This window comes from Prionailurus bengalensis, chromosome X (genome assembly GCF_016509475.1).
Source record: "Prionailurus bengalensis isolate Pbe53 chromosome X, Fcat_Pben_1.1_paternal_pri, whole genome shotgun sequence".
Classification (NCBI taxonomy): domain Eukaryota; kingdom Metazoa; phylum Chordata; class Mammalia; order Carnivora; family Felidae; genus Prionailurus; species Prionailurus bengalensis.
In genome coordinates this window covers 26,579,491-26,723,669 of record NC_057361.1, presented here as the reverse complement: position 1 = coordinate 26,723,669, position 144,179 = coordinate 26,579,491, and the positions used below count along the sequence as shown (strand labels likewise).

Genomic DNA, 144,179 nt, shown 5'->3' with positions numbered 1-144,179 from the left:
CCCAGCGTGGGGCTGAATCCCACGGCTCTGGGCTCATGACCTGAGCAGAAATCAAGAGTCAGATGCTCAACTGACTCGGCTGCCCAGACGCCCCCACCCCCAACCAACACTTTTATTTGTTTTTATTTTAATTCCAGTTAGTTCTACCCAACAGTTTCTTTAATTTACATCCAAGTTAGGTAGCATATGGTGCCACAATGATTTCAGGAGTAGATTCCTTCATGCCCCTGACCCATTTAGCCCATCGCCCCCCCACCCCCTCCGCGAACCCTCAGTTTGTTCTCTGTATTTAAGAGTCTCTTATGTTTTGTCCCCCTCCCTGTTTTTATATTATTTGTGTTTCCTTTCCCTGGTCTTCATCTGTTCTGTGTCTTAAGGTCTACATCAGTGAAGTCATATGATATTTGTCTTTCTCCGACTGACTAATTTCCCTTAGCCTAATACCCTCCAGTTCCATCCACATAATTGCAAATGGCAAGATTTCATTTTTTTTAATGGCCAAGTAATACTCCATTGTATATACATGCCACGTCTTCTTTATCCATTCATCCATCGATGGACATTTGACACCCAATACTTTTTTAAAGAAAGGCAAGACCTAGCGCTCCACAATGTAAAAACCACAATGTTCAGCATTCGATCAAAAATGACTACAGATACAAAGAAGCAGGACAATATGATCCATAATCAGGAAAAGAAAGCAGTCGCCAGAAACAGAATCAGAAATGACAGCGATGATGGGTTTAGTGGAAAGGACTCTAAAAAGCTAGTATGGGGCACCTGACTGGCTCAACTCAGTTAAGCACGTGACTCTTGATCTCAGAATTGTGAATTCAAGTCCCATGTTGGGCATGGAGACTACTTAAAACAAATAAAAAATAAACAGATTATAAAAAACCTTAAAAAATTAAAACAAAGATAAAAGCACAGAAACCTTTAACAAAATAAATAAAACAGCTACTACAACTATGTTCAAGTATTTAAAGGAAAACATGAGGCTAGTGGGGAAAGAAATGAAAGACAAGACAAATAACCAAACAGAACTTCGATAAATGAAAAGTACACTCTCTGAAAGGAAACATTATAAGGTACGGAAAAGAAACTCAATAGGACAAAATAAGCTAAACCCATTTTACAAAAGCACTAGGTCCTTGGAAGAGAGTTAAGGGATTCTCATAGAATGCAACATTGAGAGACATAAAATGTATCAAAGAGAAATATATAACGATTCCTACAACTCAACAACGACAATAAACAACCCAATTCAAAAATGGGCAAAGGGCTTTATAGACAGGTCCCCAAAGATACACAGATGGCCAAAAAATACAGGAAAGGATGGTCAACATCATTAGTCATTAGGAAATCAAAACTACAAGGAGATAGTACTTTACTTTGTTTATTATCAAAACACAAGCAAACAAACGAACCAACCAAACCTCGAAAATAGGTTTCGCTGAGAATGTGGAGAAATTGGAACCCTTGTGTGTTACTGGTAGGAAAGAAAAATAGTAGAGCAGTTCCTCAAAAAGTTAAATGTAGAATGATTTAACCATTCCTCTTCCGGGTGTACACTGTTAAGAAACGAAAACAGGAACTCAGATACTTGAAACTTGAAAACAGTTGGCTAAGTGAAATAAGCCAGAACCAGAAAAACAATTATTGTATGATTCGACTTACATGAAGTCTCTAGTATAAGGCAAATTCATAGAGACAGAAAGTAGAACAGAAGTGACCAGGAGCTGTGAGGAGGGAGTCATGGGAAGTTGTTATTTAATGGTACAGAGTTTCTGTTTGGGATGATGAAAAAGTTCTGGAAATAGGGAGTGGTGATGGTTACACAACGTTAGGAATGCACTTCGTGCCACTGAATTGTACACTGAAAAGTAGTTAAAATAGTGATTTTATATTGTGTGTATTTTATCACACTAAAAAAGAGCAGGGATAAATAATAAAGAAATAAGAGACATGGAAAATACACTACGAAGTTCCATATATTTCTGAGAGGGTTAGAGAGAGAAGTGGCAAAAAAAAAAAAAAAAAGGCAATATTTGAAGAAATAACATTTAAGAATTTTCCTGTATTAAAAAATTGGAGGGGGGGGTGCCTGGGTGGCTCAGTTGGTTAAATGTCCGACTTCGGCTCAGGTCATGATCTCACCATTCGTGAGTTCAGGCCCCACGTCGGGCTCTGTGCTGACAGCTCAGAGCCTGGAGCCTGCTTCAGATTCTGTGTCTCCCTCTCTCTCTCTGCCCTCCCCCGCTCATGCTTTCTCTCTCTCTCAAAAATAAACAATAAAAAAAAATTTTTTTTTTTTTAAATTGGAGGGGTTGGGGCACCTGGGTGGCTCAGTCAGTTGAGCGTCTGACTTCAGCTCAGGTCATGACTTCGCACTCTGTGAGTTCGAGCCCTGTGTTAGGCTCTGTGCAGGCAGCTGAGAGCCTGGAGCCTGCTTCCGATTCTGTGTCTCCCTCTCTCTCTCCCCCTCCCCTGCTCATCTCTCTCGCTCTCAAAAATGAATAAATGTTAAAAAAATTTTTCAAAAAAAATTGGAGGGGCATCTGGATGGCTCAGCAGATGGAGCATGTGACTCTTGATCTGGGGGTTGTAGGTTCAAGACCCACACTGGATGTAGAGACTACTTAAAAAACATGAAAAAAATTTTTAAGTTTGTTTATTTTGAGAGAGAGCACACACGCAAGCAGGGGAGGGGCAGGGAGAGAATTCCAAGCAGGCCCTGTGCTACCAGCACAGAGTCCAACACAGGGCTCGAACTCACAGTGAGATCATGACCGGAGTTAAAATCAAGAGTCAGATGCTTCACCGACTGAAGCATCCAGATGCCCCGTTAAGAGAGGAGATCTTGAATGTTCTCACCACAAAAACAAAATGGTAATCACGTGATGGGATGGAGGTGTTAGCTAACCCTATCGTGGTGACCATTTTGCAAAATGTAAGCATATTAAATCAACATGCTGTACACCTTAAATTTATGCAATGTTGTATGTCCATCATGTCTCAATAAAGCTGGGGGTGGGGAAAGGGGGGATAACAAAAGCTTTCCACATGACCTTCCAAAGATCCAATCTCTCTTTCTATTTTCAAGGTCCTGTGATCTCTGTGATCTTCTACTAGAACTGCTGTATCCAATCAGAAGATAAAGACAGAGCATGTGGATAAGATATACCAACTCTTAACTGCCTCGTATCAGAAGTGACACATCACTCCAAATTATGCTCTCTCCGTCTCTCTCAAAAATAAATAAGCATTAAAATGAGTTTGAAGATAAAATAAATAAATATAATTAACAAAAAAGGGGGAAAAAACCAAAATAATTGGTTTCATATAATTCAAATAAATTCCCGGGCACCTGGATGGCTCAGTCATTAAGCATCTGACTTCGGCTCAGGTCGTGATCATGAGTTTGACTCCCTCCTCCGGTGAGCATGAGTCCCATATCCCATATCCCTATCCCATATCCGGTGAACTCAAGCCCCGCTTGAAGTGAGCCCTACTTCTCTCTCCCTCTCTTCCTCTCTCTACCCCCCCCCCCACCCCTCCTGGGATTCTCTCTCTCTGCCTCTCTCACTTGTGCCCTCTCTCAAAAAAAAAAAAAAAAAAAAAAAAAAAAAAAAAATCCCAACATGTTTATTGCTGTTATCACAGGGAGTTTGATTGATTTAGCTTGTGTTTCTCTCATTTGTTTTGCTTTTGCAGAACGTAGAAAGCTTGATTCCAAAATTGTCATGGCAGTACACAGTACCAAAACTTATTAAGCTCATTTATTTTCAGAGAGAGAGAGAGAGAGAGAGAGAGAGAGAGAGAGCGCGCACATGCGCACAAGCAAGCAGGGGAGGGGCAGAGAGAATCCCAAGCAGGTTCCACACTGTCAGCACAGAGCCCCAGCAGGGCTCAGCCCATGAGCCTGAGGTCATAACGTGAGCTGAAATCAAGAGTTGGACACTCAATCTACTGTGCCACCCAGGTGCCCCCACAGCCATTTTGAAGGAGACCATCAGGGAAGGGAGATCTCCCTTATGAGATATCCCTCCTCATTATAAAGCTATATAAACTATGAGATTGGGACACTGGGACAGAAATAGACTCAGCAATTCCACTAATAGGAATATAGTGTAAAGGTAATAATACACAATTGGCTGCAAAGAGATGCTAAAGAATTTTTAGCATAAAAATTGCACTGTTTGTAATCGTATAAAATCGGAAATAATCTACATGCACATCAATAGTTGAATAAATACTTTGTAGTACATGAAGAAGTAAAATGCTAATATATTAACTTTTCAAATGACCCAGAGCTACATATATCAATGTGTAACTCTTTTTTTTTTTTTTTTTTAAGTAGGCTCAACACCCAACACAGGTCTTGAAGTCACAAACCCCAGGTCAAGAGTTGCAGCTTGAAAACCCCAGGTCTATCGACTGAGCTGGCCGGACGTCTCAATATGTGTAACTCTTAAAACCACACTATCAATAGAAAAAAAGTTGTTGCAGCATCCATATTTTATAATAACACGTAAAGAGACTTCTTAAGATGCAAACAAAACCACATATTATATTCACATAACATACACTATATATATTATTTATGCAGATACATATGTGGAGTTATAATATTTATATTTAATATATCTTTCTGCTAAAGAGAACATCTCGGCAAATTTGGGATAGTGGTAACCTTACGGAGGGAGAGAGGAATGGCTTTGAGGGGTCAAAACAGAGGGCTTCATCTATTCCTGAAATGTTTCATCACTTAGAATGTATCTGAAGCAAATATAGAAAAATGTTAATGTATCAAGTGTCAGGTAGAAAAGTATTTATTTTATTTTCCATAACTTTGTATGCTTGTGATACTTCATAATAGAGTATTTCTAGCACCTAGCAATAGTCCGTTAACATTTTCTACCACAAACTCCCAGACATCTTTTATTATGCGGGGGGGGGGGGGGGGGGGGGGTGAGTGTGCAAATACTTAAGCTCAGATTTTAAACAATATTGAGGGGTGTCTGGGTGGCTCAGTCAGTTAAGCATCCAACTTTGGTTCAGGTCATGATCTCAGTTTCTGTTCCCCTTGCCCTCTGCCTGCCTCTCTGTCTCTCTGTCTCTCTTTCTCAAAAATAAATAAATAAAATATTAAAGAAATATATATATTAAATATTGAGTTTGTGGACTTCATACTACTTTATTACATGTTACTTTCAGTCAATAGCGTCACGAATATTTTTGTTAATGAATATATATTTAGAATATCTTGATGGTTTATTATATTTCATTATACATTTGTATCATGATTTTTAACCAATCTTATATTGTCAAGTCTGATTCCAATATTTCATTTCCATAACCTAAACTACAATAAATATTTTATTGTCTCTGTTCAATTACGTGATTATATTCTTACAAGAAATTCCTTCAAGTGGAGATGATTAGATAAAAGAAATGCACTTTTGAAAGCTCCAAAATATATTGCCAAGTAGCCCTTCTGAAAGCATATCCCAATTTAAAGTTCAAGTGTGACTGAGATTCCATTTTTTTTCTATTTTAGCCTTTACCAGTTTCAGTAATCTTTATTTATGGATCTTTGGAATGCCTAAACGTCCCCACTGACAGAGGCTTCCAGGATTATTTCTCTATAAGCTGGTTGTCCTAAGAGAGGTGTGTTTGCTTAAATGTAGAGTTTCTCAACAGACTACCTACAATTAAAAATTGCATTTTGCTGAGTCATAGGAAATGTGACAAATCTTGAAAAAATATTGCCTATCCCCCTTGAGGCCAATGCTATCCTTTGTATTATAGGTATTTTGAACTCTGTAAAGTATACAGTTTTCTTTTACTTCAACTGGTGACTTGACTTGTCCTGAAGTCTAATTAGTCTAATTGGATGGGGAGATTAAAAGGTCAAAAAAAGTAACCCAGACCAAGAGGTTTTTTATTCCATTGGCAATTTCCTGCTGTTTCTTGAAATTGCCCTGCGTGCCTGAGTGACAATTCTCCTTTCGTTTCTAACCACAGACCATTGAAAATTAAAATCATGTTCCAGGTTTTGGTAAATGTGGGCCTCACCCTTCCAGTTTCTGGTTTGACAAGTACTTTAAAGACGCAACAAAACAAAACAAAACCTTAACCAAGTTAATGTGGTGCCAGGTGAAATGAGATACAGAAGAAGTCACCTTGGACGATCTTATTAAAGTTAACCCTTACTACAAACTTATTACCTAAGGAATGGCTTCAGCAAAATACTAAGGTGTAAACTGTTTGAAGTAAAAAAAACACAAAAAACAAAAAACGTGTAAGTAAAATATGTCCTTGTATGATCCCTCTAGGTTAGACCTCTAGAAGCAGTAATGGACATACTTTAGAGGACGCAATGAACCTATGTTAGATCTGGTGAATAAGATTAAAGAAGCATGCTCAGATTTCAGTTGACATGCAGAAAACTTTCTTGACTCGGCTTTAATAATTCAAGGACAGCATCCTATAATTTTATTAAGGTTTCTTAAATTGCATCCCTGGGTAAGACTTCTTTGTGTAATATCAGATCATTTTTACGGGCAATCTTCTAGTTTCAAACTACAAACCTATTGGTCTGCTTATCACTCAGTTGAAATCCTGGATCTGCTCCTACTTGACAAATTTTATGTATAAGATTGTTCAGACAATATGTTACATGGGCATGAATGGCTACTGATATACTCTTTCATAACTTTTGGAATCATCTGTTAAGAATAACAAGTTACGGGTCAGTTTAATTTCATTGACTCCTCCTTGCCTATTGACTGTCAGTTATGAATGGCAACTCTCTCATCTCAGTAGGGATGCCCGATTATTCATACTTACTAGGGCCCCTGCCTCAACACCACTGTAAGAATTAGGGTCTGTTCAAATGGCCTCCTGATAGCTAAGCTGATAATTGAAACCATTTAACCTTCATTTATTTTTGAGACAGAGTGAGACAGAGCATGGGGGGGGGGAGGGGCAGAAAAGGAGGGAGACACAGAATCCGAAGCAGGCTCCAGACTCTAGGCATCAGCACAGAGCCCGACGCGGGGCTCGAACCCACGGACCTCTAGATCATGACCTGAGCCGAAGTCGGACCCCTAATCGACTGAGCCACCCGGGGCCCCTAAGTCAATAATTTTAACTGGTGTAATACAAGTCTGCATTCTCCTCCCCTCCCCTCACTTTGTATCTTGACCCTTTGTGAAAACCTAGTTTAGATAACCTAGAATCATGCCCTCTCACTTTTTAAGTCCCACTGGAGAATAGAAAGATTTGTTATCTTTGATTGCAGCAATATCAATAGGCAATTAGTTGTAATCTAGTTATCAGAACTACTTCTTGAGATCAGTTACTCTAAAACACCATCATTTGGGGCAAATGATCCTGTATCACTATTAAGACTGGCTATTAGGGATGGCAAGTCAAAAAACATTAGCTTCACTGCAAATGAAGTTTATTTCTCTCTCATATGCTGAAGTATAGGGTTTACCTCCCACACTCCACAGCGCACATCTTACCTTGGCCTCCACCTAACTAGCCACTTTCTTCCCATCCTTCCCAATCGGCATAATGTCACCGATGCAATGAATCAATGTGATAACTCTGTGGAACTGCGTAGATCTCTTTGAACTCTGTGGTAACCGGGTATGGGGAAGTTAACATAGCCTTGTGGCAAAACGGTAAACGTATATGGGAAAGACAAGAACACATCTGCCAAATCAAGGGCTGTCTATCGTGTACCTGAAACCATGTTAACCTGCTCTAATATTGACACCACGTCTGGCATGGCAACTGTGACTGGGCCTGTCATGCAACGGTCCACGATCACTTTTCAGGATCTGTCCATTTTCTGCAGGGGCCAGACCCCAAATTAAAGGATTCATGAGCTCTTTCTAGGTCCTTAAGCATAGCAATAATCACCATCCCCTGGGATACTATTTTGTTTTTGAGTTACTACCTTGGCTGCTGGGGTGAGGGGGAGGGAGTATAGGGTAGAGGAGGGATGGTGTTTCATCCATTTGGCCTTCCCTGGGATGATAGCTCTCACACCCGACCAGCACCAATGTGGGGATTAAATCAACTGCAGAAGTACGTCCATCCCGATTACGCATTCAAGGACTAGGAAAATTACTAATGGGTGCATCCACAAAGAAAGTAGAGACATTGTAGAGACATTGTAAGCTAGACTTTGGCCCCCATAGGTCTAACAAGAGGCCTGATGATGTTCTGAGTCTCTGTATATCAATGTCAACTAGGAGTCTATGTCCAATCATCTTCAAAACGTCTGCATATTTCCCTTTCCTAACTGAAGGTAGGCAAAAATAATTTTCCCTCTAGTCTTCTAGGTTGTTGGCTTAGACCCCCGCCCTGCAATAAAACACAGTTTCACAGAAGAAAAACACATAGAAGTTCAGGAATGTGGAGGCCCCTGGCTGGCTCGGTCAGTACAGCATGCAACTCTTGATCTTGTGGAGGTGAGTTTGAGCCCCACATTGGGTGTAGAGATTACTTAACAATAAAATCTTCTTTAAAAAAAAAAAAAAAAAGATGGGAAAGTAAGCTGGTGCAGCCACTCTGGAAAACAGTATGGAGGGTCCTCAAAAAACTAAAAATAGAACTACCCTATGACCCAGCAATGGCACTACTAGGCATTTATCCAAGGGATACAGGGGTGCTGTTTCAAAGGGACACATGCACCCCCATGCTTATAGCAGCATCATCAACAATAGCCAAAGTATGGAAAGAGCCCAAATGTCCATCGATGGATGAATGGATAAAGAAGATGTGGGGTGTGTGTGTGTATATACATACAGTGGAGTATTACTCAGCAATCAAAAAGAATGAAATCTTGCCATTTGCAACTACGTGGATGGAACTGGAGGGCATTATGCTAAGTGAAATGAGTCAGTCAGAGAAAGACAACAATCCTACGACTTCACTCATATGAGGACTTTAAGAGACAAAACAGATGAACACAAGGAAAGGGAAACAAAAAGAATATAAAAACAGGGAAGGGGGCAAAACAGAAGCGACTCATAAATATGGAGAACAACCTGAGGGTTCCTGGAGGGGTTGTGGGAGGGGGGATGGGCTAAAGGGGTCAGGGGCCAAGAAGGAATCTACTCCTGAAATCATTGTTGCACTAGATGCTAACTAATTTGGATGTAAATTCAAAAAAAATCAAAAATCAAACAAGTTAAAAAAAAGAATACGTCTACTAACATGTATACGTCTTGTATATACGGGAGATACCGAGGAAAAGTGAGTAACTCTATTAATAGGGCCCAAACCACCACTTTGAATATCATCTTCAGTCAAAGACAAAAGATGTTGCGGGGAAAGGGACAGGTCAGTTATGGGAGGTTACCAGGAAAAGCACAGTAATCAAGGGTGTGGTTGCCATGCAAATTTAAGTCTTTGCCTTCTCCATTGATAAAGAGTTTCTAGAAATTTAGTTATTCTTTCCTTCCGGGTACAGGGAGGGAGACACCCTTCCACATGCTGACTCCCCTTATAAACGTGAATGTCCGTCTATCAAAGGGTAACTTCCACGCAGTTCTCAGAACTTTTCCTGTGTCTGCAGTTTCTTAAAAATAAACAGCCCCAGATAATCCTTAGGCCCAAGACGATATTTTGGGATGGCAAACGCTGCTCGACTTCGCAAGGATACGGTTACCCGAGTGAACAACAGCTGGTTCCTTCGGGAAAACACAGGGGGGAATCGTAGTTGTATTTGCCTGGTGTTGTGGGTTCCTTCCAACTGGGGACCTCAAGACGCGGCCACCTCTTAATTCAATACATTCCACTACTCTTGGAGCGACCGTCTTAAGCCTTCTACGCCTCCACCTTTGCTTCCTTTGGGTTATACAGTTGCCCCCCCCCCCCCCCCCCCCCGTATCCGCGGGTTTGCTTCCCGCAGTTTCCGTTATCAGCGGTCAACCCGCAGTCTGGAAGCAGGTGACCCCCTCCTCGGAAAGTCAGTAGTAGCCAAACGCTAGGTCACAACGCCTGTATCACTCATGGCACCTCAGCTCAGCGGGCAGGTACCTCTTACCGTCTCGCATCATCACAAGAAAGGTTAAGTACGATACGGTAAGATATTTGCCGCGAGAGGGACGGAGACCATAGTCACCTAACTTTTGTTACCGTACATGGTTACAGTTGTCCCAGTTTACCAGGAGTTGTTGCTGTTAGCCTCTCAGTGTGCCTAATTTATAAATTACATTTGACCACAGATATATGCGTAGAGGGAACGGCAAGGCATATACAGGGTTCAGAACAGTCCACGGTTTCAGGGGGTTGGGAGCAAGCGTATCCTATGCAGATAAGGGAGGACTATTGTATATATCAAGCAGCATCCTTGCACGCCCGTTGGTTTTCCCCTCGGCAGCTACAGTTTAGCCCCTGGGGAGCTGTAGTTTTATAACCATCTTCCCAATTCTCTCCTAGCTAAAGCCCCTTGGCTGCTACCCCATCCTTTCTGGTCATGATAATTGTGCTCCCATAGGTCCTGGGGGTTAAACACCACCATCTGGCCTCTATTGCTTTTGAGCCCCATTTTATCACCTCCCTTACCCATCAACAAGCCAAACTTTTTGACGGTCTCTCTGAATCAACCTTACAGTGGAAGCCTCCACTAAATGTCTCACTGAGGCCGAGAGCCAGCTCCCTGGCACATTTATGATGGTCTTGGTGAATGCCGTGTCCTCCGGATTTTTCCATGGGGCAGGATCCACTGGTGAGTCATCCGGTCTCGTATAATATATGCATTCCTGTCCGCCCACCTCCCTCAGGCTCTTGATTCCTTGCTCTATTGTTTTTTGTGACCATTTAGGCATTTCAGCTTCACTCAGCTTGGGCTACCACCCTCTCCAGGCGTCTAGAAACGGCCCTATCAGAGATTTTGGCCCACCTCCAGGGTCCTTGCCAGGGTGTCCCAAGAGAGTGCCAGCAAGTCCGTAACTCTCCCCTGTTCAGTCCTAGTTTTCAGGTCCACTGATCAATCACCTCGAAACCCAGTCCGCTGTTTCTCTCACAGCTCTTGCTGGCACATGCTGGGCAGGTCTTGTGGTTCCACTGGGGTATGGCCCCTTTCCCCCTTTATCAAGCCCAGCTCTGCCCCAGCTGAGTTATGCTGCTGCATGATTCTAGTTATTGGCCTGACAACAAAGAGATAAAGTTGGGCAGATCCTGGGGCGGGGTGGGGGGGGGGGGGACGCTACTGTCTCTTCGGGGAGAAGACACTGGAGATTGGGAGCATTCTAGCTCTTAATAGGGAGGAATGGGCCGCCTTTGAAGGCTCTCAGGGTTCCAAGGAGCCTCGTGTTGAGGAACAAAATTCAACTGAATAAATTTTAAAGATCTTAATTGGCTTTATGTAGCAATTTGTGAGTTGGGCGGCATTCAGTCTAGCGAAGAGAAAGGAGCTCCCAAGAGTTGTACAATTCAAGAGGGTCTTATAGACCAATAGAAGAGGGACAAGGAAGTTATGCTGGGCATTTGCTGGTTGATTGAAGCAGGGTTACTTTCCTCATCTGGAGCAAAGGGAAGTCTTTGGAGCCGGGTCAGCTAAAGTGTGCTGAGCAGCCTAAGTGCTGATTGGTTGACCCAGGCCTTCCTTTTCTGGAAAAGCCAAGCATAGACATTTAGTATGGTTTTGGTGAGCACTCACGGGGCTTAGCATGAGCGACTGCAACGTGGGCCTAATCTCGTTTCTTTAACACTGGGAAGCCAGAATCTGCAGGGGCATCCGCCTACATGTCCTCATGCTATGTAGCAGAGTCCCAGGTTGCCCCAAAGAGGGCTCTGACCTTGTCATAACAGACCAGTCCCACATTCGATCAGCTTTGAAGGCCAATGAATGTAACTATTTAATCTTGAGTTTTGCCTTCAGCTTCCTTTGGCTCTCCCACTGCAGGAGATAAGAGCCTCTTTGTAAATTACCACCGAGGACTTCTGGCCTTGGCACCTGGTTTTCAATGGTTTATTGACTGCGCTCGGTTTTTCATGATCTCTCTGTAGGGGATTATAGAACTTAGCAGCAACCAGACAATTCCATTGTTCTCCTATGCGTTGCCACCTCCGCCCACTCTCCCAGCCTCCACCCCCACACCTCCAGACTCTTCGATTCCGTGCACTAGCCTGAGCATTCCCCGCCAGGAGAACCTTCTCCCAAGTCACCCCCAGTGTACATTTTAGCAACCAGCCACAACGGTCCCCATGTCCTATATGCTACCCAGGATGGGGACTTCGTTGCCAGGTAGGTGGGGAGTGACGGTCACACACCTCCGCCTCCCCTGTGTCCTTACCAGCTGGGTCCGTGCAAATGCTCTGGGCAGCAAACAATGGGACCGAGCAGAGAGTGAAATGAGCGAAGAGTGAAACGTTCGTTGGAGGAGTTCAACACGTGGGAAAAACAAAGGCAGAGGAGGCAAAATCAAGAGAGACAGGCTTTAAACTGGGTTGCAGGTCTGACCCTTGTGAAAAAATGGAGGAGAGAGAATCGAGCAGGGACAGCTTCAGACCTTCGTGCAGATCTGATGAAGTCTCCAAAGGAGGTCTGAGCAAAGATTGCCCGTTAGCGAACACCTAGGCTCAGCAGAAATGGCCAGGCCTCTAGACCCGCATTATGCTCCGTCACTGGCTAGGGCTTGGCCCAGAAGAGCGCGACCTCACGGTTCTGTGCAGAGGCAGGTTGTGAGGACGCCGCACTTGGATGCTGTCAGCTAAGGGAAAGTTCCTTCTTGAAGGAAGGGGCGAGGGGGTACATCTTGTTTGCCAGAGCAGGCAACAACGACAGAGGACCCTCCTCGTTCCCACCGGTAACCTGAATACCTTCCATACTAAACAGGAAAGTCATAGAGACTTTTATTCTTGTAGCTTCTCTTGAAAGAGAACCGTCTCGCCTACAACCTCCACTGACAGAAAAGTAGACAAAAGGTCTAATCAGTCCCATTTATTAAGCACCTGCTTTTTTAGCTACTAAACAAGGTGCGTGGCATAAATTATCATTAACCTCTACCTTATTTATTGTCCAAGAGTAACCCTAGTCTCCAAAGATAGGCCATCCCTCGCTATTGGCAAAACTGAATAGAAAAAAGCTGCCACCTTCCCCGACTGAGGTTCAGACTCATTCTTGTCCCCTTTCTCCCACCACTTTCTTTTTTGAATTCCAAACTTGCGTGCGCCTCTGGCTGATACCTGTATCTGGTTTTATCTGTGGGTTTCTTCCACTTGGACTCCCCCCCCCCCTTAGATTTGTTGCTCATTTTCACTCGGTTTCCCTTCCTGGCTTCCATCCCTCAGATACAGTGATCCAGGCTTTGGTCCATTTCCTGACCCATACCCTACCCTGCCACCCTCTGGTTTCTGTCCCAGTCATGCGTATAAAAGGCACTCAACTCCATCATCTGCAGGGTCATCCCTGCTTGGTCTCCATTAGCTGGGGAGGAAGAAAAAAAATAAGATAACCAGGCAAGATAGATATTTATCATCTCAGTTTTACAGATAAAGAAACTATGAGTCCCAAACTGAATTTGGGTAATTGCTCAAAAGCCAGAATACTGTGCAGCGAGGTGTCTTAACTATTGTTAAGGTATATTATTTAAAACTTAAGAAATAAGGGGTAAAGTTGAGTTGTGTCAGGGAGCAAGAATCCCTAACCCCTTCAAGGGTCCTTCTAGTTGGACTAAGAATCAAACTGACATGAGACAGATTAACAAAAGAAAACCAAATTTAATAGTATATACGGGGAATCCACACAGACATAGAAATTCCCAAGAAAGGCTGGCAAAATAAGGTATATATGTCATCTTGAACTAAGGAGGAAGGAGGTAGGGGTCTAGGACTTTACAGAAAAGAAATGCAATTCACAGGCCATAAGAAGAGCAAATGTTCGGGAATTAGAGGTCTGCCCTGCCATACAGATGGGTCACTCAGATAAAGTTTATTTCTGATAATAACCCTTATTCTGGGAAAGATCCCCAATTTGAGAAACAGATTTTTTAAAATTTTTTTTAACGTTTATTTATTTTTGACAGAGAGAGAGACAGAGCATGAGTGGGGGAGAGGCAGAGAGAGAGGGAGACACAGAATCCAAAGCAGGCTCCAGGCTCGGAGCTGTCAGCACAGAGCCCGACGCGGGGCTCGAACCCACGAACTGTGAGATCATGACCAGAGCTGAAGTCGGTACACTTAACCGACTGGGCCACCCGGGCACCCCTCAGAATAATCTTCGTGCCACAAAAATGAACTACTGGGACCTCATCAAAATAAAAAGCTTCTGCACAGTGAAGGAAACAATCAGCAAAACTAAAAGGCAACCGACAGAATGGGAGAAGATATTTGCAAGCAACATATCAGATAAAGGGTTAGTATCCAAAATCTGTAAAGAACTTATGAAACTCGACACCCAAAAAACAAATAATCCAGTGAAGAAATGGACAAAAGACACGAGTGGACACTTCTCCAAAGACATTCAGATGGCCAACTGACGCATGAAAAAATGCTCGACATCACTCATCATCAGGGAAATACAAATCAAAACCACATTGAGATACCACCTCACACCTGTCAGAGTGGCTAACATTTAACAACTCAGGCAACAACAAATGTTGGCCAGGATACGGAGAAAGAGAATCTCTTGTGCATTGTTGGTGGGAATGCAAACCGGTGCGGCCACTCCGGAAAACAGCATGGAGGTTCCTCAAAAAATTGAAAATAGAACTACCTTACAACCCAGCAATTGCACTACTAGGTATTTATCCAAGGGATACAGATGTGCTCTCTCGAAGGGGCACACGCACCCCAATGTTTATAGCAGCACTATTGACAATAGCCAAAGTATGGAAAGAGCCCAAATGTCCACCGATGGATGAATGGATAAAGAAGATGTGGTATATATAAACAATGGAGTATTACTTGACAATCAAAAAGAATAAAATCTTGCCATTTGCAACTACGTGGATGGAACTAGAGGGTATTATGCTAAGCAAAATTAGTCAGAGAGAGACAAATATCATATGGCTTCACTCATAGGAGGACTTTAAGATTCAAAACAGATGAACCTAAGGGAAGGGAAGCAAAAATAATACAAATACAAGGAGGAGGACAAAACATAAGAAAATATTGGGAACAACAGAGGGCTACTGGAGGCGTTGTTGGGGGGGGGGCGCTAAATGGATAAGGGGCATTAAGGAATCTACTTCTGAAATCAATGTGGCACTATATGCTAACTTGGATGTAAATTTAAAAAATTTTTAATTTAAAAAGAAAGAATAATCTGCGTGCCAAAGTGGCCTATTATGGGGTCGCCTGACCTTGGCTTCTAAAGTTGCACTTCTTTTCAAAGCCATCTTGGGATGTTGACAGGGTACCCAAGGATTATTTAATTATCTAGGGAACATATATCCGTGTGTAACTGCCACTTACTATTAAGGGCTCAGACTCAGAAGTTATATGGTAATTCTTCTGTCCAATAGAAAATATAGCCCCAAAGTTAGTTTCATTGCCCTTTGGACATTAGTCAGTTTTGTCTCTGACTTAGTCCATTTATTTCAAACTGCCTTTCCTAGTGGACTTTAAATATGCCAGTCCGCAAAATGCTTTTTGAGCCAGCATTACCACCTTACTGATGCCCTCATTAACAAATTGAATGCAACCTTTGACATACACCCATTCTATATTTGAATGAGCACCATGTTTTTAACTTTGGAAAATCACTTTTTTAAAAATTTTTTTAATGCTTTCTTATTTATTTTTTGAAGGAGAGAGAGAGAGAGACAGAGCATGAGCAGGAGAGGAGCAGAGAGAGAGAGGGAGACAGAATTCAAAGCAGACTCTAGGCTCTATGCTGTCAGCACAGAGCCCGACACGGGGCTCGAACCCACGAACCATGAGATCATGACCTGAGCCGAAGTCGGACACTCAACCAACGGAGCCACCCAGGTGCCCCTGAAAATCACTTTTTGACACTATGGTGTTTGACTTCAAAGTCCTTGGTCTTTCCTGATACTGGATGACCTTTCAAGATGGGCATGCTGATATATATTGGAACAGGAATAAACTTGTGACTCCCTGAGGTTTTTGTCTAGAATTGGGACGGATAGCTTGGGCTAGTTATCTCTCCCCATGTCAAAGTTAGGCCCCCATCTTGGGCCAGGTGTTTGAGAAGAGTTTTCTTCTTGCAGAAACTTGTGGTGAAAGGGATAGCCTGGGTACATTGACCATGAGAGCTCTCTAAAAAAAATTGTTTCTGAAATTCGTAAAATCTTGCAACACAGCCTATGTCATTGAAGCAGAGGCTTAAATTCTTCTTTGAGGGTCCTTTTGCATTTGGAAGCCCCGGGGATACCTAAAAGTGAAGCCAAGATCCTATTCCAGAATGGGCCTTGAGGAGCTAATCTCATCTGTAAAATGTAAAAAATTGTCTTCGTTGTGGGCAGGGTGACATGCTGAGAGTTTACATTGCTTTACATCAAGGTAACTATTGTTGCCCGGTAAGATGCTGTAGCCCCTTCTACTCCTAACAAATAGAAATGCTAGATAAGATATGGAAAAAAAAATGTTTTTAAACCATAGATGAGGTCGAGAGCAAATCTGCAGGTGTCACAAGAACAAGGAATTTTAGAATCAAAGCAGTGAGAAAGAACTGAAGGCAGGAAGTTGGAGGACTGAGCCTGGAGACACAAGTCAGAGTCTGGACCAAACAGAACACTGGAATCCAGGCTAAAGGAACAAGTCAAATCAGGAAACCAGACCTGGGCTGTCTAAATAAAGGCGAGCACTAGGAAGGTGTTTCCATGTCCTCAGAGAGCAGACGCAGAGGATATCCACGCCGGGTGCCCGTGTCAGGCCACTGGAGAAAATAGAGCTACCTGCAAAAAACTGGAACCCCAAGCATGATCACCGCTCAGGCTGGTGAAAGTTTGCGCTACTTTAGAGTAGGAGTTTCCTCTGCTGGGAAATTTACTTGAAACTAATCTTGAATCTATGAATTTTACAAGTCCAGGGTAGAGGCAAATGTCAAGCCATCCAACTGAGAGACTTCCTCAACCCAGGGCACAGTGAGGACTCTCTTGGAAGATAATTCCTGCTGAAACTGAGCTCACGGCAAGAAAACTACAAAGCAGATGAGGACGCTCTCTGCCCTGTGTGTCTGCCCTGAGTAATGCTATTAATCAGAGAATCTATCGCAAGGAGCCACAGAGAAATCTAATAGGTATGGAGGAACTATTCTCTCCTTTTCCCTCAGTTTTATTTTTCTTAAGTTCATTCATTTATTTTGAGAGAGAGCGAGCTAGCACACCAGCAGGGGAAGGGCAGGGAGAGAGGGAGAAAGAGACGATCCCAAGCAAGCTCTGCACTGTCAGAGCAGAGCCCGACGTGGGGCCAAACTCTCTTTATGCCTCGTATTAATTTTTTCTCCAGAATCTAATTTGATATTAATAAACCACTCCAGCTTTATTTATTTTTTTAAATATTTAGAGAGAGAGAGAGAGAGAGAGAGAGAGAGAGCGCGCGTGAAAGGGAGGGGTGGAGAGAGAGAATCCCAAGCCGAGAGGCCAGGATTCGAGCGCAAATAATTCACTTGAACAGTACAGAAATCCCCTGGGAGGCTGGGGCGTGATGCAAGGAAGGTGAAGCAGGTAAGGTGCCTTTTTAAGCCGACTACTGGAGGGGCCACCTGCAGCTTAACCCAGGAGGCAACTCAGAGAAATGGTATAAAACATATATCCCCGAAATTGTCCCACCCAAGGCGGGACACAGCTGGGGTATTAATAATGAGACCGAATTTACAACGGGGGATAACAATTGTGAGAATTTTGACTAAGGACTGTTCTCAGAGAGTTGATTCCCTGGCACTTCTGTCCCGCTGTACCAAGCACAATAGTTCCAGGGACGAAAACCCTTTACACACAGAGAGGCAGTTACTGGCCAGTGGGGTCAGAGAGACCACACTGAGACGATTAAGATGGGAGGGCTGTGGATGGGGCACTGAGAGTGTCAGGTCTGAGCAACTTTCGACACATTTCTGCCTTTTCATTTTCCTTGCCTGGGTAGGTACACATTTCTAAAGTTTCTTTTTTTCTCTCTGCCTCTCCTCTAGTCTAGTCCTGGGAAGCCTTTGTATGGCTTTAGGTTGTTTTGACTGATCTGGTCTTTTCCCAGATCTTTCTGTGTCGACCCTGAAGCCTTCAGGGCCTTGGCTTTTGACACCCGAACCACTCAGGGTTTTGTAATCCAAAAACCGTTTCTCTCATGAATATCAGCTCAGAGACTTCAAAAGCCTATTTGGTACCACAACAATAAATGATTCTCCTTTCTTTCTCCTTTTGTAGGAATGCTGACAAGAGTGACTCCATCTTTGGCCCTCCATCTTGCTCATGTTCAGTCAATGACCTGTCTTGGGGCTATGTGTTCTGGGTCCCTCGGAGATCAGCGTCCATAGCTTAAAAATGCCCACCAAGGCTGCGATAGGGGGAGGCTTCTTTCGTCCTCCCCTGAATCTGTTAGAGATAACATAGTATTTCCCATGCCCAACGCACAGGTGGTGCTACAAGATCTAATTAAAAATTAGCTATCAAGGGGCACCTGGGTGGCTCAGTCGGTTAAGTCTCGGGCTCCGGCTCAGGTCATGATCTCGCGGTCCAAGAGTTGGAGCCCCGTGTCGGGCTCTGCGCTGTGGAGCCTGATTCTGATTCTCTGTCTCCCTCTCTCTCCGCCCCTCCCCTGCTTGCCCTCTGTCTCTCTCTCAAACGTAAATAAAAACAAAAAAAAATGTGTTAAGCCAGCTGTCAATTAGGTGCATGAGAACCCTTTGATCTCACCACAGTGCCTCTTTCTGTGTGTCCCCTTGTTCGATAAAATCTGTGAACTAGTGTCCAAACTTTGTAGACAATAACCGTGCAGGGGCCGTAAACCGTCCTCCCCCCAGTGCCCTTTTGGAAAATTCTTGGGAGGGGCAATTGAGTGGCTCATTCGGTTGAATGTCCAAGTCTTGATTTCGGCTCAGGTCGTGATCTTCCCGTCCGTGAGATGGAGCGCCGCGTCAATTAAAAAAAAAAAAAAAATTCTTGTGTGATAGGACTGTCTCTTTTTCACAGTGAGCTCCTTAGACCACACTGGATAGTTTATGCTAACAAGATGAATCAGGGCGGAGGTAGGTTAAGACTTTAAAGACTTAACCATGTGATAGGAGGTGGGATGGAGACTGAATTTGACCACAGATCAATCCATCACACCACCATAATTAAATCCCAATAAAAAGTCTGAACAAAGCTCGGGTGAACTTCCCGGATGGACAACAGACATGGAAGAGCGTCAACAATGCCCTGTGCGCGTTGCCGCACATCTATGTCAGAAGGGTAAAGCATGTTGAGAAAAATGGAAGTTTTGGATCTGGAGCACTTTGGGCCCCTCCCAGACTGTGCCCTATGCATCTCTGACTGATTTCAATGTATCCTTTTCCCGTGATACATGTAACTGCGGGTATAATAGGTTTTAATGGGTTCTGTGCGTCTTTCCAGGTAATTATCCAACCTGAATGTGGTTCCTCAAAATATTCGATCCAGGAATTCCACTTCTGGGTATATATCTAAAAGAAATGGCTGGGGGCGCCTGGGTGGCGCAGTCGGTTAAGCGTCCGACTTCAGCCAGGTCACGATCTCGCGGTCCGTGAGTTCGAGCCCCGCGTCGGGCTCTGGGCTGATGGCTCAGAGCCTGGAGCCTGTTTCCGATTCTGTGTCTCCCTCTCTCTCTGCCCCTCCCCCGTTCATGCTCTGTCTCTCTCTGTCCCAAAAATAAATAAACGTTAAAAGAAATGGCTGGCTCAGTCGGTAAAGCATTGCAACTCTTGATCTCAGGGTTCTGAGTTCAAGCCCCATGTTGGGCATGGAGCCTACTTACAAACCATTTTTAATTTAAAAGGAATAAATCACTACGTCAAAGAGCTATCTGTACCCCCATATTCACTGCAGCATTATTTACGACAGCCAAGACAAGTAAACAACCTAAGTGCACATCAATGGATGGATGAAGAAAATGTGCGCACACACACACACACACACAATGCCCCAATAAAACTGAAAAAAAGAAAGAAAGAAAGAAAGAAAGAAAGAAAAGGAAGGAAGGAAGGAAGGAAGGAAAGAAAGAAAGAAAGAAAGAAAGAAAGGCTCCTTGAAGTAGATGCCGGAAGTCTCGGACAGATGTGGCAGTCTGGAGTGATAAGAAAAAAGGGCTCAGAAAGAAAGGCAGATAAAATTAAACTTCCTCACAACTTGCATCCCACTGACAAATACTTGAGATAGGCAGAGCATGACATTCCTCAAGGAATTCACAACTGCCTTAAGGTTAATGTTTTGCTAGAGGCAAATCCAGAAGCCTGTAAGTCTCCTTCAACCTATGGAAATCCTTTGGAAACTTCCTGTATCTGTGCCCCTCCCAACTTACAAGTATACAAACAATTGCTCATCACAACCCCGGTGCAACTCTTCCTGCCCCAGGGTTCTCTCCCAGTGCTTTAATAAAATCATTTTTGCACGGAAAACGTCTCAAGAACTCTGCCTTGACCCGTTCACTCCCGACCTCATATCACGTCATGGAGAACTGTACCCTTAAACTTGCAGTTTGACTAACTACATGTAGGCCACTAAACTTCATTTCATTGTACATGGTCGTTCTGTTGTCAAAGGCCGAGTTTCCCTTAAGGTACAGCGATCCCCTGCTTTTGTGCCCTGTGTGGGTCACAGAATTTGCAGAAGTGAGAACCTCCATATCTAGTGTCTATGTCCACCTTTCACCAACCCTTTTGGGTATTTCTGCACCAACTGCCCCCCGCACCGAGATTCTGCCACACCGCTGTCCTCTCTTTCTCCTTGCCATCGAAAGTACACATAGTGACAGTGTTTATAATAGCCCCAGACTGGAAACAAACCAAATGGCCATCACAAGTAGAATGGATAGAGGTGCCTGGGTGGCTCAGTCATTTCGTCCTCTGACTCTTGATCTCTTCTCAGGTAATCTCCCGGTTCATGAGTTCGAGCCCCTCATGAGGCTCTGTGCTGAGAGCGCGGAGCCTGCTTGGAATTCTCTCTCCCTCCCTCTCTGCCCCTACCCAACTTGTGCTCTCTCACTCCCAAAATAAATAAATAAACTGAAAACAATTGTTTAAGCAGAATGGATTGAAAACAAGTAGAATCGTAAGTAAATTGCGGTATAGCCAACCAATGGGCTATCACACAGCGACCAAAGTGAACAAACTAAGTGACACGCCGCATGGATGAATCTCATAAACCTGCTGTTCAGTGAAGGAAACTAGTATCAATTGTAAAAACAGGTAAATCTAAATTAGTTTCAGTAAGGATAATAGTTGAAGAATAGTGGGATATGCCACCCCAAAATATGTCTCTCTGGCACAAGAATTATTTTGAGGTGACGTATTTTCGAGGAAAAAGTAGACACTGGAGAAGCTCTAAAACCAAAGTAGAAGTTACTCTTTCGTGAGAAAAATTTACATTTAGAAAGATAATCTCCGTTTGCAAGGAAAGGTAGGATGACTTTCGATTGCAAGAACCTCATCAGTGGAAAAGGCAAGGCCTTAAATCTGTACGACAATCTATGTTTTTCTGGGTAGTTTCCTTATCAGGCCTTCCCCAGCCCCCAAAGTCTTTCTTTTGTCTTTAGCTGACCTGGCTATTTAAGGTGGCATCTTCGGCCATTTTCAGGGAGTTTCACTCCCTTTTCTGGGTCGCTCCCATGTATAGGGGAGGCGTCCGTATTGTTAACCTTCTGTTTTTCTCCTGCTAATCTGCCTTTTACTACAGGTGGTCTCAGCCAAGAGCTCCGAAGGAGCTCAGAAGGGTAGAGGGAAAATTATCCCCCCTCTTCCCTTACGTGGTTATACAAGGAGGGAGGTAGTTAGTGAAAGGATGCAGAAGGGGGCTTCTAGGATTCTGGAAACATTCTCTTTCTCCATCTGGATACTACTTACGTACTTCCGTGTGGGTGCACACTTGGTGAGACTTTGCAGATCTGCGTACTTGGGGTTTGTACATTACACGTATGTTGCATTTGAATTAGAAAGTTGACATTAACAGGATAGACGGATTAATATGGGAGAAGAATGGGTGGTAGAGGTGGTGGGGATTAAAGAGTGCACCTGTCATGATGAGCCCTGGGTGACCTCTGCAATAGTTTAATCACTGTGTCGTCCGCGTTAAAACTAACAGTGCTTGCTAACGATGCTGGAATCAAAAAATTTTTAACAAGTTTACATTAATAGGCTATTCTGCTCTCCTTTTGCCCTAGGGACACGTCCCTTCAGTGAACTCAGGGTTTAGAAAAAATTCCAGGTTGGGAGGTGTGCCTCGCATAGGACTTCTGCCCAGGGTGACCAACTTATCCCGGTTTGCCTGGGACTTTCCTGGTTTTTGTACTGAGAGTTCTGCATGCCAGGAATTCCCCCTCCCCGCATCCTGGGCAAACTGGGACAGCTGGTCACCCTTTCTGCCTATAAATATAATTGGAGGAAGGAATTATCAACTAAACTAACTAAAAAAAATTGACTAACTTTCTGGAATGGGGGGGGGGGAGGGGGGAGAAGACCGTACATTAAAATCTCCAAAAATTATCCTCCCACAATGCTTATTGTTGACTCTTCGCCACAATCGACAAAACCTTTCTAGGTGACGCACTCTGTAACTTTGAAAAGTCACAAGCTACATTAACCTAAAAGCTCAAGTCGCACGCACACACACAGAACCATCTGAACCTAGATCCAGAGGGAGCCATTCAGTTGGAAAGTTTACTTTTAAAAAGGTCAAGTTATTCTCCCCGAAGTTCCTGTAGACAAGTGATTTTAGAGATAGAGGCCCCTTGAGATCTAAAGGAAATGCTATTATAATATAAATAAACCTCATGCAACCCAGCTGTGACATTTGATACCAAAGAGAATATGACCGAAAACACACAGCACCACTCTGGCTTTTCTCAAACAGAAAGGGAATTGTCAGAGACAGCTATAACTTGCAAGGACAAAACCCAAAACATGTGAGTTTCCATTTAGAGTATGAAGGCTAAAGATAGAGGTGGGGTGGTCGGGGTGGGCTGCAGGATAGCTAGCAAACAAATATTTCGTTCAATCTCGACTGAACATGTCCAAAATGGGAAGCCAGAGAAGGAAAGACCTAGTTTAAATGAACTCCTCAGTCAATTCAGTCCCTTAAACAAAATGTTGTTCCTTTAATGTCTTTAATTTTTAATGTTTATTTATTTTAAGAGAGAGTGGGGGGAGGGCAGAGAGAGGGGGGGGGGGGAGAGAGAGAATCCCAAGCAGGCTCTGCCCTGTCAGCACAGAGCCCGATGCAAAGCTCGATCCCACAAACCAGGAGAACCACAGGATTGTGACCCGAGCCAAAACCAAGAATCAAGGTTTAACTGACTGAGCCACCCAGGCGCCTCCCTTTAATATCTTCTATTACATAGTGATTAAATGGGCTCCTACACAGCTCTGATTAAAAACACTTAATGGTTCCCTCCAAAATTGCTTTGGAGAGAGCAAATGAGTTCAAAAGGACTTCCCTACAAGGGCAGAGGGAAATGTGCACCTTCAATCCACAATTTGGAAAATGTCAGGCTTTAGATTACTTTTGGAAGTTTACAGAAGAAATTCAAGAACGCTGATACTGAGTGAGGTGATCTTTAAACGGTCCACATACACATTTAGCCTTTAAAACCATCCTTTTATTTTAAAGGTAATCTGTACACCCAGTGTGGGGCTCAGACCCATGATCCCAAGATCAAGAGTCACGTTCTACCAAGTGAGCCAGCCAGATGACCCTAAAACTATCCTTTTAACATAGGTGATTACCAACGTTCTTCAGTTGAATGTACTTGTTTAGGAAGAGTAAACTCTTTGAATAGCATGTTTTATAAGCATTAGCTTTTATAAAATATCTCCTTTTCAGAGGCAGTAGTTAAACTTTTGCCTTCATGACTTTTGGACAGACTATGTACTTAAACTTTGTACACGCACAGCTTAGTATTCAGCTATAGCCCTCAAAGGGATCCCTATGCGGGTTTTGGGATCTTTTCTATCTAGTCCCCTCACCCTCCAGTACTTTGTGCGGCATACACACCTCTCTTCACTGGACAGTCTTTCTGGACTTCACGGGTGAAGGGGTGCAGGATTTGCCACCCCAAAAGAAGCCTCTTCGGCGTATTGATGATTTGGGGCTGAGTATTTTTGAGAGACTTCAGACACAAGAGAATCCCTAAAAACAGAGACGTTTGCCCTTTCGGGCGTTTTTGGTTTGTTTTTAAAGATTTTTAAGCAATCTCTACACCCAACGTGAGGCTCCCGAACTCACAACCCTGAGATCAAGAGTCACACAGTCCACCGACTGAGCCCTCCAGGTGCCCCAGAAGCTGCTCTTTTGTAAAAGACATTTACGTTTATAAGGGAAATCTGTCCCTGTGTCTCCCTCTCTGTACCAGGAAAAGAATGTCTCTAAATCTCTAGAAATAGATCAACGGAGAAGGCAAAGACTTAAAATCTGTAGAACAACCATAACCTTGTTTATGGTGCTTTCCTGGTAACCTCCCCATAACTGACTCCCCAGACTAACATCTTTGCTTTTTTAATTAAACTCTACCTCCAACCTGGGTCTTGACCTCAGGACTCCAAGATCAAGAGTCACATGCTTTACCAACGAAGCCACCCAAGAGCCCCATCTTCTTTTTTCTTTAGCTGGAGATGGTTATTTAAGGGGGTAGCTTGGGCCATTTTGGAGAGTTACTCAGTTTTCCTGGGCCTCTCCCGTCTATACAGGAGATATACATGCCATTGAAATTGTTTTTCTTCTGTTAATCTTTTATTATGGTGGGGGGGCAGTCTCAGTCAAGAACGTGGAAGGATAGAGGTAAAATTATTTTTCCTCACCTACATGGGCAATGATGTGCATTGAGACAGTTTGCTTGGCCTTGTGTCCACTTAGGAAGACTCCTCTCAGCCTTTTCCACATGTGACTAATTCTTCCCTCCAAACGGGTTCTCTGGCAAAAGCCATAGCTTAACTCAATTGCAGGGAGCACCATTCACATACATGATCCAAGGGGAGCCAGTCAACCAGAGTTGTGTGGTGTCTAAGCCCTGTCCCTCCCTCTGTTCTATTTTTGTTCACATGAAACGAGGAATGGTCATTTGTTTGCATTGCCGTTAAAGCCGTAAAAGTTTCTATGCTTTTTGGATTGTTTGCTTCATCAGTAAAAAGATTTTCAATCACAATCTCCAATATACGTAGACACCTTTATTTATAAAATATTTACATGTGTCAACACACACACACACAATTTTCATTCAGTTTAAAACATAAACTACGTATGTATAGAACTTCAGATAATTTTTGAGATTATCACACTGCATGAAAACCAAGATCCAAATATGCTATCTACAGGAAATGCACTTCGATTTTAAAAATGCATATAGGTTAAAAGTCAAAGCATGGGAAACTATATACCATGCTAACATTAATCAAAATAAAGCTGGAGGGGCACCTGGGTGCAAGCATCTGAATCTTGGTTTCAGCTCAGGTCATGATCTCACGGAATTCTCTCTCTCTCCCTCTGCCCCTCTCCCCTGCTCAAACATGTGCACGCACTGTCTCTCAAAATACATATATGTACATACCCCTCTCAATAATTAATAGAACAAGTAAACAGAAAATCAGCAAGTACGTGGAGAGGTGAACTTACCAACTCCTATGACCTCATTAACATTTATAAAATATTCCCTCCACCGAGAGCAGAATAAGCAATCTTGTCAAGTATATGTGGAATATTTACCAAGATAAATCACAGGGTGGGCCACGAAGCAAGTCTCAATAAATTAAAGATTCAAATTATGCAAAGTGTGTTATAGGACCACAATGGAATTAAATTAGAAATCAAACAGAAAGATCTCTGGAAAATTCCCAAGTAACACAACTCTGAATAGTCCATAGACAAAGAAGAAATCAAGAAAAATTAGATAAGTGTTCTGAACTGTATGAAAATGGAACAGGACACATTAAAATTTGCTGGATGTACCTTAAACAGTGCTTAGAGGGAAGAAGGTTCTGGCAAAAGAAGAAAAGTCTGAACTCAACGGCCTCAATTTCCATGATTAGCTGGGAAGTTAAAGGACTGTAACAAGCCATTTGTACAGAGATTCATTCTCTGTATATGAATTCTCTTCCCCTGGATTCTTTCTCGAGGCAGCCCAAGCAGATTAGTATACACTCCGCAGTGCTTTGGTCCCCAAACCTCTGTGTGGACATCTTGGCCCAGGGGATGTAGATTATATCACTAATCTGCTTGGGCTGCCTTAAAAAAACACCATAGGCTGGGTGATTTAAAAAGCAGAAATATATTTGCTCACAATTTTGGGGGGAAGTCCAAGATCAAGGTACCCGCCAACTCAGTTCCTGGTGAGGTCTCTTCTTGATTGCAGATGCCCAAATTCTATGTCCTCACACAGCCTTTCCTCAGTGCATATGCACAGAGCCCAAAAGAGCTCTCACTTCTCGCCCTGATAAAGCCACCAATTCCATCATGAGGGCCTCCCTCTCATGACCTCACCTAACCCAACTTCCTCTCAAACGTCCTGTCTCCAAAAACCATCACATTAGGGCTTCAATATATGAATGGGAGGGAGGCACAAATCTTCAGCCCCTAACAGAGTTCCTACTAAATAGCTCTCCCAGGAATCCATAATGTGGCAGGTTGCTTGGGGAGAACAATGGAACTTGGGTTCCAATTATCATTATTTTCTTCCAGAAGACCCAGCAAATATTATATATCCTTTCGGACACTTGAAGACGAAAGAAGTCCTCTATTAACTCAGGGCACATAATGAAATTACAACATCAGTACAATATCCTTAACAAAAAGAACGAGAGATATGCTGCAGAAGGGGGGTGAGGGGCCGAGAGAGAACGGCAGAGCAGCTGGGTGCCAGGAACAAAAGAAGGCCTTCTAACCCACCGTGACCTTGATTGTCAAAGACCTTCGGGTCTTGGCTCTACCAATCATCAGCCCCGGGGACCTTGGACAAGTTACATCTTGGAAGCTCAATTTCCACATTTGTAAAATGAGAACAGTAATAAAAACCACTCTCAACTTTGTTGTGAGACCAGGAGACTCTAGGAAGAACACTTGTAAATGTGTATTTCGCGGGGCACCTGGGTGGCTCAGTCGGTTAAGCGTCCGACTTTGGCTCAGGTCACGATCTCGCGGTCTGTGAGTTCGAGCCCCGCGTCCGGCTCCGGGCTGATGGCTCGGAGCCTGGAGCCTGCTTCTGATTCTGTGTCTCCCTCTCTCTCTGCCCCTCCCCCGTTCATGCTCTGTCTCTCTGTGTCTCAAAAATAAACAAATATTTAAAAAAAAAATTTTTTTTAAGAAAATATTTATTTCAATACTATGTTGCCAATCATTTGGGTCAATGTCTTCTCGGCCATTATCTTCCACCAGAGGCACATCTGAAACACTGTCGTATCACATAATTGTGTTCCCACACTTTGTGCCCCTCTTCCTCTCTCCTGGTATGAATATTTAGAGACATCAAATTGAGGTTAAATATCTTCTCACCCAGTCTGAATGCTTTCATGAATTTTAATAGTCTGAATTATGTAATGCCACCATGCCTTCTCCTTGTAAGGAATCGCAAAGATCCAGCTCTATTCAACTACTTTGGTTGAAGATTTTCCAGTGTACTTTAGCACTATGAAAAAGGAAAACCCATTAATTTATTAAACCCAATAGCTATTTATTGAGTGCCCACCAAGTGCTGCTCTATGTGCCAGCTGTATCGCAGGGAACAAAATAGATCAACCCCCTTACATTTCACACCAGCATAAACAACTATAATGATACAAACTTCTCAAAGTCTCTTGACTTGGTTCAGAACTTCTGTTTGGAACGGCCACCGTCTCCATTCCCAGATAAAATTGGTATTTAATTTGTATTTTGACAGTGCAAACTAATGAAGCTATCTTTAGTGTTAGAGATGAAGGAATCTAGAGTAGATTTATTAGATGAAATGAACATCCAGAAAATGACATCTAAAGAAAATGAACATGCTGGGAAGAGGAAGAAAAATCTCTTTGTGACAATCATTCATTTTTCATTCTCTTTAAAGGTTTACTTTACATTTTAAGAAGGGAGGAAACATCATGAAGCATTTAGAATATATTACAAGCTACAGATCCGCATGAAATATACCTAAAAGAGTATAAAAGAATTTCAGAAGTATCTTAAGCAATATGACAACCATGTCGAAAAATTAGAACAGTACCTGGGTTTTCTCAACTTTAGTTTTTAAAGTCGCTGTGTAGCTGTTTTACCAGGCTTTCAAAGTCAAGTTTTTGACAGGCCCCAGAAAATCAGCCTCATTGTGAGTTATAACATAATCTTTGAGCGTTTATATCAATCAGACCAAAACTAGCTGCAGCTTTGCGGGGTGAGGGCATGGGGTGAGGCTGTCTGGGTTGGTTTTTTTTTTTTTTTTTTTCTTTTTTCCCAGAGTGAGTCCTCTGACACTGTACGATATGGCAATCTGAGGGAGCCAGTTTTCTATTTCACTGGCCCCATGCCTCCTACAAGTTGCTGACTCACTTGATGGAGTGGAATTAAGAACCTGTCTGAATCAATAGGCACTTGTGGCAGAGGGCTAGTTCTCCCCCCAACATCCATGTTCTCTTTCTTCTAAGGAAAAAGAAATTTTAGCTAGGCACAGCAATAACAAAGGTCAGCAAGATCTTGGAAGGCAGCTCACAGGCCTCAGAAGAATAGCATTGGGATAAGTAAGAAACACTTATAAGGTCGAACAGCTTCCGTCCGCTACATCTTGCTACTTGTAGGAACATCCTACCAGAGGGAAGGGACCCAGTCAGAGCTAGGCAGACCCCGGGGGGGCAAACCGCCACCACTAGCTGCACAGGTGTGGAACTGGGGTGGCTGTGGGAGGGCACCCGGGGGTGCAGGGCATAGGAGAGAGCCTTGGGCAGTTGCGCATCTCGGTCAAGTTCCTGGGGTCTGTGAGCCCTTCAACCCCTGGACCCTGCAGCTTCCTGCCTCCTTCCTCTGGAGGAGTTCGTGGCCAAGACAGACTCTTGCTGCCCTGAGGCTGACCCCCTGGGATGGGTTTTTTCTGGATGTAATTGACAAGCAGCAAATAGACCAGAAGCCTATTAAATGTTAGCGTCTGAAAGCCAAAGAAACCGAGCGCAGGGTCTGCAAAATGCCCGTGATGATTAGATCCTGCACAGGAAAGGAAAAATCATTTTCCCTTTATCCTTTTAGGTTCTTGGCCGAGACCCCCCCCCCCCACTAATAAAATACAGATTAATAGGATCAGAACAAACAGAAGTTTGATGACATACATACCTCCTGTCTACACGGCAGAGACCCAGGAAGATGGATTAACTCCCAGAAATGGCTGCAGCCATCCTTTAAATACCAGTTTCAGCAAAAGACAAACTATGTTGGGGGTGGGGAGTCAGTGATGGGAGGCCAGCAGGCAAAGCACGGTAAACAAGGGCGTAGTTGTTATGCAGATTTAAATCCCTGCCTTTTCCATTGAGGACGGTTTCTAGAGACTTAGGGTTCACCACCGGTTCCCAGTAAAAGAGGGAGACACCCTCACACATGCAGATTCCCTTTATACCCGGAACTGTCTCTTACCCAAGGGTAACTTCTACTTCGTTTTCGGAGCTTCTCCTATGTCGGCAGTGTCTTAAAAATAATCACCCCCGAATAATCCTTATGCCAAAGCGGTATGCTTTGGGGTGGCAAATTCGGCTCACCTTCAAGCGGTGTTCGGACCCCCAAACTGCTCACCAAAGAACAGACAGCGAAAACTGATCAATCCCCAAGAAAGGCCCACTGCAAATGTGGCCATGATAATCAATGGAAATGAACCTTCTGGAGGGCCATAGAGGACAGAGGACAAGGGCTTTCTTTAAGGGAGCAGAGCTAAGGGCGATCAGATGAGCTAACTAAGGAGTTTGACCCAAGGCTAGGACAAGGAGCTTTTGCATTTCCAAGCCAGTCGCACTCAATAACTGCCCTGAACCTGATGTGGGGAACAAAGGCAAGAAGGAAATGGCAGACGGTTAAATTTCCTTATAACCTCCAGCCCATCGACAAATACTTGAGGCACGCAAAGGAAAACGTTTCTCCAGGAACTCCTACCGTCTTAATGTGAATGCTTTGCTAGAGGGAAAAAAAAAAAAAAAGCTTAGCTTGATAATAGCTAGGCCTCCAGTATCTGGTGAATCTTCTTTAACATAAGAAAATCCCTTTGGAAACTTCCCCTCGACTTCATCTCTCCCAACTCCCAAGTATGTAAGTCTCACCTCCTGGTCCCAGGGCAGCCCTTCCAGCCCACAGGTCCCGTCCTGGTGCTTTGAAAAAAATCAGCTTTTTTGCACCAAAGACATCTCAAGAATTCTTTCTTGGCCTGCGGCTTCGAACCCCACCCATCACTCCAAAAATCCCCTCAAATTGATGACTGCTGGGGGTTTCTACCTCTCTCTTTCCAGCATCACTGTTTCTGTTCTTGTTACCTTGCCCCTGATCCACCAGTATGCTGTGGATGGACACACCGCTTGTCTTATTTTTTACAGATCGCAGCATCGCAAGAAGATACATTTGAACCTAACACAGGGGATCGCACATTCCTCAGAGATCCTGAACATCGAAATGTACGTAGTGTAGGGAAGGAAAAATAATTCTCTCTCTACTCTCCTAGATTCTCGGCTGAGACCCGCCTCCAACCCATCGTAAAAGGGAGATTAACAGGAGAAAAACAGACAGAAGTTTAATAACATGTGTATCTCCCGTACACCTGGGAGAGACCCAGGAAAACTGAGGAAGTCCCTGAAACGGCCCAAGCCACCCCCTTAAATACCTTCAGATAAAGATAAAAGAAAGGCATTAGGGGAGAAGGGAGCCATTCATGGGAAGTGAGGAGGAAAAGCCCAGCAAACAAGGATAAGGTTGTTACAGCTGAAGTCTCAGGTTTCAGTTATCCTCCTCTTCCGGGTACTAGGGAGAGAGGCTTACAGATGGAGATTTCCTTTATAAATGTAAATGTCTCTTACAAAAGAGTAACTTCTACTGGGTTTCAGAGCTTCTCCTGTGTCTGGGGTTTCTTAACACTAACTAGCTCTCAAGATGGTCCATATAACGAGGAGGAATATTTTTAGGGTGCCATAATCTGCCCCCCCTTTAGTAGAAATGGGATTGTACTGGTGAGTCTGCCATGGGCATGTTCTGTGTGTGGGAAGAAGGGTACACAGAGATGTTCGTGTGTCCAGAAAATCAGAATGCCAGAGGCCACCGGTTTCCCCCCAAATCTGTTTGCCCCCTCCTCTGATCGTAATATAATTTTGAGCTGGGTACGTCGCCTCTCAAATACGAACTTCATTTCTCAGTCTTGTTTGTCATTAGATGCGGTCATGAAACTAAGCTCTGGCCAATGAGATGTGAGTAGCGGGATGTGGGCAACTTCCAGGTGATGCCCTTAAAGGGAGGACACCTGCCCTTAAAAGCAGGTCCTTCCCTCTTCTGCTTCCCATTAGTTGGAAGATGGAGGCGGTAGAGAGCCATCTGGGGTCAGGAGACGGTGGCAGCACTTTATAGATGGCAGAACAAGATAGAAGGAATCTGGTTTTCTGATACTATAACGTACCGCCCTGGCCTAGACTTGTACAGAAGAGATGTTACTTCTCTGTTATACATAGTCAAACTTATCAAATTACTAATATGCTAATATACTAATATGCTAATATATCATAATCCAGCTCTAGAAACCCAGAATGGAGTCTTTTTCAGCTTTGTGTAACAAGGACAACTTTTGTAGCTTCAAGCAACATGAAATGTAACATGTGACAAAGAATTCCCAGCTATACCATGTTAAGAAGTCATTCAAAAAAAGTTTTTTGAGAAGTCACGCGAATTTATAAGACACCTAAACCCCGTAGTTGGGAGAATGAACAGTCAACTGAGTCTTGAGGAAATACACACGGGAAAGGAAAGTCACATAGAAAACGTTTATCCTATATAGACATCAAACAAATGAAAATTCAACTAATCTACAGATTTCATGTTGTACCTAGTACTTGTATCAGCTAGGGCTTATTGAGGACTTCTTTCATGCTAGGTACTATGCTACGTGCGCTAGATCATTTAATCTTCACGACATTTTATATATGAAGAACTCACACTTGAAGAGTTTAAGCAACTCACCCAAGGTCACATAATTAGGAAATGCCTAGAGCAGGATTTCAAAGCCAGGCATGTCTGACATTAGAGTCAGTACCTCAACCACTAAACTATATTGTCTCCATGCCAAAAGAACATTTATAATGATGACAACATACAATACCTGGCAAGACTAGCAAAGTAGTTTACTCATTCAATACTGTCCAGTTTGCTCTCAGACACCCTACCGCCCTGCTCGTGCTCTGTTCTGTATCATAGGAAACCAAAGTTCCCCGACTCCTTTATTCTCTGACTTTTGGGTCATTTTGCCCGGTGGACAATATCTGCAGAAGACTGGAGAGTGAGAACCAAGAGTTCAAAGGACTTTTCCCCCTGTCTCTGCTGCTTGTAGCATTTCTTCCATGAACCCAGCACTGCTAGACCAAACCTCCCTTGAAGGTTCAAGCTACTATTGGACAGTTCTGACCGGACATACCTAGCTGTGGTTCTAGCTCCCCTTCCGCTGGCACCGGTTTCTGAGCTTTCGCAATACTACCCCATCCACGTGGCCGTCCAGCCCTCGGGGGTGGCTGCATCTTTCTGCTGCTGCCGATCTTTGAGCACATTTACCATTGACTTTTCAGCTTCTCCATTACTTGTAAAGTCACTTTCCTATTTTATTTTCCTTCTGTCAAAAGTACTAGAGGGGTCTTTGTGGGGGTTTGCTGGAACCTGACCTAATATACAGACGACACACACCTTTCGGGAATAAGAGCAATCTTGATGACCGATCATACATGTTGACCCAGTTTCCTGCCCTTAAAAATGTAGCCCAGGGGCGCCTGGGTGGCTCAGTCGGTTGAGTGTCTGACTTCGGCTCGGGTCATGATCTCACGGTTCGTGGGTTCGAGCCCCGCGTCGGGCTCTGTGCTGACAGCTCAGAGACTGGAGCCTGCTTCGGGTTCTGTGTCTCCCTCTCTCTCTGCCCCTCCCCTGCTCACACTTTGTCTCTCTCTCAAAAATAAATAAAGATTTTTTTTAAAGTAGCCTAAAGAAATAATTTCATAGAAACAGTAACAAAAATGCGCTCACAGATGTCCATTTCAGCATTATTTATAATGGCAGAACCCTGGACGCCACCTAAATGTTCAATATGAGGAAAATGGACTAAAAAATTGGAATCTGTAACACAATGGAATAATATGCAGCCATTATAATCATTGCATCAGTCAGCTTTTGCCACATTATGCCGCAGTAACAGATGATCCCCAGATGTCTAATTTATCGCAGGTTTCTCACTCAGGTACCTATTCTGGGCAGGCTAGCTGCAGCTCTGTTTAACCCCAGGTCCCAGTTGGAAGGACCAGCCTCATGTTGGTCTCTGGGCAGGAGAAAAAAAAGCAAGGACAGGGTAATAGAATAGCTCTTAAAGCGTAAGCTCAAATGTGGAACGTGGCATTTCTGCTCAAATCCCACTCTCCAAAGCAAGTCATAATGACGAAGCTTAATATCAACGAGGCAGGGACCCCCCACTTCAGCTCAGGTCACGATCTCACGGTTCATGGGTTCGAGCCCCACGTTGGGCTCCGTGCTGAGAGCTCCAAGCCTGCTTCAGATTCTCCGTCTCCCTGTCTCTCTCTGTCCCTCCCCGCCCTCTCTTTCCCTCGAAAATAAATAAATAAACATTTAAAAAAATACAGCAAGGCAGATACTGCTCCTACATGGAGGCCCGCCAGGAACTGGCCCCGTAGAAAAAGACCCAGAGGACGGGGGGCAACAAATACGTTTGAACAATAAACTAATCTATGACGATAATGAAGGCTATGAAGAAAAATGGAAAATGTTTAACATAATAAGCAAAATTTACAAAAACGTTTTACATACACTATTGGGGTACGGTCTGCTAGCTGTCCATCACAATCCATTCTTTTTCTCAACGTTTATTTATTTTTGGGACAGAGAGAGACAGAGCATGAACAGGGGAGGGGCAGAGAGAGAGGGAGACACAGAATCGGAAACAGGCTCCAGGATCAGAGCCATCAGCCCAGAGCCCGACGCGGGGCTCGAACTCAAGGACCGCGAGATCGTGACCTGGCTGAAGTCGGATGCTTAACCAACTGCGCCACCCAGGCGCCCCCCATCACAATCCATTCTAACCTGTTTCCTGGGCATATGGAGTTGGAAGTAATCATGTGATTAAGTTCTTTTTTTTTTTTTTTAATTTTTTAATGTGTCTTTCTTTCTTTCTTTCTTTCTTTCTTTCTTTCTTGGAGAGAGGGAGAGAGAGTGTGAGCAGGGGAGGGGCAGAGAGAAGAAGACACAGAATCTGAAGCAGGCCCCAGGCTCCGAGCTGTCAGCGCAGAGCCCGACACAGGGCTCGAACTCAGGAACCGTGAGATCCTCACCTGAGCCCAAGTTGGACGCTCAACCGGGTGAGCCACCCAGGTGCCCCCAGATGACTAAATTCGAATCAAGGACACTATCTGCCTGGAAGCGCCATCGGGGTACATAGATTATGAGTTCTGTCCCGTAGGACTACCCTTCCTGCCTTTAGACACCAATCACAGGTCCACGTTGTCATCTGCGCTTCTGACCAACCAGCTATAGATCAGAGGTTCCTATGACTCCCGTCTCCAGTTCAATGAATTTGCTAGAGTCACTCACAGAATTTAGGAAAACAGTTTACTTACTGGATTACCAGGTTGTTATAAAAGGCTATAACTCAGGAACAGCCAGACGGCAGAGCTGTGCAGGGTCCTCTGTGTCCAGCATCCCGCACAGGCTCCCACCCAACCTGGGTGTTCAGTACATTTCTGCTGAAAAAGGAAAGAGCTCACTCGTCACCTGCTTATTGTCACCCCCATTTTAGAGCTGAGGAGCCCCGGGGGGGGGGCGCTCCCCCCTCAACACCACAGTCCGCCATCCTTGAAGACAAGTTCGAGCTTCTCCTGGAATCTCCCCCTGGGTGTGGGGAGGGGCTGGCCGCACCCCCTCGGCACCCCAAACCTGGGTGTGGGGAAGAGGCATGGGTGGAGCTTCTATGCCCTCTCTGGAATGCAACTCATGGGGCACCTCCACAGATGCACCAACCTGGAGGTTCTCTAAGCCTGTCTTTTGGGGTTTGGGGGAGGGTTCATTAAATAGACATGATTGATGACATTATTGGTCACTGGAGGCACCTGGGTGGCTCAGTTGGTTAAGCATCTGTCTTCGGCTCAGGTCATGATCTCACAGTTTGTGAGTTCAAGCCCCACTTTGGGTGTAGCAGAAGCCACGCTTCAGGGAGCCCCAGTTCTGTCTCTCTCCCCCTCTCTCCCTTTGCCCCTCTCTCACTTGCGTTCATTCTCTCTCTAAAAAAAAAAAAAAAAAAAAAAACTTTGGCCATTGATGATTAATTCAACCTCCAGCCCCTCTCTCCTCCCCAGAGTTTTGGGGGTGGGGTTGAAAGTACCCTTTATTTATTTATTTTTGTTTTTGAAAGTACCCTTTAATCACGAGGTCGGTTCCCTTGGCAACCAGCTCCTATCCTTAGGGGTTTTCCAAAAGTTACCTTTATACACAGACTCAGGTGTGGTTGAAAGGAGCTTGTTATGAATAACAAAAGGCACTTTTATAGCTCTTATCACTTAGGAATTCCAAGGGTTTTAGATCTTTATGCCAGGAATGCGGACCGAGACCAAATATGTATTTCTTATTATAAATCAAAATATAAGGAGGATCTAGTCACATGCACCCTGATTTATCATCTCCTAGCTGTTACCCCCCCACATCTCTAGACTCATGACAATGGGTCAGAAAATTATAGAATCCGAAGTTTAAAAAGAATTCCTGTGATGTCACTACTCTGTGATGGGGAGGATGAGATTTGAGAATAAACAGGATACCAAAGAGAGAAGTTTTAGAGACTATACATAAATTTTCCCCTGGTAAAACTGAAATAATAATAAACTTTAATTCTGAGTATTTATTATTTCACTTGTGATAACTGAACATATATTGAATCGTTACATTTTTTAAAGTTTATTTATTTATTTTGAGAAAGTGTAAGTGGGGGAGAAGCAGAGAGAGAGGGAGAGAGGATCCCAAGCAGGCTCCGCGCTATCAGCGCAGAGCCCAACTGTGGGGCTCGAACCCAGGAACCGTGAGATCATGACCTGAGCCAACATCCAGAGTCGGGCGCTTAACCAACTGAGCCACCCAGGTGCCCTGTTTATTCATTTTCATGATGAGTTTACACAAGACCTCCTTGGGAACACTCTCCCCAGACAATCGTCTCTTTCCCATAACTTTTCCCACTCCCCACTATGCCAAACACTTCCTTTTAACCACAGTTTCTAGAACATCAAATGTATAAATTATAGCTTCATTTGTTTCATTCTATTATGCTCATTTGTTTCTGTGACATTTCTCTCCAATAGACCTTGAAGCCAAGGACTTTGTCTTAGTCATCTCTGTAGCCTCAGAATCTGGCTTGATAAATATATGTGGAACAATGCATAAATTCTTAAGACGTGAGCAAATGACACTTGCTGTTTCTGGTGTTCCTGGCAGAGAGCTTATTGCATTTGGGAAGGAAAGGATCAAAGTCCCATATTGACTGGTCCAGTTACCTATTACCTTAGGCAATTCTCTTAACCTCAATTTTCATTTTCAATTTTCTTTGTACTTCTCCATCTGTGCTACCAAGGGCAGTCTGGCCCAAAATGTGCTACTCTGGCATATTGATTATTTTGAATTAAAGTCAGGGTGCCTGGTTGGCTCAGTTGGTAGAGCATGTGACTCTTGATCTCAGGGTCCTGAGTTTGAGGACCACGTTGGGTACACAGATCACTTTGAAATATTTGGAAAAAAAAAATATGAATTGAAGTTACTTAAGAAGCAACCAGTGCATGGGAATGCAAGCTGGTGCACCCACTCTGGAACACAGTATGGAGGTTCCTCAAAAAACTAAAAATAGAACTGCCCTACGACCCAGCAATTACACTACTAGGCATTTATCCATGGGATACACGTGTGCTGTTTCGAAGGGACACGTGCACCCCCATGTTTATAGCAGCACTAGCAACAATAGCCCAAGTATGGAAAGAGCCCAAATGTCCATCGGTGGATGAATGTGGTATCTATATACAATGGAGTATTACTCGGCAATCAAAAAGAATGAAATCTTGTCATTTGCAACCACGTGGATGGAACTGGAGGGCATTATGCTCAGTGAAATGAGTCAGTCAGAGAAAGACAACAATCATATGACTTCACTCATATGAGGACTTTAAGAGACAAAACAGATGAACACAAGGGAAGGGAAACCCAAATAATATAAAAAGAGGGAGGGGGACACAACAGAAGAGACTCATAAATATGGAGAACAAACAGAGGGTTCCTGGAGGGGGTGTGGGAGGGGGGATGGGCTAAAGGGGTCAGGGGCCAAGAAGGAATCTACTCCTGAAATCATTGTTGCACTAGATGCTACCTAATTTGGATGCAAATGTTAAAAAATTAAAAAGAAATAAAAAAATAAAAAGAAACAACCAGCGCAAGAACACCCTGACCTTTGCTGCCAGAAAGCAGAAAATAAATTTCCCATGAGAAAGGAACCCTCCCAGTACCAGGAGGTAAAGAGACAACCTTATCACCAGAGATAAGGAATTCACAGCCAAGAAGGCTGTCTAAAGGAACTCTGTTACTTTTTCAAAAAAAAAAAAAAAAAATTTTTTTTAATGTTTATTTATTTTTGAGACAGAAAGAGACAGAGCACAGAGCACGAGCAGGGGAGGAGCAGAGAGAGAGGGAGACACAGAATCCAAAGCGGGCTCCAGGCTCTGAGCGGTCATCACAGAGACTGATGTGGGGCTCGAACTCACAGACCAGGAGATCATGACCTGAGCCAAAGTCAGATGCTCAACCGACTGAGTCACCCGGGCATCCCAGGAACTGTGTTACTTTTACTCATATTCTACCCCAGCCCAAAATCTGTTTAGAATTCCTTACGAATTGAACCTCACCAACATAAGTTTTCTTTGTCCTGTCAATTTCTCACAAAGTTATTGTTTTCTTGTTTAAAAAGCATAAAACTGGGGCCACCTGGCTGGCTCAGTCTGAAGAGCATGTGACTCTTGATCTCAGGGTCCTGTGTTCGAGCCCCACGTGAGGTGCAAGATTACTTAAATAAATAAAACTTTTAAAAAAAATGTATTAAAAACTGCCTGCCTTGTTCATTCTTTTTAGGTCTCAATTTTATTATTCGTCCTCGATGTACACATCATTAAACATTTTTTTTCCCCCGTTAATCCGTCTCGTGTATTCTTAGGCCAGCTAGAAGAATCTTGAAGGTTAGAATAAAATGATTCCTCCCCTCCACATGTTTACTATGAAAAGGCAATTCTGTGCTTCAGAAAGACCTCAAGACCATCTGGGGAAAACAGTGACTAAAACAGAAGCCATTTTTTATATGTATTGAGGGGTTGGCTCTAGTCTTCCCAAGAGCAAGGAAGATTCTCAGGTACAATATTTTATAAAGTATATTAATCCAGAAATCATCAACTTTTTTGGTGAGGAGGGGTTTAAATCTTGCCTCTGCCCAAAGTCACTGTGTCGCTTGAGTTCTCCAGGTTTGCTTCCTTTTGTAGAGTTACTTGTAATTTAACAGATGCTCATGGAGCACTTAGTCTTGAGCACTTATATGTTGAGACCCCAAAATACTCGGAAAAGATAGAATTCATTTTATTAACACAGAATATAAGTATTTGCGGTCAACTGGCCTTCCCCATCTCAACGATGGTCTTGCGTGTTCCACCCATTCATTTCTTATGCTCATTCTTTCGTGGTCTATCGGTTTAGAATCTTTTGCTTGCAAGCAAGGGAAAGTTGATCTTCAGCGGGCTTACGCAGAAAGGAAAACGTATTGATCCATCTAACTGAATGGTATAGGGGATAGGGCTGGTTTTAAGTACTGTGTGATACAAGAGTTCAAATTATATCCCCCAGACCTACTTCCTTTCTGTCTCTCTCTTCACCTCTCAAGTCACTTCTTTTGGGTTGTTACCCTTCCGTAGTTCCGGACAGGAGTTCCATCCGTAGTCATGAGATGGGTGTTGTAGCTCCCCACCTTCCATCCTCTAGAAGAAGTAGGAAAGTCTTCCCCAGATGCCTCAGCAAAAGCCTCACAGCGGCATCAGGGTTGCTCTGCGTAAGTCATGTGCCACCCCCGAAAGGTGGTGGCCAAAGGATTATGAGGCTCTGATTGGTCAGAAGTGAATCATATGATGACCCTTCGAGCTGGAGGTGGAGGAACTTCATTAGAGGCACACGCACTAATAAAAGGGAGTAGTCTCTTCCATCCCTCACCACGGGAAATCTGGGACAATTATTAGAAGGGTTTGCAAGTGCTTGACCATAAAACCAACTCAGTCAAATACACATGGGTTTACTGTACAGACGGCGTAGATTGGCTTCTCTCGAGAGACGTCTTGAGATGATACCTGAGTGCGGGAGGTTCAGTGAGAAACTCTCTTAGAAAATACACCAGTGAGGAAGGCAAAACAAAAGGGGACAGGGGGAGACACTGATCCGCGACGACGATGCAACCAAGACCTCAGCCTACCTCACGTGGAGCTCTGAAGCTGGAATGGTCTTTCAGAGTTGTCCCAAATGAATGAAAGGTTGCCAGGCCTTTGCATTTCTACATCAGCCCGTCATTGGCCCGTGGGCCACCCACCGGGAAAGCGCGTAACTTTTGCGCCGCAGATCCCTGAAGCAAAGGCAATTCCCGGTGAGCTACACGGATGTCACTTGTCACGGATGTCACAGCCCCAGAGACTTGGGGATAGGCGCATGGCTCTGAAGAGGGGATCTCAGTGGAGCACTACAGTGTCCACTATAAATGCTCTCTACCATTGCTATGATCTTAGGTCACTCTATATGCACTTTTCCTAATTTCCCTCCTCACTCATTCTCTTCTGCCTGCGTGGCCAAAAATGGTATTTAACGCTCCTGTCTTCTCCTACCACTGTTATCTGCCACCCACCGTATCCGTGCAAATCTACCTTGCTGGCTCGTTAGAGAAGAGATTTAAAAGAAAAAAACATTTTTTTTTAATGTTTATTTATTTTTGAGACAGAGAGAGACAGAGCATGAATGGGGGAGGGTCAGAGAGAGAGGGAGACACAGAATCCAAAGCAGGCTCCAGGCTCCGAGCCACCAGCCCAGAGCCCGACGCGGGGCTCGAACTCACAGACCGCGAGATCGTGACCTGAGCCGAAGTCCGACGCTTAACGGACTGAGCCACCCAGGCGCCCCAGAGAAGAGATTTTTATTTATTTACTTACTTATTTTATTTTATTTCATTTTTTTTTCTTAATGTTTATTTTTGAGAGAGAGAGAGAGAACAAGTGGGGGAGGGACAGAGAGAGAGAGAGAGAGAGAGAGAGAGAGGAGGCTCAGAATCTAAGCAGGTTCCAGGCTCTGAGCTGTCAGCACAGGGCCTGACCTGGGGCTTGAACTCACAAACCGTGAGATCGTGAGTTGAACCAGAGTCAGATGCTCCACCGAATGAGCCACCCAGGCGCCCCTTATTCTAAACTACTTTTTTTTTTTTTTTTTTTTAAGCAATCTCTATGGCCAACACAGAGCTGGAACTCACAACCCCAGAGCTCAAGAGTTGCATGCTCTACTGACTGAGCCAGCCAGGCACCCCCACAGAGATGTTTAAAAGAAATCTATCTGTGATTCCCTCAACTTGAGAGTGAAGCAAGGTGGGCAACTGTCAGCCTGTGCATTCGGATTCTCTCAGAGCATTGTGGAGATTATCTAGCATCAAGGAAAGATAGATTGAGAGTCACAGTGAATTTATTTAGAAGTAGATACCGAGTGTATTTTCTATTTGAAATGGACTCTTTTGGAAAAGGAATTAGAGCTTACTTTGTACTGGTCAAAAGAACTATACCCTTAAATGTTTTTATTCCTAGTGTCATTATTTTTTTGAGGGGAGGCAGACAGAGAATCTTTTTTTTCTCACTTTATTGTTTTTAAATGTCCTTTTAAATGTTTCTTCATTTATTTTTGAGAGAGAGAGCGAGATTGAGCGTGAGTGCAGGGGAGGGGCAGAGAGAGAGAGAGGGAGAGAGAGAACCCCTAACGGGTTTTGCGCTGTCAGCACAGAGTCCGACGTGGGGCTCCAAACCACCAACTATGAGATCGTGACCTGGGCTGAGATGAAGGGTCAGACGCCTAACCAACCGAGCCATCCAGGTCCCTATTCCTAGTATTAATTAACCTTTGACTTTAAACAAGAAAAAGACGTTGAGCCTATTTGAATTAAGCTACATTAAGACAAGTAGGTTTCCACTCCTGAGATGACAGCCTTGGTAGAGATGAGCCAGCAGGGAGTTGGCCATTGGATGGGGGCATAGGTGGTTAGGAATGGGGACTAGCAAGCAAAGGGATGGATGTGAAAGGGTTGATCCTGGTCAACAGCTGGCATTGCAGAGATCGGTGTATTCTGTCCATCCAGTTCAGGAGATGGCCTGAGACCAATCCCATTTGTCTGGCCTGTTCTAAAAAGAGTTCTAGTGAGTATAGATGAGTCATGTTCCAGAAAGAGCACTAACCCATTATCCATCACCAGATCACAACTCCCAAGTCAGAGAATGCTGAAACATGAGACAATGAGCATGTCCTGCCCTGGAACCAGGGGTGAAAAGGTGCTGGGGCTGGGCAACTGGTAACTTTTCCTTCTCGCTCCTTTGCACTTAATTCCTAATTTCATTTTTCCTCTTCAAATGTCTTGGTATAAGAGGCTGAATTCTATTGTTCCTTGCGGTTCTGACAGGAGCAATTAGAATCGGTTGCCTTTACTTCTTCCAGCAAGGTCAGGAGGCGCTTCGACACACTCATTATTTATGGTACTGGCCAGTACAGGACAAGTGCTAGGTGAAGTTTAGGCGGGAAGCAAAATAGGAGATAGAACACAGAGAGCCATTTAGGTTGTGAGCAACCTCTTTCCCATTGAGAATCACCAAATCGCAAGGCAAAAACCAATTAGGGGGTCCACACAGGAGTGAAAACTAACATAATCTCGATAGAATATTTTCGTACAAAGAGCACACTTGTCTGAAAGTGATTCTGACAAATTATGATGCTGGTTTGCAGGCAAAAAGCTAACTGGAACCAGAGATCTGCCCTTCTCCCAGAGAGATAGGCTGCACTCAAGCTTAGCTTCCCATGGGACCTCTTCCTCTCACAGGAGGACTGTGACATCCCATTGACCTTAAGGTCCCAGAGAATTCCTATAAACAGCAGGTACCCCAAATCCAGATTGCCTGGCACCAAGCTGTCCAAACAGTCCATCACCAACAAGGTTCCTCATAGGCTTGCTCTATGACAAGGGATCTTGTCGATGGAACCCAGGCTCACCTTTCTGGTCCAACAAGGACTCCCTCTCACTAAGGCTCATTTAGCTGCTACCGGCCCAACCCCCCACCTGCAGAAACCAGCCCTGAGGCACAGCATGGCACCATCCTCAAGGAGACCAGACGGCCACTTGGGCAAATGATTACTTTGGATCGATTCCACGTGGGGTGTGTGTGACTGCGGGGCAGGAATTCATTCTCTTCAGGACTGATTCACACTCCAGCTATGAGTTTGCCTTTCCCATCCGCAGTTCCCCCAGCAGTGCTACCGTTGAAGAGTCTATGAAATGGCCATCCATTGACATGGTATCCCATGCAGTGTTGCTTAAAACCGACGGACCGCGTTACCGCAAAGGAGCTGCGCCTGACCGTGAGAATCCGTGGTCTCATCATATACTTCACCACTCAGAGGCAGACGGTTTGACGAAATGGCCCATCACAGGCCCAACTCCCTTTTTAGCTCTTCGTACATGTGCTGCCAGAGCGAGCACAAGCAACCTTTTAGCTTTTAGACTGTACCCTGTGGAGTCGGGCAACTTGGTGAGAGGCTCTTGTCACCATGAGTTACCCTGGGTGGGACAGACGAAGAGCAGCCCAAGCTGCGGCCAGTCTAAATTGCTGACCGCTGGGGCGCCTGCCTGGCTCAGACGGTGGAGTGTGTGACTCTTGACCTTGGAGTTGTAAGTTCAGGGTCCAGAGGGCTCACCATTACACTATGGAAGTTCAAGCCCTACGCTGGGTGCAGAGATTACCAAAAAAAAGAACCAATCCTTGAATTGCTGACCTACTGTATAACGTGCAAATCAAATGGTTATTAGTTTAGACTATTATGTTTTTTGGAAAGGTGTGTTCCGTGGCGATAGATTATTAACACAAATGAGGCCAAAAATATCTGCAACGGTACATAGAGGTATCTGACACAGCTCTAGGTCCCTCCCTAGAGGCTCACCAAGAGGCAGCAAACCCGGGTCTAGAACTATAACCCGAACACTTCCTCCAGCTGACATAAGAGAAGTCTCGAAGGAAGATTTTCGGTAGTTCTCACCTCTCAGGAATTATTGTAGATTTTCTCTTCCCCTGGAGAAGGCAAAGCCAAAGGGAGGGGGGCCTCTCGGAAGAGCTGAGTCAGGAGGGTCTTAAAGATGTGTCACGCTGCGGCTGCCTGATTGAACGGTAGCTATTTGAGAAATTTAGGGGAGAGGCGGAGACTTTCAGCGAGAGCTGGCCACTTGTCCTTGGAGTTTAGACACCAGAGTCACCACAGACACTGCTGCCTGCCTTGCGCCAGAAGAGTTCTAAAGACAGGAAGCTTGCGGGTGCAGCAGCGACAGGGCGGCCTGGCTGTTACTTAGCGTGGCAAGGATACGCACGGTTCCTTTGGATCACGTAATGGTCCCAGAATGCAAAAAAGCTTGAGCCTCCTGCTTGTGTCCTGCCAAAGGCCCTGCTGAGGGGTGAGGGGATCCTGGCAGTGAGACGTCGTGGGTATCCCATAAAGGGAGTTTATATCAAAGAACTAGGCCGTGAGGAGGGTGCTGAAGAATCACACTCACCTCCTAAGAGAGCCAGCATTTGGGTGCCGGCCACACCGAAGACACGGACAACCAAGAGACGACTTTCAGCAACATCAAAAAGTAAGAGACCAGGGATTGAGGAGAGAGAGGCCTGACAGAGGGAAGAACGCCATATGGGCCCTAGGATGTACTATCAAATCTTCCCAGTGGGAGCCTAAGAAGAACCAAAAGCAATCAAGAGATAGAGTCAACTTGGCCATCTGCTGTGTCCGGAGAGGACAAAAGCATCTTGGGACTGTAACCTGTAAAGCAGGAAATTGGCTGTCTCCGTTCCCGCCATCTTCATGCTTGGAGGAGAAGAAGCCTAAGGAACAGAAAGAGGATTATACTCGCTTCTTTGACTTTAAGCCCCTCACTGGGGGCAGGACCCAGCTGGGAGAGAGGACAAGACATAACTTGAGATCAAGTTCTGAGATTTGACTATTTTAGGGGGCCGCTCGTTCCCCACTGTCCCCCCCTCCCGCCAGCAACCCACCAACCTTTTTTCTAGAGGCATGGCATTTTTAGCTCAGGTATAAGACTGCTTAAAATAAGAACACACTTCTCGGTCTCCCTTGCGGGTAAATACATTAATGTGAATAAGTTCGGGCTGACAGGCTGTGACCATAAATGATGTTACCGACTTCTGGGTTGTACCCTTCAAGGAAATGGGTAGATCTTCCCCTTCCTGATGACTGGAATGTGATGTGGTGCGGAGCCACTCTGGACCAAACATGCTAGGTCAGCACTATAGGGATGGTGGAGCAAGAAGACAAAAGAAAAAGAAGAAGAAGAAGAAGAAGAAGAAGAAAAGAAACTTCCGCTCACTCTGCGGAACAGAGCTGCTGTTAGTACTCTGCTTCTGCCGTGTAATAAGCAAAAGTCTCAGCGGCATACCACTCTGCACATTTATTTCTCACTCATGGCTTTGTGAGCGGGCTCCCAGGGGCAGCTTTGTTCGGTACGAAACCCTGAACTCAAAGCAAGTTTTCTATCCGTGTTTGAACACGAGGGTGCCCACTACGTGGGGAGGGAGACAGGAGCGAACGGCTCCCTTTTGGGCCACATCCAGCTTCTAAAATGACTCTCAACACCAGAGTTGCTCTGCTGCTGGCTGTGGGTCAAGTCCAGCTCCACTCTAGTGTCTTTTTCAGACCCAGGTCAGAGGGAAAGATTGGGACTCTTAGGACGCCGGCAGTTCCTTCCCATAGCAGCGGTTGGATCCAGTTTGGTTTTCCCCACAAGGGCAGACACAGCATCTTGAGCCCCCATCAGAGACACCAGCACCGGTAGGTGCGCTTCCCTCCTCAGTGGTCTGAATTTCAGCTCCACGCAGCCCCTTCTCTAAATATTTAAATTGTAATAATCCCAACGTCTCCCCTTGGTTGGTCCCCCCGGCTCTCAGCAGAGTGGCTGTTAGGCCACTGTAGCACAGTTGCTATCTCCGTCGTGTATTAAGCTCTCCTCTTGCATTTTCAGTTACCTAATTATCACTTTTTTATATTAAATTCTGTTGAAATAATCGGGGGGCTTGTTCCCTGACATTACCCTGATCCAATGGACTAAATCCCACGCCTGTAAGACTGCCCTCAAAGAATTTTCTCTTTTGATGCATGTCATGATACCCTGCTCCCAGGACCTGTCACTCCTCTCGGTACCTATTTTTGTTACAGAATTCACTGTGCTCAACTGTCATCATTGTTTTTTTCTCATCCATCGCTATCCCAGGCCAATAGCTCCCTGAGGTCAGAGCACGTCTCCGTGTCTTCAGTCCCTGGCACGCAGGAAACTCTGAACATACGTTTGAATCAACGAATAAATGAATGAGAGAGAAAAAATAAAACAGGAGCAGAAGCAGTTAAGTGTATGCCATTTGGAAGGCTCACGTAGCGCCAAAATGAAAGAGAAAGTTATTTGGTAATGTGAGAAACTGGAGGGCTGTGGCTTCCAGCAGCGAACGCTGCTCCGAGCACACAGCGAGCTCTCAAAACAAGAAAAAGAAAAAAGAAAAAAAAAAAAAAAAACCACCACAACGGGAATCGGACAACAGGATGAAAGGGCAGCTGAGACTTTCCAAAGAATACTTGGTGACTGGGAGAGAAGGGAGAAGGAAAGAAAGGGTTGGGACTCCTCGGGACGCCAAATTGGCCGTTCAGGCTCTGGAGGGAGGACCCGGTCTTAAGGGACACCTCCCACTTCCCAATCAGTCCTGCCCAACCCTTTCCCGGGTTTCATTTCTGGTTCCTCCGCCCACCCTTTCTCCGCCCCTTGCCTCTGGGAGGAAACAGGTAAAACACGGAGAACTGGGTCTTACTTCAGGAGCCGTTCTGAGCATGCGTCACTCCCCGTTCCGCGCAGCCGCAATAACTTCCGCTGTAACTGGTACCGCCCATTTTCGCTTTGGAGGAGCGTTTGCTCTGAGGGCAGCTGAGGCTGCCCTAATTGACCACCTTTCCTGTGGGCCCCCGCTCTCCAGTCACTGTAGGAGAAGTCTCGCGAGATCGCCTTCGGCAGTCCCCGGCGGCGCCATCTTTGTGCCTGGCGAGCGACGGCACCCGACGAGAGTCCTGAAGCTGGCGGTTCGCTTGCCAAGCTCTCGCTGAGGCCGGATCCAGGAAATACGAGGCGGGCCTCGGTGGGAGGGACGCACGGAGGGAGGAGGGAGGGAAGGAAAGGGGGCGGCGGCGGCGGCGGCGGCGGCGGCGGCGGCGGCGGCGGCGGCGGCAGCGGCGGCGGCGGCGGCAGCGGCTCTCACCAGACCGGGCCCCGCACGGCGCGCACCCGAGGGGGGTCGGGCGGGGAGGCGGCGCCAGCCCGGACCCCCCCGCGGGAGCAGGCGGCGGGCGAGAAGGCGAGGCAGCGGCAGCAGCAGACAGGGAGCAGCGGCTGCCGGGTGAGTGTCCCCAAAAGGGCCCGGCACCTGTCCCAGTCGGGGCGTCGGGGGTGGCCCCTGGGTCGTCTCGGTGACCCAGCGCCCGGGCGCTAGGTGTGCGCTCGAATGCGGGCGTCCCGGGGGCTCGGCTCGGCCTGGGGTTGCGGCGGACACCGGGAATTGCGGGGCTGCTGGAGGTCTGCGCAGGGCCTGGCGCGCCCGCCCCAGACGCCCTGGGAGGCCGAGGAGAGAGGGAGTGGCCGGGGGCCTTGCTTGGCCTTCGCCCCCCAAGCGGAGGGGATGATGTCCTTCCTCGCCGCACCCTGGACATTGCGGAGAGTGAACGTCGGTGGACGGGCTTCAAGCCCCAGCAAGGCGTTTGCGGATGAAGACTAATCAGCATCAAGGTTGAGTCTCTTGAGGCTATTGAGAGATGTGGGGGAAGGTTAGTAGTAATAGTAATTGTTCTAAACGGGGGGTTGCAATTGGTGGCAGGTGTGGAGTAAGGCGAAAACCTGGTGTCCGTTTTTTGTTTTGTTTTGTTTTAAAAAACAAAGATCGCACCAACAGTCCTCTGAGGTCCGACAACAGATTAGTTATTCCCGGTTGGAGTTGTGTAGTTTAGTCCTGTGTGCCAGCTCATTAAAAAGGGCGTAAGAAACAGGATTTGGGGCGTTGGGATGAGGGATAAGGTGGGTTATCGAGTAGGCTGCATATAAAGTCAAAAGTTCATAGTGTTGATAAAAAGCATTTTTGTCTTTACGGAAATTTAATTTATTTAAATTGCTTAAGAATACTTGTCACCTTTGGTCCAGACGGGTTGTCAGTCCATGTGTTCTTCAGTGACGTTTGTCAATCCGACAATAATTTTGGCATGCGATCTGTTTGGTTCTGGTTTGTGAAAGAACAAGAATGAATGAGAAAGAAGAACAATTTGACAAAGTTAGCTTCTTCTCCTCACTTTCTCATTTTAGAAGAATAAAGGGATTTTTTTTTTCTTTGCCTTCTAAACGTTTTGCAGTCGCACACCAGAACGTTTGTAAGAAGAAACAAACGTGTCAATCAAGAAAAGGCTTTTGAGATGAGAGGTTAGCTTTTAACAGTATTATTAAAGGCATCGTCACCCATGGTAAATTTTGTGATGATGTGAAGAACGCAAGCAAATCCACGTACACATTTTCAAGCAGTGTCACATAGGAAGTTTTTCAACTTTAGTCCCCTAGCCCCATTTGCTTACCACTGGCTTCATCAAAGGAAAAGACTTCCGTGAAGATACATACTAAATATATGAGTTTCATCTTTATATCGGACAGAACAGAATAATCTATGTTCTGTCACTCTGAATTTTCTTTCACATGTTGATTTGACACAGCCTTCTCAGTTACGTATATTTTTCATTGGCATATTCTGTGCAGCGTGTGTTGCAGCTAAGGCAGCTGGTATTGTGTATATTCAGGCACCGGGTTTGGTGGGTTACCTATAGCTCTCCTGTGCAGGTAACGTTATGCCTGTTGTACACATAACCACACTAACCTCTCGTATTCTTCAGTAATTTTCCTCAGGAGGTTATATAGCTGGAAAATTGCAGACCTAGAGCCCACGTTCATGTGTGTCTGATTTGAGAATGTGGGCTTTTTCTACTATACCCTGCAGAAGTGTGTGTGCTAAGTGATAAAAATTTCATGAAATGGAAATTTTTGTTACAAAGAAACCTTTCAGTTCTGTCGGTAATCTTGAAAGATTTCAGTGCTCTTGGTGGAAGATAATCTCAAGGTTTTGGGTTGTTTTTTTTTTTTTTTTCCCTTCTTTTCAGACGTGTTCATTTTCTAGCCAGAGGTAACATTTTAACAGAAGTCTGCTGATTAGTAAGGATTCCCAGTAGCCGGTAGTGACCTATGTGAAATTCAGATGTTTTCAGTAACTTTGCCTCTAGTTTCAGCATGCCAGGATACTTCAAAGATCAAATATTTCGTTTATTCTGGTCCTGCATAGTTTTTCAAATTACATTACTAAAATAAAATACCAACTATTTCTAGGGGTTTGAATTTGCTTTATCATAGCTTGGAGGTATATACACACACGCACCCACCCACCTACCTTCTCCAACAAGTGGAGTATCTGATAACAGGCGCTGTTTTTCTTCTCTTTAATTTAGTCCAGAGGTTTTGGGGGTTTTTTTGTTTGTTTTTTTAAAAAAAATTTTTAATGTTTATTTTTGAGACGGAGAGAGACACAGCATGAACGGGGGAGGGTCAGAGAGAGAGGGAGACACAGAATCTGAAGCAGGCTCCAGGCTCTGAGCTGTCAGCACAGAGCCCGACGCGGGGCTCGAACTCACGGACCGTGAGATCCTGACCTGAGCCGAAGTCGGACGCTTAACCGACTGAGCCACCCAGGCGCCCCAGTCCAGAGGTTTTGGATCCACTTTGTCGTTTGCAGAAAATGTGGCAGCTATTCTGGGATCCAGTATGATCTTCTGTGGGGCTAGGGGGTGAAAAATCTTCCCGGTTCCCAAGCAGTATCTGAGATGTCGGTGAAACAGCAGGAACATCTTGCCAGTGCATGGCCGATGGTCATTTTTGTCCTCTGATGGTCTCTGTTCTTGCATCTTTGATGTGCTGCTGAGTTTGCCTCCTGGCCATTATCTCTGCTCAGGAGAGATTTCAACTGGAAGGGGAGCAGCTAAAATAACACGGGGGAAGGAGGATGCGAAGTGTCTGGCACTCATCCTCCAGCAGGTCATTTCGTTAGGTTTACCTCTTGAATTAATTATCCCTGGTGGGGAGTCGTGGGAATGTGATGATGGAGTTTGGGATTTATGGGGCCGTCCTTTAAGAAGTAACTTGTTTGGGGGGACCTGCGGTTAAGTAGCCTTGTCTGATGGAAACGCGGGCATTAGAGGCTGGTGGTAGAGTCTGAAGTCCTGTGCTCCTCAGGATGCATCTGTGTGTATGGGTTTGGAGCTTTGCTTGAAATAGTAACTTTCAGTCCTGCCAGGCAGTGTTTGGTCTGAATGAGCAAGTTTTTCATTATAGTTATACTCCCAAGAAAGAGTTAACTATCCTTCCTTATTTGTGAAGGTAATTACTCATGATATTTGGGCTATTGGGGTGAAAAAATTGACAAATGATAAAGTAACTGAATGCTCACTCAGTAAACAAAAAAGCTTTTTCTGAAATGATTTATAGTGCCACTGTACAAAAAAAAAAGCACCAGGAAATCATCTCATATGTATTTCGAAGTATATTTTCATATCTTCCACATAATACACCTCAATCTATTACTATGGCCACAAATACTTGTTTATTTAAAAGTGAAATGGACCTGATGAAATACTGGAAACTGTCAAAATGAATTAATCTAAATATTTGAGAACGGTGATTATAGTTTAATTCGTTGGCAATTCTATTGACTTATTTGGCCCTCCTCCACCATCCCACTTCCTGTGCCAAATTTCCCTAGGTTCCTTCCTCTCTTTTTACTACTAGTTGTTCCTGCTGGTACCTGGGAGCCCTTAGCCCCCTTGGTTCTAATTGTCCCTGAAGTCGTTGGCAGAGTGGATGCTGACAAGGAGCAAAACAAAACTCCTCTAGGTCCACTCCCCTTCTCCGAATCCCTGTGCTCTATGGGATCAAGAAGGACCTGGACGAGACCCCTTAGCGAACCTCCTCCATCCTTTATTGAAAAGGAGAGTGAGAGTAGCCAGAGTGAGAGGGGCAGTGTCAAGATCTCTGCCACCGTTTCTCTTTTTTTTTTCCTTCCCTCTCAAGCATGAAGAAGGAAAGTTTGTGAAAGCTCATCTGCTCCAGGAGTGGGTCCTGCTCTCTTGTCCTCTTCTGTCACCCACCCTGACCCTCACACTTTTCTCTTGCCCCTTTTTGCTGCCATCCCGCCCTTCATCCTGCTGTCCCGAGTAGGTCCTCCCTTCCGTATCCCAGGATCTCCTCCCGCCGCAGCTCTGCCTTTTTGTCCTAACTCGGAAGCCTCGTGCACTGCCAACTGCCATCTTCCCTGCCTTTTCTCCTGCTCTGCCTTGATCGTGGAAGCCTGGGCCTGTGGTCCTGGGGCGGGGGGGTGAAGAATTGGTTGCTACTGGAGGGCTGAGTGGGGCAGGAGTAGTTGGTTTTATTCTAAAGGCGATTGCAAAATGAGTTTTCCCAGAGAAGCGTTGCCCGTGCAGGTTTGGTATTTTATTATACTTCGGTAACCTTATGGGTGTTTGAGTTTTTGTGGACTGGTTTGGAATCCTGCCACAAAGACCTTTGTTTGCTGGGAAGTCAAGTTCTGAGATTCAAGTAGATGATTTAGGAAATCCGTGTGTGCTCTAGAAGTTGTTGGGGGTTGTGTGCTTTTTGGTAATTACTCAGTGGGATGGTATGGAGCACACCTTTTCGCTGTCCACATTAGATGTGTTGTGCAGATCAGGTGGCTCTTCTGGGAGATAAACAGCCTTTTTAGATGTTCAATGAAGCAGTTTTGAATTCAAGCACATGTTTTGAAATATAGTTGTTCAGTCTATCTCAGGTTAATATTTGTTCTCAAAGCAGATGTTACAGTGTTGTGGAAAGAACAGAGTTTTGCTTTGTCATAAAAGCCGTATCTTGTTCCCACTATCTCTTGTTGCTGTTTTGAAACTTTTCAAGGGTATTTGAACTGTAGCAGTTATTTTAGACCCGTTTACTTAATGGTAAACCGGGACTGTGTTTGTTTTACCTGAAGGTTTTAAAATAAAGTTTTATTAGTCTGTTGTTGGAGTTCCATGCCGTTACCACTGTTTGCAGTGTTCGGACAAGTGAGGGATTTCGAAGTGTTAAAAGCAAAGCAGAATACATTTTAAATTTGTTCTGTATAAATGTGTTCAGTCTTGGCTTGGTTGAAAGATGTATTTCTACTGAAAGGCAAGATAGGTCTCTTTCTCTCTCTCTCTTTTTTTTTTAAATCTCCAAATCACTCTTGTTTTAAAAATGGAGTAAGCACCCTTTATTTCAGAGTTTGCCAAATTATTTAATTATACCCAGAGCGCAGTGGTTAAAAACATCTCTGGGGTAAAATGCTCGAATGTTCAAATCTTACTTTTGACACTAGCTCTGTGATCTTAGGCAAGTTGCTTAATCACTGACCTGTTTCCTCATTTTTGAAATTGGGGTAGTGTAATATTTACCTCACAGGGTTTTTGTGAGGATGAAATGAGCCAGACAGAGGATGTATCGTGCATATTTACAACATAACTAGCAATGGTAAAGACTCAAGAAGAGTCAGTTTTTCGTAGTACATGGTCATCATCATTGTCGCTACTGCTATTACTAACTTCTGAGGTGAGACCCCTTCTGTGCTGGATGTGTGTGTCTGTGTGTGTGTGTGAGTGAGGGAGAGGGAGAGAGAGAGAAAGAAAACATTTGTGTATTTGGTAGTAATTTTTAAAAATTATTTATAAAGTTAAAAAAATTTTTTTAATGTTCATTTATTTTTGAGAGAGAGAGACAGTGTGAGCAGGGGAGGGGCAGAGAGAGAGGGGGACGGAATCGGAAGCGGGCTCCGGGCTCAGAGCTGTCAGCACGCAGCTGACGCGGGGCTGGAACTCACAAACCATGAGATCATGACCTGAGCCAAGGCCGGACGCCCAACAGACTGAGCCACCCAGGCGCCCCTTATTTGTTTCTTTTAGTGGGAGAGAGAGCGCGTGAGTATGGGAGAAGGGCAGAGGCAGAGAGAGAGAGAGAGAGAGAGAGAGAGAGAGAGAATCTTAAGCAGGCTCCATGCTCAGTGTGCAGCCTGACGCAGCGCTGGATCCCCTGTCCCTGGGGTCCCATGAGACTTGAGCTGAAGGCAAGAGTCAGATGCTCAACCAACTGAGCCACCCAGGCGCCCCTGGGTAGTCCTTTTTAGCGCAAAGCTGATGGAGGGGGGCGGGGAGAGCAGCATATTAACTGCTGGATACATCCAAAATTGGCCGTAGTATAGGAAATGCGTAAAATATTGAGCTAATTTCTTTCAGTAACACCATTCCTATTATGTTAAGTATAAGAAACTGTGCCGCCTTGATATATGAGCAAAACTGGATTGTGTGAGTAACTGCAGTGTCTTTTATTAAAATTCATTTAATTATCTCGGCATCTATAAGGCCAAATTCTGTGTGGAGGGAGCCTCAGTTTCTAAATGGTCCATTTATAGGACTATTTTTTTGCAATTCATCACCATTTTCTCACAGAGATAATGTCACGTAAGGCCTTCAGATTCCCAGGCCAGTCCCACATATCTGAATTTGAAGACTGATAGTGGTATACAAACTAACTTCTTTGTATAACAGTGTCTCAACAAGAGTCTGCATTGAGTGCAGGAGATTATGAATACAATCTTGAAGATGGGATGGGGGAGTCACATTCCTTCAGGATCCTAGCAAGGACTCCCAAGTCGTGGGCAGAGGGCTTGCTTCTCTAGTGGATGCAGAGGACGGGGTGAGTAGTGGGACCTAGTCTCTAGAAGGCCGAACTTTTTTCCTGGTGTGGGTCTTCAAAAGGCTGTTTAGTATAGCGGTTGCCCTCAAACCTCTGTTCCTTCACTTACAGAACTTCTCTCATCTGTAGATTGTACTTATTACTACTGTACTGCCTACCTTATAGGTTCTTGGGAGGGTTCGGCGTGGTAATATACATAAAGCACTTAAAATACCAGCTAGCCCATAGGCCAGTGCACAAGTAATGTTACACGTATACTTATTATTAAGTGTTACTGTGTTACAGCCTCTAAAATACCCCTCTCTGCTTGGCTGTCCACTGCCTCTGTCTTCTATACTTAAATAGTATTGTTCCCCCTTTCCACTGAGAAATGGTTTCATAGCTCTTCATTTTCATACCTGCCTAACGTAAGCATCTTTCTTTTTCTTTGAAGCTTTTCCAGGCTTTATTTAGTAATATTGGAAAAATAGGTAACACTTTTTTAAAAAGTCTTTTTTCATAAATGTGCCCATCTCACCTGTTTAGGCCTTGTGAAGATACTGACTGGACATTTTGATTGTTTTAGAATTGATGTAAAATGTCTCAACTTTTAGTAGTTTTTGCTGTCAAAATTTTCTTTTTCAGTAAGCTTTTTATTTTGAAATAACTTTAGATTTACGGAAAAATTGCAAAGACGGTACAGAGTTTCCATATACCCTTCACCCAGCTGTACGGAACCATGGTATATTTGTCAAAACTAAAGACATTAACATTGGTACATTTCTATCAACTAAACTGCAATTTTATTTGATTTCATTAGCTTTTCCAGTAATGTCCTTCTTCTGTGCCAGGATCCAATCCAGGATACCATGTTGCATTAGTTGTTAAGTCATTAGAAATTTTTTTTTTTTAATGTTTATTTTTTTTTTTTTTTTTTTTTTTATTTATTTATTTTTGGGACAGAGAGAGACAGAGCATGAACGGGGGAGGGGCAGAGAGAGAGGGAGACACAGAATCGGAAACAGGCTCCAGGCTCTGAGCCATCAGCCCAGAGCCTGACGCGGGGCTCGAACTCCCGGACCGCGAGATCGTGACCTGGCTGAAGTCGGACGCTTAACCGACTGCGCCACCCAGGCGCCCCTTTAATGTTTATTTTTGAGAGAGAGAACCCACGAACTGCGAGATCGCGACCTGAACCGAAGCCGGAAGCTCAACGACTGAGCCCCCCAGGCTCCCCAATTGTTAAGTGATTTTTTTTTTCTTTTTCTTTTTCTTTTTTTTTTTTTTTTTTTTTTACATTTATTTATTTTTCGAGAGACATAGAGAGACAGAGCCACCCAGGCACCCCTGTTAAGTCCCTTTTAATGTTTGTATTTATATCATTAAGACCTCCCATTTCTTTAGTGAATAAGTGTCTGTGGCCCTAAAACCGTGTTGTGTATTAAGTTTTCTGCAGATCTGCAGAAGGCCAGGCATTTCCCTGGGGATTGCAAGTGTAGGGATACATCTTGGTGCTGAACTTTATAGTTTGAAATAAAAAGAGAGGGTCCTATGATAGTGGAAAGAATGCTATGGAGATAGAGTGGAGACCAAAGCATGTATAGAATTTAAAAATATGTTTTTACAGGACTAAATGGGTTGTTGTATGCGTACACTTTTGATGGAGTTAGCTTCACAATGACAAGCCATTCTTTTCCAGCTGATAAAGTTGGGGTTCCTCGGTGGTTCATTCGGTTCAGCGTCCAGCTCTTGAATTTGGCTCATCATCCCAAGGTGGTAGGAACGAACCTCATGTCAGGATCCTGGTTGAAATTCTCTCTCTCTCTCTCTCTCTCTCTCTTTTTCTTTCTCTATTTCTCTGCCCCTCCCTGCTCATGTTCTCTCTCTCTCTGTAAAATAAGAAAAATTTAAAAATGTTAAAGTTACGTAGAAAGCATACTTTCTTCATATTGGATATAGAAGTTAACTGGAATGAATTGTAGAAGTTAATTTTTTAAAACTGATTTAATAAGAAAATTAATATTAAGTTAGTACAAAAATTTATTGTCACAGATTTAGCACTTTTTTTTTTTCACTGTGTACGGATTTCAGGTTATCATTATTGGTTCTTTTGGTCTTTTTCAGGGACACTTTATGCTATAGGTGCCATTGTCATTCTAAATGACGACGCATGCCACACAGAGTTATTTAGTGTAAACAGAAAGTTATCGGTTGGCTGCACATCGTGAACTTTACTTTTAGAAAGTCTTATCTTTTCTGCTCCAGAAATAGCTTTTGGCTATAAGTCTTGGGTGGCACAGAAATTAATTTTGAGTTGGTAACACTTGGCTGAAAATGTTTAAATTGAATATAGCCTTATTGAGGGACACTGCCAGTAAACAAATTCTCTTGCTGGGTGGCAGTCCTCTAGAACTTAAAGAAATTGGGAGAGTGATGAACTTAAATAACTTTGTTTTTACTTAGGGAGAGCTGCTTCTGACCTTGGACAAATTGCCCGACTCAAAGGAGTTTGTTTTCTTCATTTATAAAATTAGGAGATTTGACTATAGGTGTGAGTCTGTTAGTTGATTTCTAACATTTCAAAGACCTTCTTACTTAATAAAAATATCAAGTGGCTTGTCTTAGATCTGTATGAACCAATACTACTCACTAAGTCTAGATATAAATCAATTTACCTTTTTGGATTTGAGTAGTATCAAACCAATTTTACTGTAAGTTTGAGAGTTCCTAGCTGGTTTGGCACCTCTGTGAATCCTTTTTGCTAGTTAGCATGTTGTCTGATACCTGCTTTTGAAGTTCTTGTTAGTTATTTGATTTCTTTGCCCTGAAGCAGTGAACTTCAGACTTTTTTACTCCCCCATCCTTTAACAGATTTTGAAAAATAAGTACTCCTTCATACTTAGAAAAGAACTTATTAAAAGTTCACTAAATGTGCAGAAAGCATATGTCAGTGGTAAACAGCTCAGTGAATTTTTACCGAGCACACTTTTGTCCCAGATCAAGAAAATGAACATTATCAGTCATGTAGAAGCTCCTCTGTGTGCCTGTCTGATCACTTACTACCCTACACCCCCAGTCATTTCCCTGACCTTTTTTTTTTTTTTTAAACAACCGGAAGTTTGTACCTTTTACTTTCCTTCACCATTTTCCTGACATTTAACATCATATAGTTTTGCCTACTTTTGTGCTTCATATAAATGGAATCCTAGTATACTCTTGGGCAACATTATGAATGTGGGACTTATTTATATATTGTGTATAGTTGTATACTGTATCTTCTCAGAGAGTGTGATAAGATTGGTTTTATTTCTTCTTTAAAGTTATGATAGAACTGAGTCCTGAAGCCATTTAGACCTAGAGTTTGCTTTGTCAGAAAGGTTTTAAGTACAGATTGAATTTTTAAAGTAGTAGTAGTATACTTCAGGGTTTTTTTGTTTTTTTGGTTTTTTTAATTGAGGTATAAACATAACCTATAACATACCAGTTATTTATTTATTTAAAAAAGTTAATGTTTACTTTTGAGAGAGAGAGAAAGAGAGACAGACAGAGACATTGCATGAGCGGGGGAGGTGCAGAGAGAGGGAGACCTAGAATCCGAAGCAGGCTCCAGGCTCTGAGCTGTCAGCTGAGAGCCCAGTGTGGTGCTTGAACTCACGAACCCTGAGAACATGACCTGCGCCAAAGTCAGATGCTTAACCGACTGAGCCATCCAGGCGCCCCGTATAACATACCAGTTTAGTTCCAGGCGCACAACACAATGATTCCATATTTGTATATATTGCAAAATGTTCACCACAATAAGTTTAGCTAACATCTGTCACCGTACATAGTTATTACTCTAATTTTTTTCTTTTGATGAAGACTTTTTTTCAAAACTCTTTATTTATTTTTGAGAGAGAGTGACTGAGGCCACAGGCAGGGGAGGTGCAGAGTGAGAGGGAGACACGGAATCTGAAGCAGGCTCCAGGCTCCGAGCTGTCAGCACAGAGCCAGATGCGGGGCTCAAACCCACAGACCATGAGATAATGACCCGAGTTGAAGTGGACATTGTAACTCACTGAGTCACCCAGGTGCTCCACTTTTGATGAAGACTTTTCAGATTTACAGTCTTAGTAACTTTCACGTGTACAGTACTGTATTATTAACTATCGTTGCCATGATGTACATTACATCCCCAGGACTCATTTATTTTATAACTGGAATTTTGTACCTTTAACCTCCTTCATCCATTTGCCTACCTCTACTTGCTGTATGTGGCAGCCTCTAATCTAATCTGTTCTCTGTGTCACTGAGTTTTGTTTTTTTTTTAAGATTTTACATATAAGTGAGATCATATGGTATTTTACTTTCTTTCTTGGCTATTGTAAATAATGCTGCAGTGAATACAGGAGTTAGTGTTTTTTCTATTTTTGGGTAAATACCCAGAAGTGGAATTGCTGGATCATATGATAGTTCTATTTTTAAGTTATTGAGAAACCTCCAACCTCTTTTCCATAGTGGCTGCTCCATTTGCATTCCCACCAACAGTAGATAGGGTTCCATTTTCTCCACATCCTTGCCAGCACTTGTTATTTCTTGGGGTTTTTTTTGATATTAGCCATTCTTTTTTTATTTTTTAATGTTTATTTATTCAGTATTTATTTTGAAAAAAGATTTTTTAACATTTATTTATTTTTGACAGTGAGAGAGACAGAGCATGAGCGGGGGAGGGTCAGAGAGAGGGAGACACAGAATCTGAAGCAGGCTCCGGGCTCCAGGCTCTGAGCTGTCAGCGCAGAGCCCAACGCGGGGCTTGAACTCAGGAACCGTGAGATCATGACCTGAGTCAAAGTCAGATGCCCAACCGACTGAGCCACCCAGACGCCCCTATTTAGTATTTATTTTGAAAAAGAGAGAGAGAGAGAGAGAGAGAGAGAGAGAATCCCAAGCAGGCTCTGCGCTGTCAGCGCCCAGAGCCTGACATGGGACCTGATCTCATGAACCACAAGATCATCACCTGAGCCAAAATCAAGAGTTGGATGCTTAACCAACTGAGCCACCCAGACACCCCAACATTAGGCATTGTGACAGGTGTGAGATATTATCTCATTGTGGGTTTTTTTTTCCATTTTTTTCTTTTTTTGAAGTAACCTCTGTGCCCAATGTGGGTATCAAACTCATGACCCTGAGATCAAGAGCCACGTGCTCTACCAACTGAGCCAACTTGGTACTCCTCATTGTGCTTTTGATTTGCATTTCCCTGATCATTAGTGATGTTGAGCATCTTTTCATGTAGCTTTTGGCCATCTGCATGCCTTGTTTAGAAAACTGACTCTTCAGAACTTCTGCCCATTTTTAAATTAGGTTGTTTGTTTTTTTACTGTTGAGTTGTAGGAGTTCTTCTCAGAGATCTGATTTGCAAATATTTTCTCCCTTTCAGTAGGTTGTCTTTTCATTTTTGTTGATGATTTCCTTTGCTCTGCAGCAGCCTTTTAGTTAGGTGTAGTCCCGCTTGTTTGCTTTGCTTTTTGTTGCCTTTGCTTTTGGAGCCAGATTGAGAAAAATCATCACCAACTCTGATGTCAAGCTTATTACTGCCTATGTTCTCTTCTAGAAGTTTTATGGTTTCGTGTGTTATATGTTCAAGTCTTTAATCGATTTTGAGTTCATTTTTGCATATGGGGTAAGATAGTGATCCAGTTTCATTCTTTGCCTGTAGCTGTCCAGTTTTCCTGACAGATGTTATATTTTTAAAATTTTTTAAAAGTGTTTATTTTTGAGAGAGAGAGAGAGAGACACACACACACAGAGCATGAGCGGGGGAGGGACAGAGAGAGACAGAGACACAGAATGTGAAGCAGTCTCCAGGCTCTGAGCTGTTAGTGCAGAGCCGGACGTGGGGCTCAAACTCACTAACCGTGGGATCATGACCTGAGCCGAAGTTGGACACTTAACTGACTGAGCCACCCAGGTGCCCCATTCTTTTTTCTTTTCTTAATTTTTCTTTTCATATTTGTTTATTTTTGAGAGAGAGAGATAGAGTGTGAGTGGGGAAGGGGCAGAGAGAGGGAGACAGAATCTGAAGCAACCTGCCAAGAGATTATCAAAGAGACTCTCCTTCCTTTCCTGTGTGTTCTTGGCTCCCTTGTCATAAATTAATTGACCATATATGCTTCAGTTTATTTCTCAGCTGTCTATTCTGTTCTGTTGGTCTGTGTGTTTGTTTTTATGCCAATACCATGCTGTTTTGATGATTATAGCTTTGTAATATAGCTTGAAATCCTGGAGTTTGATGCCTTCAGCCTCGTTCCTTTTTCTCAAGATTGCTTTGGCCATTTTGGGGTCCTTTTGAGGTCAGTCCTACACATTTTAGGATTGTTCTATTTGTATGAAAACTGCCATTGGTATTTTGATAGGGATTGCATTGACTCTGTAGATTGCTTTGGATGGTTATGGACATTTTCACAATATTCTTCCGATCTATGAGCGTGGAATATCTTCCGGTTTATTTGTGTCTTCCCTTTCTTTCATCAGTGTCTTATAATTTTCAGTGTACAGGCAGGTCTTTCACCTCTTTAAATTTTTTCCTACGTATTTTATTCTTTTTGATGTAATTGTAAATCGGATTGTTTTCTTAATTTCTCTTATAGTTTGTTATTAGTTAATAGAAATGCAACAGATTTCCGTGTATTGATTTTGTTTTCTGCAAGTACTGAATTCGTTCCTTAGTTCTAACAATTTTTTGGTGGAGTCTTTAGGGTTTTCTCTACATAATATCATGTCATCTGCAGATAGTGACAAGTTTTTACTTTTTCCTTAACAATTTGAATGCTCTTTATTTTTTTCTTGCTTAATTGCTCTGCTAAGATTTCTGATACTATGTTGAATCAAAGTGGTGAGAGTGGGCATCTTGTGTTGTTCCTGATCTTAGAGGCGAAGCTTTGAGCTATTTACCATTGGAGTATGATATTAGCTGAGAGCTTGTCATACATGTCCTTTGTTATATTGAGGTGTGTTCCCTTTATACCCACTTTGTTCAGAGTTTTTATCATAAAAGGATGTTGAATTTTTTTTTTTTTGCACCTCTTGGGATGATCATATGATTTTTATCCTTTATTTTCTTAATGTGATATATAACGTTGGTTTATTTGCATTCTTGTGTGCCTGGAATAAATCCCATTGATTCTGGTGTATGGTCTTTTTCACGTATTGTTGAATTTGGTTTGTTAATATTTTGTTGAGGATTTTGCATCTATGTTCATCAATGATACTGGCTTATAGTTTTATTCAGTTGTGGTGTCCTTGTCTAGTTTTGGTATCAGAATAATGCTGGCCTTATAAAATGAGTCTGGAAGTGTTCTATTTTGGGGGGAAGAGTTTGAGAATGATTGGTGTTCTTTGAATGGTAGAATTCACTAGTGTCACTGTCCTGGCGTTTTGCTCATTGGGAGGTTTTTGATTATCAATTCAATCTTCCTAGTAATTGTTCCACTTATTTATTCTTTCATGATTCAGTCTGACAAGGTTGCATGTTTCTAGGAATTTATCCATTTCATCTAGGTTTTTCAGGTTGTTTGCATGTAATTGTTCATTGTAGTCTCTTATGATCCTTTGTATTTCTGTGGTATCTGTTGTAATGTATTGTTTGATTTCTATTTTTATGTATTTGAGCCCTCTTTTTATTGTTGTTGAGTCTAGCTAACGGTTCTCTATTTTTTCCGCAGAACCAGCTCTTAGTTTTATTGATCTTTACTGTTGTTTCTTTTGTCTTTATTTCACGTGTTTCTGGTTTGTTCTTTGTTACCCTTCATTGTCCTGAGTCTGGACTTGCCCCCACCCTGTCCCAGTTCCTTGAGATATGTTAAGCTGTTTGAGAGCTTCCTTTTTTCTTTTCTTTTCTTTTCTTTTCTTTTCTTTTCTTTTCTTTTCTTTTCTTTTCTTTTCTTTTCCTTTCCTTTCCTTTCCTTTCTTTTCTCTTTTTTAAAAATATATATAGGTATTTGTTGCTTTGAACTTTTCTGTTAGAACTGCTTTTGCTGCATTGCATAAATCTTGGTATATTGTATTTTACATTTTCATTTGACTCAAGGTACTTTTTAAAAAAGTTTTTATTTAAATTCTAGTTAACACACACTGTAGTATTAATTTCAGGTGTACAATATAGGTCACCGCCTCCATGCGTCACCTGATGCTCATCACAAGTGCCCTGCTTAATCCCCACCACCAATTTCACCCATCCTTCCATCCACCTGCCCTCTGGTAATCATCAGTTTGTTCTCTATAATTAGGAGTCTGTTTCTTGGTTTGCCTCTCTCTCTCCTTTTTTTTTCCTTTGCTCATTTGTTTCTTAAATTCCACATGAGTGAAATCATAAGCTGTTTGTCTTTCTCTGATTTATTTAGCTTAGCATAATATTCTCTAGCTCCACCCATGTCATTGCAAATGGCAAGATTTCATTCTTTTTTTTTTTTTTTTTATGGCTGAGTAATATTTCATTATATATTCCAGGAACTTCCATACTATTTTCCAGGGTGGCTGTCCGGGTTTCCATTCCCACCAACAGTGCAAGAGGGTTCCCCTTTCTTTTCATTCTTGCCAACACCTGTTGTTTCTTGTATTGTTGAGTTTAGCCATTCTGACAGGTGTGAAGTGATACGTCATTGTAGTTTTAATTTGCATTTCTCTGATGATCAGTCATGTTGAGCATCTTTTCATGTGTCTTTTGCCATCTGTATGTCTACTTTGGAAAAATGTGTATTCGTGTCTTCTGCCTGTTTTTTAATTGGATTATTCGTTTTTGAGGGTTTTTTTTTTTTTTTTTAATGTTTGAGAGAGAGTATGAGACTGAGCATGAGCAGGGGAGGGGGCAGAGAGAGGGGGAGAGAGAAAATCCCAAGCAGGCTCTGTGCATTCAGTTCAGAGCCCAGCACGGGGCTCCATCCCAGGACCTGTGAGATTATGACCTGAGCTGAGATTAAGAGTCAGACAGCCAACTGACTGAGCCACCCAGTTGCCCCTTGAGTATTGAGGGTTTTTTTTGTTTTTGTTTTTTTAGTTTATTTTGAGAGAGCACATGCATCTGGGTGAAGGGCAGAGAGAGAGAGAATCCCAAGCAGGCTCCGCACCACCAGTGCAGAGCCTGAAATGGGGCTCAAACCCTCAGACTGTGAGATCATGACCTGAGCTGAAACCAAGAGTTGGACATTTAACCAACCGAGCCACCCAGGTGTTCCAGATGTTGAGTTTTATAAGTTATATTTTGGATACTAACCCTTTATCAGGTACATCATTTGCAAATGTTTTCTCCCATTCAGTAGGTTGCCTTTTAGTTTTATTGTTTTCTTTGCTGTGCAGAGGTTTTTGTTTTGATATAGTCACCAGAGTTGTCTTTGGCTTTTGTTTCCCTTCCTCAGACATATCTAGAAAGAAGTTAACTGTGGCTGATGTCAAAGAAGTTACTGCTTGTGTTCTTTTCTAGGATTTTTGTCGTTTCAGGTCTCATGTTTAGGTTTTTTATCCATTTTGAATTCATTTTTGTGTATGGTGTCAGAAAGTGGTCTAGTTTCATTCTTCTGCCTGTTGCTGTCCACTTTTCCCACCACCATTTGTTGAAGAGACTGTCTTATTCCCATTGGGTATTCGTTCTTGTTTTGTTGAAGACTAATTGTATAATTGGGGGTTCATTTCTGGGTTTTCTATTCTGTTACATGGATCTGTGTGTCTGTTTTGTGTCAGTACCATACTGACTTGATGACTACAGCTGTGTAATACAGCTTGAAGTCCAGAGTTGTGATGCCTCTAGCTTTGCTTTGCTTTTTGAACATTGCTTTGGCAATTTGGGGTCTTTTGTGATTCCATACAAATTTTAGGGTGGGTTGTTCTAGCTCTGTGAAAAATGCTGGTGGTAATTTTGGTAGGGATTGCATTAAGTGTGTAGATAGCTGTCTCATGGTATTTTTTTTTCTCTTTTGAGTTCTTTGTTGACACATTACTTCAGTATTTGTGAATTTGCTGTTTTTGTTCTTGCAGTTGGTTTCTAGTTTCATACAATTGTAGTTGGGAAAAGATGCTGAATATGGCTTTATTTCTTCTTATAACCATTTGGTAAATCTCATATTTATTAAAATTTGTTTTAGCTGAAGTTCCAAATGTATTGGCATTACGGTTATACTCTTTTATCATTTAATGTGTACGGATGGCTTAGTGATAAAACTCCTTTTTATTTTTTATTTTTTTTAAATAGACTTGAACGTACAATGCAGTGGTTTTTAATACATTCACACAGTTGTCCACCATCATCATAAGCAATTTTAGAACATTAGCAGTCATTCCCTATTATCCCCCAGCCCCTTCCCTCCTCATCAGTCCTAGGTAATTACAAATCTTTTTTGCCCCCTATAGATTTGTTTCTTCTGATATCTTCATATAAATGGAATCATACAATATGTGCTACTTTGTGACCGGCTTCTTTCACTGAGCATAATGCTAAGTTTCATCTGTATTGTAGCATGTGTCAGTTTTATATTTTTATTGCGAGAAAATAGTACACTGGGTGGATATATCATTTTATTCATTCATCAGTTGATGGACATTTGGGTGGTTTTTACTTTTGGCCATCATGAATAATGCTGTCATGAACATTCATGTACAGGTTTTTGTCCAAATGTATATTTTCATCTCTCGGGCATTTTTCATTCTTACTACTGAGTAAGTGTATCTTTTCCTGCTTTTTAAAAATAATTTGCATGGGGAGGTTTAGCAATTAATAGTAATTTTCCCCAAAAAACACTATATTTTGTTAATATCTGCTTTTATGTACACTATTTCCTTTTACTTCTTTAGGGTTTATTTTGCTTTTCTTACTGCTTAACAGTGGTGGTTAGGTATTAATTCGCAACCTCATTTCCAACACAGGGATTTAAAACTATCATTTCATGTTCAAGTATTGCTCTACCTGAATCCCATAATTTTTGATAGGTAATATTTTCATTATTTCACATCATTTTCTAATTTCCATTGCAGTTTCTTCTTTGATCAGCGAGTCATTGAAAACTGTACTTCTTGGGCCGTGTGGGTGGCTCAGTCAGTTAAGCATCTGACCCTTGATTTCAGCTCAGGTCATGATTTCACAGTTTGTGAGATCGAGCCCTCTGTTGGGTTCTGTGCTGTCAGCACAGAGCCTGCTTGCAATTCTGTTTTCTTCTCTCTCTACTCCTTCCCCACACGCGTTCTCTCTCTTTCTCAAAATAAATAAATATTTTTTAAAAATATTTCTTAAATTCTAGTAATAATGAGAATTTTCTAAGTATCCATATTTTGTAATTGGTTTCTGGCTTTATCACATTTTCCTTAGATAACTTCTTTTTTTTTTTTTTTTTAACGTTTATTTATTTTTGAGACAGAGAGAGACAGAGCATGAACGGGGGAGGGGCAGAGAGAGAGGGAGACACAGAATCTGAAACAGGCTCCAGGCTCTGAGCCATCAGCCCAGAGCCCAACGCGGGGCTCAAACTCACCGACTGCGAGATCGGGACCTGAGCTGAAGTCGGACGCTTAACCGACTGAGCCACCCAGGCGCCCCAACATTTTATCATTTTTGAAGTGACTCTTTTAACTATAGGGATGCTTTTTCTTTGATGTCTCTTTGGTGTCTGAAACTAATTTAGCTGTTGCATCTTTATTGTGGCTCATGTTTGCATGATGTATTTTTCTTTCCTTTTCCTTTTAATCTTTTTGTGTTATATTTTAGGTGACTCTCTTGAAAACAACCTCTATTTGTAGGGATTTTTTTTTTTTTTTTTAATTTTTTTTTTTTCAACGTTTATTTATTTTGGGGGGGACAGAGAGAGACAGAGCATGAATGGGGGAGGGGCAGAGAGAGAGGGAGACACAGAATCGGAAACAGGCTCCAGGCTCCGAGCCATGGGCCCAGAGCCTGACGCGGGGCTCAAACTCACGGACCGCGAGATCGTGACCTGGCTGAAGTCGGACGCTTAACCGACTGCGCCACCCAGGCGCCCCTGTAGGGATTTTTTTAAATCCAGTCTGATAATCTTTCTTTCTTTTCTTTTTTTTTTTTTTGAACATTTAATTGATTCACATTTAATATGATTGCTGTTATTTTGAGATTACTTCCAGCATTTCTGAACATTCCAGTTTACCTGTTCTGTATTTCTTTTTTCTTCTGTTATTTTTGTATCAGTTTTTCCATTATTGGTTCAAATACCACATATTTATTTTAATTCTTTTTGTGATTACCCCAGCATGTACAGCATGTGTATTTGATTTATCAAAGTCTAGTGTTAAGTGATACTTTCACTTTCCTCTTGGTTGAAGCAAGAACATTAAAACTCCTTAGTTCCATTTAACCACCTCCTGACATACATGCTTTGTCCTGTAATTTCATTTTCTGTAAATTTTTTTTTACAAAAGGCATACATATTTAATATACATAATGAGTTTGGAGTTAAGTTTCTATATGCATTTTAAACTCCACAAGACAGTATTTTATACAGTGTTCCATTAGATTTTAAACCCATTTCCTTAACACTTGCATGGTTCTTCATTCTTTTCTGCATCTCTGAGCTTCCAATTTGGATCGGTTTTCTTTTGCTTTGTGATTTCTGAGTGGGGTTTGCTGGAAGTGAACTTTGTTTTTATTTGAGAATATACTTCATTTCCATTTCTTTAGTGTTTATTTGTTTTGATGGGGGGCGGGGTGGTGCAGAGAGAGAAAGATCAAGAATCCCCACCAGGCTCTGCACAGTCAGCACAGGGCCTGATGCAGGGCTGGAACCCACACACTGTGAGATCATGACTGGAGCCGAAATCAAGAGTTGAACACAACGGACTGAGCCACCTAGGAGCCCCTTCATTTCCATTTTTGGTGGATATTTTCTCTGCACTGGAATACTAGGTTGGCAGTTTTTCTTTCTGCTCCTTAGAGATTGTTTTATTAGCTTTGATTTATATTGTTGCAAACTAAGCTGTCTTGGGGTGCCTGGGTGGCTCAGTTGGTTAAGCTCAGTCATGATCTCGCGGCTTATGAGTTTGAGCCCCGCGTTGGGCTATGTACTGACAGCTCAGAGCCTGGAGCCTGCTTCGGATTGTGTCCCTCTCTTGTTCTGCCCCTCCGCTGCTCGCATGCGCACGCGCGCTCTCTCTCTCTCTCTCTCTCTCTCTCTCTGAAAAATAAACATTAAAAAAAAAAAAAAAACGAAAGAAAGTAATTCCCCCCACCCCACCCCACAGGACAGTTTTAAGTGTTTCTTTGTTGATTGTCTGCTAGGAATTCATCGAGAATCTTAAGTTTGTGGTTTGACATTATTCATCATTATTGGAAAATTTTAGCTATATATTGCTTGCGCCCCATACTGCCTCTTCTGGATTCCAGTTAACTGTGTTGTGTGGTGGACCTTCTACTGTATCTTCATGTTTCTTACCCTCTCTTCATTCTGAGCTTTTTTCCCACCAATCTATCCTTTGAGGTACTGTCTCCACTGTCTGATTTACTCTCTCACTGACTGTTAAACCTCTTTCTTGAATTCATAATTTTAGTTTTTGTATTTTTCAGTAACTTTTTGCTTCTTTTAAAAATCGATTATGTCACTTACTATGGTTTTTTAGTTGATTACTGAGATTAAATTGTAATTTAAAATTTTGTTTGAAAAAAAAAATTTTCTGTTTGGTAATTCCAGTATCTGGAGTTCCTGTGAATCTCTTTTTGTTGTTTGCTCTTTCTGTGGCTTTTGATCCTGCTTTCTTGTCTCCTCAAGTGCTCTGTTGTCTTTAATTGTATGCTGGGCATTGGATTTGAAGAGTTAGTTGACAAATTATTTGTGACCAGGGATGATATCTTCCAGAAAGGATTTATTTTTGTGGCATCTGCTTGAGGGAATCCAGGATTACTTAGTCTAATCTCTGTCAAGATTTTTCTGGGCCAACCAGATGACTCAAAGCCAGAGTGCATTCAGTGTATGGACTGACTCATTTCTGGTTCACCCTTACTTCTAAGGTGCTGATCTTCAGGTTCCTAACCTGAAGCTGGGGGGAGGATTTTCCTTTTGTCCCTTAAAGCCTGTCAGGCTGTCCGATGCAGTTTAGCTTCTGGTTTCTTTTGGATTGTTGGGGTCACCTCTCTGAATTTTCTGGTCCTCTAATCCATCTGAAAGCACTGTCCTGTTGGCTCTTCAGGCCTTTAAGATAGTTGTTTCTTACATTTTGTGCAGCTCTATTTATAGGTCTTCGGCAGGCAGGTTGGTTCAAATCCCCTAATGTGCTGTAACTGAGAGAGGAAGTCCTGTTGGCTCTTCATGGCAGAGTACGCTTTGGACGTGTTTCTCGAAGACTTCAGACTCAGCCGCTAGTTCTCTTTAAGTTTCATTTTACGGAATTATACTCACTTGGCTAGTTTTGTAGATTTGTGTTAAAAGTTTATATTCTGTGTCTATGCGTGTGTATAAATCTAAATAAAATTATAACAATACTCAGCAGCATTTTAAGTCCCTTCAACCTTAGGCAGTTTCTAGATCCTGACAATGGACAGATTTGTTGTATTTTAAGTTTCAGCTAAAAATAGTGTCTGGAGGGGGGCGCCTGGGTGACGCGGTAGGTTGAGTGTCCGATTTCGGCTCAGGTCACGGTCTCACGGTTCGTGAGTTTGAGCCCCACGTCGGGCGGTGAGCTGACAGCTCAGAGCCTGGAGCCTACTTCCGAGGCTTTGTCTCCCTCTCTCTCTGCCCCTCCCCTGTTCGCGCTCTGTCTTTCCTTCCTCTCTCTGAAAAATAAATAAACATTAAAAATATATATATTTACTTTGAGAGAGAGACAGAGCGTGAGCAGAGGAGGGGCAGAGAGAGAGGGAGACACAGAATCGGAAGCAGGCTCCGGGCCCCGAGCTGTCAGCACGGAACCTGACATGGGGCTCAAACTCAGGGGCCTTCGAGGTGTGAGATCGTGACCTGAGCCGAAGTCGGCCGCTTAACCGACTGAGCCACCCAGGTGCCCCTCAAAATAAATATTAAAAAAAAAATAGTGTCTGGAGTTACTCTTGGAACATGAAATCTCTCTTAATGGCTGTTGGGTGGCACAGTGTCAGCTAATTTTTTCTGTCACGTGAAAGAAAGCTTTCCCAGCCGTGCTCGTACCATCATTACATCTGTCATAGTTGACCTGTTTGTAGGTATAATACATATCTGTCCTTTTGAAATAGGAAACACGGATATATTTCTGCTGAGATTCCTCTTTGCTGTCCTGTGAGAGCTCTCAGACAGCCTTGGGAACGAATGTGGTTCTTTACAGGTGAGAACCATTTTCCTTCTTTGTGTAATTTCCACAGGAGTCTTGTGAGGTGCGATGGTTAGGCAGTTTTAAGCAAAAAAATAGGAAACAAAGCCTAAGGGAAGTTAAGTGACTTGTTGTGGCCTCACACCTGGCTAATGGCATATGTTCTTTGTCTGGGACCACTTGGGCATTTTTTACCTCTTGTGACCAGTTAACACTTGCCTGTGCATACTCACTGATGTCCCAGTTTTGTCATGTTTTGCTTTCTTCTTCCTGTAAAGTAAATGATACAGTGACTTCGTGACTCATGTCCTAAAGATTGGGACAATGGGGAGATTACTCCTTCATATCCCATCCTCAGTAACCCCCCCCCCCCATTTCTAGTTCATGATTCCACTGGCTCTGGAATTGGCCACCTCCTCTGTCCTTTTGGAAAGCTTGCTTTGTCACTAGTCCTTTTTCATCACGTGTACCATCAGTCTCTTTCCCCTGTCTTTAGACGTGCCTCCGTTTTTCCAGTTGCAAAAAAGATACCTCTTTTCTTTCCAATACATTTGCCATCCTTGTCATTCATATGGCTAAACTGAAACCCTCTAACTCCCTTACTGGGTATCTTCTGTAAGGCTTCTTTTCCTTCTGTAATCACCCTTGATGAAGATCCTAGCCCAAATCTTGTTTGCTCTGATCATCTGAATCTTTGGGAGAACAAAAAGCTTTTCTGCCTTGGACCCGTTTTGCAGTCAGTGCGTCACCAGAAACATGGCGGTGCTTCTGCTTCTACATGGTGCTTACATTCCACATGCCGTGTCCTTGTTACGGTAACTTTGAACAGTTACGTAGGTCTGTGAAGGTCAAATGCCCTTGTTTACTGGGAGTAGTCAGTCAGTATGGTGTTCAGTTACTACGGATTTCAGGGTATGAGGATGTGGCCTCCTCACATTCAGTATTACTCCATTTTCTTCCAAGAACTAGTTACTTTTAATCCCTGAGGATTCTTTTCTCGGAAGTTCATTCATTAGTGTCCCCTCTTGTCCCACTGACAAACCTGTCGTGCTTTAAACTGTTGATAGAACTGCTACCGGTGCTGTTATCTCTTGAATATCCTCATCAGAGTATTGGCATTCTTTCCTTTTCTTTTTTAAATCCTGTATCTTTTCTCTCTCGTCTGCTTTGGTTATTTTTCTTCAGTAAACTTGCTTTACCTCAGCCGGGGTATGGAGTGTGTTATTTTTTTAGCAGCGCAAGTGGAAGCTTTAAAACAGGGCATGGCTGCCATAATCTTGCTTCATTGCTTATTGCAGAGCCTTGCATATAATAATTCAATAAGTGCTTAAATTAACACGTTTAATATTATAATCAATTATAAATGTTAATATTGATAATTATAATTACTAACAGGATTATTAAATTGATACTTAAATATAATGGTGTTGGCTTTTTAAGGGTTTTATCTCAGGACTGCCTTAAGAACCCTTGCATTAGTTTTATATCTCTAGCTTCTTATTCTACAATCTCTTTACTAAATAATGAAAATGATCTTTTAAATATTAATTTGAGTTCATTGATGTTTTCTCCTTAAAGGACTCTGTAGTGACTCTTAGTTAAGTGCTTTTATTTTTACTTTTTTATTTGTGAACATTTCCAAATGTCTCTTTTGCTGAGAATTTATACCACATCCGAGACATTGTTTTATTCCTAAATATGTCTATAAAACGACACGTTGTTCTGTATTACTGCAGTGCAGTAGCATACACAACACACCTGATAAGGATGTCTTTTTTGTTTTTAACTACTTATTTTGAAAGAGAGAGCTTGCACCTGCATGCACTCCTGAGTGGGAGAGGGGCAGAGAGAGAGAAAGAGAGAGAATCCCAAGCTGGCTCGCCTGTTACTGCATAGCCTGACTCGGGGCTCTATCCCAGGATCTGTGAAAACAGGACCCGAGCTGACACCAAGTCAGATAGATGCTCAGCCGACTGAGCCAGCCAGGTGCCCCAATAATGATTTCTTAATAGCTCATACCATACTTAGTCCATGTTCAAGTTTCCCCAGTTCCCTAACAAGTGTTTTTGTATACTTTGATTTGTCAGAGGGCTCCGGTGATAACCTCCTGATCCCTTCATGAAGCCCCACTTTTTACCTAATTCTTTTACCATCTACCGATTACCATTGCAAGGATTATTTAATTAAAATTTTCAAAAGTGAGGGGTGCCTGGCTGGTTGAGCATGAGACTTTTGATCGTGGGGTCGTGAATTCGAGTCCCACATTGGGGCTAGAGTTTACTTAAAAATAAAAAAAGTTACAAAATTGTGATTGTGCGAATTTGCTCGCTTCTGCCATTATGAGCTGAAATCTTTCTCTGGGAGAATTTTTCCCTCATTCACTAGGGCTCCTTGGTTAACCTGCAATATCTAGTCAGTTCTTGAGTTGTTAATATTGCCTGTTGGGGAACTGAAGACTGTTTTCTTCTCCTTTTTTAAAATGAAGTTTAGTTAGTGTATAACATTATGTTAGTTTCAGGTGTATAACATTGAGCAATTCTGTACGTTACTCTGTGCTCACTGCAAGTATAGTCACCATCTGTCACCAAAGAACATTATCCCAATAGTACTGGTTCTATTCCCTGCATTACTTTTCATTTCAGTGATTTATTTGTTTTACAATTAGAAGATTGCACATCTTAATCCCCTTTGTTTCACCCATTTCCCCACCCACCTCCCTTGTGGCAACCAGCAGTTTGTTCTCTTTAAGAGTGCTTTATTGTTTGTTTTGCTTTTTAGATTCCATATGTAAGTGAAATCCTATGGTATTTGTCTTTCTTGGACTTATTTCACTTAGTAAAATACCTTCTAGGTCCCCATCCATGTTGTCTCAAATGGTAGGATACCTTTTTTTTTTTTTTTTTATGTTTGAGTAGTATTCCACACACACACACAACATACATACATACATACATACATACCATATCTTCTCCATTCATTCATCTCTGGATGGACACTTGGGTTGCTTCCATATCTTGGCTATTATAAATCATGCTGCAGTAAACATAAGGGTGCATATCTTTTTGGATTAGTGTTTTCAATTTTCTTTGGGTAAGTGCCTGGTAGTGGAATTACTGTATTGTATACTATTTTTAGTTTTAATTTTTGGGGGGAGACTCCATACCGTTTTCCACAGTGGCTATGCCTGTTTACATTTCCACCAACAGTTCATGAAGTTTCCCTTTTCTCCACATCCTTGCCAGCTTTTGTTATTTCTTGTCTGTCTGTCTGTCTGTCTGTCTCTCTCTCTCTCTCTCTCTTTTTGAGAGCACCTGCGCTCTTTAGCAAGGGAGGGGCAGAGGGAGAGGGAGACTGAGAATCTTAACCAGGCTCCACGTCAGCCCGTATCCTGATGTGAAGCTTGATCTCACCACCATGAGGTCATGACCTGACTGACCTGAAATCCAGAGTCAGATGCTTAACTGACGAATCCACCCAGGCACCCCTTGTCTTTTTGATAATAGCCTTTCTGGTAGGTGTGAAATGGTATCTCATTGTTATTTTGATTTGCATTTCCCTGATAATTGAGCATCTTTTCATGTGTCTGTTGGCCATTTGTATGTCATCTTTGGAAAAATGTCCATTTAGGTCTTCTGCCCATTTTTTAATCGGATTATTTTTTTTTTTTAATGTTTGTTTGTTTTTTGAGAGACAGAGCATGAGCGGGGGAGGGGCAGAGGGAGAGGGAGTTACAGATTCCGAAATAGGCTCCAGGCTCTGAGCTGTGAGCACAGAGCCCAATGTGGGGCTCGAACTCACGAACCGCGAGATCATGACCTGAGCCGAAGTCGGATGTTTGAGCCATCCAGGTGCCCCTCAGATGGTTTTTTTGGTGTTCAGTTTTAGTTCTTTATGTATTTTGGATATTAGCCCCTTATCAGTTAATATCATTTGCAGATAACTTTTTCCATTCAGTAGGTTGCCTTTTCATTTAGTTGATGCTTTTCTTTTTTGGCAAGAGCTTTTCATTTTGGTGTAGTCCCGGTAGTTTAGTTTTGCTTTTGTTTCCCTTGTCTGAGAGACATATCTAGAAACATGTTGCTAAGGCTGATGCCAAAGAAATTACTGCCTATGTTTTCTTCTAGGAGTTTTATATTTTCAGGTCTCACACTTTGGTCTTTAATCCCTTTTGAATTTATTTTGGTGTATGGTGTAAGAAAGAGGTCCAGTGTCACTGTTTTACATGTAGCTGTCCAGTTTTCCCAGTACTGTTTAATTGAAGAGACTGTCCTTTCCCCATCGTATAGCCTCCCTTGTCTCCTTTCTCATACATTAATTGGCTTTTTAAGTGTGGATTTATTTCTGTGCTCTCTGTTTCTTTGATCTATTTTGATTTTGATCTACTTTGATTTTTTTTTTTAGTGTCTCTTTTTGTACCAGTACCATACTGTTTTGATTACTACATCTTTATAATATATCTTGAAATCTGGGATTGTAATACCTCCAGCTTTGTTCTTTCTCAAGATTGTTTTGGCTATTCAAGGTCTTTTGTGGTTCCATATAGATTTTAGTAGTATTCGAGTTTTGTGAAAAATGCTCTTGGTATTTTCATAGGGATTGCATTGAATGTGGAGAACCCTTTGGGTAGTATGGATATTTTAGCAATGCTAATAATCCATGAGCTAATAATCCATGAGGATGAAGTATCCTTCCATTTGTGTCATCTTGAGTTTCTTTCATCGGTGTTTTAGAGTGTTCAGAGTACAGATTTTTCACCTTCTTGGTTAGGTTTGTTCCTAGGTATTTTATTCTCTCTGATGCAATTGTTAATGGAATTGTTTTCTTAATTTCTCTTTCTGCTACTTTATTATTAGTGTAGAGAAATGCAACAGATTTCTGTGTACTTAATAGACTGCAGTTTATTAAGTTCGTTTATCAATTCTATTTTTTTTTGGTGGAGTCTTTAGGGTTTTCTCTATATAGCACTATGTCATCTGCAAATCGTGAGTTTTACTTCTTCCCTACCAATTTGTTGCCTTTTTTTTTTTTTCTTGTCTGGTTGCTCTGACTAGGGCTTCCAGTTCTATGTTGAGCAAAAGTGTTCAGTATGGACATCCTTGTCTTATTTCTGATTTTAGAGGAAAAGCTCTCACTTTTTTTACCACTCACTATGCTGTTGTGGGCTTTTCTTTTTTTTTTTTTTTTTAATTTTTTTTTTCAACGTTTTTTATTTATTTTTGGGACAGAGGGAGACAGAGCATGAACGGGGGAGGGGCAGAGAGAGAGGGAGACACAGAATCGGAAACAGGCTCCAGGCTCCGAGCCATCAGCCCAGAGCCTGACGCGGGGCTCGAACTCACGGACCGCGAGATCGTGACCTGGCTGAAGTCAGACGCTTAACCGACTGCGCCACCCAGGCGCCCCTGTTGTGGGCTTTTCATATACGGTCTTTATTATGCTGAGGTATGTTCTCTTTAAACCTACTTTGTTGGGAGTTGTATTGTGAATGGATGTTGTACTCTGTCACATGCTTTTTTTTTTGTATCTCTTGACGTGATCATAAAGATTTTTATTCTTTCTCTTGATACTGTGTATCACATTAAATTGTGAATATTGTACCATCCTTGCATTCCTGGAATATGATTTTTTTTTTTTTTTTAGTGTAATGTTGACCTTGGTTTGCTCATACTTTGTTAAGGATTTTTGCATCTTTTTGCTCTTGAGAGAGGGTGCAACTGAGTGAGGGGCAGAGATGTACTGGTGTTTTGTTCCAGATTTTTTCTTGTAATTGATTTCTGGTTTCATATTATTTTGGTCAGAAGAGATAGTTGATGTGTTTTCACTTTTCTTGAATTTACTAAGACTTGTTTTATGGCCTAACGTGATTTATTCTGGAAAACGTTCCGTGTGCACTTGAAAAGACTGTGTATTTCATTGTTTTTGGATAGAATGTTCTGTATATCTGTTAGGTCCATCTGGTTTAATGTGTCATTTAAAGCCACTCTCTTTTAATTTTCTGTCTGAATGATCTGTCCATTGATGTATGTGGGTATTAAACTCCCCCACTGTTATTGTATTGTATTTTGTGTCTGTTAATAATTGGTTTACATATTTTGGTGTTTCTGTGTTGGGTGCATAGATATGTACAATTGTTATATCATCTTGTATTGTTCCCTTTATCTTTATGTAGTGTCTTTCTTTGTCTTTTGCTACAGTCTTTGTTTTAAAATCTGTTTTGTCTGGTATAAGTATTGCTACCCTGGCTCTTCTTTTCACTTCTATTTGTATGATAGATGCTTTTCCATTCTTTCACTTTTATTCTGTATGTGCCTTTAGTTCTGAAGTTAGTCTCTTGTAAGACCATATGTGGATGGTCTTGTTCTTTGCTTTATTTTTTAAACACGTTTTATTTATTTTTGAGGGGGGGAGGAGAGAGAGAGAGAGAGAGAGAGAGAGAGAGAGAGAGAGAGAGAGAGACAATGAGTGGGGGGAGGGGCAGAGAGAGCCAGGGACAGAGGATCCAAAGGGAGCTCTGCACTGACAGCAGAGAGCCTGATGTGGAGCTTAAACTCATGAAATGTGAGATCATGGCCTGAGCTGAAGTCGGAGGTTCAGCTGACTAAGCCGCTCAGGTGCTTCTGGTCTTGTTTTTTTTTTTTTTATTCAAGTTACCCTATATCTTTTTTTTTCTTTTGCCAGAATGCAGAACTTGATCATTCACTGTTTTCAACAACAAAAAAACCACAAGTGGATGCACTTAGAAACATGGATAGCATCTCCCTCACTGGCAGGCAGGTTGGGGAAGGTAGTCAGGAACGGCAGGCCTAGGGTATTCTTTGCCCAGCTGAAGTGGAACCCCAGGGAAAGGGTCAGGTTCCCTCCATGCAGGTGTGGACCCTGAGACTTTCTCATTCAGGGAAACCCAGGACAGCAGGTGACGTAGCAAGCTGAGCAGCCAGGGGGTCGGGCCTGGGGGAAGGTGGCTAGAGTAGTCCTTTGCTGACGTCACCGGGGGAGCGTCATGGGCTGAGGGTTCTGCAGATAGGACATCACCGTGGCAGAGATGGACAGCATGGCTGCTCATCATCCGTGCACTGTCTTCAGAGCTCTAGGCGTTGGCCATGCCAATGAACGGGCAGAAGACGGTGACCCAGGCGTACCACTGCACCTTGGGCACGAGGCTGCACGTGCTGAAGATAATGCCGAACAGGTTCATGTAGGCCGGCGTCAGGTCGTCCAAGGCCAGGTTACACTGGCTCTGTGGGGGCTTGTACCCCGGCACTTTGTTCAGCCCCTGTGGGTCCAGCATACTGTTAGTAGATACCCACCCTGTATCTTTTTATTGGAGCTTTAGTCCATTTACATTTAAAGTAATTATTGATCGGTATGTATTGTTTCCTCTGTATCTAAGACTATTTATTATTTCACTGAGGCTTATGATCAAATACTTTCTTTTCTGTATTTTTGAATGATGTGTGATTTTGTGAGTTGGGTTATGGGAAGGGCCTCCCAGTCTTCAGTGAGCATTTTGAATTCTATTGAGAAGATAGAGCAGGTGACAAAAAGCCATATACCCCCTTTGCTGTTGGGCTTTGCAGTGTGGGTGTGGTGCTCCTTTGGGGCTTTGGAAATTTAAAAAATGCCTTTACTTTACCAGAGAGTAAATTAGATTCAGTATGGAGTCATTTAAATTTTAAGACCTCTGGCTCTTAAAGAGCCTGAAACTCATTACATTTTAATGACTAGTATAAATGGGGAGCTGCAGGGACCCCCGATAGTTTGCCGGGGATGCAAGTAAAGTTCCTGTTGTTTGCTTTTTTAAAAAATTTTAAATTTTTTAAATTTAAGGTGATTTGTTTTGAGTGAGTGAGTGAGAGAGGGAGAAGGAGAGAGAGAGAGAGAGAGAGAGGGAGAGAGAGAGAGAATCCCAAGCAGACTCCTCGCTGTCAGCACAGGGCCTGAGACAGGGCTCGAAATCATGAACTGTGAGATCATGACCTGAGTTGTAACCAAGAGCCAGCCGCTTAAGTGCCTGAGCTCCCCAGGCGTCCCCCAGCCTCACTAGCTTTCTGTGAAGACGGAAACCTCAGAGGAGCTGTGGCTGTCCTCCCTGCTGTTGCTGGCTCTCCCTTAGGCACTAGACGGAACTTAGTGGGAAGAGGGGCAGGGTGGCTGATGCAGTCACGTGAACTTTCTGTTGGTATTGATTGAATGTAAACGTATTCCCTGAAATTTCAGGCAGTAAAGGAGTACAAACACTGCTTTCTGTTTCGTGACCTTTGATTTATCTACTATCATTTGCTCAGGCTGTCTTTAAACCTTTTACAATTGAAACCTCTTTGGTCTTCAGTTTTTTCAGGGTAGTGTCTGCAGCCTTTTCTCAAGCGTTTCACCGTGAATTGTTGTGTGTCAAACTGGACAAGGCATCTTCGTTGAAGTTTCAGCAATCGAAAAATGAGAGGTAAGGAGTGTATATATATCTTCATTTCGGTAGTTACTAGGGCCAAAAACCGTTCCGAAATCTAATCTGTACTGCTGTTAACACGTATTTACCCCATGCCCTCCCTCTCACCCCTTTGGGCATGGAAGAGCAAGGATGGAAAAATAAATGATGGCCGGGAAACTTGACGTGTTTGGATTTGGGCCCTAAATCAGGCCCCTGAGAAGGTCTTTGTACATGTAATTTGTTACTAGAAAGCTCATCAGCAAAGGGAAGGGTAACTTAGCATATGGTTTTGAACTAAAGGGGCAAATCCCACCCAGGTCCCAGACCCTCGGTGACTGTGGCTGGAGCTGGTGGAGTTTCAAAGACCTGCCCTGCGGAGTAATTGAGTGTGCTGTGTGCACATGCCCATCTTCCACCTGCCTAGCTTTTGTGGTAATTGTTCTTTTCGGTCCATGCTCAATAACGGAGTTGTGGAGGTGATAAATCTCGTATAATGAACATGTACGGGTATAATTTTTTATATGGTTTTGTAGTTCTTTGAGCCACTGGTAGATCCGTTTCAAGAAAGACTGAATAATAATATCAGCTTTGGGGGCGCCTGGGTGGCGCAGTCGGTTAAGCGGCCGACCTCAGCCAGGTCACGATCTCGCGGTCCGTGAGTTCGAGCCCCGCGTCGGGCTCTGGGCTGACGGCTCGGAGCCTGGAGCCTGTTTCCAATTCTGTGTCTCCCTCTCTCTCTGCCCCTCCCCCGTTCATGCTCTGTCTCTCTCTGTCCCAAAAATAAATAAACGTTGAAAAAAAAAATAATATCAGCTTTGATTTCCACCTAGTTTTTCCACATGACAGAAACTTTGCCACTCTTACAAAACATCCCTTTCCTAGTATAATAACGTGTGTGGCCGTGTGTGTGAATTAAGCGCCGGCCAAGATGTTGTGAGGCCGGTTGTGTGATTTTAGCTTTTTAGCAAGTTTTTAAGATCCCTGCAGCTTTCAGTCATCTTCTGTAAAACAAGGACATTTTACTGAGGCTGGATTCAGGGTTTCTTACCTTTGGCACTATTGACGTTTGAGGCCAGGTAATTTGTTGTCGGGAGCTGTCTGTGGCCTGTAGGATGGTGAGCAGTATCCTTGGCTTCTGCCTACAAAATGCCAGAAGCGTCCCTCCCCAGTAGGACAACTTAAATTGTCTCCGCACATTTCCAAATGTGCCTTTTGGGGCAAAAGCATCCCCACTTGGGAACCACTGGGTTACGTGACATCTAGAGTTCCTTCCAACTTTATATTTCTCTTGTTTTTATTTCAAAAAAATCCTATTCTTTGCAGCCTAGTTTAAATGTCATCTCTTCCATGAAGCTTTTTCCTTGTCTTACCTTGTTTCTTTATATGACTTAACCCCTGTCCTATAACTGTCACTGTGTTTCTTTGAGGGTATCAGTCTTTTGTACCTCTAACCTGACTGCTCAGATCTTGTTAAATGAATGAACAATGGATTCGGGAGGATCATCAGGTTTGACATTGTTAAAGAAATGATTATAAACGATATTTTTGTTCATCTTTCATACCCTTCCAGTATGAAGTTCCCACGGTTTGTGATCTTGAATTTCTGAGTTTAGGGAACGGGTTACTTTTTTTTTTTTTTTTTTAATGTTTGTTTATTTTTGAGAGAGAGAGAGAGATAGCACGAGTGGGGGAGGGGCAGAAAGTGCAAAGGAATCACAGAACCTGAAACAGGTTCCGGGCTTCGAGCTGTCAGCACAGAGCCTGACTCAGGGCTCACACTCGGGAAGGGCTAGATCATGACCTGAGCCGAATTCGGACACTCAACCGACTTACCACCCAGGCGCCCCAGGAAACTGATTACTTTTTTTAATCTTTTTTTTTTTATGTTTATTTATTGATTTTGAGAGAGAGTGTGTGCGTGCTTTTGCAAGGAAGGGGCTGGGGGTGGGAGGGGGAGAGAGAAAGAGAAAGAGAATGCATCCCGAGCAGGCTCGCCTCTGTCAACACAGGGCCAAGAAGGGGCTCAATCCCATGAACCCGAGCTGAGATCAAGAGTCGGACGTGTAACCGACTGAGCCGCCCGGGCTCACCTTTTAAAAATCTTTTTAGGAGGCAGGAACCCTCCAGTAGTACGTGAGGGAGCCACACAGAACCCATTGAGGCTGCATTTGAGAAAGACAAAGTCACACAGAAATTAGTAACATCAAGAGTTGTTTCAGCTTTCATATGCACACGTGTCTCAACTCCACGCCGAGTTGCTGCCATCTCTTCTCTCTCTCCCTCTCTGCTCTACCCCGCTGGTGTGTGCATGTGCTCTCAAAATAAACCTTTAAAACATTAAGAAAATCGTCATCTGTTGAGATAAAAGTAAAATAGAAAGGTAGTAAATGTTTGTTGTTTTTTTACGTAGCCTAGAATACCTCACCATGTTCTAAGTATTTCTCATAACAACCCACAGTGGGGGTGGGGGGGAGGAAAACAACACAACACATTTTAATCATGATCTAATAATACATACCTACACCTCATACAAGACTTTTGAATCCAGATTTACCATTACTGTGTATCAAGCACTCTGCTGTTTTCTGTGACTTTTTTTTTCCTTTCATACTTACATCACCCAATAAATGTATTATACGTTTCACTAATAGGCCACAACCTACCTTTTGAAAAAGTGTGCTAAGTAATCTGTTTAAGTTACAAAATGTGGAGATGATCTGCCTCTGGCATGTGTTACTAGTCACTTGTCCTGTCTCTCTTTTTAAATAATGTTATTTGAGACTAAAGACCTTGGAGGGAGGGCCGGCAGGCCAAGAGAGCGGCACCTGGCTCTGGCCCTGAGCCCAAGCCCGTGGGACGGGAGGCGGCCCAGCTGCGGCCTCGGTCTCCGCTCCAAGCCCCACCAGCATGGCTGGTGGGACGCTGCGGGCTAAGACCTGGAGCTGGGCCAAGGATGACCTCACGAAGGTGATGGTGACCGTGGAGAAAGTCTGGAGATGGGAGGAGTGCTGGGTCAACTGTAGGCCACACTTCCCTTTGTATCTTCAAGTTGGGTGCCAGTGGTGGATCTCCAGGAGGGGGAGCGACAGAGGGCAGGCGGTGGGGACAGAGAGATTCTGAGCCCTGGAGTGGCGGGGTAGGGGCGCCAGTCCCTTAGGGTGGCCCCCTCATCCTGCTGGGTCTCAGTGATGAAAACAGTAACCACAGTTTCCATTCAGAGACCTCCCTGCAAAAGGGCACTGAGTCCAGCCCATGGGACACCCACCAGCCCAGCCTCCCCGTGGCTCCTGCCCCACCACTTGAAGCGGCCCCAGAGCATGCTCAGCCCCCATGGCTGTGCCAAGAGACAGATGCTAGGGGCCTAACTGCAGGCGGCACCCATGCACTCCCATTGCTGACCAAGGAGGATCCTGTTGGAGAATTGCTAGAAGCTGAGCACTGCCCCCCCAGCTTACCCTGTTCCAGAATTGCTAGAGTCTGAACAACCCTCCCCCCCCCCCCCGCCAGCTTACCCTGTCTTTGAGTCAGTGCCACCTGTCCCCAGGGCAGCCCTGGGTGACACAGACACTCACAGGGCATCCCCTACCCCAATCACATCTGCCCAAATTCCCCCAAGCCCTGAGAAGCTGGCCTGTCCTATCGACCAGGAGCCCTTTGGCTTTTTACAAATAAAGACCTCTTTGTTTAAAAAACCGAAAACAAAAAATTTAAAACACCTCAACCAGAGCAAATTAGATTTCCAATTAATTTAAAATCCTGTATTTAATCATTTACACTATTTAGTGTGCATAAGGCACTGTAACTAAAAGAGCATGTTTGATTTTTCTTCTCAAGATTTACAGTGCTGAACCTTAGAGGACAATGAAAAGTTAACACACATTATTTCAGGTGCAGATAGGGGTGATGCACACTGAACTTGTTGGGCATTTAGGAAGGGGAGAGAGCTATGGTGATTAAGGTTGAGAAAGTTCACGTGAATGTGGGGTGGATTTTGTGTTCTATCAGGTTTGAAAAAGCCATTACATATGGAAGAAGCAGCATTCATGTAGGTGCCTGGGATTTCTGCTCCTACTTGAAGTTCATTTTTCGGGTAATGTTTAAGATAAAGGAATTGAGAAATTAAAAAACAAGAAAAATGTGGTTACATTAATTTTTTTTTTTGAGAGACAGAGCACGAGTGGGTGAGGGGCAGAGAGAGAGGGAGACACAGAATCCGAGGCAGGCATCAGGCTCTGAGCTGTCAGCACAGAGCCCGACATGGGGCTCGAACCCACGAACCATGAGATCATGACCTGAGCTGAAGTCGGATACTTAACCCACTGAGCCACCTAGGTGCCCCAGAAGAATATGGTTAAGTTCTAAAAATATACAGTATAAACAGGGTGTGTTATTTTAGCTCTCCTGTGGTCATAAAATGAGGTTCAGTCAGGAGATTAAGTAGAGACTTGTATCCATGATACCTCTTATAGAACCCAGTGTTTACCCCCAAATGGTAAAGTTAACGTTGGATTATCAGGTTTACTGGGATGAAGATACAGTAGCCCCCCTTTTATCCGCAGGGAGCATGTTCCAAGTCCCCCAATGGATGCTTGAAACCATGGATAGTACCGAACTCTATGTAAATTATGGTTTTTTCTGTACATGTCTATGATAAAGTTTATGAAGTAGACACAGGAAGAGATTAGCTATAATAAATGAGAACATTTATGACAATGTACCATAATAAAAGTTATGTGAATGTGGCATCTTAAAATATTTGATTGTATTCATCCCTATTTTTGTGATGATGTGAGATGATTAAATGCCTACGTGATGAGTTATGGTGAGATGAAAGGCGTAGACGTTGTGACATAGTGTTAGGCTGCTGTTGACCTTCTCATGGTAAGTTGGAAGGTGAATCATCTGCTTCTGGACTGCAGTTGACCATGGGTAGCTGAAACCGCAGGAAATGAAACCATGTGTGAGAGGGGACTACTGTAGTTTCTGAATGATGGGGAGAGAGAATGCTCATCTGTCAAAAGAAGCCTGTAAGGTTACTCTTCTTTGTATAAACTGCCCTTTGGGGAACAGAAATAGTTTGTATTATAGTCCACATTAAAAAAAATTGTTTAAAGTTTATTTGTGGTGAGGGAGAGAGAGCAGAGGAAGGTGGGGAGGGAGGGAGAGAGAATTTGAAGCAGGCTCTGCACTGTCAGCTCAGAGCCTGACCCGGGACTCAAACTCAAAAACCGTGAGATTGTGACCTGAGCTGAGATCAAGAGTTGGACGCTCAACCGACTGAGCCACTCAGGTGCCCCTGTAGTCCACATATTTTATGAAGGTATTTACTATTTTGACCATACAGTTTAAAGTTTCATACATAGCTTGTGAGGTCTGGGCTTCCTCCTATCTTCTGTGATGAATGGGGGGTCAGGATGGTAAGTCACAACCAGGCGTGCTACAAAAGCCTTAAGAAAACAAGTGGTGGATTATTTTCTTGTTTTCCTGAACTGCTGCTCTCTTGGAATAACGTAGAATTAATGTGGGAGAGATTTGTGACCTGACAAAAAGGACAGTGATTCAGCCTGTGAGGATACTTGGGAGAGAACCACCTGGCTTCAGAGTGTGGTCTGGCATCCCGTCTGCTGTCACCTTAAGGCCCCAGAAGTCTGTGGGGTTCTCTCGTTTTTCCATACTGAGTTGGGAAGTCAGCACAAGGATAACTATCTCCTCGTTTCGTCACCTTTACAGACTACTGAAAAGAAGGTGCTTTTCGAGCTGGAGATGTGAATAAGACTGCCGTGCCAGAGCTTATAAATCATCTTCAGGTAAATTTTGTTTAATTAAGTAGGATTTTTCGTTTTGTACAGTTTTAATTTTACAGAAAAACGGAGACGGTAATACACAGAGTTCCTGTCTACTCAGCACCCGGTTTCTTCTAATTAATGAATAGATTACATTAGCAACGGTACATCTATTACAGTTAATTAACCAATATTGAAACACTGTTATTAACTCCACAGTTTATTCAGATTTCTCTGGTTTTTTATCTAATGTGTTTTTTCTGTTTTAGGGTCCCCCCCCCCCCGGGACACCACATCACGTGTGGTCACCATGTCTCCTTAGGCTCCCCTTGCTGTGACAGTTTCTCAGACTTTCACTGTTTTGATGACCTTGTCAGTTTTGAAGAGAACCGATCAGGTATTTTGTAGAATATCTTTTAGTCAGGATTTGTCTCCTGTTCTTCTCATTATTTAGATTGGTGTTGTGGGTTTGGGGGAGGAAGACCACAGAGGTAAAGTGCCATTCTTCTATTCTTAGCACATCAGGAGTGTCTGCTTCAACATGATTTGTCACTGTTCATGTTTACTTTGGTCACCTGGCTAAGGTTTATGTCAGGGTTCTCCACTGTAGTGTTACTTTTCTTTCTTTTTTTTAAATTCTTTCCCGCACTGTGTTGTTTGGAACAAAGTCACCGTGTGGTCCCCGCTTGAGTAGGAAGTTATGGTCCATCTCCTGAGGGTGTTCTACATAAATTATTGGGAAGTCTTCTGCATGGAAGATTGTCCCCTCTCCCCCATTTAGTTGTTCATTTAGTCACTTATTTATATCAGTATGGGTTCATGGATAATTATTTTATACTTTGGATCATAATCCATTACTACTTTATTTTGTTGTTTAACTTTTTCTAGCTTTGGCCATTGATGAATTCTTTTGGATGGTCCCTATGTCACTTTAACATGCCTCCACGGTGATGGGGGGGGAGGGGTTGTGTCTTTTGAGCACTTCATAAGTTTCTACCATTATAACATACTCCGGGCTTCTCCTGTGTATCTCCCTTCCAGTCCTAGAATCAGCCATTTCTCCACAAAGTCCTGGTTCCTTTTATTAGAGAATGCTATTAGAAATCGAGATCTGATGGGGCGCCTGGGTGGCTCAGTCGGTTGAGTGACTGACTTCAGCTCAGGTCATGATCTCACCGTGTGTGAGTTCGAGCCCCACATCGGGCTCTGTGCTGACAGCTCGGAGCCTGGAGGCTGCTTCGGATTCTGTCTCTCCCTCTCTGCCCCTCCCCCGCTAGCTCGCACGTTCTCTCTGTCTCTCTCTCTGAAAGAACAAATAAACATTAAAAAAAAATAAAGATCTGAGTACTAGATGTGCTCATTGCCTTTTCAGGGTGTTGGTGCTTCTGGACTCTGCTAGCTGAAATCCCATGTATAGACTATATATTTATGCATGTCTATAAACGTTTCTTTATGTCTGTTTTTATATGTCTGTGTTAGTATTAAGCTGTTAAGCTAAACATGAGTTGCTACTGATGTCTCCAACCTAATCCATTACTACATGGATCGTACTAGTCTTCTCCTGTTGCTTGTCTGTGACCTCCCACTTCTAACAGTAAGACCTGGCTCCCAACGTTCACCATCCATGTTCTTAATTGTTCTCTCCTAGTATACGTGTATAGATGTATATCAGTTTTGTTAACCTCTACCCCCATAAGAAACAACTTTATCAACTAGAGTACAGTGCTTATGTACAGTTCCTCTTGCCTTGACTTTACTCTTAGAGGTGCCACTCATTTCCAACGCTATTTAGGTCAGCACCTTTCCCCTCTACCACCTGCAGTGATATTGTTTCATACATTTGTAATACAATTAGGTTACATCATATGGTCTCTGTTCCTTCCTGCGATCCCTTGACCTGTTTTAAAATTTGCATGCTTTAAGGTTCACTCTTTGTGTTATCAGGTTCTGTGGGTTTTGACAAGTGCATAAATGTCATGTATCTACCATTAGAGTATTATACAGAATAATTTCACCACCCTTAAAATTGTCTCTGCTTCGCTTGTGAACCCTTCCTCCCCACAGACCTCTGGCATTCACTGATCTTTTTATTGACTCTGTAGTTTTGTCTTTTCCAGAATGTTCTTGAGATATTTTTAAAGTCATTTTATGAAGGAAATCTCTGATTTTTCTAACCTAGATACTGGTTTTTTTTTCCTATAACCAACTCAGTATTCCTAAACGAACAAAATATTTCTAATAAGAATCAAGGCTTTCCCATTTCTTTTTTCATATACCACTGCGTAACATCATTTCATTTTAGTTTTTAATATCCTGCTTCTTTGGGGCACTTGGCTGTCTTAGTTGGTGGAGAGTGCGGTTCTTGATTTTGGGATCATGAGTTCAGGCCCCATGTTGGGTATATAGCTTACTTAAAAAAACAAATAATTATACCCTACTCTTTGGTTACCAGACTCAGAATTGGGAGGAGATCCCAAGTACCTTAGTTTGTATTTTTGTTGAGGAGGCTGGTGGGGGAAGGCAGGAGTGACATGTATGATAGATCCTGTACAGGGGACAGCTGGCAAACAGATGTTCACTTGCGAGGAGGTGTTAAGTTCAGTTAAAAGGGAATCTGCTTCTTTTTGTATCTGGGGGACTATATTTAACATGAAAATGCTCTTGATTCTTTTAATATGAATATTACACTGATCCATCATATATATTTTTTGAGAATAGAATATGAGATAGATGCAGTGAAAATGTGACTATTTCAAAACGTTTTTCCCTATAATCAGAATCCTGTGACACGATTATCATATAAGTTATTTGGAAGGCCTCATGTAGGGGAAATACCAACTATCATGTTCCTGTCCCTCCCTTGTTAATTGGTTACACCTTTACATACATGCATGAAAAGTCCTGAAATTGGAACCCTTACCTGTACCAGTAAAAGATGCTTTGTTATGTTTCACTGTTCAGGCCACTTCTTGTTGCTGTTTACCTCAAAGAATTTATCTACTACAAAAAACTCTTCTACTTTATTTTTTTCATTTTATTTTTAATTTTTTAAAATTTACATCCAAATTAGTTAGCATATAGTGCAACAATAATTTCAGGAGGAGATTCCTTCGTGCCCCTGACCCATTTAGCCCATCCCCCCTCCCACAACCCCTCCAGGAACCCTCAGTTTGTTCTCCATATTTATGAGTCTCTTCTGTCTTGTCCCCCTCCCTGTTTTTATATTATTTTTGTCTTCCTTCCGTTATGTTCATCTGAAAAAACTCTTCTTTATAATCAGGTTTTGGTTTGAACTTTAAACTGTCTTGGGGCACCTGGGTAGCTCAGTTGGTTAAGCGGCTGACTTCGGCTCCAGTCATGATCTTGCAGTCTGTAGTTCGAGCCCTACGTTGGGCTCTGTGCTGACAGCTCAGAGCCTGGAGCCTGCTTTGGATTCTGTGTCTGCCCCCCCCCCGCCCCTCCCCTACTCGTGCTCTGTCTCGCTCTGTCTCTCAAAATAAACACATGTTAAAAACAAACAAACAAACAAACTGTAAGAGTTTTGACATCATCAGGGTCGCCTGGGTGGCTCAGTCAGTTGAGCGTCCGACTTCAGCTGAGGTCATGATCTCACTCACACTCCTTGAGTTCAAGCCCCGCGTCGGGCTCTGCGCTGACAGCTCAGAGCCTGGAGCCTGCTTCAGATTCTGTGTCTCCCCCTCTCTCTGCCCCTCCCCTGCTTATGCTCTGTCTCTCTCTCTCTCAAAAAGCAATAAAACATTTTAAAAAACTAAAAAAAAAAAAAGTTTTGACATCATCAGAGTTTTGACATCATTGTCTTAACCACGTACCCGGAAATAAAGGAAATTTTAAGTCCTAATTGACTTGAGGTGGAAGGAAAATGATGTTTAACTTTGTATCCTAGCTTTGCTGCTTATTAACTATGTGACTACAGGCAAATTACTTACCCTCGCTGAACCTCATATTTCCTCGTTTTCAAATTTGTGGGTGATATCATGGCCTCTCCCGTGGGATAAGGGGGATTAAATGAGACAAAGCACTTAGCACAGTGCCTGGTACATACATAGGGCTCAGTAAGTATCATCTAAAGCCAAAACCTCCGAAGCAGCAAGAAATGGATGAAAGTTCCAAAGTCTTATACTAGTATACGTATTTTTGTTCACTGGTTATTAGCTGGGCCAGACTAATCAGAAAAATGAATGATGCCTTTACTTATAAGTCCTCCCGAGACCAGGCTAACTTTTCTTCAATCCTCCGAAGTTGTCATGTCACCAAACTTAACATGCTAGCAGTAGGTGTCAGCCTGAGATGCTTTTGCCTTTCTAAAGAAGCCTGGGGTGTTTCTGGCAATTTCGCAAGAGGGGCCAGGATGCTAACCACCTTATGATACACCAGATAGGCTTGCATGATGAAGAATTCTTGTGCCCCACATTACTGTATCAGCAGCCTACTGTTGAGACACAGTAGGCTTGGACTTGCACAGTACTGGCTTTGTGGCTTTGTACCTTTTATGGAACACATTGCGGGTAACAGCAAAGTCGGGCCTCTGACTTGGGGACGCCCTAGGGAGCGTGCAGAGTAGGCAGGCTGGAAAGTATGTGTCTCTTCCATGCTGCACTTTTAGCCACTTGATACTGTTCCAGCTTCTCATTTTTTCTGAGGAAAGCTGGATAGCCAGATTGTTATGTAAAATTTCTCTATGTGAAAGTGTGTTTGGGGCACCTGGCTGGCTCGGTCGGTGGAACATGACACTCTTGATCTCGGGGTTGTGGGTTTGAGCCCCATGTTGAATGTAGAGATTACTTAAAGAAATAAAACATCTTTTTTTAAAAAATACGACTCAACTTTTTTTTTTTTGCTTTTTTTCTTTAACACTTTTGAGGTCAGACCAGGCAGATCAGCGGGCTGGATTGGCCTACAGACCATTGGTTTGTAACCTCTGCTATAATTATTTTAGGAAGTGAGCTAAAATGTGGCAGAAGTAAACACTCGGACCCGGAACCGCACTACCCTGCGTACTTGCTGATCTCAGAGAAGGCTGTGGACACAAAGCACTAGGTGTGAGCTCATTTTCTAGAGTGTGGAGAACGGCAGCATCAGAGCAGAGCTCTGGGGGAGCTTTCCCGCCGGGAGGAATAATTCCGTTGGGAGAAATCCCAGTAGCTGCTTTTGGAGGAACAGAACCCACTGCGCCTTGGTGCCGACACGTTCCTGAATGCAGGGGGCAGGGTAGCCTCCCCACTGAAGGAAACCTCAGAGTGATTCCACTGCTAAGCATAGCGTCAGAGCCCAGCCCCCGACCCCACCTCCACCCTGCCCTCAGAAATTGGGAGTCCCGGCAAAGCCGACAGACAAGAAAGGCTTCCCGTTGCAGAACCTCTGGGTTTATCTGGCTTTGGAACCCTGGGACGATCGTGGGGTTATGCCTCCAGTGTTTCTTTTTTGATCTAGGGTTACCGCCTACACAGTTCCACAGTCCACAGCTGTGGCCATCTGTGCTTTAGTGGGTGGTGGTGGGGTTTCAATGGTGTCCCAGGAGTTAGGTCACAGCCTCGCCTAGCCAGTACAGTTCACATACTGCCGGAGTCCTCTGGTTGGTTTCAGATCATCACTCACCACTTTCGAATTGTATAAAGAGTAGCAGCCCATTAAAGTGTTGTTAAGAAACAAAGTCCGTATGTATTTTGCATGGTCGTTGCACATGTTGATAATATATGGACAAGAATAGATGGTGTGTTTTGATGAGCGTCATATTGAAATCTATAATATGCTATATGGCAGTGTTTCATTTTAGTTGCGTTCTGTGGGATTAAATGCAAAAATGTAGTGTAGTGCTTCACTTTGTTTTTTAGGAAAAGAGGCTCCTCTTACTGGCTAGAATATTTTCTGTTGGTAAACTATCTGTTTTAGCCTCCCAGTGAGCAGAAAGGAAATTGTTTTTTTTTTTTTAAAGACGTCTTGTAACATTTTCTAATTATCAGGAAATTATTAAGTTTGAGAGTGCTGTATATTAAGAAACGCTTAATGATGATCCGTGTCAGTCAGTGCTTACTAACTGTGAATGAGTGTTTGTATAGGGCAGAGTGTTGTCCAGTGTTCAGATTATGTACATAATCCCTTTAAGCGCAGACGTTTTTTACCAGTTTAGGCTCATCTTTGTGAAAAGCAGGTCTACTGTTAATTATCTTTTCCGGTGGTAGCCGTCTTTGTGGGTATGTAAGTTCTTGGCTTTGATTTGAAAGATGCCTTTCAGTGTTTTTTCCAAGGCGAGTACAGTAATTGTAACCTTTAAAAAAGGGCCAGTTTTTTCCTTTTAGCTCTGCTTCTCATGTGTCCCAAAACAGCTTCTTTATATCAGGATTCTTTCCTCCCCTCCCAACCGTACCCCCCACACCGATAACCACCTCATTGGTTGATAAGCTGGTGGGGTTTCTTGTTTTTTGTTTTCCCGGTCAAAGGCGCTCATCCTCACCCTGCTGGCAGTGTCCTTGATACCTGCCCCTGGGGAGGACACAGCCTTTGGAGAAGGCAGGCTTGGATTTGAGTCGTGATTCTGCCATAGGCCCGTCCTTTGAGTTTGTTTTCTTACTTGTAGACTCCAGATCATCAGAGCTGCCTTTTAGGGCACACGGGTTCCGTCTTTGGTGTCCGGCAGCAGTAGCGGTGAAATGAACGGGAACTTTGGCTTCCGTAGCGCCTGAGGTTCTAAAGGCGGACGGAGCCGGTGGGGAGCGGACGGAGCCGGTGGGGAGCCGGTGGCCCCAGAGACGAGAAGAGGAGCGAACCCAAGCCCTTCCCACCCGGAGCCTCTTTGTTTTGGGGGACCCTTGGCTTCTTTTTCACAAAAAGTCAGCTGTAGTATCCTTACATTTTAAACCCTTGAAATTAGGGTTGAGAAGTGAGTAAAACTGGTTTTTGGAGCCACTGGGACAGCTTGAGTTAAGCTTTTGGGTGCTTCAAGAGAAAGCTCTTTAGCGATGACAGTTAAGTAGCCATCAGGTGTTCAGAATGTGGTTAGCCCCTCGAGTATCGAAGTATCATTTCCTGTGGGAAAGTTGTCATTATCTCTGTAAATCAAAGCGGATCTGATTACTAAAGTCATTCCTACCTTTAAATTCAATGAATTCTACTTTTCTTTTCTATTTACAGAGACTCATTGAACACCTAGTCTCTGCCAGGCCCTGTCCCTAATTGATTGATTGTCTACCGTCAGAGGAGATACTGAATTCTAGAATCAAAGAGTTGTACCTGGTAGCCTTTTATTTATTTATTTTAGAAAGAGAACATAAGCAGGGGGAGGGGCAGAGGGGGAGAGAGGCCGGGGGTGGGGGGGGGTGCAGTGGGGGGAGAATCTTAAGCAGCTTCCATGCTCATTGCAGAGCCCCACACGGGGCTCAATCCCATGACCCTGGGATCGTGACCCGAGGTGAAATCAAGAGTCAGATGCTTAGCCGACTGAGCCCCACAGGCGCTTCCATGTTAGTCTTTTAATCGAATGAAAATCGCAAAGCCTTAGAGGTGTGCTGTCTAGTAAGGTAGCCGCCGGTAACTGGCGGTAACTGCTGAGCACCTGAAATGCGGCCGTTCCGAACTGTGATATGCTGTTAGTATAAATTACACACTGGAGTTCAAGGACTTAGTTTGAGAGAAATAAGTAAAATAGCTCATCAGTGATTTCTATATTGATCATATGTAAAAACAGTACTATTTCTAGTGTATCCAGTTTAATAAAATCTATTAAAATGTCACCTGTTTGTTTTCCTTCACATGGCTACTAGAACACTTAACTTGCATTATATTTTTATTAGACACTGCTGTCTTACAGCCTCAGTGATTGGGCAGAGTTAACTCATCTAGTTAGGACTCCTGTGGCTAGTGCAAATTACAGATTATCTTACTGTGAAAAAGGCAAATAATGTTTGTTTTGATCACAATGGTAGGTAATTCAAACAGGTTTGAATTAACACCCAGGACTTTGAAGTGTTTATTTTAAATTAAGCCTAGGTTGTTAATCTGGGGGAATAGCTTAGCATTTCAAATTTGAGATATTTTAAAAGTGAAAAGCTAGAAATACATACCCACTGATGGAGTGACTTAACCTATTTTTCCTTTTTCCTAAGCATTGACAGATTGTTCTACATCAGTGGTCCCTGAGGGCCCCAGTATTTTATTGGGGGTGTGTGCAGGAGGTAGGGGGCAAGAGTCATCTCTATGTGTAGATTGGTTTGCTACATACAGTAAGAGTGACTCTTCATTATTTAACAGACATTTGAGCAAGTACTCCGTCAGGCTGTGGGAGTGCGTGGGCGAACAAGGCACAGCCCCTGAATACAACTACAGACTTTCTGTCTGTTGTTCTGTTTTGTTTTGACTTTTTATTTGGAAATGATTCCAAAAGTACAGCGGTTACAAGAATAAAAATTAAGCAAAGAAGACTTTATATCCTTTGTCCATATTCACCTATCATTAACATTCGTCCCCTTTTGCTTTATTTGTTCCCTCTCTCTGTGCGTGTGTGTTTGTGTACATGCGTGTGTGTACACATACATGGTGTATGGATTCTTCCTGAATCGTTTGAGAGTAGGTTGTCATGCCCTTTACCCCTAAATATTTCATTGCCTAATTCCTAAAACTCATCATCTGTCATCTCCATTTCAATTTTGTCAACAGATTGTTTTCTAACACTTTCCCCACCTCATAGGGGATCCAGTGTAGGATCAGTTATTAGGTCTAGTTGTCATGTACTCTGTCTCCTTTAATCTGTGATACTTGTCTTGCCTTTTTCTTTTATGACATTGAAATTTTTCAGATGACATCCTCACCCTGTCCCCACCCCTCTTTTTTTTTTTTTTTTTAAATAATAGAACATGTGTCATTCTGTGTTTGTCTATTTCTTCATAACTAGTTTCAGGTTCTGCATTCCCGACGGGAATAGTATAGCATAGAAACCATATTACTCTGTTTTCTCAGGGTCACATCTGGAAGTGCCCACTGTCTGTCTTTCCCTCATTGATGTTAATTTTGACCACCCAGGCATGACATTGTTTGATTTGTCTACCACATAATTTTCACCCCTTGAAACTAATAAGCAGGTCTTTGGGGGAGATATTTTAAGACCATTCATGCATCCTACTCTTCATCCAAATTTCCTCCAAGATGTAGCATCCATTGATGATTTTTGCTTGAAGCGGTCTCTAGTGTGTTGTCTGCAAAATGATTTTTTAGGTCTTACCACTCCTTGCGTGTTTACCAGTTGGATTCTACTGTAAACAAAAGCCCTCCCTTCTCCACTTATGTATGTGTGTATTTAATACTGATAGCGACTCATGGGTTTCTCTTTTCTACGGGCCTGTAATTCATTACTGTCCTTAATTATTTGGGTACTCCGATTGTCACAGGTTTGGCCAATGGGTGCCTCTTCAAGCTGGCTCCCAGGTCCTTATGACAAGCTCCCATCATTTTCTGAGTACTTCCCCACTTTGGCATAACAACACGTTCCAGGTAGAGCTCCAGTTTTATATGAGAGTCCTTTAGATACACAGGCAGCTTCAGTATAATGTGTTTGGTGTGTCCATGAAGATAAGCCCAACCTGCTGTGGCAGCATAATGGAGGGTCCTCTAGCACAGCGTAGGGGAGGAGAGGCCTGGCAGCAGGACTCGGGAGGAGGTTGTCCGTAGAAGCCTCCTTAGAAGGAGCACCATCAGTACCAATATGGACAGGATCATTGTGGCTCCGAGAAACCGTGCGTGTGTGTGGTAGGGGGAGGACGATACGAAAACATCTAGGGCAGGTGGATGATCATAGTCGAATGCCTGAAGAGAAGGTGGCACAGGATCACACCCGGCTCTGCTCTGTTGGGACTCAGAGTGGAGGCGACATGCTCAGTGCGGCATCTTGTAAAACCAATATTCTGGCCATGATATGGAGGGACGAAGGCAGGATCACAGGTGAGGGCACAGCAGGAAGTTGCAGCTATAATGCCGATGACCACAATATTCAGAAATACCTTGAAAAATAGTAACTAATGCCTTCTGACTTATTAATGTTTGACGTAGGAATTTGATGACAGCTCTACCGTTCTTTCCGTTTTATAGGTGAAGTTTCCAAGGCATACGAGTTGAGTATATTTCGTAGAGACTAACAAATTGCAGAACTGGGGTAGAAACCCTGACCGCTTCATTTCACACTCTAGTTGGTCGTACAAGAATGGGAAGTCAGGGATCGCAGTCGGGTTTCTAGTATCGTTAACTGACTCCATGGTGGTGACATTCATGGACAGAACAGAGAGCATTTGAGGAAGGGTTGTGGTGAGGGTTTCCCTTTTGAACATATTGACAATTATCTTTGGGCATATCCAGATGGTGCTCTGGAGTAGGCACTTGGCTGTATGCGTCTGGAGTCTCAGAGAGAGCATGATGTTCAAGATCCCAGTTTGGAAATGATCAGCCTTTAAATGTTATTGAAAGCTTACTAGTAGATGTGATCGCTGTTTAAAAGGATGTAGGGGCGTCTGGGTGGCTTAGTCGGTTAAGCGTGTGACTCTTTATCGCTGCTCAGCTCATGATCTCACAGTTCGTGGGTTCGAGCCCCTCTTTGGGCTCTGTGTTGATGGCACGGAGCCTGCTTGGCGTTCTGTTTCTCCTTCTCTCTGCCCGCCCCCCCCCCCCCCCCCGCTTGTGCTTGTGTTCTCTCTCTTTCTCTCCCAAAATAAATAAACTTAAAAAAAAAAAAAAAAGAATGTAGAATGAAAAGAGGAAGCAGCTTAGGACAAAAACCTAGGAACCTTAATGGGACAAAAGAGGTGGGAAGAAACCAGGCTAGGATATTGTCACAGAGGCTTAAAAAAAAGCAGCAGCAATCAGTACTGTCAGATGCTACAGAGGTCAAGGGTGCATAGGGACCAGAAAGTGTATCCTCTGGATTTAGCATCAGGGAGATGATGGCATGTCAGTGGAACAGTGATAAGAGCTAGATAAAAGCAGACTAAGCAATGAATTGCAGGGAGCAAAAGAGTGCAGGGTTGACATGAAGCCCATCTGGGTACCTATTGTAATCCCCAACTTGTCAGTATTTCTTCATGTTAATTAGACCTCTTCCATGTGGTGGCTGGGAGTTATTAAAACAGTAACTAATAACTCTTTTTTCACCTGTGGTTAGGCAGAGTCTGATATATAGGGGCTCTGTGGCCACTTTGTAGACAAAAAGAACGTACGTAACTCTTGACAGCCTTGGCTTGGAAGGAAGAAGAGAGCAAGCTAGATGTCCAGTAGAAGCCGACAGATTGCAAGCAAAATGAAATACCCTGCCTGTAATTAACATCAAGTTTGAGATTACAGGATGGTTGTTTTTCGGGTATCTACTTAGTTATAAACGAGCAAAAGTAATTGAGTAGTTGCCTTAAACATTTGTATCTCTTCATTTGTTTTTCAAAGATTCATTCACTTCTTTAAAAACATTTCTTTCACTGAAGACTTACCATGTCACATTACTTCAGGTGTACAACAGTGATAGAACAATTACATACATTAGGAGTGTTTACTACGATAAGTGTAGCTACCATTTGTCACGATACAACGTTACTGCAGTATTACCGACTGTATTTCCTATGCTGGACTTTTTATCCCCGTGGCTTACTTACTTTATTTATTTTTTAAGTTTGTTTATTGTGAGAGAAAGAATGAGAGAGCACATGCACGTGAGCACGGGAGGGGCAGACAGAGAGGGAGAGCGAATCCCAAACAGGTCCCACCCACGCTGTTATCACAGAGTCCACCATGGGGCTCAGTCCCAGAAACCCTGAGATCATGACCTGAGCCAAAATGAAGAAGAGTTGGACGCGTAACCAACTGAGCCACCCAAGCTGCCCTGACTTAGTTATTTTGTAACGGGATGTTGGTACCTCTTAATCCCCTTCATGTGTTTTGCCCATCCCCTTCCCCCTCTGGCAGCTACCAGTTTGTTCTGTTGTGTTTCGGAGTCTGTTTCTGTTTTCTTGCTTGCTTATTCATTTGTTTTGGGTTTTTTTTAATTCCACATGTAAGTGAAATCATATGGTATAGGTCTTTCTCAGAATGGTTTATTTCACTTAGCATAATGCCTTCTAGGTCCATGTTGTTGTAAATGACGAGATTTTACTATTTTTTTATGGCTGAGTCATATTCCACTGTGTACATACACCACATGTTCTTGAGCGTTCAGCTGTCAGTGGACACTTGGGTTGTTTCTGTACCTTGGCTATTGTAGATAATGCTGCACTAAGAATAGGGGTGCATATAACTTTTCAAATCAGGGTTTTCATTTTCTTCAGGTAAATACCCAGCAGTGGAATCACTGGATTGGATGGTATTTATATTTTGAGTTTTTTGAGGAATCTCCATAGTGTTTTCCAGAGTGGCCGCACCAGTTTACATTCTCATCAGTAGTGTACGAGGGCTTCTTTTTCTCCGCGTCCTTGCCAATACTTATTTGCCTTTTTGATATTAGACATTTGACTAGAGTGAGGTGATAATTCATTCCGATTTTGATTTGCATTTTCCTGACAACCATTGACATTGAGCGTCTTTCCACGTGTCGGTTGGCCATTCATATGTCTCTGCAAAAATGCCTATTCGGGTCTTCTGCCCGTGTCTTAATCAGAATGTTTGGGTTTGTTTGTTTGTTTGTTTGTTTGTTTTGGTGTTGTATGAGTTCTTTATATATTTTAGATATTAGCCCCTTACGAGATACATCATTGGCAAATATTTTTTTCCCCTTCAGTGGGTTGTCTTTGTTTTGTTGATGGTTTATTTTGCTGTGTACAGGCTTTTTACTTTGATGTGGTCCCCATAGTTCATTTTCTCTTTTGTTTCTCTTGTCTAAGGAGACATATCAAGAAAAGTGTTGCTAAGGCCAAAGTATAAGGCATAACTGCCTATGTTTTTTCTTTTAGAAGTTTTATACTTTCAGCTCTCACATTGAGGTCTTCAATCTATTTTGAGTTTATTTTTGCATGTGATGTAAGAAAGTGGTCCAGTTTCATTCTTATGCTTGTAGTTCTCCAGTTTTGTTTTTTTAGCACTGTTTATTGAAGAGACTTTTTCCCCATGGTATATGCTTGCTTCCTTTATTGTAGATTAATCTGTTTCATTGATCTCTGTGTCTGTTCTTGTGCCAGTACCGTACTGTTTTGATTACTAGACCTTTGTAGTATAGCTTGAAATCTGCGATTGTGATAGCTCCAGCTTTGTTTTTCTTTCTCATGAGCCTTTCGTGGTTCCATACAAATTTAACGATTATTTGTTTAGTTGTGTGAAAAATGTTGTGGGTATTTATGTATTTATTTTTTTTTATTTTAGAGACAGCACAAGTGAGAAGGGCAGAGAGGCAGAGAATCAGAGAGGGAGAGAATCCCACGAGGCGGGGGAGAGAGAGAGAGAAGTGGGTCTCACTCGAAGCACGGTTCCTGTCTTTACCCGAAATGGGGCTCGAGCTCACGTGAAGTGGGGCACAAGCTCCCATAAACTGTGAGATCGTGACCTGAGCCAAAGTCAGATGCTTAAGAGTGAGCCAGCCGGGTGCCTTGCTGTGGGTATTTTGATAGAGTTTGCAGTGAGCCTGTAGATTGCTTGGGGGTAGTGTGGACATTTTAACAGTATTTGTTGTATAACTTCATGAGCATGGTGTTATCTTTCCATTCGTTGGCATCATCTTCATTTTATTTCATTAATGTCTTACAGTTTTCCGAGTTACAGGTCTTTCATCTCCTTGGTTAAGTTTATTTCTAGGTATTTCCTTCTTTTTTGAGGCACTTGTAAATGGGCTTTTCTTTCTCTGCTTTTTTATTAGTATATTGAAGTGCAACAGATTTCTGTATATTTTATATCCTGTAACGTGACTGAATTCATTTATTCTAATAATTTTTTGGTGTCCTGTGTGCGGTTTTTTTTTTTAATTTTTTTTTTTAACGTTTATTTATTTCTGAGACAGAGAGAGACAGAGCATGAACAGGGGAGGGTCGGAGAGAGGGAGGAAGACACAGAATCTGAAACAGGCTCCAGGCTCTGAGCTGTCAGCACAGAGCCCGACGCGGGGCTCCAACTCACGAACCGCAGGATCATGACCTGAGCCGAAGTCAGACGCTCAACCGACTGAGCCACCCAGGCGCCCCAGTGTGCATTTTTTCTATATGGCATCATGTCATCTGTGAATAGTGACAGTTTTATTTCTTCCTTACCACTTTGGATGCTTCTTATTTGTACTGTCTAATTGCTGCAACCAGGACTTCCAGTCTGTGTTGAGTAAAAGTGGTGAGAGTGGACATCCTTGTCTTGTTCTTGATCTTCGTGGAAAAATTCTCACTTTTTCACCATTGAGTGTGCTGTTAGCTGTGGGTTTTTCATAGATGGCCTTTATTATGTTGAGTTACGCTCCCTCTGAGCCCACTTTGTTGAGAGTTTTTATCATGAGTGTCTATTGAATTTTGTCATCTATTTTTTTCTGCAGCTATTAGGATGATCGTATACTTTTTTGTTTTTTTTTAACGTTTATTTATTTTTGAGAGAGAGAGACAGAGTGCAATCAGGGGAAGGGCAGAGAGAGGGAGACACAGAATCCGAAGCAGGCTCCAGGCTGAGCTGTCAGCACAGAGCCTGACGTGGGGCTTGAACTCATGGACTGTGAGATGATGACCTGAGCTGAAGTCAGGTGCTTAACCAACTGAGCCACCCAGGCGCCCCATAGGATGATCATATACTTTTTATCTTTCATTCTGTTAATGTGTGTCACGTTCATTTGTTGTTGGATCTTGAACCATCGTCACATCCCTGGAATAGACCCCCATTGATTGTGGTAAATGACTTTTTCAATGTATAGAATTTGGTTTGCTCATATTTTGTTCAGTTCTGTGTCTATATTTATCAGGGATACTGCTCTGTAATTTTCTTTTTTAAATTTTAATTTAAAAGAATCTTTTATATTCGTATTCGAACGAGAGAGAGAGTGAGACATAATGTGAGCAGAGGAGGGGCAGAGAGAGAGGGAGACAAAGAATCTGAGGCAGGCCCCTGGCTCTGAGCTGTCAGCACAGAGCCCGACACAGGGCTCGAACCCACAAGCCATGAGATCATGACCTGAGCCAAAGTCAGTTGTTCAACCAACTGAGCCACTCAGGCGCCCCTTAATTTTTTTTTTTTTTTTAATACAGTTGATTCATTTATTATTTCTGAGAGAGAGAAAGAGAGCACAAGCTGGGAAGGGGCAGAGAGGGAAAAGGAGACACAGAATCCAAAGCGGTCCAGGCTCTGAGCTGTCAGCACAGAGTCCAACGTGGGGCTCAACCTCATGAACCGCGAGATCATGACCCGAGCTGAAGTAGGACGCTTAACCAACTGAGCCACCCCGGTGCCCCTTCTTTTCCTTTTTTTTCAAGCTTATTTATTTAGTGTGTGTGTATGTGTGTGTGTGTGAGAGAGAGAGAGACAGACAGAGCGAGCGAGAATGCGAGCGAGTGGGACAGGGGCAGAGAGAGAAGGAGAGAGAGTAGCTCAAGCAGGCTCTGCACTGTCAGGGCAGTGCCCAATGCCGGGCTCGAACTCAAGAACTGTGAGATCATGACCTGAGCCAAGGTTGGACGCTTCACTGACTGAGCCACCCAGGCGCCCCTGTAATTTTATTATAGTGTCTTCATCTGGTTTTGATATCACATTAATGCTTCTTTCATAGAATGAATGTGGAAGTTTTCCTTCTTCTTTTTTTTTTTTTTTTTTTGCATACTTTGAGGTTAGGTATTAAGTTTTTTGTTTTCAATTATCTATTTTTTTTTTTTAATTTTATTTAAGTCCAAGTAGTTAACATATAGGTATTCAGTCTTTAAATGTTTGGTAGAATTTACCTTTGCAGCCATATGGTGGTGGACTTTTGTTTTGGGAGAGTTTTTTGATTATTGATTTAGTTTTGTTACTAGTAATCACTCTGTTCAAATGTTCTATTCTTCCTGATCCATTCTTGGAAGCTTTTTGGTTTGGGGAATTTATCCATCTCTCCTGGGATGTCCTGTTCCTTGGCATATCATTTATGGTAGTAGTTTCTCACAAGCCTTTGTATTTTTGTGGTGTCTGTTATTTCTCCTCTTTGATTTCTGATTTTATGTACTTGTGTCCTTTTTTTTTTTTTAACGAGTCTGGCTAAATGTCTATCGGTTTTGTTTTTTTCTTTTCAAAGAACCAGCTCTTGGTTTTACTGATTCTTTCCTATTGAGTTTTAGCCTCTACTTCCTTTATTTCCACTCTGTTTCTTACTGTGTTTACCTTCTAGTAACTCTGGGCTTTGTTCTTATTTTTTCTAGTTCCTTTAGGTGTAGAGATTTTTCTTGTTCGTTGAGGTAGGCCTGTTTCACTATGAACTTCTCTCTTAGAAGAAGTGCTTTTGCTGCGTCACAAGGATTTTGAACTGTTGTGTTTTCATTTTCATTAGTCTCTAGGTATTTTTAAATTTCCTCTTTCATGTCCTTGTTGATGCATTGATTATTAGCATATTTTTTTTAGCTTCTGTATGGTCATGTTTCTCTATTTTTTGTTGTTGCTGTTGTTACTGATTTCTAGTTCCATATCATCGTCATTAGAAAATATGTTTGAGGGGCGCCTGGGTGGCTTAGTCAGTTGAGCATCTGACTTCGGCTCCCATCATGACCTCACGGTTCATGAGTTCGAGCCCCACGGCGGGCTCTGTGCTAACAGCCCGGAGCCTGCTTGGGATTCTGTGTCTCCCTGTCTCTCTGCCCCTCACTTGATTGTGCTCTGTCTCTCTCTCTCAAAAATAAACAAACACTAAAAAATTTTTTAAAAAAGGAAAAGAAAATATGTTGGATATAACTTCAGGCTTCTTAGCTTTATTGAGAATTGATTTGTGGCCTAAAATGTGATGTCTTAGAGAATGTTCCATGTGCACTTGAGATGAATTACGTATTCTTCTGTTTTGGGATAGAATGTTCTGTATATGTTTGCTCCATCTGGTCTAATGTGTCATGCAAAGCCAGTGTATCTTCATTGATTTTCTGTGTCAGTGATCTATGCATTGATGTAAGCGGGATGTTAAAATGTCCTACCGTTATTGTAGTACTCACAGTTTCTCCCTTTTTGTTTGTTTTGTGTATTTAGGTGCCCTAATGTTGGGTGTATATTTACAATTGTAATAATCTCTTGTTGGATTGATCCCTCTATTATTACATGATGTCCTTCTTTTCCTTTTGTTTCAGTCTTTGTTTTAACGTCTGTTATGTCCAATAGAAGTATTAGAAGTATTGCTACCCAAGCTTTTTCTTTTTCTCTCTCTCATCTGTATGGAATGTTTTCCATCTCTTCACTTTCAGTCTGTATGTGTCTTCTTGTCTGAAGTTAAGTCTCTTATAGGCAGCATAGAGATGGGTGTCAATTTTAATGGATTCAATCACCTTGTGGCTTTTGATCAGAATATTTAGACCATTCATATTTAAAGTAGTTATTGATAGGTATGTATTTATTGTCATTTTGTTAATTTTTTTGATTGCTTTTGTAGTTCTCTTGTTTATTCTCTTGCTCTCTTCCCTTGTGATTGGTAACTTTAATACTATGCTTGGATTCCTTTCTTTTTAGTTTTTTTTTTTGTGTGTATCTATTACAGGTTTTTGTGTTGTGGTTACCAAAAGGTTCATATAGAACAGGAATCCTAAGTATATAGCAGTCTATGTGAAGTTGATGGTTGCTTAAGTTCTAATACTTCCTAAAAGCACTGCATTTTACTTTCCTATCTATCTTTTCTGTACATTTTATATCTTTTTATTTTGTGAATCCCTTAATTTTTTAGATACAAATAATTTTACTCCTGTTAGCTTTTAACCTCCATACTAGCATTGTAAGTCGTTGATGTACTATATGTTTGCCTTTACCCTTGAAAGTTTTTCCTTTCATAATTTTCTTAACTCTGGGTCTTGGCTAAGACCCTTTAACATTTCTTGTAAGGCTGGTTCACTCGTGGTAAGAGAGGTCAAAGTGGTAAACTCCTTTAACTTGTTTGGGAAATTCTGTCTCTCCTTTTATTTTGAGTGATAACCTTGTATTGTAGACTGTTGGTTGTAAGTTTTTTCCTTTCAGCAGTTTGAATATATCTTGTCCCTGTCTTTTGATCTGCAAAGTTTCTGCTGAAAAAATCAGCTGATATCCTCACGGGTTTTTTGTTGTTGTACCTAATTGGTACGTTCATAATTGGTTTCCTCGTTGCTTTTACGGTTTTTCTCTGTTTAATCTTTGACATTTTATGTTTTAAAATGTTTTTCGTGTTTATTTTTGAGAGAGAGAGTGTGAGCAGGAGAAGAGCAGAGAGAGAGGGAGACACAGAATCCGAAGTAGGCTCCAGGCTCTGAGCTGTGATCACAGAGCTGGATGTGGGGCTCGAACTCACGGCATGATCGTGACCTGAGCTGAAGTCAGACACTCAACCGACTGAGCCACCCAGGCACCCCTAATCTTTGACATTTTAATTATTATGTGTTTTGGTATGGACCTTTTTGGGTTTATCTTGTTTGGGGCCCTCTGATTCCTGGACCCGGATGTCTATTTCCTTCCCTGGGTTAGAGAAGTGTTCAGCTATTGTTTCTTTATGTAAGTTTTATGCCCCTTTCTCTCTTAGCTCCTTCTGAGAATCCCTATAATGCAAATGTTAATATGCTTGATTTTGTCACAGAGGTCCCTTAACCGTCTTCATTTTTGAAAATTCCTTTTTTTTTTTTTTTTTTTTTTTTGATCCTCAGTTTTGAATGTTTTCTCTTACCCTGTTTTCTGGATTGCTGATCTCTTCTTCTGCATCCTCTAATCTCCTGTTGATTACCTGTAGTGTATTTTTTGTTTCAGTTATTCAGTCTTTCAGGTTTTTAAAAATATTTTTCTTGAAGTTCTTAGTTCATCTACTCTCTCAAGTCTGGTGAGCAACTTTATGATCGTTACTTTGAAATTTCTGTCAGGTAGATTGCTTATCTCATTTTGATTTAGTTATTTTCTTGAAACTTTGTCTTAATTTTGTTTGTGTATATTCCTCTGCTCCCTTTTTTCTTGGATTTTCTGTGCTTATTTCTTATGAATTAGGTGGAACAGCTCCCTCTGCCGGTCTTGAAGGAGTGGCCCTGTGTAGGTACATCCCCTGTGCAGACTGTGTGTTCCACGCACGTTTGGCTGGCTGGCTGGCTGGAGCGGTAGTGCGCGTGGTCTGTGGGTCCCGGGGCGCTCTGCATCAGGGCTGCCCCTGTGGGCGATGCTGGTGTGGAGGGAGAGGCGTCAGGCTGCTTTGCAATTAGCCCCCTTGGTGAGATGACTGGAGCCGTAGCGGAAAAAGGCCTGGCGTGCCCCGGTGTGCGCCCCACGGGGGCTGCCCTGTTTGGATGGCTGGGGCTGGTATGTGCTTGGGGGCCGGGACTAGCCAAAGTGGCAGGGCAGCGAGAACACCCGGACCTTGCTCTTGGGTGGACTCCCAAGGTGGAGAGGGGAGGTAAACAGCAGAGATCACCAGCATTTCCAACCCCTGGGAGAGTTCCAGTAGTTACCCCACTGTTGGGTGGACGTTCTGGAGTTAATAAGTGGTTTTTCTTCACTTCTCGTCTAGTTATCTTTTAAACTGCAGCTTATTTTCTGTGCCCCAGGCAGGTGAATCTATGCATCAGTCTATCAGTGATGTCACTACCGCATCCTGTAACATCGGGGTGGAGTTGCCCTTGGTAGCGTGCCATCTGTCTCTCTCGCCGTTCTGATTGAGGTTTCTCTAGCCTTTATTGTGCGTAAGGTGTTCAGTCAGCCTTCGGTTCTTGTGGAGGAATTGATCTATATGTAGGTGTAAATGTAGTGTGTCAATGGGAGGAGATGAGTTCAGGGTCTGCCTGTGGTGCTTTGGATCTTGGACCGATCCAAACATTTTTAATTTTTAAAACATTGATTGTAGTTGTCTACATTGCCCCCAAGTAATGCTATAATTTAAAGTTTTGGGGCTTATTTGCAAGAAATAGAAGATTTGGTGTGGAATGACCCTCCCTTATGTGTGTGGTTTAGATACATATCTTATAATCATGGTTTCCATGGCTCTTATGAAAATGCAAGTGTTTACTTCTTATACTTAAAAATATTTGACTACGTAGTGAGTGAACACAGCAGAAATATTATGAGATTGTATGGTGTATTCTTCATTGTTCCTGTTAAAAAAATGGGAGATATGTACAGTTTAACCTTGAACAACACAGGTTAAAACTGTATGGGTCCACTTATATGCAGATTTTTAAAAATTTTTTATTTATTTTTTTATTTAAAGATTTTAAGTAATCTCCACACCCAACATGGGGCTTGAACTCAAAGCCCCGCCATCCAGGAGTTGCATGCTCTACCAACTGAGCCAGCCAGGTGCCCCTGTATGCGGATTTTAAAAAATAAATATAGTCCAGGGGTGCCTGGGTGGCTCAAGCAGTTTAGCGTCCAACTTCGGCTCAGGTTATGATCTCACAGTTTGTGGGTTCGGGCCCCGCGTCGTGCTGTCTCCTGACAGCTCAGAGCCTGGAGCCTGCTTCGGATTCCCTGTCTCCCTCTCTCTCTGCCGCTTACCCGCTCTCTCTCTCGCTCGCTCTCTCTCAAAAGTAAATAAACATTAAAAGAAAATTTTTTAAAAATACAGTACAGTGCTGTAAATGTATTTTTTCTTCCTTGTGATTTTCTTAAAAAAAATTTTTTTTTAATGATTATTTATTTTTTGAGACAGAGACAGAGCATGAATGGGGGAGGGTCAGAGAGAGAGGGAGACACAGAATCCGAAACAGGCTCCAGGCTCTGAGCTGTCAGCACAGAGCCCGACGCGGGGCTTGAACTCACTGACCGTGAGATCATGACCTGAGCCGAAGTCAGCCGCTTAACCGACCGAGCCACCCGGGCGCCCCAGTTCCTTGTGATTTTCTTAACATTTTTTTCTTGAATTTACTTTTGTAAGAATACCGTATATAATACATCATTTAACATGCAAAATTTGTGTTAATCAACTGTGTACATTATCAGTAAGGTCAGTAGGAGGCTATTAGTAGTTAAGTTATTGGCGAGTCAAAAGTTATATGTGGATTTTCGACTACACGGGTTGGTGCCCCTGATCCCCCTGTCACTCAACGGTCAGCTGTATTAAAAAGTGTACTGGCTTATTGATCCTTGACTGTGCCAGTTAATTTATGATTTCATTATTATTTCACTCCTTGCCTTGTTTATATGAGTGCTTAATTTGAGTAGTGCCAGTGAGATTAGATGTTAATTTTCTACACTCAAATTGTAATCTCAAATCCTTCCATTTTAGCCTTTCTGCTGGTGGCATCAGAAGTAGGTGAAAGCCTACCTAGTTAGGTCTGGCTCATGCTGGGCCACTAGCATCATCTTTAAAAACAAAGGAGTCTACATTTTCATTTTTGTTTGCTAAGTTACTTCCTTTAGACATTGGGTTTCCTTTACTCACACTTGAAATTCAAACCTTTTGGCCTCAAAATACAAGCAGAATGTAAGGCAGACAGGAGACAAGTAAGCTTTGTGGTGTTATCAAGTCCTTGTTTTGAGACATTTGAAATGATTACTCTGCTTTAGAGGAGTGATGTAATAGCCCTTGGTAAAACATAAGTGATTATATTGAAGTAGCATTTCTCAAGGCTAGAAAAACTTGGTTGCCAACTAATAATCTGTAGTTTCAACTAGCTGCTGCAGTTTTTTTTTTTAAGCATTAAAATGAAACTGAAGTTTGGGGATGCAGTTTGGCTTTTTTTGTTTCGAAACCGGTGATTGGCTATATTACATCAGAAAAGTCTGGCTGAGTTGAACTCAATTTTATAACTTTGGAATCAAATGTGCTCATGTTGGGTCTTTCCATTTTAACATATTGGTCATTTCTTTTTGAGTAAAGTGAAATACGTACTTAAATGCAACCATAGTTTCATTTCTTTTACCTTTTTATCGAAGTATTGTTGACACACAATGTTACATGAGTTTTAGGTGTATAGCACAGTGATTAACTTTGATTTCTTTCAATAGAAAATGACTGCGGTGTTGGAAGATCATTACCATCGGAAGGCCGGTTAGCATCAATTTCCTAACAGATACTTGACCACCATTTGTTCTGGCATGGCGCAAGGCAGTCCACAGCTTGATATGCAGGTTCTCCATGACCTCCGACAACGTTTCCCGGAGATTCCAGAGGGTGTTGTGTCTCAATGCATGTTACAGGTAGATTACCCAGCAACGATAGTGATGTTAAGCTACGTTTCTCCTTATCAGGGCTGGCTTTGTGTTGTAGTGACTAGAAGTCAGTTCACCCTTCTTGTGTGCGTGGAGGAGGGCAGTGGGAAGCATTCAGAGCAGGATTTCTCAACCTTGGTGCTATCGACATTTTGGGTGGGTAGTCTTTGTTGTGGGGCCCTGCCTTGTACTTCATAGGCCGTTGAGCAGCATTCTTGGTCTCTACCGCTAGATGATGATAGTATTCCTGCAGTTGTGACATCTCAAAATGTCTCCACACATTGAAAAAGGCCTCATGGGAGGCAAAACCTACCCCATTAAGAACCCGTTAAGAAAAGAGTAAAGGCATGTAGCAAAAGGAAAAATGATTCGGTTTACCATTTGCCTTCTTACATATTGGAGTTTGTTTTATCAGTCCCCAAATTCTTATATTTGAATTTTGAATCTCAGAGTAATCATTTTAACTTTGAGCCAATGTTTAAAGGTCTATGGAGAGTCCTGTCCCTTTCTTAGTGTTTTTCTCGTTAATAAATGCTTACTAAGATGCAGTTTTAAGTATAAGGCCACTTTCTCTAGTTTAACCATAGTCCTTTGGTTTTGTTGTCTTATATTAAAATAAATCTTTCATATTGGATAAACTATGTTTTCCCATTCAAGGGACAGCAGAGAAACAGGCCTGATACTCTCTCCCTGTTGAATTTTGCGTCATCCTCCACAGGATCTTGGTGTGTTTTGGGTTATAGAATTTCCCTTTTTGGTTTACGTTTGGGTCTACACTACTATCCTGCTGCCCACTGGTCTTTGTCACACGCAGTCAGTTCAAATCGTACCTTACTGCGTAATATGCCAACACTACCTAATTGCAGTGTGAATGGCTCAGGATATCACCTAAGCCTATATACAGTTGAGGTTAATTGCCAGTAGGGACTCACAGAATCATTGTGGCAAAAGTGGTGCTTCATAGCCCTTTTACTGGGTCTAGACCTTTGGGTTGTGATTTTTGTATTATAGCTTGCCTTTGTTTTTTCTAGCACACATTCCCAGTCTGTCTTTCTGTTGTCTATTTTAGCCCCATTTTGGTCTCTGGTAGAGTAAAGGTGCTTCCCACTGGAATGAAATCAAGCAAGAGTGAGGCTTCTAGTTAAAACCGTTTCCAAGTAATCACCTTCCTTACCTGTCGTAACCAGCTCCCCCCAGCTCTGACTTTGTTTTTTCAAATTTAATTTTTCCCATTATCACCTGTATTTTTTCATGGCTTAGTGTCTTTATCACGCTTTCTAAACTGAAGGAATGGACTTTAAATTCAAGTTAATGATCATTTGTTATTACTTTACATTGACCCAAGTCTTTCTCTTCTTTGTTCCTTTGGGATTAATATAGTTTATTGGTAGAGAGACTTACCAGTTACTGGCTCTGAAAAGTTTTTCTGTTTACATTTAAAGACTCAGTAGTTTACAGTTAATATACAAGTCTTAAAGTCTCTCTGAGCTGTCCTCTCAATTTACAATCACTTTAGGAATATGCTTTTTTGCCTGTCTTTTCAAAACCTTTTATGTGTTTTCTTAATTATTTTTATGTCTTTATCCAACTAAATAATTTTGATTTATTCTTCATATTGACTGGTATATTTTATATCCATGTTTTTCTTTGAAGGTAGTCAGCAGGTTAAATATGACATTTCATTCTGGTGGTTTTAGTTTAAAAATGCTTTCATAAAAATAATACTTAAATATCTGTATTTTTGGTTTACATTTTTTCTTGATAAGAAAATTGACTTACCTTGTCACTGTAGACACACGTTTGAATAGGCTAGCAAGTCAGCCTTGTATCATTTTGAATTTGGGTCCTCTTGTGAGGATACTATTTTACTTAGGCTGCCTAATTCACTGTAGAAAACACGAAATTTCAACAGTATTAAGACAAATGTCAAATAGTGAAGTACCCACGACTGCTTTAGGTTTCATATAAAACTGTCTAGTTTTTGTTCTCCTTTTAATCCAATTGCAGAGATACTTTATTTTCACTTTTCATATTCTTTTCTCTCAGATATCGGTCAGTGACATTTTCTAGTTGGCAATCGATTTGAATCCTTTGGATCCAAATTTGCTAAATATCTAGCTTTTCTTCCTTGATCAGATCAGAGTGATTTTCAAGCAGGATAAGAAAAAGGCCAGACTGTGAGTTTTAATAATTTTCTTCTTAAATTTCAACAATTACTTTTTTCTCTGGCTCAGAATTTTAGTATCAGAAGCTTTATGTAAGGAAAAAGATACCAGTTGTGTATGGAGTTTTGATAAACCCAATTCTTCACATTTCTGAGATTTCATTTTATGAAGGTTTGCTTAACTGAATCTGCGTTTACTTCCTCTGAAGCCTTAGAACAATTTGCTTTTGGCCCAACATCCTCTCCCTTGAAATGACTGTGTTACAGTGGAAGCAGCCGTGGGAGGCAAGAAAGCAAGAATCTCAAACTGGCTCCCCGTGATTTAGTCGAGTGCTTGTTGTCAAGCCGTGTAACTCCGCAGGCATTTCTTTCCTCATGTGGAAATGAGTTGAAATAGATGAACCCAGACGTTATTCCAGTGGCAAAATTATAGCACTCAATGTTCTGTTTTGGGTTTAACCTTATGTGCTTCTTAGCAGAAGTCAAAGTGTTTCCTTTCATTTTTCTATAAAATGTGCTTTTTCCTAAAATTGGTAGTAGTACACACATATGTATGTGCATATCTGTGTGTGTATTTCTGAACTACAAAGTCCCAGTAATTGACAAACTTTATTATTGTGAAGGCAATAAATAACACGGTGCTTGAGGCTAATAAAATAGTTGAGATTTTTGTATTTTAACGGAAAACTACCTTATAGTATTTTAAATCAAAAAAGGAATCCTTCATTAGAATGACGATTGTTGAGTGGAGTGTCTAAAATGTCACTTTGCTATTATCATCTGTGAGTATGTGCCTAACTCAAAAAAATTGAAACCCTCCAGAGATGTTGAAGGTTTACCAAGCAACCAACCTTTCAGTGGGTAAAAAATTTTGAGACTCTGGGAGTGTGAGTGAATTTCATTAAGGCAGTTGAGACCTGGTTTCCTGTTAAAATTTACCCTAACTTTGGCAAAGTCGTGGAACCATAGTTCACAAAGTGTATTTGTTTTTACTGATTTGTTTAGCTTACTCTTTCATAATGATAACTGAAGTGATGTAGGGATAAATTTGGTTTAAAAAGACTGCTTTAGAGTTTTATTGTTTTGACTCCAGGAATTTATTATAATTTTTCTCCTTCTGTAGTTTCAGTGCTTTTTGAAAACTAAAGCATGGTTGTTTTCATGTTTTTCAGTTTAAATAGTAATGACGAGTATTACTTTAACTTGTATTTCAGAGCGGTTGTGCTGAGTCCAAGATTAGCCCAACATTTTAGTTTGTTGAGATGCAACAAACATAAAATGAGCCCTGGACTTGGAGTCAGAAACCTGGGAGTTGAGTCACAAAGTTCATTGGCGGGTTCCTGACATTTCTGTAGCAGTCGTGGTAGTAATAGTCCTGTGAGCTTCCGGTCTGTGGAACCGGATGAATTGTTTGGGATCTCCTGGTCAGAAAAGATGACCACGAAGCTTTGTCTGCTGAAAGTACCATTCTCTAGGACAGTTGTATTTGCGTAACCGGCAAAGTTTCACTTCCGCTATTAAGATTTGTCAATTTTGCCAATGTTCCTGTCTTTTTCCCCTAGAACAACAACAATCTTGAAGCCTGTTGCCGAGCCCTTTCCCAGGAGAGTAGCAAATACTTATATATGGAATACCATAGTCCAGAGGACACCAGGATGAATCGAAATCGCCTTTTGCATATTAATCTGGGTATCCATTCTCCTAGTAGCTACCACCCAGCAGATGGAGCCCAACTTAACGGTGGTCGAACACTGGTACACAGCTCAAGCGATGGACATATTGACCCACAGCATGCGGCGAGTAAACAGCTGATCTGCTTAGTTCAGGAACCACACTCGGCTCCAGCCGTTGTGGCTGCTGCTCCGAACTACAATCCCTTTTTTATGAATGAACAGAACAGAAGTGCAGCTACTCCTCCTTCACAGCCACCTCAACAGCCATCTTCCATGCAAACAGGAATGAATCCATCTGCTATGCAAGGGCCTTCACCGCCACCCCCTCCTCCTCCTTCGTACATGCACATACCTCGGTATAGTACCAATCCGATTACTGTTACGGTATCCCAGAACCTCCCTTCCGGACAGACCGTACCAAGAGCTTTACAAATCCTGCCACAGATTCCAAGCAATCTCTATGGGCCTCCTGGTTCTATTTATATTAGACAGACATCTCAGAGTTCATCAGGGAGACAAACTCCTCAGAGTACGCCGTGGCAGTCCTCCCCCCAGGGCCCGGTGCCTCATTACAGCCAGCGTCCTTTACCCGTTTATCCCCATCAACAGAACTATCAGCCTTCTCAGTATTCTCCCAAACAGCAGCAGATTCCTCAACCTGCTTACCATTCACCGCCTCCTTCTCAGTGTCCTTCACCCTTCAGCTCTCCGCAACATCAAGTGCAGCCTTCCCAGTTGGGCCATCCAGGTTCCCATGTCTTTATGCCACCTAGTCCTTCCACCACTCCACCCCATCCGTATCAACAAGGACCTCCTAGCTATCAGAAACAGGGGAGCCATTCGGTCGCCTATCTCCCATACACACCGTCCAGCTTACCCAAAGGATCCATGAAGAAGATAGAAATCACAGTTGAACCCTCTCAGAGACCTGGGACAGCCATGAACAGGAGTCCTTCACCTATCAGTAATCAGCCGTCTCCACGGAATCAGCACTCGCTGTACACAGCCACCACGCCACCTTCAAGTTCCCCTTCACGAGGCATATCCGGGCAGCCAAAACCTCCATTTAGTGTTAATCCTGTGTATATTACGTATACACAGCCAACTGGACCTTCATGTGTCCCATCACCATCTCCTCGAATGATACCAAACCCAACTACAGTTTTTAAAATTACCGTAGGTCGAGCAACGACTGAAAATCTTTTAAATTTAGTGGACCAAGAAGAACGTTCTGCAGCCCCAGAACCGATTCAGCCCATTTCAGTGATACCTGGTTCTGGGGGAGAAAAGGGAAGCCATAAATACCAGAGGAGTTCTAGTTCTGGATCAGATGACTATGCCTATACACAAGGTAATTTCATTTAGCCCTACTATGAAATTTCATCTTTGTGGTGAGGTGGCAGTCTCCTGTTGAAAAAAAAAAACACATTTCTTGGCTGTTTAATGTTTTTAATGTTTTCATTTATTTTTTGAGAGAGAAAGAGCACCAGTGGGGGAGGGGCAGAGAGAGGGGGAGACCCAGAATCCAAAGCAGGCTCCAGGCTCCCAGCTGTCAGCACAGAGCCCGATGCGGGGCTTGACCTCATGAACCTCACAAACCACGAGATGACCTGAGCTGAAGTCGGATGCTGAACCGACTGATCCACCCAGGCGCCCCCGTATTAGCTGTTTAGTTTTATTTAAATGTTTAGTGTTGATTAAATATCGGGCAGTAGCATAGCTGTCAAGCATAGGGTTATTGCTTTCAGAGTTCTCTGTTTTAAAATATGAACACGTAGGCATGATAATGGTGACCTCATAAGGCTGTTTTTTAGGAAGAACGTGCATTGGGACAAAAATACAGACAAGCGAAATTGATATTGTCAGAAAACAAACTACAGAGTAGGAAAGAGAGGGTGGGCTGTAGTTGATCAAAGTCAAAGAATTTGTGTCTGTTTTAGAGAAAGGCCTGGAGCGTGTAATATTTATAAGCACTGTCTACTTACAAGTGGGACTGGTGATGAAGAACGTTGTTGGATTAGTTAATAGCCTAACTAAAGAAAAAGACGACAGGATTTTTTAAGTCTATTCAGATTTCAAGCTAGCTGAGAATTTATTCTTTCAGTATGTGAGGCGGATAGTAATTACGATTGTAATTAAATATGCCTGGTAGTGAACCTGTTTAAAACCCACGCAGGCGTAGTTAAAAACACAGTCTTAGGGAAATGAAGGACAGCAGAGCCAGCGGGACTCAAGAGGGTGTCATTTTGGTACGAGAGCCAAATTCAAGCAGACCTGGGAAAGGTAAGACAGCATGAGCAAGACACAAGAGTAAGTGCCCGCTCAGGTTGAGGACAGGGTTCCTTTGGAGTATTTTACGCGTTGGCAGTGCATGGAGAACTTTCCCAGTCACTGGTTCACTGTTCCTCTCTGCGATGACTCTGTCTGTAACACTGTAGCCTTGCTGTTACATCAGCGAGCAAGGATGGAGAGGTTAGCAAAGCAGTTGAAACTCGAGAAAGAGGAGCTCGAGCGCTTGAAGGCCGAAGTTAACGGTATGGAGCATGACCTGATGCAGAGACGGCTCCGAAGGGTCAGCTGTACCACGGCGATTCCCACGGTAAGTCCTCGGTGGCCGTGTGTGGATGGGAAGGTGGGGATGGTGGCTGTCCAGGTCACTCGTTTCTCTTGCAGGTTCTCTTCCCTGCAGGGGCTTTGTGCTTTTTAAACGATGGACAAGGGACTGTGGCCTTCAGTAGCTCTCATCAAACTAATGCGATGCTTGTATTTTTTTTTCCACCTGTATGAATTCCATAGATTCATCCGTATTTTCAAATAACTGACATTTCTAATCAAGGTATGGCATCTCATTAACCGTAAGTTTTTGTCAAAGTAGGAAAGTGCACCCTACTAAGTATTTTGTCATTTGTTCTCACGTGTCCATTTTTTCTTTGAAGCATGTAATATACATATAAATTGCAAAGGTTTAGAAGTTACTTATTTAAGCACATTGATTCAAATGACTTAGAACGCTATCGATATGAATCTGGGAAAGTGTTGACTATAGAGTATTTCCAGGCAGAGAAGTGTTGTTAAGTGTAAATAGTTGTAGCAACTAAGATAGCAGTATTGACCGCAGTCCTAACGGTCACTGCTCTCACGCAAAGAGTTAGACGGTATGTTTTTAACATGTTTAGCACTGCTGATGAGTTCTAAAAAATGTTAAGCAACCTGGAAAGTTTTGAAACCAGCCTCCTAAAATCTTGTGACAACACAAGCTTGCTGTGATCCGATCTGTCACTTCACCTTTGAACATTCATCTGTGCAGCAGGCCGTTTTTAGTTGATGAATGTGGTCCTGTGCTGGGTGCTTAGCGCATACCCGCCAGCGAGACAAGTAGATCTGTCAACAGATAATTCTAACCCAGTGGGGTCAGTGCTGTTTACGCTCGCGGGTGATGAGACAACTCCCCCGGCCCCTCGTCTGTGTGTGTACTCTGTGCACTTCTGCCTTCCCGTATCCTCTTCTGGAGCTCTAAATGGGTAAGTCCTGCGTCTTCTTCAGGGCTTCACCTTAAACTTGGCTTCTTTCCATAGGGACGTTCCTTCTTTTCCCAACGTGTCAAAACTCAGGGAGGTTTCTGAGCATTTCCAAGTTTAGAGAAGTAGCCGGCGTGTCGGGCCTCTTGCAGACAGCATGCGGCTCTGCCTTTGTAGACAAGTTTTTAATGGAGAATTGTGGCTTCTCAGGAAATCTGGGAACTCTGGAAATTATATGCAGTTTCATAACGTGTTTTTATATGGAAGCAGGTCCCTGGTTTCCATCTGATTTTCCTACGGTGAATAGAGGGAAGGGGAAAAGGCCAAAGACCCACTCCTCAGGGAGGGCATTTGCTAAGGGAAGAGAGCACTGAGCTAACAAAGGGGTGAAGTTAAGACACGCAGACTTTCAGGAGGTAGCACATCCAGGTCTCACTCGTAAGGTGAGGTTGCTGGAGTGTTCACAGGTTAATGTGCATCGGTCTGGTGGGGCATAGATGTTGAGGCTGAGGTGTTTGAAGATTATTCTGCTGGTCCTGGGGAAACCGGTGGAATTTGCCAGAAAGAAATTATTGATAAACAGGTATATTTAGTAATTGAAAGGAATTTAGTGAGTATTAGAAAGAATTTCAAAGAATAGTGTTATAAGTAAGAAGGGAGGATTTTACTTCAAATGCTTAGAAAATTATAAAGCTGTCTTTAAATAAAAGGTGATAAATTCTTCATTTTTTTCCTCCACTCAAAATCTTCATTGAATTCTGTGACTAGGGAGGTATTGAAGAATATAACCCACATGAGAATCTACCCTGGTGGTTGGGCACTTGGCAGTCTTTTAGGTACTTCTGGAGCATAAACAGATTTTCTTAGCATAAAAGGCATTTTCCCTAACCTAACCGTGGGCCCTGTGTTTACTGACCTATGGCTGTTGGATAATTCCTGCTAAGTAATTGACAGTATTTGCGAGACGAGAAATTTAAGCGTGTGATCCCCTTCCGTGTGTGCTGCCGGCCCTAGAGTAAAAGGAGGGACTATTAACAACGCATGGGCGAGGGACAGTTCTAGCTGGATGTTCAGACAGTGGCTCTCTCTTCACTGTGAACTTTCTTATCTGTGATACCTGTGAATACCTATCTCTTGGGATTTTTGTTAGGATTAAATAATACATGGTAATGAATTTATGTAGTACCCAGCAAGTAGTGAGTAGTCTTATAAGTGTTGGTTGGACAACACTGGAAAAACACACAGATGAGAACCATTTTGCAAAACTGTAGCTTTAGGAACATGTATAACATAAGGGTATGTTACAGCGGAAATCAATCCAGAAATAAAGCATTTAGTCAGAATTCCCTGTTGTTGGTGGAGGCTCACTTGAGGCACCAGGACATAGTTCACAGAGTGTGCACGTAGGCTCTGGAGGCAGAATAGTTTTGGCAACCACTGGCTCTTCCGTGCATTTGGTTTTCCCTATCTGTAAAAGGGAATTACATTTTAATATTGTCAAGACAAAGAGACAATATATGTAGAAGTGTTTGGCATGGAGTGAAGTGCTCAGTAAATGGCTGTCTTTGTCCCACTCACATGTGGGATTATAGAAGAGAGAATCGTTCTGCGGGGTTTTTGTGTGTGTGTGTGCTACTAAGCTCCTATCTCTACCTTCAAGTTTGCGAATCAACTTCTTAACAAGCAGTGCGTTAAAAAAAAAAACGGGTGTACCTCGGGAGCCTGAAATGTGCATTGGTTACCAGCTACAGGTTGCAGTTGTAGAATTTAGAGAAAGAGTGAAATGATCTAAGGAGGGCACAAGTGCAAGATGGCCTCAATCTGTTCTTTGCAAAGCATTGTGTTTTTGTGTGAGAGAAAAGAGAATCGGAAGGGTCGGCCAGCTAAATGGTAGGGATATTAAGTACTTTGAGAGTTTTGCGATAGAAATGTTAGCTTTTTGCTGTTAGGGTTCAAAGATGAGACAGTTTCATGGTGGAGGGGAAAATGCAAGTTAAACCTTGAAGGATAAATAAGGTTTCATTAAGCAGAGAGCTGCCAGTTCCCCCTCACCCAAGTTTTCCCTCTCCTTCATCTTGTTCTAAGCGGGTTTTTGGACTAACTGACATTTTACAGCCCCAGATGCATAATGAGGGCCAAGCCACCCAACAACAGTGGTCGTCAGCCTTGCTCTCTGTGATAACAACTGCTTCAAGTGCTCAGTTGACTTAAGCTATTTCTGCCACCTTCTGAAAAAAAGCTTAGAATTTTTGACTTTGTCAGATCTTTTCCAACAACTCTAAATTACACACAGCCAATCTTGAAAGTCCTCCTCGACAGTACAGTGCACTTGTTTACAAATGGTACTGACTTTTCAGAAATAGCTCCCCCACCCCTTGGTTTCATCAGGAGCTATGAAAAAGGACCTAAGAATCTTACAGGGAAGTTATTTCTTTAGGGAATTCTGGTGGTTCTCCTGTCTTTGGAAATGATCCCGTGGACCGGAGCTGCTGGTATTCTTACAAGGAAATGTGCTCGTGGCCTCTGGACTATCAAGTGTATTCTAGTATTTCCATACTTACTTATGTAGCTTCACTATTTAGGACCATTGTGTCTGAAACACCCCCCCCTTCCTCCTGCACCTTCATAGGAAGATTCAACTCGTTTAGGTACTTGACTTTCCGGGTAAGATTCTACAAAGAATGAGTTTTTTTTTTTACATACTCCGAGCACTGATCCAAGGGCTTTATCTTTAGTGAAAATGCCCACGTCTATTTTAAACTCTTGATATTGCCTGGTAGACAAGGTGTAAGCATTTTATGTGGTAAGGTCCCGTGTTTTGCAGATAGGAAAGAGGCAGTCGTTAATAAGTATTTCTGAATGACTTTCGTGTTCCCATAGCAGTGTAAGGCATTGTAGCTCTTATTATATTGTGTTCTATCCCTTATTTTAAAGGTTTCATACTCGCGAATTTACGGGGCAGTCCCAGTTATTCCGAGAACACCTCCAGTGTGAGAGCTTGTATTATTGTAAATGGAGAGCCTTTTTGCTCATTTTTCTTGACTCTTCCATTAACATGGTGTGTAGAAAAATACAGGTTTTTAGCAACTTCTGTCCTAACAGATATTCATCTTTTACCGTATAGAGCTCAAAGCACATTAGTAACTGAGTTAATATCTGGGCTGTGGTGAACGCTTTAGTCCCTATGCCTCTGGAATTTAAAACCTCAATTATTTTTTTCCTGTATATGTGTAAAGAACCTTAGAAGGTCAGAGGAAGTCAAGTCTTCCAGAAAACTTGAACTGAAGAAGAGAGCATTCTTTACACTTGTCTCATGTATGCCCCTGAAACGCCTAAGGGGGGGAGTCGGTTGGGCTGGAAGTCAACGAAGAAGGAAAGGAAGTTGGAGGCAGAGCGGAGCCCACTTGTTTGATGTAGGAGAAAAAGTGTGTTTAAATCCTGGTTCTACCACTTCCTTTCTTTGATAACCTTGGAAAAGTTTTAGGTCTTCTTGGGGCATCGCCTTCCTCATTTATAAACTGGCCATGCTTGCCCTGGAAGATGGTGGTGAGGAACGAGCAAGAAACCCCTGGTGAACAGTGTCTGACACGCCACAGTAATTTAACTTAGTACTGTTGTCATTTCTACAAGCCTGGACGAGACCACAATCGTGGACACTGCTTGTTTTACAGATCGGTCCTCATAGCTTCCCTTACCATGCTCTGTGATTACAATGCACGTTTTGTGTTGATGTGGCCATACTGATGTCCCCATTTTACCTGACTGTTCCTTTCCGCGTTTAGGACTTCTTCAGCGTGCCCTCTTTTGGACTAAGGCCATATTCTTGGTAATAACCGGTCAGAACGATTAACGTGAATAGCAGTTCTTAAATGTTGGGCTTGATAATGACTTTCCCACAATTGCTATTTTGGGTCCTTTCTTACTAGCCTGAGGAAATGACAAGATTGAGAAGCATGAACAGACAACTCCAGATAAATGTTGACTGTACACTGAAAGAAGTTGACCTCCTTCAATCTAGAGGTATAGACTTGATTATTTGGTAAACCATAAGTAATAGTGTGGTGTGTTAAGCTGCTTAAATAGCCATCATTTTGGTTTTACAGATGTAAGAGACAGTTTTTATCCATTATAATCCTGGTGAAGAGATCCCTCTGCTCCATGGCCATACCTTTGGGGGATCCAAGATAGTTTTACTTGGGCAGTTTCATCATTAAGTTCTGATCGTTTAGACTGTTCCGTGTTGTTACTCTGCGTTTCTCCTGTTTGAGTCCTTTACTGTGAATATTTTCTATTGATGGGTCTTAATTATAAAACTTACTAGATTGACGTGTTACTCATCGAAAGTATCTGTAAAAATCGGGAATCATGTATCCGACTATCTGATTCCTCAGTTTTAAAAGAAATTCCATGTCCTTTTTGTGTATCCATCACATGAAAACATCCAGCTACGTTTTATACTTTCTGGATTTTGAGGTTCTTTTCTGGTTTGGCTCTTTGATAGAATTGTATTATGGTAGAAGCTCTCTTAACTGACTCTCGTGTACCCAGCTCCCCGGGCCGGAGGTGTTCATTCCCCCCACGAGATACCTGCTCCGAGTCCGCAGCCGCTGCGCACTCCCGAGCGGGAGGCCACACACCGGCCTGTGCCTGTCCTGTTGCTTGTAGCAGTTGAACGGTCTGCTCCGCGGGAGTCAGTCGTGCCCTTTCCCTCGCCTGTATATGCCATTTCCTGTATTTCTCTATTCTTTCTTGAGCTCACATGAACGCAGGAGGATCTGCTCTTCCTATAAAAAAACCAAAGGCAGATCACTAAAAAAAGAAAAAAGGCAGGAGGAGGTCTGCGAGCTAGTTACGGGTGAAAACTGCCCAGGGTTAAGGGGATAAGTCATAAAAACCTCAGAGGATTCTCCTCCGTTACTCAGAATAAGACAAAATTGTAGATTCAGCGTTCGGCGCCGTAGCCTGCCGCCTCTTTTGGTGGTTCTGGTGGCACACGGTCACACTCTGTTGTTGACATGGTGTTTGGGGCTGCTTTTGTGCTTCTGCAGCACAGGCGAGGGCTGCCTCCAGACTGTCACAGGTCTGCAAAGCCTGACACGTTTATTCCCCGGACCGTACACGAGAAAGAGTTGGCCCATTCCCCTGGGGGACCTTAGAGGTGTACAGTTTATGTAAGAAGGACCATAGAAAACTTTTTAGTCCACACACACTAAAGTCTTGTGCCAACATGGAAGGTGACAAGTCATTTTTCTTACGACGTCTGATTCAGCCCGTCCCCTTTTACCACCACTTCCTTTTCCTAACGATGGCAGCTAAGAGAGCTTCTACTATATTTTAAGAGTATTATAATAACGTACCCTGTTGCCGTGTTTAGGCAAGATGTAAAAGATAGGGAACAGTCTGAATAGAAGCAAATTTGAATGTGAAAGGTGCACAGTCTGGTCCCCTACCCTTCACTTTTCCCCCAAAGGTAATCCTAGAGACTCCTTGCTTTAAGCACTGGAAGAATTGCTGTGCGTGGGGTGGGGGGTGGATACTAAGTATTGTCACTGTTTTGAAAGACTACGTCCATGTTTTTTGCTTGGGTGTTTGAAGCAGAACAAGGAACGCTCAAGCGGTTGGTTGGGACATTTGTAGTAAGCCTTATGAGACCTCGAAATTAAAACATCAGCTGCAACTTAATTGAGGAAATACATAGGCAGCATCTTACAGCATGGTGGCTTTCATTTGTCTTCCAAATGCAAAAACGCATTTGTGATAAAACCTGCAAGGGAAAGCACTATTAAGGTTTTAGAAGCAGAGAGCTGGGTTTTTGGTCTTCATTGGGCCACACACAGCTCTTTTTGGTGCTGAAGTGTTTCTAAATCCCCTTTCATAAGGGGTCCAAATATATCCATTTTATACTGAATGCTACTCTTCCATACTCCGGAAAAACTTGAATGTTGGAAAACTTTTGTGGGGGCAAAATAATGTGTAGACATCAAGACATCCAGCATATTTGAATTGTCAGTACCCTACAGCATTCTCTGTACCTCATAAGCGGGAGTAGTTTTGAACCTTCATTGGAATTGCGCAGAACGAGCAGATTACGGTGATAGGTTTGCAGAAGTCGCAGCGGGACCCAAAGCTGACAGTGGATCACAACCCACCTTGGAGGACTCATGGCAGGAGGTGGGGCTGAAATAGACACTAGGCCAGGGAGTGAACATCCTGAGAGAGTTGAAAATTTTGTAGCAAGACAAAATTCTCAGGGATTGTCGTCTTTATTACTCTGAAATTGGCACCTTATTATCTTGGATAAATCTGTAGGCACCATTCAGTATTCTCCTTTTCTTCAAGATAAGAAAACTGTGAGCCGCTGCTACGGTAACTCGATTCCTCTTTGTAAATTTCTGTTTCACTTCTTCCACAGTTTACTTTATCATGGGTAACTTGTTAAGGTAAACCATGAATGGCATGAAAGATACCTTCTTTCTCACGGGTTGTTCATTAAAATCAAGAGTAACGCAAAATAGTTCAGCCAGCCTTTTTCCTCATTGACCTCCCCTACGTGTGTCACATACATAATCCTCCTGCAAGAGAGTAGCTTTGCAGTTAGAAAAATATCCCTTCAGGTGATGGTTTGTTGATCAACACTGATGGGGTAGTTTGCTTGGGTCTTTTCTCACAGTGATCAGGAAAACATTTTCAGTGGAAAGAGGATAGGAGTTTTGAACCCTGGAAAAGTTTCCCTTCTTACATATTTTATTTCTATATATTCTTTAACAAAAAAGCCAAATAGGAACAAGAGCCCTAAATGCATATGGTGATTTTATTTTCTTTATAGGAAACTTTGATCCAAAAGCCATGAATAATTTTTATGACAACATAGAACCTGGCCCAGTTGTACCACCCAAGCCATCTAAAAAAGGTGAGTAGGGAAATGCCACAAACAGAGAAATAAGTATCAGAATGTTTAGCTGAAGAAATTTCCGTTAGCGAGATTAACTTTTCAGCACAAAAAAAGTTACCATGGTGATACTCCTGTGCCACGTGGTCCCCATCTTTTAATTTCTCAAAGGCACTACAAATTAGTGACTCCTGGAATTGTTGTCAACGGTAATTAAGTGGGTATACCATTTAATTTTTTTAAGTGAAACAATATATAGCTAACATTGTAAAATGACTTAACCTCTGTCATAACTGTAATCCTAAACTCTAGGATCCTAGTTTAGATCCTAACTGTAATCCTTCTTCTAAAATAATGAGAACTTGAAAGGTCTTACCTGAGAATGCAAAGTTTGAGTTGTAGATCTAAGCCTCTGAAGTCAGGGATGAGGTGTTTTATTTATTTATTTTTTAATGTTTCTTTTTTGAGAGAGCTCGAGTGAGGAAGGGGCAGAAAGAGGAGCTGAAGCAGACTCCACACGGACAGGCTTGAGGCCACAGATCACAAGACCATGACCTCAGCTGAAGTCGGATGCTTAAGCTACTGAGCCAAGCAGGCGCCCCTAATTTTTTTTTTTTCCATATTTACTTTTGAGAGAGGGAGATAGCCAGTCCGAAGCAGGCTCTGTGCTGTTAGTGCAGAGCCCGACCTGGGGCTTGCACCCACAAACTGTCAGATCATGACCTGGCCCAGAATCCGGCGCTCAACTGACTGAGCCCCCCCCCGGCACCCTGAGAATGCCTTTTTTTAAATGACCAGTAGAATATTTACAAATCTTGTTAGACTTCCTACTCAGGAGGTAATGTATAAATTCTGTGCTAAATAACGTTACCTTGATTTTAGTTGAATAGCTTTCTATGTATGTATGTAGTGGATGACTACCAAGTATCAGGTTTGGCACTGTGACAACATTCTATACGGTTTCAAGTTGAAAGTCACTGAGTTACATTTTTAATCTAAATGGATAAAGTCATCAATGATATATATGGGTCTCTTTAAACTCGGTGTTGCCTGAGTATCTACTCAAGAAGTCTTACCTATTGGTAATCCAACAGACTTCAGTTAATTGATTCAAGGGCTGTTACCAAAGAATCACCCTATGTAACAGAATGCATTGACAAGTTGTTAATCTGGAAATAGCGACCAAGTTGGTGAGCAGTGTGTCCTCCACGAGCCATCTCCGGTATGGTCTGAAGGGCCCACCGTAAATAACAGAGACACTCCTTATCTCTTGGGGAAATTTCAAGATTTTAGTGGTTATCTCCTGGGAGCTGGGCATTAAAGCTCTACCTCTCTTTAAAAAAAAAAAACAAGAAGAAGTTGGCCTTCCCTAATTAATTATGTATGTATGTTGATTCATTTTTGAAAGAGAGAGAGCACAAGCCGGGGTGGGCGGACACAGAATCGGGAGCAGGCTCCCAGCTGTCAGCACAGAGCCCGACGCGCGGCTGGAACTCATAAACCGTGATGTCATGAGCGGAGCCGAAGTTGGATGCTCAACCGACTGAGCCACCCGGGCGCCCCTACCTTCCTTAATTTACTTTTTCATGTGGATTTATTTTTAAGAAAGAGACAGACGAGGGGCAGAGGGAGACACAGAATCAAAGCAGGCTCTGAGCTGTCAGCACAGATCCAGATGTGGGGCTCAAACCACGAACTGTGAGATCATGACCTAAGCCAAAATCGGATGCTTAACCCACTGAGCCACCCATGCATGCCAGGGAAGGCCAAATTCTTTGAGCAGTGTTTAGAAGGAAATTTGTGGAGACACACTCAAGCCATGAAGATTAATGATCAGTTACCTAAAATTCCACCTTTAGGAAAGAATAAAGTCAAGGAGATTGAAAGGTAAATATAGAAAGAACACAAATTATCAAAATAGTAAGAGAAATAATGGTTATCCATTAACATAATAAGGGAATGTGATCAACATCTTTATGCCAGTAAACTCAGAACTTGATATGAAATGGACACATCTACCAAAACTGACAACAAGATGATACAGGATATATTAATAGCTGTCTATTATAGAATTTGAATCCATTAACTCTATACCCAGATGGTTTCATTGGTACTTGAATTCTGTCAAACATTTAAGGAAAAGATACTACCAACCTTATGCAAATTTTTTGAGAAAATAGATGAGGAAAGATAGCTTCTCAGTTTTTTGTTTGTTTTGGGTGTCATCAGCAGAGCCTTGATTCCAAAACCTGATAAAGGTATTATCTACTCACCACCCCCCACACCCCTAGAAAAAAACCAGAATTACACATCAATACCCCCTCCAGAATTTAAAGCAAAAAAAAAAAAAAAAAAAAAAAAAAATCGTAATTTTCACAATAGGTAGAAAGGATAATGGATCATGACCAAGTTTCTTTTAGCTCAGGAATGTGCTGTCAGTAAAGGAGAAAAAGTTCATGCTCCTTTTTACTAGATATAGGAAAAGCATCTGACAAAAGTCGGCCCCTATTCCAGCTATAAGGAGACTAAAACACAACTATTAGAACTAATAAGTGCCTTTAACAAGGTCTTGGGATGGAAGGTGAATCTACAAGAACCCTATTTTTATGTACCAGCAAACAAGTCAAAAATGAGAAATAAATTCAACACCAGTGATAGATGTTGACAACTACAAAACATTGCCAGAAGAAATTAGGGTAATAACACCATGTCTGCAGTTAAATCACAAGTGGGAAACTTACTCTTCCCCTAGTCATTTGTACTTATACCCATTTTAACTGTACTGGGCAAAAGTAACAAACTGATTCTGAAATTCATACCTTATTGCCTAAGACATAGAATACTCAATCTCTAAAAAGAATGTAATTGGAAGTCTTAGCCCTAACTAATTTCAGGACTTAATATAAAGCTACAGTCATCGTAGTATGTTAATGGCATAGGGATAAAAAGTAGATAGAGAATAATGGAGAGCCCAGATAGAGACCCTCACTTACACTGCCAGATTTTGACAAAAGCACCAAAGCAGTGAAGGGAGAAAGGGCAGTCTTTCCAGCAACTAATTCAAGAACCTGGTTAACCATATGGAAAAATAACCCAGTTTTGATCCTTACCTCTTACTATACACAGAAATCTACAATGGGTCATACATAATGTAAGTGTCAGTGCTAAATTACAGAGATTCCAGAACAAAACCTAACATATACTTGCAACTTGGGTTTAGCTAAGAATTTTGAGCAACACAGCAAGAATAGTTGGTACACTGGCCTTCGTTCAAGTTGAACATTTCTGCTTGTCAAGACGCACTGTGAAGAAAGTGAAAAGGCAAGCCATGGACTGGGAGGAAATATTGAAAACATACCTGGTTAAAAAAAAAAAACTGGTATCTAGAATGTATCGAGAACCTCTATAGCACAGTAATAACAAGACAAGCCATGGGCATCTATCTGGGTGGTGGCTCAGTTGCTTAAGCGTCTGATTTTGGCTCAGGTCATGATCTCACAGTTTGTGAGTTCAAGCCCTGCATCCGGCTCTCTGCTGTCAGCATAGAGCCTGCTTGGGATCCTCTGTCTCTCTCCTCCTCCCCCACGTGCTCAGGCACACGCGCACATACTCTCTCTCAAAAATAAACGTTGGGAAAAAAAACTTCAAAGGCAATCCAGTTTTATGAAGATCAAAACATTTGAGTCAACACTTCACAAACATATATAAATGGCCTAGTAAACACATGAAAACGCTCAACTTGAATAGACATTAAGAAAATGCAAATTCAAATCCTTAGATTCCTAAAGAACCAGGTCTAAAACATTAATGAGAATGTAGAGCGATCAGAATTCTGACATTTCTGGTAAAAGTTAAAGATGGGGTGACCATTTCTTGTAAAAGCACACCTTGATTCACCTGCCCTGTAGCCCATCAACTCTACTTCTAAAAATTCATCCAACGGAATTTAAAACCATGTCCACAAAGTGGCTGGTAGTAGAAGAATCATAGCGAATGTGTTCAAATTGAGCAAACACTGGGAACAGCCCAAGTGGCCCTCAGCAGGTGAGTGGATAAACCGACTGTGCTGTATTCACATGAGGGAATACTAGTCAGCAACACAAATCAACTCTTTTCACACACGACGTGCAGGAACCTAAGCAACATAATGCTGAAAGAAAGAAAGCAAATCCAAAAGAATACATACTGTATGATTCTGTTTACATGCTGCAATTCATACACTAAATTCGTTTATATTAAACAACAGAACAGCTTTGGTCTCTGGGAGTGGAGGTTGGGGATTACCTGGGAAAAGGCATGGGAGGATTTTATGGGCTAATGGTAATGTCTTGATAGGGATTCGGATTATTGAGGTGTATATGCAATTTTCAAAAGTACTCAGATGGCACGCTTACGGTATGTGTATTGCACCAAGTTTTACCTTAAACACTTACAAATGAGGAAAATGTCTTGACGTCACGTGGTAGGTCAGCTGCCAGGAGCCCGAAGAGTGTTCTAGCAGTGGGCGTATCGGTGTTGCAGACAGGTCATTGTGCCTCTGCCTTGGAGACCAACAGCATATACTTGAGGTGGGAAGCTCCTGTTTTGCTGGACTACTCAGCTAGGAATATCGTTAGGATGCCGTAATATCCAGCCTCATGTGACTCTAAGTACCTTTACTAAGGCGGCTGTATTCCTTGCAGCTTTGAGTAGTCCTCACAGTGAGCTGTAATTAAATTCCAACTGCAGTCAACTTCTAAAGTATGTATCCAATAGTCAGTAGGTATATGGGTCATTTAGATAGATGCTTGATGCTCCCTGACGCTTACCCCAAGTGGCTTATCCTAGTCTACATACGTTTGTTTTTTCTGTTAACGTTTATTTATTTTTGAGACAGAGAGGGACAGAGTGCGAATAGGGGAGGGGCAGAGAGAGAGAGGGAGACACAGAATCCAAAACAGGTTCCAGACTCTGAGCTGTCAGCAGAGCCCGACACGGGGCTCGAACTCACGGACCGCGAGATCATGACCCGAGCCGAAGTCGGACGCTTAAATCCAGGCGCCCGTACATACAGTTTTAATACAAAGTAGACTAGAAAACTAACATCCTCGCTAGAAATGAATTTCTACTTGAGAAATCCGATTGAGCTTTCATTAGATATACTGTTGGTGAGAACATACAATGGCACTAGTATAATAGTGTCCTGTTATGTACCCTACCTTGTAGTTTTTAAACTTACTAAAAAAAACAAAAGGTGAACCGTGTGTTTATTTTGAGAGAGAGAGAGCACACACACGCACACCTGGGGGAGAGGCAGAGAGAGGAGACAGTTGTAATGAAATGTGATGGATAGCACGGAGCCTGACTCAGGGCTCCATCTCAGGAACCATGAGATCATGACCTAAGCTGAAATCAAAAGCTGTTTGGTTTTCTCTATGAAGTCGGGTGTGTTGTCTGACTTCGTTCACATTTCACAAGCATTCACATTTCAAAAACGGCCTCTTCTCAAAAACATTTATGTACTTGAAGGTAGATTTTCTTGCAGTGCCAGTTAAGATAAACTATAAATAACTGACAGAATTGGTTTATTGGCTAAAATAAATGTCTTGGCATTCTTACACGTATAAATCCAAGTGGAATATGGATGTTTATCTGAATAGTAAGTATGAGAATAAAAAGAGAATGAGGGGCGCCTGGGTGTCTCAGTCTGTTAAGCATCCGACTTCTGCTCAGGTCATGAGTTTGCGGTTCGTGGCTTCGAGCCCAGCATCGGGCTCTGTGCTGACAGCTCGGGGCCTGGAGCCTGCCTTTGGATTCTGTGTCTCCCTCTCTCTGCCCCTGCCCTGGTCACAGTCTGTCTCTCTCGGGGGGCCAGGAGGGGGGGGGGGCGGGAAGGGAAGGAAGAAAAAGAAACCTAAGGAAAAAGAAGGAGACCAAGAACCCTTTTTGGACTGAACTTTGTAGTGAAGCAATTCCATGTACATGTAAGCTTCTCAGCTGCCTTAGAAAGTCCTCCCCAACCTTTCATTGGTAACACAGCGGTGAGAGCACTGACCTTGTCATCCCATGATTTGAGCCCTGGTCCTGCTTATTGCGGCCACCTGACCTTGTTCAGGTCTAGTCTGTGCACCGGAGAGGCGATCAGTCCAAATCCTCATTAGTTTATGTATTTTACATGGCTGTCCTAAGAGTCTATGAGAGTAGTAAGCATAGGACACTATAAAAGTGCTTTAGAAGCTTAAGAAATAGAAGTTTATAGTATTCTTTGGAGCCTAAGGAGACCATTTAGTCTGCTTTTGTTTACGCTGATAGTGGAGTAAATACCTAGGCACCAGGCTTAGGATTCAGGGGCAGTAATTTCCAAAGGTGGATCGTATTGGGGGATTGCCTGTGGGCTCAGAACTAATCAGAAAATGCCAAGATCCTTCTTTGGTTTCTAAGGGCAGATAACACAAAGGACTGCTTCCGAATAAGGTGTGCATTCACAGAAACAGTGTTCTAGCAAGGGATGCCTGCAGTCCGTACTGCTCTCAGTTGGTGCTGATTTTTCAATCACTGCTCTTCTTAATTATGAAGTACTGTAGCTTACTGTTATTACTGTAATGGATTCTTCGGCTAGCCTTACAGATCATGTGCTTTCAACCCATGATTTTCTAAGAACTGTTGCTTAATCAGGCTGTTGGCTCAAGTATCACCTCCCAAATTTTGCCTTCACGTTGACCTTTAATTACTCTCACCGAGTCTACACCAGGAAAGTGGCAAAGTGGTGAAATGAGACATTTACTCCAAGTAATTGTAGAGGCTGGAAAAGCTCGAAAGAGCCACGGTTCTACATAGGTTGTCGAAGCAGTATGAAATCGGGCACGCACCCTGACCTGAGCGCGGACGCTGACATGAAGTCATAGGGTAACTATTCAAGTGTGCGTGTCCCATGACAGATCCTTGGGAGCCTGTCCACTCTTCTCATGAACGGCTTTAATCCCTTTCCTACTGGCTTTGCTTCTTTTCATGCAGACTCATCAGACCCTTGCACAATTGAGAGGAAAGCCCGGAGAATTAGCGTGACCTCCAAAGTACAGGCAGACGTCCATGACACCCAGGCAGCAGCTGCAGATGGTTTGTACCTGTGTGTCCAGAGTTTGTGCACAACGTCCAAACACACGTGTTCACCCACGTAGAGTTACCACAAGGAAAGGCCTTTTTTTTTCCTTTTAGAAAATTATTCTCTCCGAGTGCCTGGCTGGCTCAGGCCATGGAGCATGTGACTCTTGACCTCAGGGTTGGCAGCGTGACCCCCACATTGCATGTAGAGATTCTTAATAAAAAAATTAAAACTCATCTTCTCTGCTGAGTTTCTAAGGCTGCGCTGCCCAATAAAAATACAACACAAGCTAGATATATTAAATTTCCTACGTTAAAAAGTGAAATTAGATTATTTAGTATGTACAACATAATATTTCAGTATCAAGTCCACATAAATTATGAAATATTTCATGTTATTTCAAACAGTCTTTGTAATCTGGGGGGTTTGTTTGTTTTTTTATTGATTTTGAGACCGTGCACGAGTGGGGGAGGGGCAGAGAGAGAGGATCCCAAGCAGGTCTCCACACCGTCATTGCGGAGCTTGGAGCCTGAGCCCGTCACGGGGCTTGAACTGACCAACTGTGACTTCGTGACCTGAGCCAAAATCCAGAGTCGGATGCTTAACCGACTGAGCCACCCAGGTGCTGCCGTCTGGTGTACGTTTGGCAGTAAGAGCACATCGAAGTGGCCGCTTTTTAAGTGGCTAGTAGTCCACCACATTGGATGGATTGCTTGAATAGCATCTACAAAGCAAGGCCAAGTAATTAATTTAAAAAATGACTTCTTGGGGCTGCTGGGTGACTCACAGTTGGCTAAGCATCTGACTTCTACTCGGGTCATGGTCTCACCGTTCGTGAGTTCGAGCCCCACGTCGGGCTCTGTGCTGACAGCTCGGAGCCTGGAGCCTGCTTCGGGTTCCGTGTCTCCCTGTCTCGGCCCCTTCCCACCTCTCATTCTGTCTCTCTCTCAAAAATAAAGGTTAAAAAGATTTTTTTAAAAATAACTTTTTGAGGGCCGCTGAGTGGCTCTGTCGGTTACGTGTCTGACTTTGTCTCAGGTCATGTCGTCACAGTTTTGGAGTTAGAGCCCCTTATGGGGCTTTCTGCTGTCAGTGTGGAGCTTGCTTTGGATCCTCTGCCCCTCCCCCAGTTGCTCACATGCATGTGCTCTCCCTCTCTCATAAATATTTTTTTTTTCAACGTTTATTTATTTTTGGGACAGAGAGAGACAGAGCACGAATGGGGGAGGGGCGGAGAGAGAGGGAGACACAGAATCGGAAACAGGCTCCAGGCTCTGAGCCATCAGCCCAGAGCCCGACGCGGGGCTCGAACTCCCGGACCGCGAGATCGTGACCTGGCTGAAGTCGGACGCTTAACCGACTGCGCCACCCAGGCGCCCCATCTCATAAATATTTAAAAAAGCTTTTTTAAATTATTTTTTATAACCCCTCACTGCAGTTTTCTCCTGCTTCTTGAATTTTACCTTGGGATTCCGTTGAAATAAGGGTTCTAAAAGTATTGTATATATATGAGTTTATGCAAGTATTTTACTTGACTATTACAGAAGTAGGGGAAAAATCCCAGCCTAAGAACCAACCAAACATGAAACTACCTTGTACTTTATTTTAGTTAAAAAAAAAAAAAAAAAATCCTCTTTTACCATTGGCTTATTTCCCATTAGGGAAAAATGAGTTTTTCTCTTTGGGTAGAAGTAATTTACCAATTTTGAAGTTTTTACTAGCATCCTTTTAGGCAATTTGTTTTCTATATTCTAATGAGTATATTATAAACATTGATTTGATTTGTGAAGATGGTTATTTGTATGGAAGTTTGGCCTCTTCAAATTAAACTTTAAAAAAAAACCTTCTGGGCTGATGGCTCAGAGCCTGGAGCCTGTTTCCGATTCTGTGTCTCCCTCTCTCTCTGCCCCTCCCCCGTTCATGCTCCGTCTCTCTCTGTCCCAAAAATAAATAAACGTTGAAAAAAAAACCCTGCTTATTTCTAAATGGGTTAATCTCTACGTGCAATGTGGGGCTTGAACTCAGGACCCCGAGATCAAGAGTCACATGCTCTTCTGACAGAGCCAGCCAGGCACCCCTAAAAATAATTAGTCTTACAGGAAAAGCCTATGTACTTCAGTTCTCTTTTTAAGTTTTTATTTTCTAGGAGGCTTGAAAGATTTTGCTTCTTACACAGGCCATAGAAAGAAACGATTTCACAACTGTAAATCAAATGAAAACAGACATCTAAAATGTCTTTTGGGTTTTAGATGCTTCTATTTCAGTACTTCCTCGGGATGAAATGCACAGTGTCTTACCAATAGTAATTCTAAATTAGGTGCCTTTTAACTATTTTGGTAAGTCAGTTGAGAGGGATTTATTCCAAATTCAGTCATGGTGGTCCTGAAGGGGAGACTATGGCACCATAAAATAGGCCATTTTTGGCGTCAAGATTTATTGTAAGAAACTGCAAAGGCAGGAGAAACTCTGACGACAGAATAGAAGTTACCCTTTTGTCAGGAACAGTTCCGTGTACACTTACCACTCCCCCTCACTCGTTCGTTCATTCATTCCATTCATTGATTCATTCTCAAGTTAGTTGACATTCTCAAGTTAGTTTTGGCTTTGGTAGAGCCTAGTGTTTCATCTCTTACATACAACACCCACTGCTCGTCTCGAAGAGTGCCCCCCCCCCCCCCCGCAACCCTCAGCTTGTTCTCTGTATTTAAGTCTCTTAACCATTGGCCTCCTCTCTGTTTTTATCTTATTTTTCTTTTCCTTCCCCTTTGTTGGTCTGTTTTTTCTCAAATTCCACACATGCATGAGGGTGACCTTTATAAAGGCAGTCTCCACTTAGAGGAGTCTCCTTGTCTGTACCAGAGAGAGCCTTATGACTGAATCGAAAGAATGGTTATCAGTGGAGAAAGGACGGGACTTAGGCCTAGGGAGTAGACCCCTATTTCCCGTGCTTGTCAGATAACCTCCTCTAACAGGCTTCCCCTGCCCTCCCTCTACCATTTTGCTTGGTCTTCAGCTGAAGATGATATTTAAGCGGCCGCTTGGCCCCCTTTGGGGAGTTAGTTTTCCTAGGTCTCTGCCCTGGTATGTGAGGTACACACGATGATGAACTTCGTTTTTTCGCTGGTCTTTTTTTCCCTGGGGTGGAGGGGTCTCCGTCAAGAACTCAGAAAGATCAAGGGAAAGTTATTTTTTCTTTTCCTATAGCATTCAACAAGAGAAGCCCCAAGTAGGTTGACGAACCCAGTGGTTTTCTGTTCTCTTGTCAAGCTAACAGCTCCTTCTTGGGTGAACCTGAGCCCTACTATGACCATTGGAAGGTTCGGGTCTGAAACTCAGTCCTCTCTACCTGTTGGGGAATGAATGTTCACTGCAGCCATTTGTCAGGAAAGGCACATTGCTACCACCAAGTCAGGTCATTAATTTCCAAAAGAATATACACTTAACCCCAAATGGTGGCTGATTAAAGCCTTTCATCTTAGTTTGTTACCTGCTTAGGAAGGCTGCTGACTTTAGATCTTCACCTCCTTTCCAGTTCACAGTGAGGATTTGGACTGTTTTACAGGTAGATTTTTCCCAGCCTCCTGAGTTGCTCCGGATTCCAGGGTCAGTTCCATCTAGAGGTCTCTAGCCTCCTGCTCCCAGATACCACGTTCAGTAGGGCTGTTCCTCAAAAAGCAGAATTTCCAGAGTAACTGTAGAAGACAAAAGCCGTTTTGAACACAAGGCCAGAGGGAGTGAGGCCCTAAGAGGAATCTAACTTTCAAGTGTTTATAAAGAAAATCCTGAGGACCAACCAAGGGTTGCCAGCATTTTATATGGCCAGATAGACTGCCGCCCCCCCCTTTTTTTTTTTTTTGAGAAAGCAAGCACTCGCACCAGTGGGAGAGGGGCAGAGAGAAAGGGGGGGCGGGGAGAGAGAGAGAGAATCCCAAGCAGGCTCTACACTGTCAGCACAGAGCCCGGGGGGGGGGGGGGGGCGGTGGCGCTTGAACTCAAGAATCGTGAGCTCATGACCTGAGCCGAAATAAGAGTCTCACGCTTAACTGAGCGAGCCACCCAGGCACCCTCAGATATGTCCATTTTGAAAAACTATATCTGAAGGAAATTATAATACCAAAGAGGTAGGAAAGAAGCTAAGGATCAAAAATCTTATTTTGAATGAGTTTAGCTTTTATGAAAACCTGTGGAGTCTCTCTTTTTACCATGCTGATTAAAACTCTGCATGCATACTGTGAGGCTGAAGGTCTCATGGGAGGAGGCCAGCCTAGCAGAGGTTGATGACAGTTTGGCTAGTACTGGGGGACGTCAGGGCAAACCGAAGGAGATGGTAAGAATCTCCCATGTTCTGTGAGATTTCTCGTTTGGTTCATTTGGCTGCCACGTAGCGTAACTGCTGTTAGGATCATGAATGAGGAAGGTCATATGTACTGGGCTTCTGTTTATCTTCTTCTGAAAGCAGAAAAGTCAGTTATGTTGAACAAAGTAGAATTTGTCTCATAAACCCGTTGAGCTGCCTGTGTCTAGTTGCTGCGTATACCAGCTGGCTGTCACAGGAGGTCAAGTAGCAAACTGCGCCCCGCCCCCCTTGTTTTCTCGTAGTGTTTCAGCTGGGATTATACCTGGCAATGTTCAGTCTGTTTTCTCTCTTCATCCTGACTTCCCTCAGAGCATCCGTCCGGCTGCAAGCAGAGTCCTCGGACACAGCCCCGAGACGAGGACTACGAAGGGGCTCCGTGGAATTGTGACAGCTGCACCTTCCTGAACCACCCCGCCCTCAACCGCTGCGAGCAGTGCGAGATGCCGCGGTACACTTGAACTCCGATGGGTCCGCGTCAGTTTGAGAGTGCGACTTGGAGCCCCCACTCGAAGAAAAGAAAACCTCGGGAAGCTGTTCATCTGCCCAGCCTTTCCATGGCAGATTCCACGGGGGGAGGAGGAAGGACCCTGGAGCTGGTTGTGCTCACTAAAGGAACAATGGGGAGTTCTCTTTGGTGGGGTTTTTTTGGGTGGGGTTTTTTTTCCTTTTTTCTTTTCTTTTTTCTTTTCTTTTTTTTTTCTTTTTTTTTTTTTTTTTTTTTTCCTTTCTTAACTCATTGCAGAGTGAGAGAGAAAGGGATACTTGAAACCGGGAAAGGATTCACTCCTGAAAGAATGTACACAGAGAGGGCAAGCGCTCTTCTGTGGAATCCCAATTGTTAAAGTTACTGCTGAGTAGCCCTTACTGTATGAACTAGAACTTTCAGGCATGGTGTGACCTGTTACAGTTTATCAGACAAACTGTGAATTCCCAGAGCGGACTCACCTGGTCACAGCTCTCTGGAAAACCCAGGTTCCCCATGCTTCTTCCCGGTGTTTCCTAGTAAAGAGAACAGGAAAAAGCACCCACAATTTTTTTTGGGGGGTGGGGGGGGCGAAGTACTAAGGGTATTTTTAATTGCTGCTTTTTTCAGAGGTAATTTCAAACACAACGATAGTTCAAAATGTGATTTGTAACTGTCAGGAATGAGGCACATCATGCCCTTTGTTCCAGAGTACAATCAGAGGTGAGAAGATCCCTGTTGCTTGTACAGTAATTCATCAAGCTAAATCAACACTGGTAACTAAGACCTAATTATGCCACGATAGATACAATTTTTATGTTACTGCATGCTTTTATTAGGCCATTGGCTTTAAAAATAACAAGTCCTTACCAAGAACAATTTTATGAATGACCTTCTCATAAAACTGCGCTTTGCCAATAGCACAGTGAATGTATGCCAAATGTAAATCCATTCCAGAATCCATTTGGAAATCTTGAGCTCAGCTGCGGTTCTGTAAGAAATGTGTGCAGTCCATAGGGCCTTTTTTTTTCCTCCTTCCAATTTTGTGATGAATTCATGATGTTTACAGCACAGTGTTTTGTGCCACAATCCTAACTTAGCTGAAAAAAAAAATCACTATTCGCTGTTCAGTACAGATTTATTTGCACATGTTAATAAACCAGCGTGAGGGAAATTACAGTTGGCCGATGTCATCAAGTTGCATACTGTGTTACTTGGGAGGAGGAGAAGGCTGGTGAAGAAATGAGATTAGAGAGAGGTGAGCGCAAAGGACTTGACAACTCAGAGCTGTTTAAAGTTAACAGGGTGTATTCAGAGGTAATAATGAGTTTGTTCGGGTAGCTCAGGTGATACTAAAGCACTCCTTATTTGTGAAGCCAAAACTTTAGGGGATGAGTAACTGAAGAGAGAGAAAACCATGTGGCCCCCCAGGGTGCACCACTGGAAGACTGTTCATAGGACGTTTCTTTAAGGTCTCCGTCATTGAATTTCCTTCCTAGCTTAGAATTGGATTTTGGAATCTTCCCATCATTTGGGTGAATGTAAACGGCAATACGAGCAGTAGGGCTTTGAATCCCGAAGGATGTGACCTGAGGCTCAGATTTTAGGAGTAGCCACCCTCGCATGCCACGTGCCCCCCTGTACACACGCGCGTGCACGCGCACACACACCCACACTCTTGAAGCTGTCGTTGTATCGTAAGGTACCAGGGGTGTCGGGCAGACCTGGAAACACCAGCTGTCCCTAAATGCACAATGAAACCAAAGGCGTCATAACCCATCGCCATTCTCCTTCAAAATCATCGTTTCACCTTCTACCCACCGCTTTGCCAACGTCTCGTATGTGGAAAATTCCCAAAATATCCACTCGTCTCGCCAAGTACGCGTGGCTCTGTGATTACGCCGCTAAGACATCCCTCACTCGACTGCGGCAAGACTGTGAAAAGAACAGAGAGAAAGCAGATGGGCTTAAAAGCATCGACCTGAAAATCGCCTTCTTTAAAAGCTTCTGTGACACTGGTGTCTGTCCGTCTCCAGCAGCCGTCTCTCAGTCCTACTCTTGTGTAATATGCCAATGCCTTTGCCTTTGTATGGTTTCCTATCTCTTCAGTGACGATCCACCCCGCTTGGTATTAAATAACAATTTAGGGGGAAAATCTATATCCTGCTTGGTGTTCTAGCTCGAGGTTTACCAGTATTCTTTTCTTAGATACGCCCAAGTGGCAGCAGTTAACTGGGCGCCTGTCCGTTCAGAATGAAAGTAGCATGTCTGGAAACAGTCGGATGCCGTATTAAAACCACGTAGGTGACTTTACAACTATTGCATGAACACACATCCGGGTTAATAAGCTGTCGTCATACGGTAGATGCATGGTTCCAGTCCTTTGGTGATCTATCTAGTCGATCGTTGTTTGCCCCTGCCAGGAAAAAGGAGAAGAAACCAGTCTCTGGGATAGCTGTAGACGGTGGGGTAGGAGGCATCAGAGATGGCTTTTCAAGAGGTTCCGTATGTGTTCATTTCTGGTTGGGCCCGAGTTTCGTAGGCCAAGTTAGGCTGCATTCAGTTTTTAAAGGAAGCAAAATTGTTTTCCACGGACACGTTTGAGCTCTTTAACTGTGTCCGCTCTCTAGACTTCTTGCCTCTGACCACTTTGAAGGAGGACTCGGTCAACTTCAAGGTGCCTTTTGGAAAGGCCGTCCCGGTCAGACTGAAGCGCGTGCCCAGTCGGCCGGCGGCAGGAGGGCGGCAGGACGGCGGACGCCGGGCCGCACCTGCCCGCCTCGGCCCGCCGCTCTTCGCGTAGGCCGGGGCGCGGCTGGTTGCTAGCGAAACGTCTTTGTTCTTAAAACGTGTCTAGTTTGATGTATCTGGTAACACATAGACCTGACTATACGTTTTACACTATTTCATGGTTTTGTAAACTGGGTTTTTAGAAAGCACACGTGCTGTTTTGTTCCAAGTACATTGTCCCTTAACGTGTGGAGTAGGTCTTAAGAGTTTAAAGTGGTAATAGAGGAGCCAGAAACTTCCTAAGCATTGTAAAATGTTTGCATTGATAATGACCTCGTATGGGAGAGCAAAGAGGCAGGGGGTTTTAAACAGAAGAACTGCGTCGTAGGAAAGGTAGTTTTAGACGAGGAAAAGGAGGGGGGCAAAGTGTTGCTCATTTGTTTATTTCCCTGAATGAAGTGGGAAGTGTGATAGGCAGTTTAATTTTTAAGGAGCTGGTCTCAGTTTTAGTACTTTTTAATTATTAAAAAAATATCGTTTCCTTCAATTTTGTCATCGTCTTGTCCCGATGATCTAGGGTTCATATCCAACTTTCTGTGGCAACTCAGTTTTCTATAGTATTTTAAAAGGTAACTGTAATGTCTTTGACAGTATAAACAAAAAAGCAAGAATATAAGGCATAAAAAAATTGTCCTTGGAAAACATCAGTCATGTATCCTGGAATGTGAAGATGTCCCTTCGTAGTTCAAGGGTATATTGGTATATCAGTCGAGCAAGAACCATGACCACTGAAATGTTACTATAAAAAAAAAAATAATAAATTGGGCACTGTCTGTTGCACCACTACTGTATCTTTTTGAAAGAATTGACAGAATTTTCTTAGTGTGAAAGTTAATTCTGATGATGTTTTCACATTCACTAGACCTGCCTTTTTTTTCTTTATTATTTGCATCCCCAAATATTTAATACAAGTAGAATTTTGCATGGCTTGGGCATTCAGAGATTAATAAGATGACGACTCGATTTTAGTTTCTAAAGCCATGAAAAGTTGCTTTGAGACTGAACAATTCTGAATTCTTATTTATAATGAGACCCAATGTCCATGGTTCCCTACTGTAAAAGAATTGATCAGTTTCTTCATTGAAACAGCAAGAACCTATGAAAACTTGTAAATACCATGTTTCTTTTAGGTTTCCGTGTATGCTGTGAATCATTATTTTGAGGTGAAATTGTACAAAGGCATTTTAAAAGGCTATGCATGCATCGTACTTCCAAACAGTACATATTCGGAAAGTCAAAGATTCCTGCAAAATAAATTAATAAACTAAAAGCCAACACTACGTTCTGCTTCTTTTCTGTGTAGTTAGAAATGATTTACAGTATACAGTATCACACTCGACTGAAATAGGCTGTTGCAAAACCGCCTCTTCCGATTCCTCCGTTAATACCTGCAGTAATGTTAGATTTCGTTAATTTTAGAAATTGGGCAGAAGTCTATAAAAACCAACTTTATTTTAATAAAGTGGACTATGTTAGGAACTTACATTTTGCATTCTACTTCAATGTATTACTTGCAAGATCCAGATTAAACAAACTTACTTATCATTCCATAGCTACAGTGGACCCTTGAACGTTAGGGGTTTGATCTGCACAGGTCCTCTTACATGTGGGTTTGTGTCCTACGTCCAGCATAGTACTGCCCATGTGTTTTGTCTTCCTTATGATTTTCCTGTTTTTTCCTTTAGTCTAGCTTACTTTAACAATATAGTATATAATATATAGGCAAAGGATGCAGTCAATGACTTACCATCTGTAAGGTTTCCAGTCAACAATCCACTATTAGTTTAAGTTTCGGGAGCCTCCAAAGTTACCCACAAGATTTACAACCGTGCAGGGCATCCATGCCCCCATGTTGTGCAACGGTCAGCGATAGCTTTTCAGAGGTCAGCAGTCACAGAGGACGTGACCCTCCTCGTGCTAGAGTCTGTAGTCAACCTTCCAACGTCTACACAGAAATCACGGATCAATTCTCATCTTTTCAGTAAGCATATCTGAAAAAGTTTCTACTACGTTCTTTCAATATATGAAAATGTGTAAACCTACCCAAATACAGAAGAACTGTAGAATCAGCCTTCATTTTGCTCATTACCCAGCTTCCAAAATTATCCCTATAAAAAGCAATTTTATTTCATCTGTATTCTTATCCCTCTAACCCCAGATTATTTTGAATCATATCCCAGGCATCGTAGCAATTTGTCTGTAAATACACATTATTTTTTTTAAGTTTATTGATTTTGAGAAAGACATTGGGGGCGGGTCAGAGAGCAAGGAACGGAGAAAATCCCAAGCAGGCTGCACGCCGTCAGCGAGGAGCCTGACCCAGGGCTCAATCCCACCAACTCCGAGATCGTAACCCGAGCAGAATGCCAGGAGTCGGATGCTTAATCGACTTAGCCACCCAGGCACCCCTGTAAATCAACTTTTTTTTTTTTTTAACAGAAGCACCATATACTCCTATCATGTCTGACAAAATATTATCAAATATCCAGTGTTAAGTTTTCCAAGGAGCCTCACAATGGTTTTTTCAACAAGCATATTTAAATTAGGGCTTGTGTAGAATACTTGAAATTGGCTTTTACATCTTGAGTCTGCATACGTGTTTTGTCTGCGTATCTGAAATCGCAAGGAAACTTTCTCTCAACTATATAGTTACCTTCCCACCCCATCTTCCAGTCCAGTAATGCATAGAAAGAACAACAAAGTTAACTTTAAAAGCAGCATATAAACTATTTTTTTTATCCCCCTTTCTCATGATTTCCCACAGCACAGGTTGTCCCTTTTAAATAATGGATTTAGTGGGGTGCCTAGGTGGCTCAGTTACGTGTCCGATTTCGGCTCAGGTCATGATCTCGAGGTTTGTGAGTTCGAGCCCCACATCGGGCTGTCAACACGGAGCCCGCTTCAGCTCTTCTGTCCCCCCCCCACCTTCTCTCTACCCCTCCCCCACTGGTTCGTTCTCTTTCCTCTTTCTCTCAAGCTTTAATAAATAATGGATTTGTTTTGAAAGAGAAAATTACTTCAAATCTGTTAACAACACTGATTCCTTACAGTGCTCGTTTTTGGAATGAAGAGGCATCTGTGAGAATTACACTGTAATCCCACTCTTGGTGCAAGCCTCTCCGGGTATGGGGGAGCTTGGTTTCCCACACAGAAGGGACGCGGGGCACCTGGTGTCGGTCTCCCCTCTGCATTCCTCCAAGAACTTCTACTTAACCTTGGTCTTTTGGCCATTTCCTAGGACACTGCCCCGGTCACGTTTTGTGATAGGGGTTTCGTAGGGTTTAATAAAGGTATATAAATACGTGGATGATATTCTGATTCACCAGTTCCAGGGTCTCCCATCAGGCAGACCACCTCCCCTTTTTCTGCCTCTTAAAGGGTGACGGCTCGCCTTTGACCGCCTTTTCCTGACCTTCTGCTGGTTCAGAAATACAGCATGTTGGGGGGAAATCGGGTCATTTTTCCACAGCCTCGCTTCCTCCAGTTTTGCATTGTGGTTTGCCAACCAAGTGTTCATTATTCTCTATTACTGTGCTCGGTGTTCACTGACCTGTGTGTGCATGTACCCTCCTGGGGACACAGGTTGTTTTAGGTAGTACGGTGCCTCTGTTCAAGAACCACGAACACAGCCTTTTTAAAAGCCCATCCTCCAATTTTGATTTCTTTTAAATCGCTAAGAATGGCCTGCCACCTTGCATTTGTTTATTCGAAAAAAGACCTTTATTTGAACGGCGTTTCGGGTTGGGAGGGGAAAATTGGGGGAAGCATACCGAAATCGCTTCCATTCCCTGTACGCTTTGACAAGGAATCAAATGGTCACACGGGGCAGGGGAACGACCTTAAGATGACAATTTGAGTGGTTCTTCCCACCTTCTAAAGTAGGTAAGGAAAACGTCTTGAATGGCTGAAGAACGGGGAAGGGTTGTCGGGGTCAGAAATGACAGGCACAGATGGGGGCACGCTGAAGGTGGTAAGCCATGAGTATGAGCCAGCCCACAATTCTGGTCACGGATGAAAGCCATCGAGGAAAAGTGGCAAAGCAGGGCCGGGGGATTCCCCAGTAGAGCCTGTGCAGACCCCCAAACCCTGGGCAGCACACAAATGGGAGAATGCTTGTGCTGGACAGGAAGCACGGAGAGAGCAGCTTTTGTCTTTCCCTCACTTGCGGCATGGCTCATTCGAGAAGCCAAGGCCCCTGAGTGGCTCAGTCGGTTAAGCGTCCGGCTCTTGGCATCGGCTCAGGTGATGATCTGGTGCTGGTGAGATCAAGCCCCTTGTCAGGCTCTGTGCTGACAGCATAGAGACTGCTTGGGATTCTCTCTCCCCCTCTCTGCCTTTCCCGGGCTCACATGCTCGCTCTCAAAATAAACATTAAAAAAAAAAAAAAGCAGCAAGGCCCATAAAGGCGTGGTTTGGTCCCTGAGATAAGGGGCAGGACGCATTGAGTGACTTCAAGGTCCCACGACGAACGTGGGGGAAAACCTGGTATGGCCTCGCTAAGGATTCCAGCGAACAATTTTCAACCCCCCAGTAAACACCTAACGCGGTACCCGTGCTGCTTGCCTACTGAGTGGCTAGAAACAAGTGCCTAGGAGAACAGGAAACTTCCTGATCTTTCCTATACTCTGTAACCAAGCACCTTCTCATCAAGGACAATCCCCAGGAACAAAGGAGAAAGCTCTGAGCTTCGTTTTTCACCAAGGATTAAGAGGTTAGAACAGTGTGAGCCACATAATCTTTTCTAAAACTCCTTACAAATGAGTAACCGTATGCAAAGATACAGCCCTCTGAAAGAAGAAGTTCATCCTCCAGAATCGCAGCCCAAGAGGCAACCTGAACTTCCCATGTCAATCCCAAACACAAGCGACAGCAATGAAGAGCTGACCCACAACAAATGTGAAATCCAGACCTCGGAGAAGTTGTTAAAAACGCAAGACGGAATGAACAGCAAACCAAGAAGCAATACATAAAAACAGGGGGGGTGGGGCAGTGAAACAAACACTTCCCTCCAGAGATGAACGCACGTGGTATCAGAATCATCCCACATTTCGGTACAACTTGAACAGGACATTTCGGTACAACTTGAACGGGACAAAGTTTGACGTGAAAAACAGACAAAACGACGTATGGGAGTCAGCTTAGTTCCATCTCCATACGATAAAATTATCTAGCTCACGTGAACCAAATGTTCTTTCCAATGTTTGCCGATTCTTTTCAATCGAGAGAACCCCAATCTTTCAAACACTCAGGCCCCATGGTTCTGACTGCAAGACACGGTGTCTGAAAACCAATCAAGCCACCAGAAAGAAAACGAAAAATTCTTCTACCCAGCTCTTGATGAAGAGCTGGAATTAAACCAGATTTAGAGGAGGCAAATCCTCAACAAGGGGCGTGAGGCCGGACGGTGTCTCCGACTGACAAGGCGGCCTTCAGGTCCCAGAAAACGGGGCAGAATGAAAGATGACACCGTCTCTGTTTCAGAGAACGCACCTGTTGAAGATCTACATGCAAATCAACTGTCCACACCCGTAGCAGAACCAGTCGCACCAAGACACGATCATTCCGAACTCAGTGAAAGACATTTGCGGCACAAGGCATCTGGGTGGCGACTCTTAACAGCGAAGGAGACGTGCGGCAAGTCGCAGCTCGACTGCGCTCTGAAAGAACGCGCTGCATCTAATGTGACCAGTGTCGGGAATCCTGAGGAAAAGCCGGATCAGAGTCCAGTTTTCCTACGAAAACCTTTGCAAGCCAAGATGGCAGAGAGCAAAGAAGCGGCATTTCTAGGCAACAGTTTTTGAGCCCTCCCAGACCCCCCCGCCCCCACCGTCTCCCAAATAACATCTTTTAAGGTTCTTCTGATACCTTTCGGACACATCTTGCTAACAGACGCACAAAATAAATCGGGATCGAGCACAGGGGCTCCCACTTTAAAGCTATGGTTGGCTCGACGCTGAGCTGCTGAGTGTGGTTCCCAGGAAGGGGGCTTGGTGGGGCCCCTCTCACCACTTGGGTTGCATGCCAAACACTTGGTGCTGCCTTTTTTTTTTTTTTTTTTTTTGATCAGAGTTCAAGTCCTCTTCCCGATTCTTTCGGTCAGCAAAAACCTGTATGAATTTTTTAAAACCGAAGTGGGATATTGCACAAAAGCCAGCGATCCCCATATTCCAAGGCCAGGCTGATGCATAACATATGGCAAAGTGTTTATACAAGCCCAGAGCTTGAGAAGGTATGTGAATAAATACAAACGAGTCACATTCTATGGCTGCCACGTGTGTGGAAAGATAGTCACCCATGTAACCAGCTCAAAAGCCATGTCACGAGCCAGCCATACACTTGAGAAACCATACGAAAGTGAATGATGTGATCAAGTCTTTACTAAAAAAAGCTGGTTTTGGGGCGCCTGGGTGGCGCAGTCGGTTAAGCGTCCGGCTTCAGCCAGGTCACGATCTCGCGGTCCGTGAGTTCGAGCCCCGCATCGGGCTCTGGGTTGATGGCTCAGAGCCTGGAGCCTGTTTCGGATTCTGTGTCTCCCTCTCTCTCTGCCCCTCCCCCGTTCATGCTCTGTCTCTCTCTGTCCCCAAAATAAATAAACGTTAAAAAAAAAAAAATTAAAAAAAAAAAAAAAGCTGGTTTTTCGGGGCGCCTGGGTGGCTCGGTCGGTTAAGCGATCGACTTCAGCTCAGGTCATGATCTCGAGGTCTGTGGGTTTGAGCCCCGCGTCGGGCTCTGTGCTGCCAGCTCAGAACCTGAAGGCTGTTTCAGATTCTGTGTCTCCCTCTCTCTCTGACCTTCCCCCCCGTTCATGCTGTCTAAAAAATAAAGAAACTTTAAAAAAAATTTAAAAAAAAAACAGCTGGTTTTTCATCCAGAATCCAAGCATTGGGGTGAAAAAAAAAAACCCATAAATATGATGTATGTTATCTACAACTTACAACTTCTGCTAATCTCAAAATTCATGCAGGGACACATGGCAGTAAGAAGCCATAGGTCTATGACAAAGGTATGCCCACGCCAGCACACTGGCCTATCAGGTCATAGGAATACTAGACGGAAGCCCTTCGTGTGTCATACCCACAGACAGGCATGCGTTGTCTCTAGTTTTCCTCTCACACACATATAGGAAAAAACCATAAATAGGTGATTATCTGTGGAAGAACTTCAGTTCCACCAAAACCACTGATCCCATCGCCAAGAAAGGCTCGGGGCCCCGTGGGTTAAGCATCCGACTCTTGGTTTCACCGAGGGCGTCGTCACAGCCTGATACCCTGCATTGGGCTGTGCTGGGTGTGGAGCCTGCTCGAGATTCTCTCTCTCTCCTTGCCCCCCGCACCCCAGCATGTGCTCACTTGCAGCGCGTCCTCTTTCTCTTTCTAAAAAGAAAAAAAAAAAACAGAGAAAGAAAGAAAAAGAAGAAAAAGGAAAAAGAAGAAAGGCTAGGGGCGCCTGGGTGGCGCAGTCGGTTAAGCGTCCGACTTCAGCCAGGTCACGATCTCGCGGTCCGTGAGTTCAAGCCCCACGTCGGGCTCTGGGCTGATGGCTCGGAGCCTGGAGCCTGTTTCCGATTCTGTGTCTCCCTCTCTCTCTGCCCCTCCCCCGTTCATGCTCTGTCTCTCTCTGTCTCAAAAATAAATAAACGTTAAAAAAAAATTAAAAAAAATAAAAAAAAAGAAAGGCTAGACTGCGGGGGAAGATGGCTGAGTAGGAGGATCCTCAGCTCACTGCCTCCTATGGACACAAGGAGACACATCCATGTATGCGCCTAACTCTGCAAATGACCTGGAGACTGGTGGATCTTCCAGTTAATCGTAGAGAAGAGGCCACATCAAAAAACACAGGAAGGCGGAGACGCAGCTGGGAACCCAATCCACGGTGAGACCAGCCACCAACAGGAGAGACACCACAAGCCCACACCACCAAGAGCAGACCCCACACCTGGGGTGCCCCCGCCACTGGGGACCCACACTGGGAAGATGACTCCCCTTAACATCTGGCTTTGAAAAACAGTTGTTTTTTTTTTTTTTAAAACATTAATTTATTTTTGAAAGAGAGAGAGAGAGAGAGCACGAGCAGGGGAGGAGCAGAGACAGAGAGGGGGACACAGAATCCGAAGCGGGCTCCGGGCTCCGAGCTGTCAGCACAGAGCCCGACGCGCGGGCTCGAACCCACAAAAGCCAGATCACGGCCTGAGCCAGACAGAGTCGGACGCTCAACGGACTGAGCCACCCAGGCACCCCCCCCCTTTTTTTTAATTATTTGTTTTTGAGAGAGAGAGAGAGAGAGGGAGGAAAACCAGTTTGGTTTAATTTTGAGAGCTTTAAAAATCAGAGGGCTTACCTCCAGCACAACAGGAGGGCTCTAAGAAACGGAGTCCCTGCCTTTCAAGAGTCAAATAACTGCCCCCGGGACACAGCACAGAAGCGGCAGTTTGAAAAGCGCGTGGGGCTTATGTGAAGGAGAGGTGGTGACTAATCCTAGAACATGCTGGAGGGGCAGGGATCTTCGGGAAGTATCTCCAGGAAGACAAGTGCTAGTGGGCCCCATTTTCCTTCTCCTCCCCCAGCCTAGATAGCTGGAAGCCCAGGGTCCCCCAGGGACTCATCCCATCCGGCCCACGTGCCAGAGTAAGTGTCCCCTCCAAAGCAGCTCCTGCCCTGCCACAACCTCAGGCAGCCCTAGCAGGGACCAGTGCCACTCCCAAGTGACTCCTGCCCTCGGGAGAGGTGGTACAACCCCACACGCCAGCAGTTTCCGCAGCCTTGCTTCTTAGCTGGCTGCCCAGGGAGCAAACCCTGATGGTTGGTGCATCTGTAACTGGGGCCTAGAGGCTAATTACAGACGCCGGGGCGGACTGCCAGCCTTGTCCACCGAAGAGCTCACGGTGGCCTCAGACCTGTCGACAACGCGGGGACCAAAGCCAGGGCAGTGCACCCATAGCCGTCGAAGGAGCTCACTGCGGCTGGCTCAGCTGAAGAGGATCAGGGCCCAGCTACCACAGCGTTGTCTGTGTAGCCCACAGAACGGATACCCCACGGAGCACCTGATTCTGCCGACTGGGGGGCGGGGGATGGTAGGCCACAAGAAACAACAAGGCCACTGCCTTCAAGAGACCAACACGGAAAGAAAGACCACACAGAGACGGAGGAGTATTTCCACAACAAAAGAACAAGACAAAACCAGAGTAAAAGAGCGAAACGGAACGGAGATCACCGATGTGCCTGGTCCAATTCAGAGTAACGGTCAATGGTCATCAAGATACTCACTGGACTGGAGAAAAGGTTGGGAGATCCCAGCGACAACTTCAGCCACGAGATGGAAATGTAAAGAGCCAGATGAAGAATTCAACAAATGCAATTAAAAAACAATACACGAGGAGGACTTGACAGCCAATCAGACGATACAGAAACAACCGGGCGGCCATCTGGAAGACGGGAATGCAAAGCAACCGAGCTCAAGAGCAAAGGCCAGGCCAAGAGTGCACAACGGGAACGCGGCGAGTGAAGTCGGCAACGTCATCCAGCACAGCCACGTCTGCGTCACAGAGGTCCCAAAAAGAGGAGCGAGAAGGAGACTTGCTTCAAGAAGTGATACCTGAAAACTTTCCAAATTACCGCGGAAGGAAAAAGACCACCAGATCCAAGGGGGAGAGAGAGCCCTCGATGAAATCAATCCCAGGAGGTCCACACCAAGACGCGTAACAATGAAAATGGCAAAAAGCCATGATCGAGAAAAAACTTGACAAGGGGTAAGAGGAAAGCACAATTCCATCACATACAAGGGAAGGCCCCTAAGGCCGTCAACTGCTTTTTTTCAGCGCTTTGCTGGCCAGAAAGGAGCGGCAAGATATATCCTCCGTGCTGACAGGGAAATACCTACAACCAAGAACACTCTTCCGGGCAAGGTTATCACTCAAACTAAAAGCAGAGAGAAAAACTTTCCCCAACAAAAAGATGAAGAGTTCATCAGCACTAAACGAGCCTTGTAAGAAATATTAAAGGAGATTTTTTTTT

At 43.1% G+C, this 144,179-nt stretch overlaps 1 protein-coding gene and 2 pseudogenes across 4 annotated transcripts; 2 read left to right on the top strand and 1 right to left on the bottom strand.

Annotated features, from left to right (window-relative positions):
- Positions 1-46,954: 46,954 nt before the first annotated feature.
- TAB3 (TGF-beta activated kinase 1 (MAP3K7) binding protein 3) lies at positions 46,955-135,449 on the top strand. 4 transcript variants are annotated; one of them, XM_043570875.1, is made up of 11 exons: positions 46,956-47,104; positions 77,111-77,221; positions 82,937-83,013; positions 83,259-83,386; positions 105,031-105,222; positions 108,961-110,422; positions 111,510-111,670; positions 116,516-116,609; positions 119,416-119,499; positions 126,472-126,573; positions 131,226-135,449. In XM_043570875.1, exons 5-11 carry the CDS (start codon positions 105,121-105,123, stop codon positions 131,372-131,374), a joined length of 2,154 nt encoding a protein of 717 aa, XP_043426810.1. In that variant the 5' UTR covers positions 46,956-47,104; positions 77,111-77,221; positions 82,937-83,013; positions 83,259-83,386; positions 105,031-105,120; the 3' UTR covers positions 131,375-135,449. The 4 variants fall into 4 exon arrangements, 2 of the variants coding, with proteins under 2 accessions (XP_043426811.1, XP_043426810.1); XM_043570876.1 differs by lacking the exon at positions 126,472-126,573 and having other exon boundaries at positions 46,955-47,104; XR_006295750.1 differs by lacking the exons at positions 116,516-116,609; positions 126,472-126,573 and having other exon boundaries at positions 46,955-47,104; positions 131,226-131,336.
- LOC122477036 lies at positions 75,312-76,099 on the bottom strand (annotated as a pseudogene).
- Positions 79,288-81,400, top strand: LOC122477641 (annotated as a pseudogene).
- Positions 135,450-144,179: the final 8,730 nt, after the last annotated feature.

Coding starts and splice junctions, on each gene's coding strand:
- TAB3 (XM_043570875.1), top strand. CDS start 105,121: ATGGCGCAAGGCAGTCCACAGCTTGATATGCAGGTTCTCCATGACCTC. Junction 110,423..111,509: donor TGACTATGCCTATACACAAG/GTAATTTCATTT, acceptor GTAACACTGTAG/CCTTGCTGTTACATCAGCGA. Junction 116,610..119,415: donor TGACCTCCTTCAATCTAGAG/GTATAGACTTGA, acceptor TTTTCTTTATAG/GAAACTTTGATCCAAAAGCC.